General features: G+C 42.6%; 5 protein-coding genes, 1 long non-coding RNA gene and 1 other non-coding gene across 9 annotated transcripts in view; 4 read left to right on the forward strand and 3 right to left on the reverse strand.

The window, feature by feature from the left end:
- Positions 1-5,916: 5,916 nt before the first annotated feature.
- On the reverse strand, positions 5,917-18,885 carry BROX (BRO1 domain and CAAX motif containing). 2 transcript variants are annotated; one of them, XM_050893728.1, is made up of 13 exons: positions 18,763-18,884; positions 17,559-17,689; positions 16,658-16,764; positions 15,044-15,140; positions 13,621-13,716; positions 12,884-12,956; positions 12,417-12,522; positions 11,774-11,863; positions 10,868-10,953; positions 9,471-9,552; positions 8,289-8,439; positions 6,679-6,838; positions 5,917-6,173 (listed from the first exon to the last, which is right to left on the reverse strand). In XM_050893728.1, the coding sequence occupies exons 2-13, from the start codon at positions 17,657-17,659 to the stop codon at positions 6,087-6,089; spliced, it is 1,236 nt and encodes a 411-aa protein (XP_050749685.1). In that variant the 5' UTR covers positions 17,660-17,689; positions 18,763-18,884; the 3' UTR covers positions 5,917-6,086. The 2 variants fall into 2 exon arrangements, 1 of the variants encoding a protein (XP_050749685.1); XR_007766176.1 differs by lacking the exon at positions 5,917-6,173 and adding an exon at positions 7,342-7,430 and having other exon boundaries at positions 6,781-6,838; positions 18,763-18,885.
- Positions 18,886-19,872: 987 nt separating this feature from the next.
- On the forward strand, positions 19,873-50,684 carry AIDA (axin interactor, dorsalization associated). Of its 2 annotated transcripts, XM_050894574.1 has the most exons (11): positions 19,873-20,002; positions 23,738-23,807; positions 30,623-30,676; positions 32,879-32,933; positions 38,241-38,304; positions 38,750-38,856; positions 40,604-40,615; positions 43,394-43,516; positions 46,266-46,388; positions 46,874-46,991; positions 47,932-50,684. In XM_050894574.1, the coding sequence occupies exons 1-11, from the start codon at positions 19,893-19,895 to the stop codon at positions 48,026-48,028; spliced, it is 933 nt and encodes a 310-aa protein (XP_050750531.1). In that variant the 5' UTR covers positions 19,873-19,892; the 3' UTR covers positions 48,029-50,684. The 2 variants fall into 2 exon arrangements, with proteins under 2 accessions (XP_050750531.1, XP_050750532.1); XM_050894575.1 differs by lacking the exon at positions 40,604-40,615.
- Positions 50,685-51,578: 894 nt separating this feature from the next.
- Positions 51,579-79,596, reverse strand: MIA3 (MIA SH3 domain ER export factor 3). Its single transcript, XM_050893315.1, has 29 exons — positions 79,443-79,596; positions 78,591-78,724; positions 73,122-73,208; positions 69,160-72,103; positions 67,951-68,223; positions 66,238-66,317; positions 64,801-64,932; positions 63,537-63,558; positions 61,337-61,425; positions 61,105-61,182; positions 60,903-61,013; positions 59,994-60,065; positions 59,680-59,784; positions 58,769-58,891; positions 58,532-58,655; positions 57,584-57,639; positions 57,412-57,502; positions 57,140-57,278; positions 55,381-55,482; positions 55,221-55,281; positions 55,059-55,094; positions 54,900-54,967; positions 54,516-54,613; positions 54,268-54,399; positions 53,975-54,043; positions 53,772-53,848; positions 53,557-53,628; positions 52,739-52,913; positions 51,579-52,361 (listed from the first exon to the last, which is right to left on the reverse strand). The coding sequence occupies exons 1-29, from the start codon at positions 79,594-79,596 to the stop codon at positions 52,033-52,035; spliced, it is 6,033 nt and encodes a 2,010-aa protein (XP_050749272.1). The 3' UTR covers positions 51,579-52,032.
- Positions 79,597-83,957: 4,361 nt separating this feature from the next.
- Positions 83,958-97,390, forward strand: TAF1A (TATA-box binding protein associated factor, RNA polymerase I subunit A). The gene is made up of 10 exons (XM_050893636.1): positions 83,958-84,323; positions 85,736-85,905; positions 87,202-87,315; positions 88,565-88,763; positions 89,527-89,657; positions 90,537-90,695; positions 91,849-91,915; positions 93,200-93,320; positions 94,691-94,851; positions 96,031-97,390. Exons 1-10 carry the CDS (start codon positions 84,179-84,181, stop codon positions 96,171-96,173), a joined length of 1,410 nt encoding a protein of 469 aa, XP_050749593.1. The 5' UTR covers positions 83,958-84,178; the 3' UTR covers positions 96,174-97,390.
- Positions 97,391-101,469: 4,079 nt separating this feature from the next.
- On the forward strand, positions 101,470-118,411 carry HHIPL2 (HHIP like 2). Its single transcript, XM_050894339.1, has 9 exons — positions 101,470-101,885; positions 107,543-108,195; positions 109,183-109,326; positions 109,684-110,015; positions 111,484-111,610; positions 111,981-112,126; positions 113,675-113,756; positions 116,882-116,964; positions 117,757-118,411. Exons 1-9 carry the CDS (start codon positions 101,502-101,504, stop codon positions 118,131-118,133), a joined length of 2,328 nt encoding a protein of 775 aa, XP_050750296.1. The 5' UTR covers positions 101,470-101,501; the 3' UTR covers positions 118,134-118,411.
- A 947-nt stretch (positions 118,412-119,358) lies between these two features.
- TRNAT-UGU (transfer RNA threonine (anticodon UGU)) lies at positions 119,359-119,431 on the reverse strand. The gene has a single exon. It is a non-coding gene; the product is annotated as a tRNA-Thr (tRNA).
- An 11,174-nt stretch (positions 119,432-130,605) lies between these two features.
- LOC127015237 (uncharacterized) overlaps positions 130,606-141,577 on the forward strand; it is a 34,846-nt gene continuing 23,874 nt past the window's right edge. Inside the window, exon 1 of the long non-coding RNA XR_007766306.1 lies at positions 130,606-130,753. This is a non-coding gene — a long non-coding RNA (uncharacterized LOC127015237). The remainder of the gene's footprint in view (positions 130,754-141,577) is intronic.

Consider the following 141,577-nt stretch of genomic DNA (forward strand, 5'->3'; position numbering starts at 1 on the left):
AAAATCCTGTGGACTTTTCCTACAACATCCAGCCCAGGATAACAACATTGAGCCTTGCATTTTCCAAAACTATTGAAAACAGATGAGTATAGGACTTGCTACTCAGCTGTCCACCAGAATCTGTTTTCACTTTCATAAAGCCAAATCTCTATTTGTTAGGGCTTCAACAGAAAATTTCCAAATATAAACAGAAGCCAGCAATGTGTAGCCATCTATATATAATCTGAAAAGGCAGTTTTATGGTTTGAACTGTTCACTCATCCACTTTATCCCAATTATATAGCTATAAGCATCATTGGTGGTTATTTCACTTCTTACTCAAGTGTGCAAGAAAATAAGGAAAGCAATAAAGCATGGAAAGCTAGTTTTTTTCCCCATGACTTGGAAGTGAAGGCATGAAAAGCAGCCTGCAAGGCACTAGAAGCAGCACACAGTAAGACACGTAGGTCTTTCACATTCAAGGAGCTGCTCAGCTTTCTGAAGTCTGAAGAAAAGTGTTCCAAGTAACTCATCAGCTGTTTTCAAACCAACATGAGGGAAATTGTGGGTCTTCAGGAGTTCCCAACACAAACCAGCAACTTTCTGCGACTTGGAAATATGTTTCAGAGTTAATCCGTTTCAGCACAGACTGCTGCTGAAAAGATTACTTTCTTTATGGAGGAAGGGAAAACAAAAATCCAGTCCAGCAACTGTATGCTAAAATTATAAACACTCTCCAAATGTGACGACCTCTTTGGTTGGCTCCCTGGTCGAATGGATGAATCTGATGTCAGACAAAAAAACCTCTGTAAAGTAGGAAAATTTTAGTTTCTAAATTGGGGAGGAAGGTTTGTCTTAAAGTTGATATCCAGGACACTGTCAAATTCCCAATGCTACACTCAAAATGGTCCAGTCTTCACATTCCTGTAACATTATTTGACATGATCAAAATTAAGAAGAAGATAGTTTTAGACAGCCAAGCAATTCTTATTCTCTAAGGACTACATAGAAATTGAAATCTTTTAAATCACTAGGAAGGAGGAAAAATATTACAGAATCAGTTATAGATACTTTTACTGAAGTCACAACATGCATGAATGAAAACACCTTTTCTGTAGGTTTTTTCAATGTACCTTGTTGAGGAAAAAAGATTTATTTCAGAAGGAAATAGACATCAGAGTCTGATAGAAACTATTTTTTTCTTCTAGAAACTGTGCTAAAGCCTGAGAGGCTAAAAGGCATTAGTGTGTATTTACACTAAAAACTGAAAGAGCCAACCATGTCTCTGAAAATGAAAAAACATGTTTCCTACAAATCTGCTTGCCACCTGCTGGCAACGTAGGGAAGTGGCCGGCACTCTGCACTTCCCAAACAACCCCATTCACATAGTATATAGAATATCCTACAATGTCACAGACCTTTGCAAGCACTAGGATTTTGTATAGGCATATGAAATCATACCAAATTACTTTTTTTTTTTTTTTCAAACAGAAGTTTGGAAATTCCATCTCCTCTCTTCCTGCCCCATGACTTGAAGTGCTTCATTGTAGCTACTACTGCCATATGCACCCAATTCACGTATCTTGCTCATTTAAGTCCTCCTTTGGGCACACTGCAAGGATAAAGTATTCTCTATAATTATTACATTTGCATTAAATTGGAGAAAGTAACATTCAAGATAGACCCTTTTTCTTGCTACTATACTTAAAATTTTAAATGATGAAACAAAAACTGATACATTAAGACTGTTTATTTTAAATGGTATTCTGAAACTCATGGTTATATACAAATTTTCAAACTATGAAGCTTAAGATTGCATGGTGACTGTCTTCACAAAATAAGGCTGCTTGGTCAATCTTATCAGAGCTGATTCCATTGAAATTTGATTATTCAGAGTACAGGACGGCTTCAAGAAGGTTGTAATCCATGAAGGCACGAACACCAAAGGAGGCAGGCCTTCCTACATAAAAAGCTAATCAAGGGCCCCCTCAGTTACCATGTGACATTTGTTGAATTTGAGAGCATCACCAGCGGGGAAAGATCTGAGTGAAACCAACGGTCATTGCGGAAAGGCCTTTATACTGCACTCAAAATCTGGAGACAGGTACCCACTGCAGGGGCTTTTCCACGCCAGTCATATTCGCTGTGCTTTATTCCTCACTAAACTGGGCCAGTTGGGGGGGGGGGGGGGGGGGGGGGGGGGGGAAGAAGAAAAAAAAAAAAGCAGCTTATACTATGATAATTTGGCAACAATCTTTAGAGAAAGATTATTTTTTTTTTAGGCATAATTAATAGGCATGAACAGGATTTATGTTAATGCTGAAACTTCAGTTTACATACTAGATGCAGGGATGGGATGAAATGTATCATCCCTCAGCCAACAGACAGAAACTCTTCATTTCTCTGAATTGACATGGAAGGCAGACGAACTACTGCCTCCTCTCATGTTCCCCCAATACTAAAGGCAGAGATATGCTTCATGAGTTTGTTTTATACACAGACAATTAAAAATACATTTTAGTAATGTTTCCCATAAAAATCTTACCAATAGCACAGTACTGAAATCAGTGCAACAAAATTAAAATGACAGGAAGCAATATTTACAACCATATTGTATTGTACTGAAATTGCAAGATCAGAGGTTTCTAAACTGCAAAGCTGGCTATACTCTACACAGATACAGGGATCTGTTTTCTTGCTTATAGTATGAACCACTACCATCACTACAGACGCACCACATATCCATGCTGAACATTTAAGTGACCAAACGTCATCCTTAGGCTGACAGGCAAAACTCCTCTACCAAATCCAGTGGGAGGCAAACATCAGCATCCAGGCGCCAAATTTAGTCCCTCAGTTGTAGGAGTGTCACATGCTGGATGGAGATTAACTACTGTAAACCCAGGAACACGAAACATGAAGGAAGTGTATTTAAATACATGGAGGAAGGTATTTAAATAGAAATCTTACAAAGAGCTTAATGGTTTGTTTTATAGTAAAGACAATCACTGCATTTTTAAAAGCACAAAATAGAGGGCCCAGCACTCCATATTTTATTTAGCTGCAGTTTTGTCCTAGTTCAGACTGGGCACAAATTTTTAAAGACTATTTACACCAACAAGATTTGCAGGTTTAGCCATGAGAGCCTCTAAAACCAGAGAGAGGCCAGAAAAACAGGCTCTTGCAGCATTAGAGTATTAAAAAGTCATCATTCAAAATACCTCTTTCTTAAAAATTACTAAAGGAAATCATAATAGAAGGAACATGGCTGCTAGGTTTCCAGATTAACTGAAACTCCCAGTCAATTCACCCATATTCTTAAGCATATTGGACAGTTAATCTACATATTATTTACAATACTTCTTGCTACTACCCAACAAAACCAAAAGAGAAAACTGCTCGTTGACTCACAGCTCTCTATACTTTGCAGACTAAACAGTCTCCAGTTTCTTATTTTTGGGCAAAACTATCCAATGTTTGCCATAGGATTTTAACTACAACTAAACAAAGTTTGTCTTGAAAAGCAACACGTTAAGTGAATTAGTTTGTTCCATTAGTCTATTTTTAAACTATTACATCATATTTACCGAAACAGCTATGGCATAAGAGGTTACACAGCTAGGCTTAAGTAATGCCATAATCTGACACAATCCACTTGGTTATGCCCCAAACTATTTACAGCGAACTTGATTCAAACAAACCACTTGGTTCAAGAAAGCATCCAAAGAACTGCAAGTCCATAAAATAATCTCTCCTAAGAAGTTTTTTGGGAATGACTTAGTCATGATCTGTTTATTTTATTTTAAGATATTCGTATCTTGAAATACACCCATGGGCAAAAGCCTCATTGGAAATGAGTCCCAGGACCTACACATACACTAGCAAACATAGGTAAGTCCGTGCCACAGTGTGTAGCAGATGGGAGGGAAAATGAGGGGAGGAGGGAAAATGGAATCTAGTCTGCACAGAAAGAAAAATCAATTAGGTTGAGACATGTACGTATTAACACACACAGGCATCTGAAAAACAATGAGTAACTAAAAAATCATCATTATGAAACTGAGTTAACTGCATCTTGATCCTTAAAGGGGGCAGGCTAAACAAATGTAGATGACTACAGCTGTAGTAAGTTTTTAGAATTAAAATCTGTATAAGCAAAGTCGCTCCATGCTCCATTCTGGCAAAACCTAAGCTGGTCTTTTAACAATGCAAAAAGTCTAAAAAGTCAGCTGATCAAGTTATGAACAGATCTGAGTAACTCTTCATAAAACATACCCCAGCAGCAGAAGAAATGGACAAATTTTATATATAAATTCTTCTTGATACTCATTATCCTTTACCCACCTAAGCTCTTGCAGAACAGAAACTTCTTCCAAAGCAATTCAGCTGATTTTACACTTATCTTTGTGTGCAGAACTGGCTGAAAAAAAAAATCCATCACTGGAAGCAATGAGTTCTGCATTTGATTCACCCATGACAGCCAGCATTAAGAGCCTCTTTGCCTTTTGCAGCAACAAATTCTGTAGTTTGGTCCACTATCTCAGGAAGAGTCTTGAGTTTCCTACCAACCTCCTCAACAGCTTTTGTTCCACATGCCTTCAAGGAGCTACACACCTGCCCTCTAAGCTAAGTTACTGTAAGTCCCATGAAAGATTTCAAACAGAAGCACTAAATTACACCACAGTGGAAGATGAACCGATCCTAACATTACAAAGTGAGGAATGTGTTTACAGTATACCTCATGATAAGTGCATGTTTCATTACAAACCATCACGTTTTGTTGAAACGGGAACATTTTCAGGCTGTTCAGTTTCTTTCTCAGGTAAAGTGAAGTGCAGCAACTGGTACCCAGAGATCGCAAGGCCCTCACTTCAACATATGCATCATATTCTTTTGCACTTGCAGCAAATCAGAAAGCTACATTTTTGTTGACACGGGTGTTTTGCAGTGCTCAGCACTAAAGAATGTTACCACAGTTTCCACGGTAGGCAGAAATGGAAGAAGCAAGTTCTACAAAATACTTTCTTTCTCAGTCGTGACTGGGCTTGGCTTTTGGCAAGTTGTCTTCTTAAGGAGCTGATTTCAGTGCAATACTGCAAAAGCTGAGAAATAGCACTGTTTACATATGGCATAAAGGAAATCTAGAGCTTGGTTTCCCAGTTTCGCCATCAGCTCTTCAGCTCATCTTTCCTCCCTGTTCTCCTAACAGCTTCTTATAGACACTACACAGATGGAAACACAGCATCTTAGTTACAATTCCATTACCTTATGCATGACAACTTCACGAATTCTGGTGCCAGGAGATTTTAACTGTCTGCAGCTTTCAAACTTACCAAATCTTTCAAGATTCAAAAACTTTGAATGAATGACACCATGATGCATTACTTTTAAGCAGTTTCATATTACTTGCTGCATCACTTTCACATACACTTTGATATTAAAGGATTTTAATTTAAGGACAGACAAGCTGAAGTACCTTACTACAAATTCTGATGAAAGAACCCTGATCTATAGAGGAAAGAACAGAGGCTAATCGTTTCAGAAGAATATAAATTGTGCTCCAGTTATGTAGAACTTAAGGTTTTTCAAGTTCTGTGAAAGTCCTGTGAAATACCATAGGGGTGTTACAAACCAAACCCAGATTTTTTTTTGCTCACTACAATTAAATGAATCGGAACACAACAGGGTGTTAAGCCTGAATGACAAAACCTGAATAAATATAACATTCATGCAAACTTTTGTTTGCAGAATTTGACGTGATATAGCATATAATTTAATGGAAAAATCCTCAAGTGTTACAATCATGATACTTCCTTTGCTATTTGTGGGTAGAAACTAAACCCACAAAAAGAAACTCTCTAGAGGCACAATAGGAACATTTAAGCCCACTCATTCTATGATACCCCACTAAAACCAAAAATAAGTCAGATATAAATAAACTCTTAGAAATCCACCACATTCTCAAGCAAGATAGACGCATAATAACAAAAGTAAATTAAATTAGTCTTCTAAATTAAAAAAGAAGAATCAGAAAAAGGGAGATCAGAACTAAAGCCCCAGAGTCCAATTAATACAGTTTCAAAGTGAATTCAAAGCACTTATGGCACTTAAGAAATCTGGCATCCACTGTCTTTTTGAGGCTTTATATCTGGTTCCTTCAGAGGTTTTACTTCTTCATCTGGTTTTGGTTTAGCCTGCAAACAAGAAGAAAAAAACCCTAAATACCACAAGTACAAACCACTGTGTCTGCACAGTACTTATGCATGGCTAACTTTACATATTCTAATCTAATAGTCCCCTCTTTTTTCAAGGCTTAAGGCTTTAAGCAAGCCTCAAGCAAGGGGGAAAAGCCAAATATTCTCTATTTCAGCACCCTTAAATGAATCCTTTTCTAAAAAAGAATCTTTCTACAGCACTCACTTCTGTAACATTTCAGCATCTTATACACATTAAAGAATTTCCTCCTATTCAGGACTTAGGGAAAAAAAAAAAAAAGACTCCTCATTTCCAGATGCTGACAGTGTGGCAGAGAGGTTAACTGACTTGCCTCCTGGCACAGAGGAAATGTGAGTTCGGGTGGTAGCCTTGTGTCTACATCCTGCACTGAGCTGGGGAACATTACAGAAGAGCAAAATAGTAACTCTGTATTATACAGAGAAGAAAGCTAATGGGAAACAACAGTACATAAGATTATCTTACAGTGTCATCCTTTGGCCTCTTGGTGAGATCAAATGCCGCAAGTGTTTCAGGAGTCCAGTGTGCATTCAAGGCAGGAAATTCAAAAGGAACAGGCTCTACTAAGCCATAGTTTGCTTTCAGTTCCAGCTGGGGAGCCTCTGCTGGCACCTTCTGAAAATAGCTGTAATAGAATACAGCAATATATTTAAAACACAATGCACTATCTCTGCAAGTCTCGTTTGCAATTCTAAAGAAAAACAATCTGGGTTTTTACAGTGGCAATCACTGCTGCTGTCTTCTATTCCATTAAGGCACCGTCCAACGTGCATTCTGTCAGCAAGACTCACAAGAACAAAAGCAATTCCTTCTTGGTATTATTTATCCCCTAATAGCTAGGTGGGTTTTTTCCTACTTGATAACCACTATTACCAGCGCTTCAAGGAGAAGAGCACCTTTTGTCCAAAAAGACCTTCAAAATCCAAACAAGGATTTAAAATACTTCGCAAGAAAGATGAAGAGGACTGTTCTTTTCCTAAATCAGTCTTCATGTGCCACAGTGCATAATAGCAACAACACTGCAACACCCACAAAGACTTGCTACAACACAAAGCCTGAATGAGGGTATAAATCTACCCTCAGCAAACCAACAAGAGCTGAAAACTGACAAATACTCACACATGCTACCTTACTTCCTGTGCTGCAGCAGAGCTCTGTGGCAGGCACATCTCCCAAAACAGTCACTGGTTATCTGGTTTCTCTTTCAAAGTTTGTTTCTAGAGGGACATGGATTTGTTGAAATCTCCTGTATGATGCTGTTGTAAGCTATGACAACGGTTATTGGAACCAAAGTAGAGTAAAGAATTTCTTTTCCTATTTGCAGTTCAGCTTGATGTACTTGACAATCCTTTTTGTTTAGTCAATTCCCCTATTATGCAGGTCTTTAAATACCACAAAAAGGGAAATAACAAACCTATTATGGAATACTAAATTATAAGAGGAGAGGAGGGGAGAAAGAAATGAGCAAAAGAATTCTAAAGCCAAACTAATCTTGCTATTTTAAAATTGCTTCCAAACTCTTTTTGGAAGGGGCGTTAACTAACAGAAAGCCCTATTCACAATATTAATTATACTTAGACTAGTAAAGCTCCTAGCACCCTAAGCATATTCTTCACTGAAGGCATGACTGTGTTTTGACTTTCCTGCTAGCAAAGCAGAATCAGCTACCAGTTTTCTCCATTTCCCCTCTGTCCTCTTTTTGTCTACTAGATCCCAGCAGCTGGGAAGAGGGCATGAGAGCAACACAGCAGCTTCTGCAGGACTTTCTCTTGTGCAGAAGGAAAAAAACCAAAGTGGCTGAGGAAATGAAGAAAGAAAACTGCTTAACCTCTCCAGCATGTCAGTCCAACCTACCGTGCTGAACTGACACAGAACACAGAGAGGGTGATAGCACAGAACCATAGCAAATCTGCTAAGAGAAAATTACAGAATTGCACATTTATCTTTAAGTTACATGCCATGCCCTAAAGGAATATAAGAACTGGAGAGTAAAATTTACCATCCCATCTTGAAATAAAGGTAAATGAGGTAATAACTGTTCATATAGAGTACTGTACCAACCATGAATTACTTACATGAATCCATTCTCTCTCTGGCATTTTTCTAGTGTGTTCTTAATCAAACTTCCTAATTTCCTAAAGAAGAGATGTCCAGAAGGTTTGGCAGTAGTCCCGGGCCCTTTGGTTTCTCCATATTCTTTGCACAATGCTTCAGCCTTGGCAAAAACTTTGCAAGAAAGAAATGTAATAAAAATCATTTACATGACTCTATTAAATCACGGTTCTGATCTACAGTGCTTCAGTTTTAGGAGATACCAGAATCCATTCAGGCTTCTTGCTTCTTAGAAACAAAAATAAACTAGCTCAAAGGCAGCACTTCCAGCCAAGATTTACTGCATCCAAAAAGTGACTAGGAACAGAAGAAAAAAAAAAGCTTTTTGGGTAGGAAGATGCAGGAAAGCATTCTTATGTGTGGGGCAAAATGCAACAATAAGCCCAAGAACTGTGCCACACGGTAGGGAAAAAGAGAGGGTATGAAGGTGTCCACGCACAGTTAATGTCCAAAAATAAACAACACAAAATAAACAATAATATGGAGTGGGAAAAGAAGTACTCTTCTCTGAACAGCAGGCACAGTAAAAAACACAGTATTTGTTTTACTGCAAGTAATCCAACTTAGTTTGTTCTTAATAAATTCTTTTTATTTATTTTTAAAATTAATATTAAAAGTTTCCAATTTGATGATTTGAGCATTTTTTATACATTGTGGTAAAATTATGCAGTGCAGGCCATTGGGGTAGCAATAGCTTTGAAGAGAGAAGGATGGGCAGAAGACCCTGAACTACTGCAAACTTCCCTTAATCTACCTGTCAAATGAATAGAAAGGAAATAAGTTACTGCAACTTGTTTAAAAACAAACAAACAAACAAACATGGTCTAGATTTACTACTTAATGTAAGACAGAGCAACCTCCAAAGCAGAAAAGGCTGCAGTAACTTAACATACAGATCAGAAAACATGATGACCAGACAATTGATTTTTACACTGTATTGCAGGCAGTTCAAAGCCAGTCTTTAACAGGCTGAGAAGTGAAGATGAAATTTTCTGCAGCACTGTTATGAAAGACAGTCTTTGGTAAGACAAAAAAAGAATATACTGTCTCTAATCAAAAGTGTGCTGGAGTTTCATCAGGTGACAGATAAAATCTTAAGTTTACGGGAGATCAAATAAACACGATACAGTCTCAATCACACTTACATTTTTCTGATTCCTGCAGAGATCTGATTGCTTCCCCACATTTATCACTCGCCAGTAAAGTCTGACCATGGTAACAGTATGCCTAATGGGAGAGGACAGAATCGTTACCAACATCGTTGGGCACTTTCTGCACCAATTCACTTTTGCTCTTCCTTATATCAGAGTTGCATCTCTTTGAAGCTGCCATTCCCTGCAGACAGCTGACAACTGGGGAATGCAAGTCAAAGCAGCATTCACTGAACAATGCAGTTCAACATAAACACCGTGAGGTAGGTATGAAGCAAGCTGTCTCAAGTCTAGCCAAGAGTAACTTTGAGCTTCATGAAGGCTGTTTCACCAAAAGCACTAGTATATAGTCTAGTTCAAACCTCTCTCTCTCACTGTATCAATGCGCAGCATTAAGCCCCATCACAGAAAGAGGATGAACCCCAGTCAAGTTTACAAAGCAAAGACTCTAAAAACTAAAACTACCTGACCATTCAAAAAACGAATCTGCAACAAACACCACTGAATCCAGAAGAGATGAGGTGTTCTGCTGCTTGAGATGTTTTGCCATAGTGCAAATAACTTCTCCACCCCAAAAAGTCCCATTCCTTCACACTTATGCTTGAAGATATTACTGTATTCCAGTGAGAACTGAATCGCCTCTTTTCTATTATCAGGAGTTGTTGAGTTTAAATACTAAATACCACAGGTAAAGGAACAATCCCATGAACTACTGTCTACCTTGCATACCTTCCTTTAATGTCTGTTCTCACAGTATAGCAAGTGTTACCTAAATCTACCATTGCTCATATTACACAAATAAAAAAAAAAAAAGTACCACAGCTCTGACCATCCCTCAGTTCTCAAACTTGCTAATAAGGCAAGCAGCTTTTAGCTGCAGGTTTAACGTAAAACACAGTTGTGTTAACTGCTTAGTTTGGGCCTTTTTTACAGTATGAAAGAGCCAGATTACAGGCTGTGGCAAGCTACAAGAAATAAACAGCAAATTGAGCAGCTGATGATCCCAAGAGCGCCACTGCACTTGCTAAGAGATCAGTCACACAAAAAGGGACAGCACTTGGAATGGTACCTAACATTACTTGATGCAGTTTCATTCAGGGCCTTCAAAAAGATAATCAGCTCCGAATTATGCCTGGAATCAGGCTGTGATGTAGATAATGGAAGACAAGTATTATGCTCAACCTGAACTGCTTCACTTAATACATGATTGCAATAAATTCCACACTGCAGTAATTTCACTTGGCTCAACAAAAACACTTCAAATGCCACTGACACTGCACAGTCTCTCTTCACAGCATGGAAAGAAAGTCAAGGCAATACTTAGCCCCCATTCCCTATCCAGCCCTTAGACAACATTAAAAACTGTGACTGCTGTCAACCAAAGTACTTACATAGGCCATATAGAAACAGGTCTTCAAGTTTAAGTACTTCCTCCATTTACCTGCATAGGTTGGATCCAAACTGGATAATGTTTGATCTATAAATAGATATGTAAAGTTATTCTTTAAGACATTTCCAAAAAGAAAAATCACACACACACTCAAAGACCAGAATTCTTAAACTTAGGAACAGATCTTAACTGTAAAGTAGCCAGAAACAAGTGACATAAATTACTCCTGCAAAGGCACAGAGAAACTATGAGAAAAAACAAAAGTATGCAGTTTATTGAGCTATCATGCAATTGTCCCTAGAATCCCTGAAACTGCTGTCCACTAAGTTTGGAAGGCTAATTCTCCTAAGTATTTCTGGCAGCATTTCAAAGCTTGTTCCTAGTTTAATTTCAAGTAGTGACCTATAAATGCCTACGTTTGTTACAATATTCCATCTCCTATATTGACTCCCATATTTTTGCACTTTTCCCACTTGCCTCAGTAAGCCCACAGATCAGCTTACTCATCTGGAAAGATGTACATAATTAACCTTTACGGTCTGTACACACTTTACGGTCTGCATCATAATCTGCTGCCTAAAGGCAGTTGAAACACACTCCCTTTACATCAAGCCATTTGTTTGCTGCTATTACATATTCTCAAGACATTACCCTGTCTTCTGTCTCCCCTCACTAACATTTCCTACCATTAGCTACAGAAAAAGATTCCCACAAAAATAAAAGGCCTTATCAAAATATATCTGTTACACTGATAACTGAAGCCTTAAATGCACTAAATAGAAGCTAAATATACAAAGCATATCCACTGAGAAACAGTGTTAATATCGCAATTGACAGGCGGGTGAAGTACGTCTGCTGGCAAGAATGCATAAACCAGGTCACTAAGGATACAAAACAAGACACTTACCAGCTTTTTGGTAGAAGTTAGCTGTTTCATAAGCAAGAGCAGCTATTAGTCCTGGATTGTGTTTCAGCTCAATAGCCCGAGCAATTGTCACTGAAAAAAAATTCCACACCACAGTATTAAAGTTTAATTGAAAATGTCACATCAAATCAGCAGAGGCATTTAGCATTTTAAAACCTCTGCATGAGCAGAAAACAAGTATTGTGCAGTCAAGCAAACTGCAGAATAAAGACAGATTGTTTCTTGGATAGAATGACTCCAAATTAATAGAAAAGCTGAAGGAAGGTTAGTCTGGAGACTAGCTAGTAAACAGAAGCTGCAAATATTTTGAACTAAAGGAACTGGGAATTTATGTTAGGCAAGCATGGTGGTGAAGAGACTGCACGAAAGGAAAAAAGAAGAGGGGAGGTATGTCACACACAAGTTCTTCCAAAGTGGTTACATTCATAGTATCAGACCGATTTTTGGCATTTTCCTCCTATAATTGTAACTTAAGTTTCTTTAAAAGCAACCCGCCCCACTAAGCCACAGTACTTCAGGAGAAGAAAAAAAAATGGCATTGCTGCCAAGCAGACTTCATGAGACATCAAAGTAACCCACAAAGACTGTCATTTCCCATCCCCAACAAACGTATATTTGAAGATACCTTCTTGAGCTTCAGCTTGGCACTGTACGATGTAAGAGTCTACAAGTCGAGCTTCTAAATCTCTTCCCTTTTCTACAGGTGTAATCAATTTTGGAATGTGACTTTCCTAAGTACAAAGCAAGTCTCAAAGTTAGTTTAGGCTTAACACCACTGCTGCCAATGCAAAGCAAGTCCCTTATTCCTAAATGGATAGGACACTGAGTGAAGGTCCCAAGACAGCTGGATGCACTGTTGCATGTGCTACTGGGCAGACAGACAGATTACTCTTCCACTGCCATTGGGAAAGAGTAGCAGGGATTGAGTGGTAGCATAGCACATTAATACTCTTCTTCTTCCTGAATCATTCAGATAGTCTGAGGTATTTGTTTATTCTGTAACCTCATCAGAAAAGCAAAGGCTTTTCTAAGACAAAAAGTCAAGTACTTGGAGATAACTTAAAGACCAGACAGCAAAGACAGTTCTTCTACCTTCAAGTGTTTAAAAATCCCAGCTGCTATCTTCAGGCTTCTGTGAACATCTTTTGCTTCATCTTCTGTTATACTAAGAATATAGAATGAATCAATGAAATTTTAGTTAGAAAGGACCTCTAGGTATCATTTAGTCCCACCTCCTGCTTTGGAGCAGGACTATCAACAACAGTAGATCAGGTCAGTTATGGCTTTGTCTAGATGAATCTTGAATCCTTCAAGAATGGAGAGTCCACTAACCCTCTAAGTAACCTGTCCCACTGCTGTGCTACCCTCATGGTAGAGAAGTTTCTTACAGTGTCCAGTCATTAAATAATCAAATAGAACTCACTTGAAAAAAGAAATGTAAGACCTTGTAATGACTTTCAAGTAAAAGGTAACCTCAGTGTTAAAAGCCAAAGCTTTAGAAATCTGTAGGGCTAAAAGCCAGCAGAGCTGTGATTTTGAGAATCTCCATTTTGTACCTGGACATTCAGAGCAGGACTGATGAAGGGTTTATTCACAACTGACGCTTCCTCTATACCACAGTCACATGGTACTAGTACACTTTGTTCACAGATGCAAGAAGGGATTGAAGTGCACTTGGACATTACAGCACATGAATGAAGGCCAACTGCCTCCTTGAACCCCTACTGTCTCAGCTGGACATGCACTACAGCAGTCAAAACTCAGAAGCTGCTAAATTTTTTGGTGGAATATTGCTGCAATGGAATTACTAAGAAAAGAAAAACACTTACTCTTCTTTTCCAGCGAGTCTTGATGCATATTTTGTGTACCACAGAGCTACATTAAATCCCATGGAAACCAGTTCAAACACTGCATCCTGCTGGGCACTAAAGAAAGACAGACAAAACCCCCCAAACAAACCCCCAAACAATTTAATGCTTTCCATTTTGTTCTGACAAGCTCTCTCTGCTGATAGTTCACATAACGTAAGTTGATATTTCTCTCCATAAAATATTTTTCATTTAAGAAGTCAACAATTTCCAATTCAGAACCTCCTACTTGCTGAACTGCCTAAAAGAGACTTCAATTTTTACTTATTCCCTTTAAGAGCTCATAATTATAATTTCCCACATTCAGATGCCTACCCTTCCCATTTGGGAACTTTTATTTTAAAACAGTAACTTGAGATTTGTTTAGCTTTGGGTGTGGCTGACATTTTTCCATCTTTTTTTTTTTTAAATTGCACATTTTGTGGAAAGCCTTCCTCTGGAATGTCTACTTTAAAGTTGTAGCTGCTAAGTTAATAAGTCAGAGTCTATTACATCTCCCTCAAATGAATGTTATTGCAAGTATTTATGTAACTGCAGTCAAACGGCATGTGCAAATAGCAGGAAATTTCAGAAGCTAAAAACACAGCCTTTGAAAAGAGTGAACTTGCAATCATAAGTTCAGTATAGCTGAGGAATTAGTAAACTTTAAAAAGAAAGGTGTGAGTGAGAAGAATAATGTTGGCACAAGTACAAGTGTGTATGACCATGAGCAAATTAGAAGAGAGTCCTAATCAACAGATTGTCTTCCAAGGGGAATAAAAGCTTTGAGGAAGTCGAGCACTTCTTCTAGATAAAGCTTGACAAATTTGTAAGCGTGATTATACAACACAACTACCTACAATAGCAAGAGACAACTGAATAATCCAGAAGGTTACACATCTGTATTCCTACTTAAACCAGAAGCTTTGTTTGTTTGTACCAGGAGTACAAGTACAGAGGACAAAAACAAAATCAGATCTTCAGCAAAATTTGTACTTCAAAAAACTCGGAAGATACTGGTCAGGCAATAGTGCCAAATGAAAAAGTTTTAAACTGTAGTAATCTATGTTATCATATTCAATTCACCAATACTCTCAAGGTTCTTCTTTGTACTGCTCTAGCCAACTGCAGATATAGTTTGTAGATCAACTAAGACACAATAGATCCTTCTACCATTATCATGCGTTACCACACCTTTACATAAAGGCAACACATGCTTCAGAACACCTAATACAGCGCGGCAATTATCACAAACTCCAAGCAACAAGTTTTCGGAAACTACTTTGTGTTCAACATTTTGCTACACTTCTAAGTTTTCCTTCACACCTCTGCTGGCACACATGCATATATATAACAGACCAGAAGAAAACAGCTGCATACCCTGTAATCATAACAGCATATATACCTTGGAACTTGTCCTTGTAATGTGTCTGTCCACTTGAAATTCTGAATATATCTCAACTTGCATTCTTGGGAAGAGTCATCCAGTGAAAGGATAAAACCTATAGAATAAAAAAGTGTACCGACAGGCAATCTCAAAGTAAGAAACGGGAACAAGTAATGAAGGAATGGGGATCAATGAGAACATGGACTTAGATAAAGGAATGTTTCTTGCTGTACCATTCAAAATCCTGTGTTACTTCCTGAAGTTTTTATTCCTCAATATCTTGAGGACAAGATGTGCAAAGACCCAAACTGGCTACTGCAAGAAACTCCTGGTCCAGCAGGTTACCAACTCAACCCTGTGAGTCTTGATTGCTCAAGGAAAACCTTGCAGATGTCTGCATGTCCCGTATGGTGACTAGTTGGGAGTTGGACTGACCCAGGTACAGGATGGCTGAGGCTGCTCGAGGTGAGTGAGTGACTGTCCCTGCCACCGTAGTGGTGATCGGGAAATTCCAGGAGAAGCTGCCTTGTTAACAGGGAGAGGGAAAAGGGCTTGTAAGCATGGACTCACCTAGTCACCATCTCTTTTGTCTCCAGGGCTACAGGAAATTGGTTATGTCCAGCAGCCCAGAAAACAGCAGTCAGTGGGATGAAGCTCATGCTATGGGATATTCAAATCCTAGCATATGCAGGCTTAGGGAATTTTTCACGGAGAAGTAAGATGGGCCTTGGTCTGATCAGGTCTTACAGACTTTCAAGAACTCAAGACTTGCAACAGCAGCTATTGGGGCTATAGCTCTAGGTGCTGTCACGTGTTTATAAAGACAAAAAATACTTGTTCCTTTCACATGCAGAAGATTTTAGTGACCAAGCATGATGCTTTTTGTCTGCAGCAACATGGACTGTTATCTTACCTTTATCTAGAATGTCGCATTAGCTTACACCCTCCCAGGGACTGAGGGAACTAAACCAACTTGAGCTGCTTCACTTCCCACAGACTGAAAGATCACAGTTTCCATGAATCAGCTGACTCCTGAAAACTCAGTCCTAAGAAACTTGTCTGAGCACCTGACTGCTAAGAGAGAGTTATCAAAATATTGACAGGAGGAAGGTTTCAAGGGAATGCGTTATCATAGGTGACCATCTACTGAAAATGTAGACACTATGCTAATGAGCACCTATATATACACCTAAGACAAGCAGCAGCAGAAGTGTAAACTTGCAACAAGTCTCTTATCTAGCATTAGACAAACCAGAAGTTTACACCAAAGAGCGACTCCTATCAACTAATTAATAGACTCAATGTATACTTAAGGAGCAATTCACCACACTCTAAGAGACAAATAAACATGTCCTCCTCCAGCAGGAAGCGAATGAGGTTAAAAGCAAGAGGACAGGACTGCCAACACTTAGTACTGGCAGGGTCACAAAGGACACTGAAACTTGTAGAAAGGGCCTGGTGAGTACCCATGACTGGTATCAAGCATAGAACCCATGAAGCTACTCTCCTTCCTGAGAAGTGCAAAGCCTCTTTACAGAAGATTAGCACAATATACATTCTGAGAAGTGTCATTAAAACTCAAATTTATATACCTCTTGATGTATTAGCAGTATTGCTAACAAATGTTCCTACCTTGCAAGAGTGAGAAGTACAAGTCAGTTGCATTCTTCATCATTTCTGGATTACAACTCGAGTCTGTAAACAGCTCCAATAGTCGCGTTCGAGATAACCTCAAATCACTGTATGGAGGGGGGGGGAAATAAAAAATGAACCTAAGAAATTCTACCCAAAAATGTACTATTAAGAAAGTACCTACCCATGTATACCACCACCCTTTTGGCTAAGAAAGTGAAGCTAAGCATTCAATTTAGCTACCTGAAGGCAAGGAAAGGTACTTTATGAGGAAGTTGTCGATAAATACAGAAAAATCTTCCTTTCTCCTCTGGATACATATGATTGACTCTTCAGTCTAAAGTACAATCCATTTTGGACAGATAGCAATGGATAATCAGTACTCGTTATCAATCTGTTGTTCTAACACAAACTAAAATAACTATGCCTTTATCTACCAAGAGGTTGGGTGCAGGGGGAGGGAAGGGAAGTAACAAGCAGGAACATTGTTCAACATTAGAATGGGATGAGCATATGAAGAAATAAGAATAGATCTGCAAAATAAGCTGAGATCTCTTTTCATTATATTCCTATCTACAACAGAACATTCATGCCTTATTCACTTATGGAAATTACTTTAAGTAATCTTTTGCAGAAGAATGCACAGTCATCAGAAAGACAATGAAATGTTTAGTCTTTTGCCTCTGCATTATCATAATTGGCCTTGCTATACACTCAGAGACTTGAAAACTGGATAATTCATTCTTTGTAACTAAACGTTCAGTGTTATCAGTATCTTATTGTCTCCCAGCCTACACGTTTCTAGTCATCTTAAGAACAAAAATTGAAAAGTAATCATTACTTTTAAGGATGTCCTCCAAACTGTGAGAGACAGAGTAAGGTTAATCACAAGTACACTTACTTGCAAACCTTTGTTGCAGCTGGAGTGGTAGCTACCCCATAAAAATTAAATGAAACAGGAGCTGTAGCCTTCAAAGGGTTGCGATGAAACCAGTGGGTCATTTTCTTTCTGTAGTGTTGTTTACGCCAAATCTAAAGTATGGAAAGAAATGAATAGCTGCAGGAACAGATACAACCGAGATGCTATATATGTCATGCTCCTCAGCTCAGAAAAATATATTCCAAATGTCAACAATCAGGAAAGAAATTAATTTGCCAAGTTGTATATAATTACACAGAAGAAATTAGATTTCTTTTTTTCCATTTGAAACACTAAGCTTCCATACACCTTGTCTTCATCATCGATGTACTTAGTTTGAGAATTTTACTCTCTTGAAATAAATATGCATTCTAAGGCAACTATTTTAAGTTGGGCAAAAAGCTATAAGCTACTTCACTCTATATTACTGCACACTTTCTTACTCAAAAAACCCCACATTTGTTACCTCCTGCGTAAGGCTGAATATTCCCCATGTAATTTACACGTATATCTCAATTCACTGAGGTCATTATATTCTGTCTGGTCAATCTATTAGTAGCTTTTATTGCGACACCATTGATATAGATGAAACTGCAATTATATAGTAACCCTTGCTGAAAACATGGATATATTTACATACATGTAACAGACCTGGAAGTTTGGTACAGTACAGCTAAAACAGACCATCTTTTTTATTCTACGTCAATTTCAGCAAATATATATAACATAAGCATTCCAATGAGCTGTCAACAGCAGTGCACGGTGGGAGGATGAAACATAATGGGCACATGTTGAAACAAGGGAGGTCTGTACTGGATAAAAGGAGAAACCTCTTCACTATGAGGACAGTGGAACTGAGGAACAAGTTGCCCAAAGAGCTTGTGTGGCCTCCATCCTCAAAGGCTTTCAAGACCTCACCGGATAAAGCCCTGAGCCACCTAGTCTGACCTCAGAGCTGACCCTGCTCTGAGCAGGACGTTGGACTAGAGACACACACCCCCACCCCCCCCCCCCAAGACCTCCATCACCTTATGATCCTTTCTGAATCTCTAAGTTCATCGGTATAGAACACTTTGCAGCTTTGCTGGGAAAAAAAAAAAAAAAAAAAAGGACATCTGCCAGGTCTTCCTGACCGAGCAGGTGACTTGTTTATCGTGTCAGCACCTGTCACGACACCTTCACCCACCTGCGCAGCAGTCTGCACAATGGAGAGGTGCTGTCACACGGCTCAGTCGCATCCAAGCCAGGGGACAGTTTGACAGGCACTTAAACAAGAGATCTGCCGTGTCCAAACAGCCTTTACCCCCCGCGGTTTGCCCGGCGGGAGCCTGCCCGGTGCCGACCGCCTCGGGCCCGCGCCGCCGCCTCGCCAAAGGCCGCCGCGGAGCCAGCGGCACACACCGACCGACGTCCGCCCCGGCGTGCGACCCCTTTCACAGCAGTAGCTACGGTGCCGCCCGGCTCCCCGAGCCCCGCCGACACCAGCGAGTCGGGCACAGGCGGCCCTCACAGGCGCCGGGACCCTCTCGGTAAAAGCCAGCCGCCCGCCGCCACTTCCGCCCGGCCCTGCCCCGGCTCCCGGCGGTGCGTCACACACCCGTCGCCGCAGGCAGCGCTAGCGGAGAGCCGATGACATCGTCCCGCGCCCGACCGCGTCGATCCCGCCAGTTATCCCCCTCCCCCCCCCTCGCCAGGTGCCCCCAGGCCGCCGGCGCCAGCCCCGCGGCTGGGGTCTCGCCCCGGGACAGCCGACGGAGGCACTGCCAGGCCCTGCGCCCTCCCCCGGTAGGGACCCCTCAACGCTACAAACAGAGGCGGGAGCGGGAGGGGACAGCGACCCGCGGCCCAGCGGCGGCACCGGCCCTCCCGGACGGGTGACCCGCCTGCGGTACTGCACAGGGGCGCCGCTGCTTACCTGCGAGGGGGGGCCTCTCACGGCGGCACGGCCGGGACCGGAGGGGAGGAGCGGAGCGTTCCCCGCCCGGGCGCCGCCGCCGAGATCCAGCTGGGAGGGCAGGACTCCCTCCGGAGCCACGTGACCGCCGCCATGACACATACCGAGGCGGAAGTCGCCTTCCCCCCCCGCCCCGCCCCCAAAGCCGCGGGCGGGCGCCGCCGCCTCGGTAGCTATGGCGCGGGCGGGCGCGGCCGGCGCAGCCTACCTCGCTGGGCGGCGCTGGCGGGAGGCGCTCGCCGCGTTTGGTTGTCGCGGCGGCTGGGTTGGGCTGGGCCGGCAGCGGGCGCGGGGCTGGCGGGAGCGGCTGCCCGGCGCGGTGCCCCGGCCCGGGGTGAGCATGGTGCCCTAGTGCTGGGGCTATGTCGGAGGCGGCCCGGAGCCTCCTGCAGCGCTGGGGCGCCAGCTTCAGGAAGGGCACCGACTTCGACTCCTGGGGGCAGCTGGTGGAGGCGATCGACGAGTACCAGATGTGAGTGCGGGGGCGGGCGGCTCCCGCCGCTGCCCCGCCGGTCCCCGGCACGGCCCCAGAGCCCCGTGCGAAGGGCCGGGGGGAGGGAGCGGCCCCCGGGCGGGGCGGGGCAGGGGGGGGGCGCGCCCCGCCGGGCCTAGGCCGCGGCCCCCCTCACCCCTCAGGCCGCGGCGGCGGGTCCCCTGCCGTTATGTAAGGCGCGGGGCCGTGGGTCGGGGCGTCCTCTCAGGCGGGGGCGGGGGGGGCGAGTCGCCCGAACCTGCCGGGAGCCGCCCCGCCGAGACCGGTGGTCGGTGGCGGGTGCTCGGCCGGGCGCTGCCCCCCTCGCCGGCCCGTCCTTTTGCGAGGGTGGCAGCCGGCTGGCGTGGAGCTGCAGGGCCCCCCAGGCGTGGAGCCGTCGAGGCGGTTGGTACAGGCACCGGTGGCCCGGGGTACCCCTATCCCATCACCCTGTCCCCCGGGCACCATGTTTGTGGGGAAGAGGGGACCTGGCTGAGGCAAATGGGCTGCCGAAGCATCAGCCTTACCCAAAAAACCCCCGGACAACATATCAGGGTGAAAACTGGTCCATCGCGTGCTGGTGTGTTTCACCCCTGATGAAACCGAGGTGGGAGAGTGGGGAACCTGGCAGCCCCAGTTAGGTTGCCTTGCACTGGGTGGGACCGCACCACCCATGAATCCTTTGGTATCAGAGGAGTATCGGCAGTGTAGGGCACTGTTGATGGTATCCTTAGAAACACACCTGGTAGCTTTAGTCAGATGCTCTCCTCTACTACTCTGTTGACCATGAAGATTAAAGTTATTTCCTTGTGGTTTGAGTATTGCAGGCCAAGTTACTTACGGTGAATTTTCTGGAAGAAGTCCAGAGAGTTTGCACTTGTTCCCCAAGAGAAAGTCGGCTGAAGAGATGCTCTCCGAGAGATCTTCTAGTGCTATTCAGGACTATTGAAGTTATGGGCTGTAACCACACTGGCTACCAGTTCAGTTGCCATTCATAGTAACTAGACTGCTGGCCACGTACAGCACTGTCATGAGATGCTATAATCTCATCGTTTCATTCACTCACCAGACAGGATGATGCAAGTTCAGTTATTTGCAGTTTGCTGATGGTCTTTAGAGCAGGGCAAGCTGTTACTACAAACCTTGGCACAGGGGTGAAAAGAAGTTCTCTTCCAGATCTGTATTTCAGAAGGAAAAAAAAAATCATTGGAAAGTAAAAGAAGATATTTTTAATAACTGCCCTTATGTGGACATCTGCGAGGAGTCCAGCAGGATCCTAATGCTTTAAACTGTCTTGGCAGTCTCAGCAGTGAGTTTCATGTAATGATGGTTCTTCAGAATGAAAAGTCTTCAGGCTTCTCATTCTGAGCTTGCTTCATTGAGAAGTAAGGTCACTAAACATTCACAGACAGTCCAGTTTGAGAGTTGAAGCATAACTTTTGTTCCCTTCCTCCCAGCATCACTTGTGTCTGATGAGAACTGAGGTGATCTCAGCTCCCTTGCTTTATTCTGGCTTTGGAGCAGTGTGATATCTTTGTAAGGAAGCTCCTCTTGGGTAGTAGTATTGTAAGCTGCTCTTACAAGCCTTATCAGTGAGTTTCTACTGAATAGTCGTCAGTAGATGAACTCTGGTTCCAGGAGGGAGAAGAACGGGGAGAGAAGATCAAAGGATTACAGGGAGATATTTCCTGGGGAGGAGCGGAACCTTTTCAGTGTGCGTATCTGCTTCTTGTAGATACAGCAGGTAAATTAATAACTGTTTCAGTCTATAGGGTAGAAGTTGCAAATAAGAAGCACAGGGCAAGATACCTACCTGTAGCTCTGGAGAGACATAACAGCACGGTTTTATGCTGTTGCCTTCTCAAATGGCAACCTGAGATGGGATGGGATGAACAAGTGTGTTGCTGCAGTTGGCCAGGTGCTGCTAATGTTGGCAAGGTCTGTACTGATCAACACAGGGAGGCTGGGGAGAAGCTGGTTACGGTGAGCTTGCTGACAATGAGAAAGATTTTCCCAAATCTAAGCTAGTTCAGTCCATGGATTTAATGGCTGCTGATGTAAAACACAATTATTTGCCTCCCATGTCCAGGGGGACCTACGTCTGCTCAGGTCTTTATGTTACTCTGGGAAGTGCAGGAAGCTTGGTGCAAAGATTGGCCCTTGTTCGTTCAGGTGCTTACTCATGCAGGAGCCCTCCGAGCTGTCAGCAGTGCCTTCCCTGTTGAATGTCCCCATCTGTGGAACTTGGTCTGATCCAACTTTGAACAAGCTTCAAGTAGGATGCCAGATGTGTTTATGTCGATTAGGGTGGGTTTTTTGTATTAGTGACAAACGGAAAGAGGGTTGTGTTACTGATGCTTGCAGAAATGTTAATACTGTGATGCTGCCTGTTGTGGGTGGCATATTGCTGCTATGATTATATGTTTTCTTAAATCATTACTTTTAAATGCCCTTTCTATATGTCCTGTGTATCGTATCGGCAGGGCAGCAGGGAAGGAGTGTACCTTTGGGTTCAAGCATGTTTGTGCTTTTTGTCTTTCTTTTCTCAGTGACCATCTTTCCCCCTTTATGAAGGGGGACGACACCACTGAGTTGTGCAGTTACCTTGTCCTGTTTGGTTGTGTTTTCACTGGTGCTAGTTAAAAACTACAGTGGCCTCAATCCTTGTGTCTTTTTAAGAGAGCTTATTTTTAGGAAAAGAGAAGAAATAAATGAGTTCTGATTTTTGTTTCTGATGCAGGCTTTGACGGTAAAGTGTTTTGGTGTATGCATCTTGGTGTATGAATTTTAAAGCCCACCAAAAACCAGGCTAATCCCCACTGCAATGGTGGCAAGAAGCTGAGTCCCTTTAACAATGCAAACTTGTGAGGTTGCAGACGGAAGTGTATTGCGATGCCCCGAGTACTGCTGCTGTCCCTGGGTTTCCACTCAACCTCCTGTCCCCCCTCCCCCTCTGCTTTCTTAAAAAAAAAAAAAAAAAATTATTTACAGGGAATGGCAACAATTGCCCAGAGGTTTTGCTTGTTTAATGTTCTCCTTCCTCCCCGGACGGAAACTGTAACTCTTCCCATAGCTTCCCTCTCTAGCTTCCTTTCGCTTTCTCGAGCTGTTTGCTTACTGTTACTTTCCAAACCCCTTGGTGCTCCTGTCTCCGTGGTGACAAGGGGTGGGGTCTCTGCTCCGCATGTGATGCTGACAGGCGCAAATGTGAGCTGATACACCCCGGTCAGCCCGGGCCAAGCCGCCCTGCGCCTGGCTTCCAGCCCTGGGAGAGCGTGCAGCCATCGCCTAGGGTGCCCGCGCCCGCGACTCCTGGCAATCTGACTTGCCTCAAACTCTCCCTGTGAAATGCATGTCAGCTTGTACCGCAGTGGGCCTTCACAGGGGGTATGGTTTGTTGTTATAAAATAAGGGGATGGGGAGAGGAAAAAGGTCAGTGCTTACAAAGGGGGCTGTTGGCTAGAAGGGCCTTCTTACCTGTTCTCCCTTCGTCATATATTATATACATAGTCTTTCCTGCCTAATGTAGTTGCATACTTTGTCCACCTTCTAGACTTTTTTGAGTATGGCCTACCATGGTTATAGAAATCTTTGTTAAAAAAACCAAACAAAACCAAAAACTATTTGGAGCAACAGTCTGTGGACCTTTTGGCTGACACGTTTTCTGGAGGCTGGGGTGTGTGTGTGTTTCTGTGTTGTGTTCCCACTCTACAATTTTCTTTCCCCCTCATCCAGATTAGCAAGGCATCTACAAAAAGAGGCGCAGTCTCAGCACAACAACTCGGAATTCACAGAAGATCAAAAGGTGAGTATTGCTGTTTGCTCAGTCAAGGAGCTTGACTCGCAGATGTTGATGTGTATTATGGTTTTTTTATCTCGCAGACCAGAGCCTTATGAGACCTTTTTTCCTCCTTCAATATATGCAAACAGAAACAGAGCCCAGCATGGCTAAAACAGTTGCTGTCATTAGATGTGACAGATGCTCTGCTGTGTAATATTGAATGTCATGCATGCTGGCCAGAGTCCTTCATAACCTGGGTGTTTCTTTTTTTGGGTGACCTTTTGTTAACTTGCTTATACAACGTTAGCACAAGTTTATGTTGTGAAGTCTGAATAGAAAATGTCTTGAACTGCAGACATCGAGGGTGTGTGAGGAAGATGTTAGCTTAACATGTAACACCTGACTGGGAAGGGTCCTGGCAGCACACTCCCTAGTAGTCTCTTAGAATGTTATTTGTTTATAGTCTTTCAAAATATTGAAATTACTTTACTCCTTCCTCCCTCCCCTCAGTTGAAAAGACTGTTTCTTGTCTCAGTATCATATTAATGCAATTCTGTGACAGGATTTAAGAGGAAAATGCTAGCTGAGCTCCCATACGCTCAAGCATTTTCAGCAAAATAAAATCTTTTGAGATATGAGGCCCTGCTAAATTTTCATGTCTTGTATAAAGGCATGTTTTTTCTTAGGAATACCAAATTAGAGACCCCTGTATTTCCGCATTTCCAAGTCATAAGATCACTTGTTTGAGCAATGGTGTTGCCTGAAAATTGACATTTGTTAGCCCAGAATCTAACCTATGGCAATAGGGTGCTAGAGTAATGGGATCTGTGTTTGGAAATGCTGGTCCTGAAAACAGGTCCTGGCTACAGAAACTGGAGATGAACTTGATGTGTTTCAAGAAACTCATTACAAAGAAATACACCTTTACATAGAGTCTGACAGGTTTGTAACTGTTTCCTTGACATGTACCAATAAGAAAAGCGAAGAGCTTGTCTTCCATGTTCTGTTTACCTTCTGCAAAGAAGATAAGGCTTATGATCGTCTTAAACAGAGTCATAATCTTGGAGAAGGATTTGGTCCACCTTTCCTGAACTGAAGGCTTGGAAGCCTTGTTAATGTTGGACGGCTGTTTACTCTTTGATTGCTTCTGCTCTCTATCCCTTGCTGGTAGCTTTCTCCATCGTTCTCAGCTATAGTCATCTTTACTGCATGTTTCCCCTCTGTGGATACTTTTGAAAATATGGTTACTTCATGAAGGTGAAGCTGTTAATCTCACTTCTGGAGGCATCATCTCCTGTGATTATGGGAACCAGAACCACACAGGGCTTTGCTTCCAGATGTTCCCTGAATCTTGTGGAAAGAACCTTGGACCAGATTGTGGAAGTGAGTGAGGTCAGCCATGAGGGAAGGCCTGGGGGGCTCAGGAAGCAGAGATAACTGACCTCAGATGTTAGATGCGCAACTGCGATCATGTCTTAAGGCGACAGTCTTCTGAAAAGAAAAAATAAGGAGTGGCTGTTTTGAATCCTTGCAGAGCGATACCTGTTTCTAAAGCTGATATAACTTACAAAAGAGATTCACATTTATATCACTTGCTTTTTTTTGCAGATCAGTAAGGGGCTGATGCACTGAAACTTTGACCCTGGTTATCAAATGGTGGTGCCTATTTCATTAGCCACATACGCAGCTGAATTCCCCAACATTTTGTTGAGAGAACATTCTCTTTCCCTCCTCTACCATGAGGAATGCAGGTCACAACAAAAATAAGAGTCTTGCTATTGCTTTGGAAGAAGCCCTTAAAACTCTGTACAGCAAAATCTTTTAGTCTGATGTTAAGCTCCTTGCTGTTCTGGTCTTCCCTATTTCTGCAGGAGCTCAGCCATTATAATCTAGTGATCATGACCAATTACTATCATCGCTAGTATCATTCACTTGGCATGTAGGAGTAGAGTTTAGCACACTTTGGGGTTTTCAAGCAGTTTGGTTAAATAGAAGCGTATATTCTCTCTCACCACCCTTTAAAAAATCTACATACCAAACCAGCTACTTTTGGTCAACTAAGTTCCTGCCAATGCATCGACCAGCATGCTATTTCCTCCTGGTTCTGGAAAGTCTCTTTCCCTAATATCTTGTCTTTCTGAGGTTCTACATGTCATATAAGAGCCACCTCTTTATTTTTCTGAATGTAGAAGAGTGTAAACTTCAAGGTTTGCTTATCTGATATTACTGGCCAAGGCTGTACACAGAATTTCATAGACTGGAAAAGGCAAGGCTGTGGAGCTAATTATGATTTCCAGTTGCTTGATCTACCCTCATTCCAGTCTTTGCGTAGATTTACAGTTAGCTGTTTTCCAAAGGACCATACATACTGCTGAGGATTACTGTGAGGCTGTCATTGTTTCTTCGTTGACATACTCTGTGGGAAAGATGGATTTCAGCAGTGATTCCACTGTAGCAAGGAAAAACTACTAGGTTTACAGCTACAGGGAAAGGACAAGGCTAGGTTCAAATCCTCAGCCCCATCTGTCTGTATAAACTTTTACCATGTTTGGGTTTATTTCATGCATCACAGGTGGTGTTACAGTGCAGATATGGCCACACCATAATTGATGGTGTTTTACTTGCTAATGTAATCATACAATCTGTTAATCTAACAACACTTGACAGATACTACCCATTTCTTTCCTAGGCATACTGTGAGCCAGTTATCATTTATCTTATAATAAATGTATTGTTTATGGTAAGAATGCAGACTTTTAGATATTCATATCTTGCCTTTTTGCTCTTGATCTGAAGAGTCTGTTTTGAAACACTGTATGCTACTTCCCTTGATAGAGTAGACTAGTCTACAGAATTTGCTGTTCATTCCTGGATTTTCAGCTTCTGGGGGGTTGTCGTCTTATATCTACTGCTGGACATAATTGTGGAGTTTTAGTCCTTAGGGAAGGCTCTGTCTTGACTTGGATAATTGACAGTGCTGGAATCTTCATTAGTGATTGTGAATTTTATTGAAGTATTTCTCTGCAGATAAATACTGTAAACAACAAATCATTGTGTTTAAATCTAGTCACCCTGCAACAGCTTTAAAGAGGCTGTGCAACAATTTCATCACCTAGAGGCTGCATGTACGAAATATTAACAGATACAGTTACTGGTGGATTTACCTCAGTCTTAACATCGGCATCCTGCTGTTCCTTATTTTACCTTCATTCTCTAAAAAAAACCCATCTTCATTCATGATCAACCACTGTGTTTTGCTACATGAATTGTTCCAGTTAGGTTTGGCCATGGTTGTCAGCTTGCCTCCAGCTATAGTTACTCTCACTCAGTTCTGTATGCAATAAATTTGACCTTTAAAGCCCTCTTCTAACCGCAGTTGTTGCTTCTCTTGTAACTGTTTTGTGCTAGGCTGAGTTTTCTTCAGTATTAGAAAATCATGCTTTTTTATGCAATAGTAATTTGCTGAAATAAGAGCACTGTTGAACAGTCTTAGCATGATTCATTAAACTACTGGTCTCCTAACAGCCTAGACCTCTCTTTAAAGCCAAACTCTGCTCTGGCTCTGTATTTATGCAAACATCTTTGACTGCATTACAGTTAGCACAGTCATTACTCACACAACTGCACTGAAGAAACCTTGACTATGAGATCAACTGACTTTTTCCCTTTCTAATCACAAGTTTACATAAAACTGAATCTTAACTATTTTAAACTAGCAAAGTTAATTATGGCTTCAGTCTTTCTAATGAGATGCAGAATGTTTTCCCTGCTGCAAAAAGGAGCCTTTGCATGGGATAGTTGCAGCTGAAAATGATAGCAGTGTTTAGCTGCATTTTTAACTTTTGGGTTGGGTGTGGTCCCTTAAAAAAATAGTTATGAATAATGCCTGCTGGGAGCTTGCCATATTTCAATAGATTCCATATAAAACCTATTCTTTACTATTTTAAGACTCCCAAACTCTCTTAATTAATCTGTTTCTAGAGCCATTATTGCCCTTCAGCCCCCAGGAGCCAGAGGACACACATTTTGTATTGCTGTTTGTCCTGTTAGGAGGCACCTAGTTCAGGCAGTTTTAAGAATACACGGTTACGAATCTGCAGAATAGGGAACAGGGGTGTTGCTGAGCTTATTGGTGAATTGACAAACGAGACAGGGGTTGAGCAGTGCTTCTTGAGGCCTCACTTACGGTGTGGGCTTAATGCTCTGCACGCGAGACCGGGAGGGGAAGAGCCATGTGAAAATCTGTTTACATATTCTGATTCCGTGGTGGGGCACGGAGGCTGTGTGCTGGCACCCTGCAAACTTGTAGCCCTCTTTCTGTGGTGCAGTCGGAGGGGTTTTGATCCAACACAGAATGGGCACGCTCTTTGCTCAGCAGTCAACACCCAAACCATTGGAACAGCTGGGTTTTTGCAAATGTTAGAGCTGTAGTCCAACCTCAGAGATTTCCCCTCCCTTCCCTAGGGAACCTCTGGATTCCTTTCTTTTACCCATTACTTCACACCTTCCTCTTTAAGATTCTACCTTTGCAAATGTATCTTTCCAGATGTTCTCAAATATAAAAAGGAATTCCTTTTGTTACACTGCAGCTGATTAGATGGATGTAGTGCATTCTCACCCTAGGGACTGACGATCTGCTTCTGTAGTACTGCCTGGTGTCCTCCCATCCAGCCTGAAGGTACATGTAAATCCACAACACCCACGTGTGGAGTGCGGGTCTGGAAGTGTCAAGATGAATCCAGGACTGGATGTACTCCTTTCTTTTTCAAAAATCTGTGTTTTTCCAAGCTATGCTGGAGATCCAGCTATGGATCTCTGTTACATAGCAGAATTTATTTTGGGGAGGTAGAAGTTTGTTGACTGAACCTAGACTACAAAATGAACCTCCACAGAAACGGAGCTCTCCTATTTTTACTCTGCCATATTGCATGCAAGCATATGGTCATGTTGCTCTATATTAAAATTCCCAAACAGCACACGGCTGCACATGCTGCATCCTAGGCAGAGGAGAAAACAATGTGTCCTGTGCTAATACGCATCACTCGCTACTTTCCTGGAAGGTGCTCGAACTAAATTTTTTGTAAGACCTCCATACAGTGGACAGTAATATAAACTACAAGGATGTAAAGTCTGGGCTAATGCCATGTTGTAACAGAGTGTTTAAGACGAGAGGAGATATCAGTTGGGGAGAAGCGGCTTTGAAAGCTTTGAGCCTGTGGTGGCAGATGAAAATTGGGTATCTGAGGCTTTTACACACTCCAGCTGCCCTTGTTGGCTCTGCCCTTGAGGTATTGAAGTGTGATTTGCTTATGATTCAGCTCCTGAACTCTTTCAACTTTTAGTGTGGCATAAGGTGAACTGAAACTGGAGCCACTTAGCTTTTAGCCCAGCCTGTTTAAACTAGTGGTGGCCCAGGAGCTGATTGAGAAGGCGTTGTGACATCCCTTTGCAGGAGAGTCAGGGCAGATGACTGGGGAAGGTAGCTGTGAAACCATGTCTAGTTTTTATCTGCTGCTGCAAACCTCTTGGAGCCCTAAAATGTAACCCTCCTTTAAAGGGAAGTTTTGGCTTTTGACTGATACTGCATAACTTGCCAGATGCTGATACTCTTGAAGTTCTTTGATGCTAGAGTTGTGCTCTAGGAAATCTTTTCCTCCCCTTGCATCCAGCTTGGGGGGGAGCTGTTTTTATACTGCCTGATTTAAAAGGAGAGAATGAGTTACAGGTGCGTATTCCAACTTTTATCTTCCTTCTAGGGGGGAAAACTTACTTTGAAAATAAACTGCCTTTCTTTGTAGCTTCATTGTTGCTGTTTTTCTTGCCCTATAAATGTTCCACAGAGCATTTTGAATTATATTTGGCCCTTATCTCTGCACATTGTCTTCATTTTTCTTCACTAAAACCTTTTAGTTAATGAATAAACTTGTGATGGTCAGGCAAGGTCAAATATACTGTGCAGTTGTGTCCGCTTGATGTCGGTTATGAAAGTCTTAACTCCTCCTTTCAGCTGGTAGTAATAGAAACAAATGTGACTGTTGCTGGAGCTTCTTATTTTGTGAGACATAAAAGCTTAAGTAGCACTGTCTTCAAAGTAAGACTGCTAGCAATGAGCTGTTTTGAAGCCCTTCCCTCTCTTCTACATTTTTAAATGAAAATGAGAAATTACTTCACAGTTTTGCTGAGGGATATTTTAGATAGCTGACAAGTTTGAATCAAAGAATATATTGCATGCTTTACTCAGAGTTTAAATGTCTTAAAATTACAAAACCAGAAAGTTAGAAAAATAATCCGCCTTTATACTTCCTCTCCCACCAAAACCCACAAAAGCAGACTGTGTTTTTTCAGTGCTGAGATACTGGGCTTCTGTAACTTCTGAGGAGGGTTGACTTGGTCTGCTGAGATTGTAAGCCTGATAGAGGAACTGTAGGCATGACTCCTAAAAGGGCAAATTAGAACAAACCAGTCAAGTTCTCAGAAGGTAATACACTGGTCGGTTTGGATTTTTTTTTCTCTCCCCTATCACTTCAGAGCAGTTGAGTTCATAAACAATTTATGATGTGGTAGGCATTATTACAGTTTCTGCTGAGTGAATGACCCCCATCTGTGTTGATGAGCTGTGGGAGGGGAGTTAAGCGGCAGATGTCTGTTTCATGTATTGCGCTTTCAGAAAATCTTACTTGTGTATAAAAAAACCTTTTGATGCTGAATGATCTGGTACTGAATAATAGATCTGAAATCTTTGCAAGAAAAAGCAATTGTTCGTATTTATATTTTTAAAAAATGTGAATATGGAAGGATACAGTTTCAGTAATAAATTAAGCAATTTTTTTTTCTTTCAGAAAACCATAGCTAAAATTGCAACATGCTTGGAACTGAGAAGTGCAGCTTTACAGGTATAGCTCTTTTTCCTGTGTGACTTCATACTTTAGTGATAGGTAGCTGTAGAGCTTTTTAAAGCTAGTTTAGTGTCTTTAGACATAGCCAAAACTTCTGAAAACAGAGTGACCAAACCCTTGAACACTTGGACTTTCCAAGTTGTCAACATGATGCCCCAGGTGGTTGCCTTAAAAACCTTTAAGTGCTTATATGAGGATGTATTAGGGTTTGTACAGGAATTTAACCGCAGGTTTTGTCTTTGGTTCTTTGCCTCATTTTCCTCCTTCCGAACTGATTAGTTTGTCTTCCTAACCTGTGTGCAAGGGTAAAAAGATCCCTGGAGTGACCCTTGCACTAATTCAGCCGCTTCACAAATCATAATAGAGCACGAGGAAGTATGTGTGTGTAGAATAAAAATGACTTTGTAGCAGTCATGAAAACTGGCAGTGCTGTAGGCAAATGTGTGAAAATAATGATTTAGAAGCTACTCTTTGGGCTTTTTTCTGGACTGAAAGTAATGTCATGGAAGTGATTTTTTTTTTTTTTTTTTTTTTTCTCTCAGCACAATCTTATCTCCAAAACAAAAGGGAAGTGAGAGAAATTTCCAAAAGAGTGTGGATGGGGGAGGATGAATCAACTGAAACAAAGTTTGGGTTACTGGATTACCTCTTTACCAACAGAGTGGTGACAGGCAAATTTTGCATCAAGTTACTCACAGCAGCGCTCCTGAGTACTTCATGTTGCTGTACAAGGCGCAGCAGCTCCATTGTGCTGCCTTCAGTTGTCTGAGAGGCTGGGATACAGTGACAATTTAGGCAGCATGCTGGAGCTGGACTAATGAGGTGGGGGGGCTTACCAGTCTCGAGGCTGTGCAGCTTTTGAAGAATTATTTGGTTATCTCTACCTGTCTATTTTGATCTAATCTGGGGCGTTTGAACAGCGTTGCACTTGTTCTGAGTCACTGTGACTTTGTGACAAGGGCGGATGTGTTCCATTGTGGGACAGCTTCATGAGTCAGGTCACGTCTGAGAGCAACAGCAGAAGATGCAGCAATGTCATAACCTGCCAAACTGAAGAGATGATGTCTTGCAAGAACAGTCTTCCTTGCTGTTGGTTCCTCAGCAGTAACTCAAGGATTTTATAACCTCGTGTGAGGGTACTAGAACTTCTCATCCACTTCACTTTGGGGGGTGTTTCACTTGCTGCAGTTTTGTTATGGTTTCTTAGCAGAGATTAAAGTAGTTAGTGAGTGTGGTCATCTTTTCCCATTCTGCTAACAGTATGGGTATAGCTGCTGTACTGTCTTTCTGTAGTCTTGCAGGAGGTCCCTGTTGACACTTGGGCAAAATCAAGGAGAAAAAAAAAAAACAAACTGTCGGGCCTTAAAGAAATGTTGAAAACAATGGGTAATCTTAAGAGATGCCAAGGGTGCAATGACACAATTAGGTAAGACCTGATCCTCTGCCTAAAAGAGAATGTCCAGTGTCAATCCTCTTATTTGCACCACTTTTCTTATGCCAGCTCTGCCACTTGTCTCAGAATAGGCTCGTTCAGCTTACCAAACTGTCGGTGAACTACCTTAGAATAAAAAACTAAAAACTTTTCTGTTGAGTTAGTAAGTCAAATAGGCTTACTGAGAGGCAGACATGTGCTACAGACAGGTGAGGAAACTGCATTATCGGAGTTGGAGAAAGGAGAGATGGGAATCTCTCTTCCATTTGCAGTGAGCTCTTAGCTGAGCATTTTGTCAAGCTCATCCTATATACTGTGATTTCTGCCAGTGTTAGTGTTGGACGTGTGTCTTGAACTGTGAATGCTCACGTTGGAGCATCACTTTGCAGTGCAGTCTTACAGCTGATCTTGCTTCAGACCGACTTGATTGGGGAAGAATTAAAATGAGTCCCTCTGTCTTAATGTTCCTGTGTGTAGTAAGTATGAAAGAGCAACTAGTTACTTTAAAAATATTTATCTTGCATTAGAGCTTGGAACATGGGATAAGTTTGTTCTCAATAAATGAGAAGTAATGTACTTTCCACCTCACCTGTGAACCTAGCCTCTGTTGGGGAGATTTTGTTTGGGTGGTTTTAGGATGTAGCTTTGAAGTAACCTGGTACACTTGAACAAAGGAAGCAGCTTGCATGCTTATTCTAAGATATGGTAGCTCTGTCTGAGGGGAAGGTGCATGCTAAGATCCTAACTCTTTCTTTGTGATGTTCTAGTCCACCCAATCACAGGATGAATTTAAGCTTGAGGATCTGAAGAAGTTGGAACCAAGTAAGTAGTATCTTTGTATTTTAAGTGAGTGACACTTATCATTACAGTGGAAAATACGACAGCAGCATGAATACTGACTGACCACAATGTGGTTTGACAGTAATGCTGGTTTTAGGTGGTTCTTCCAAATATCTGTTACCATGTAGACAAAACCTGATGTGTCTTAAGGAATGTCATGTGGGTAACTTCAAAGTATAGTAGTCCTAATGTTTTAGGTAATGTATTCATCTTTAGCAGCACCCAAAGAATTACTTATTTGAGAATAATTTGTGCACAAAATAGTAATTTAAGCTAACAGTAGTACAGTATATAATCAGCTGGTAAATTTACCTGCACGTTTCTTATTTGAACTGAATTTCAACACTTTGTGGTCTTCCTCCTTGCAGCATGAAATTTATTTTTTCTTCTGAAAATATTTAACTTGTGCTCATGGTAGCCAATCACCTGTCACCTACCACTGTAATGCTACCAGACTAACGAAGTTGAGAGTCAAAGTGAGGATGTGAGTCAGTCTTTGAAGGGTTTTGTGTGATGTTGTTTTTTCCCAACTGATCCTGGGTCAGTTCTTGGTATGTCAATCCAGAAATAACTTTTTCATGTAGGAAGTATCTATTTATCTGCTACATTTTCCTTCCCGTAACACTGGCTGCTTTGTTCTCAAAGCATCCTTAAGATCACAGCTTCCACATCTAAGCAATATTATCCTGAATGCTAACGCTTCTGCAATTCTTGGGGAACAGGAGATGTGGAAGAGCTTCTTCCATGCTAGCAAAAGCTGTTTTTATTTTGCTCCTGTCACAATTGTATCATTAAGGGGGATGTTGGGGATAAACATGATGGGCAGGCAAGTGATTCCACTTCATGAATAAGCTGAGCTTCTCTGCACTCCTATTCTCTAAGTAACCAGCACAGGATCCTACAGGGAAGCTTGTCAAGAAGCTTCCTAATGTCTCTACCAAAACATAGAATCCAAATGCTTTTAAACTGTTCCCTGAAAATGGAAAGTGAAGGTACGTTACAAGACTGCCAGCTCTGTGAAGACCATAATTCAGGAAAGGGTTTAACTATGTGTTGGAAGTATTAGGTCTTTCTCAATCTATGTATTGCATGTCTGGCCTCTGCATCCTCTGATTTGGGATTATTTTGTATAGATACTCCTGCTCTCTGTTTACAAACTATTTAAAATGTTGTAATCATTTAATGACACTGGATTTTTAGACTCCATTGTGCAAATGCTCTGTGAGTCACTGAATGATGGAAGAGGGAGAGGAATTATGTTTTAATTGACCAAACTGTTCTACGAATCAAAAGAGGTGATTATTGAAGGGTTTAGTCAGAATTTACATTCTGCCAACAGATGTAAAGCTTCCTTTGAAATGCCTCCTTTTCTTAAAAGTCAAAATTTCAATTATGGTGCAACAGTACTGTTGCTTATCTTGCCCTCCATCAGAGAACTGATTTTTAGCTGACAAAAAAACTGTTCAACAGTGTGAAGTGCATTCAGCCCATGCCTCGTACAACAAGCAACTATATTAAAACTGAGGAAGAGTGTGTGGCCATCAGTTTTCAAAGACACTGGATTATTTTCCTTGGAGGAGAATGGGTGCTTCTACGACAACAATTGAACATTGATGTTCTTAATGCTGCTGTCTGACTTGGATTGTTCTGGCCTCTTTCTCTCCAAATTGTGCCTTTGTTTTGTGGTTTCTAAGTATATCTTGAATAGAGTAAATCTTAATCAGGCCAACACCAGCCATTTCATAAAATACACTGTGAAGTATTTTAATTTGTGTTGTCAATTTTCTCTTGCGTTCCACCAGAAAAACCTAAAAAAATCTGGGCTGGCAATGCAAATAAGCGATTCCTTTGTTAGGTCAAACCATTCTGTTAGGGTGGAACGAAAACAGCTATTCACACAATTTGGCTTGTTTTAATTACTTTTGTGCCTGAAGCTGTCAAAATGGCTGAGAAATTTGGTTTGGGTGTTGTTATAACAACCAGGGCCCTTTTTTTTTTTTTAATCTTGTGTTGTCAAGTTCTAACTTTTGCTACTTAAGCCTGCATTTCACGCTGCTTGGAAAGTGAAGTAGTTAGCTACGTTTTTTTGTTTATACAATTTGTCACTGAATCTTTTGTGCTAGAATAATGCTACAGGAGGGTCCATACGTACAAATAGTTCTTTTGAGACTACACTGTGTGAAATCATTGCTAACACACTGAATCTCACAAATCCTTTTCTTGTGAAAGCTTATACCAGTGTTATAATACACATTACAAATGGATAGGCTGAGACATCCCGTGTGCCTGTGTTTGTGTTTCTAGCCACTAAGTGACTAGTTTCAAACTCAGTGTATATGTATTGTAAGAGAAGTAGATACTGGGTTGTACTGGGGAGCCGGGTATATGAATTATTTTGTGTTGTCTATTTAAAAAAAAATAAATCAGTACAGGTATCATAGGCTGTCACTAAAAATCTAAATGGATAGCAGTCTTTACCAAGTTAGCATGTACTGGTCTTACGGTTCATGTTGATAATTTCTTTTGAAATCTTTCAAGAGAGAGCCAACTGCTGATAAAATCAGTGTGATGCTGTCCAACGTTACAAAAGAAAAAGCAGCTTCTGCACGAGAGCCTGCACAACAGTATTTTAAAAAGATTTCTGTTGGAAAAGCAACATAAATAGAGGCCACGATGCGGGGATCTGCCCATTAGTTACACACGTGGAGAACTTCCTGTGAATCGTGTTCTCAGCAGCAGCATTACAGAGGGGAAGTGCTCTTTCTCCCAGAGGTGACGTGTTTTTTAAAAACAAAACAAAAACCAAAAAAGCCCAAACCAACCTCTTACTGCATAAGACACCCAAGCTTTATTGCAAGGGAGATTTCGTTGTAACCTGATGGTTTTTTCTGTGATCTGGTTATTTTTATTTAAATCAACTGAAACTCACGCTTGTGATAGATGTGAAGAGGATTTTCCGTTTCCTCAAAGGGTGATTGCTGCATTGCTGTTTTATTGCTTTGCTTTTTCTTAGTGACTTTGAATAAGTATTTCACCAGGCTGAGTGCTGCAGATCCACTTCTTATCCTGATGATGTTTAAAGGAGCAGTTTAGTAAATCGCCGTATTACAACTTAGCAAAATTTTTTGCTATTGGTGATGAGACAGAGTTGAAGGCCTTTTAAAAACTTGAGCCACAGCTTTCTGCGGCAAAAGGCAAGAGATTCTGATGGTGTTTCCAGAAGTGTTTCTGAGCTGAACATTCAGCATCACCTTTGTTACCAACACCGCCAGGAAGTCTGAAAGCAGCGTACTCCCGTGGGCAGGTCTGGTACCAACGCCCGTGTGCGTGGCTGCGGCTCTGTGGTGTATGCTCAGCTCTGCCTCCAGGCAGCATCAAGATTTTAGGCGCTGTAAAACTGTTTGCCTTTTTCCTGTGCTCCTATCAGTGGAGTATTTTGTGCCCTCTAGTGATGACTGAAATGTATTACTAGAAGTTTTTTTTTCAGGGGATGTTCATTTACTTAGTGAGAAAAACTGATTACTGGGAAGAGAGGAATCTAGTGCTTACTAACCTTTGGAAGATGGGAGGAGAACTACTGTAGTTTCTATTTCTTCTGTATAATGTGCCTATGATCTGTAAGAGATCTCGTTTTACTGAGATTTTTCTGCCTGGGGCAGTTTCACTTTCTGTCTCCAGTATGATGCAGCTCTCCAAGAGCTGGGGAATTCTGAAAGTGATAAAAATCCCCTTCTCCTGAACTTCAGCTGCGCTGGAAGGTGACTGTCTGCTATTAATCAGCTGCTTTTCTGTTGGGAAGTGGCTGTGATTCTTTGCCACCATGTTGAGATCTGCGTTACTGATCCCTTGGAGCAGAAGTCTTTGGAGAGAGAGAGACTTGGCATTAGTTTTGTCTGTGGCATCTCTGACTGAAGGCAACTTAAAGCTTTCTATGTATTTATGTATTGTGTCCAGCTGGAATCAGGCAGTACCTAACCTCTCAGGTGGTGGTACAGAAATCAGAAAAAAAAAATCAGAATGAGCAAAGACTGGAAGGACTTTTCGGGTTCTTTACAGTTTCCCTGAGGGATTCTTTATTCATTGTAGCATTCAGATGGTGTCTGGTAAGTTAATGATGGAGCCCACGCTGAGTGAAGTGAATGTGAAGACAGACAGGGAAGCTCTCCTACACTGGCTGAATTGTAGTGTGCAGAGGCAGAGGGGCCTGGCAGTGGTTCCTTAAACATAACTGATATTTAAGTACCTCTGGGTATTTGTGTAATCTTAACATTGTTTTAAAACAGTTTTGTTCTTGTTTAGTAGTCCTAAGGGGAGATTTCCTGTGCTCTGAGAGGACTTATTGCAAAGTGAGGCTCAGTGAGAGGACTCAGTTTTTCTACCTCCTCTCCCCCTACCCAGTCTGGGATGCTCATTGTCTGGTAGGAGAGTGCCTCTCCCTGCAGGCGTGCTCTTGTAAATTTTTAGGCCCTTTAGCCATCATGAAATGCTTGTCTTTTCCACATGCTTTTGGAATTTTTGCTTTTACTTGTAAATGCTTTTGGAAATAACAGCTAAAGTTGTGATTACTAAAATTTGAGTAAGTTTCCAATACAAATGGCAAAGCCATTCTCCATTGAATGCTGGAGAGTATAGTTGGTGTGTCTGGGGCTTGATGCTCAGATGTTGCACTGTATCTCTTCTGAATTTTGCTAATCTGCCCAGACATCTGAGAGCAGAAAAAAACAAAACAAAACAAAAAACACCACCACCACCAAAAAACCCCAAAACACATGCATGAAGGAGTAGGAAATCTCAGCTAAGCTAGTGTTACCAGCATGCTTGGACTCCCACAGTGGCTGTCTGAATGTGCAGCCTACATGTGTGCTTAAGTGTGTCAGTTCTGGAGACTTCAATCTGTTTGGAGCTGGTGCCAGTAACAGCACCACCCTCCTTTCAATAGCCACCAAAGATTGCTACCATTACCCTGGGGCCTGTAGCTTTTTCTAATGATGCTTTTGGTTATTGCCATGTTTATATTCCCTGTCTGTGTAAATGTGGTGATGATTATGTACTGGAGTTGCAGTTAGCCTATCTGAATGTTATAGTGATATAGCTCTGATCAGGACTGTACTGGTGTTTAAAATATGAGAGAAGGGTTGGGGGTTTTTTGGTATGATCTGATTATTTTTTAAATATTATTATTATTACTTGTGTGTGTGAAGATGCTGTGAGAATGGACATAGCTGTGCAAAGCAGTAGAATTAATGCTTGTTTATGGATACGGATTCTTATTTTTCCCCCTCTCTGCAGTCTTAAAGAATATCCTCACTTACAATAAGGAGTTCCCCTTTGATGTTCAGCCTGTCCCACTCAGGTAAGAGAGAACTGGGTCACTTCATGTACAGATATGTATCTGAAAGGGAGCGTAGCCTGGGACCTGGTGTACATCTGAAACACTAGAATTTCTAGAGCCACCTACTTGCTGTACTGCTTTGGGTAAACTGGTTAATAAAAACTTTTGAATTCTGTTTGTCTAGGTACCACTAGAAATCAAGCCCATGCTTTTGGTAAAATCAGGACTTGGTACATCCCTACATCTCTCTGAAATTGCCAGTATTATCTCTTGTTTTTAGACTCTGTGCTTTCTTTTGGGCTGAGCTCCTGCAATCTCTGTCAATAGGTACAGGTAATAGTTAATAAGAAGTATGAAATGACATTAAAGCATGTTGCCCCTGCTCTATACTCAGATGCTGACTTGTGAGTTGAAAGCCAGATGATGAATGATCTTTGGTCTCATTCTTCTTTCTCGTGTTTTACAGGAAGATTTTAGCACCTGGAGAAGAGGAACACTTGGAGTTTGAAGAGGATGATGAGGAAGGAGGAGCTGGAGCAGGGTCTCCAGACTCTTTTCCTGCTAGAGTTCCAGGTAGGGGCGCTAGCCTTGCCATGCCAGCCTATGTAGCATGTGTAAGTTCTGTCTCTGAGAAGCCCCTTTCTCCACCTGTCATTTGAAAAGTTTGGGTGAGGAGCAACAGGCTAATGTAAACTCTAATGCTGTATTGGAGAACCACAAAGGTGGCCACTGGATTTTTTTTTTTTTCCTCAGCAAACAATATCTTATTGCAAAACAGTTGTATGGATAACCTGTGGGGGTGGCACCATCTACCTCAAATAATTAGCCTTTATTCCTTGTTCAAACTCAGTATTTTCATTCCATGCACTTTCTTAACTGTACTATGTGAAGTGTTTCAAACGCGTTCAAATGTAAATTGTGACAATGTTTCTCCTGCAAGGAGCATCACATCCTGCTAGAGATGTGATAAGTTGTTGCTGGTTATTTTTGTGTTGCATTGTCTGGTGAGAAGATGGCTTAGACTAAAGCCAAGCTCTGAGAGGATAAAGAGGGGGTAGCTTTGGTTTTGATAGTTTAAGTCCTTGCCCATGTGAAAGCACTTGTAGAACTGGATATACCTACAGATTCTAGAGAAGGTCTTCCTGTAACTTCAGCTTTTGACAATTTACCGAGTAAAGGAGTAGGATGTTCCAACAGAGGTTCTTTTGATTCCTGGTGTAGTTTCTTTACAGAAGAAACAAGTTTCTAGTTTCAGAGCAGGTTGGCAAACTTCGTATTTCAGGAAGGAGATAACAAGTAGGGAAACTAGTACTGGAATTATGGTTGAAAGAGCTGGGGTGTTGTATTACTTATGCCTGGAGAAAACACGTCTCTGTCCTTAGATTTGAGCCAATGCACGCTACTGAATATGATCCCTGCAGGCTATACTGATGTAGATATGCACAGTCTACAGTTGTTTATGCTAAGCTCACAAAAAGGCTATAATATATTGTGATATTTTATTGCTGACATTTGCTATCTTGATCCTTGTTATTCACCATGATAAATCCATTTATGAAGATGCATTTTGTCTGTCCAAAGTACAGCAGAGAGACCTTGAGTAGCTCTTGGTATGGTGGTGAACCGATAAGGCCGTGACCATTACCATAGTGCCAACAGTTACCTCTGTGCAACACGTTAGAGCTGTATGCATATAGTGGACATAGAAGCTGTGTATGTGCTTAACTGAGAATCTAAGTTGATGACAGACAGATTGAGTTTACAGTTAAATCGTTTTCAAAGAAGTAGGGTAGCCAAATCAGAAAGAGGAGAGCCTTGGGGCATATGCTTTCTTACAGAATTATTCCTCAGTAAGACCATGCTTTTAAGAGGAGGTGAGAGCAACTCTTGAACTTACTGATATTTTGACTTTTCATCTACTTAAACTGCATATCTGACTTTTCTGAATTTTTTTTGCATGAAGATAGACTTCCCGATAGCTACAATAATCTAAACCCCTAAGGTGGTTTTGTACTACTTAAATACAGATCTTGTTTCCCAATGAATGTAAATTAGTGTGGTGTTTCTTACCTGGTTGGAGGTTGGTCTGTTGCTCTTTCTCTGCGTGATGAGGCTTAAACAAAAGCAGTTTGCAGCCTTCTGGGGTGAGCTGTATAAGTAAAGCGGACTTTCCATATTGAATTGATAGAACTGTGTTGCACTCTTTGCTTCTGTATGCCTTTAATCCATAGTGCATAACTGTATTGTCTAACTGATCATGGTCTTGTCTTCTACATGCATGGCTTCATCGTTATCACCTTGCACCATTCATCTAACCCAGGAGCCAATGAAGGTATGATAACCTTTTAGTATATACAGTTATTTCTTTGATCATATTCATGTAGCTGTGATGTTCTTCATTCAGCTCTTAGTTTCAACCCTCAAAATACAACCTTTGGTAACAATCATGGTACTAGGCATCTATGTGTTGACCTTCATTTGCTTTCAGTACCAGAAAAAGGGAAGGTCATATTTGGTGACGCACCTTACATAGCTCTCTAGAAGTCCTACTGTGCTAATAAAGACATTCTGACTTGCAGTGTAGCCAAAGGTAGGTGTAGGTAGATTTTTTTTTTAGTAGAATACACATTTTGTGGGAAATCTTACACAAAGAGTACTTATGTAGTTAGACTTCTGTGCTGTATGGAGCTGAACTGACCAATGGCTTGCTGCCTCTAACAGCAAAGGTTTCCTGCCCTTCTCCTGGTTATATACTTCTTTATTCCAGTGCTGTGCTGGCAATGGATTCTTCTGTGAACCATTTCCATTTGTGAACCCAGCAGGAGACTGTCACTTTTTCCCCTTTCTCTGAATCAGGGTTTGGGAATGGAGAGACTGAACGCCTGTGTCTTAGTGGCAGTGAGCTGTTGGGTTGGCTCGCCTTTGTGTATCTGAAATGCACATGTAGGAGGACACTTATTTCATTTGTAGATGCTCCCTTCCCCCTCTGGCAATGATGCCCTGTGGTTGTGTCTGAAACGGCTGGCAGTTTTCTCATGAAAAGCCTCAGTGTGAGCCTGCTGAAGGCTAATGGGCCCAAGCCATGGTGGCAGACCGGCAGTGTGATGCCCAGCCCTAGTAAAGTAATACCATAGAGAGCTTACTGTCAGCTAATGGCTCCTATGTGAAATGACTACAGAGGCTTCAGCAAAAGACCTGCTTGGGTGGTTGTGGCTCGCATGAGACAGGTTACAGTCAGCTGCTTTAGTCCATTGCTGGCTTGGCTGTTCCTCCTGCTGAGGCAGAAAGGAAACCGTGTTCCTTGGAGACCACCTGTCCTACTGTTCTCTTACCTGCTGGAAGCGAGCTTGACTTTTCTGTTCATTGCAGCTCTGCAATTTTGCATGTTCTGGAGAGCACTTTTCAAGAACAGAATAATTTTTCTTAAGCCACTATTTTTATAATAAATGCCAGTCTGATGCATCTTTCAGGTGATTTTTCTGTCAAGTATCCCATCACTTAGTCCCTTTGAGCGATGGATAGGAAAACTGAAGGTTACAGTTGTTCTTGGCTCTTGGGGAGCATGCTGCTTTTAGGAGACAACTGAAAGACGGCAGAGCAAAGTTTTGTGCCAAAGAGAAGATGGGCTTGCCTTCTGCCTTCATTTAGATTGAAATAAGAACTCTGTCTTTGAACATCTGTTCAAGAGGGACAGCAAGATTGACTAGAGTGTGTATACTGCTTTGCAGAAATGGGTGTTCTCTAATAAGTTTGCTTTTTAACATTTCTCATACCATAGTCAGAAGTCTGTCCCATTACTTCAGAATGGTGGGTTGAATTCTGCTGTGATATGTTGTGAAGTGTCGGCAGACACGGTACCTTGGAGGTCATGAGTCTGCTAGCAGCCAAGACAGGAAATACAGAAACGTACTGCATCATAGATGTGAATTCAAGTCTTGCTGATGATCCTGAAAGAGGGACTGGGTGTGGGAATGCTCATGAAATCTTGCTGAAGCTGTGGTTCTAGTTCTAAGAGCAGAATACATGGTCCTCTCTTGCAAAGCCAGTCTTTCTAATAGGACAAAAACTCCTTGGTTCTCCAGCTCCTCAAGCAGATCAAGAGGAAAAAAAGTATCAAGGAAAACCCATATTGGACTTGCCAAAGGAAACTATTACTTTGTTTAGATCTCAAGCCTTGGGATAACATTTTTTTTTTTTAATTAGAAAACCAAAACTTTAAATCAAACTTGCTCATGAGTCTAAGTATTTTCTCTCTTGGTGCTTATTCATCTAATACTGGAGAGAGGCTTGAAGCCTGCCAGTTTCCGTTAAAATCAGCGTGAAGAAACCTGCTCCATTGTTGATGGCAGAATCTCATGGCTTTTAGTGAGGTTGAACAGTCTGGATTTCTTGCCAGCTGCACTGTCTTCCTCAGCACTGCGAGGATTCATTTACGCTGACCACGAAGTTTTGATGCTAAATGTTCTTAATGCAGAGCTGGGAACTCCTTCCTTAAGGCAGAAGGGAACTTGGGGGATGCAAACACTATTTTTTGTTTTTTCTTTTTTTCCTTTAAGTAGAGGCCAGTAGAACATAGATAACTAAGAATCTCTCTTCTGGTTCCCTTATGTCCGGTGGGATTTGCAACAATGCCATTTTCCTCCTTATTCTTGCAGTCTAAATGTTCAACATGAAGCCAAGTCATGTTCAGTGGGGTGGGACTCCTGATTAAGTGTCTGAACTTCCTGCAACTGCAGATTGAATCCAGCCTCCCAAATTTAATCCTTAAAAATAATATAAAGTGAGTTCCATGAATGAGTTTTTCTGCATGGCAGCAAGAAAGAACACTTTAAACAAAGCTCCTCTCTGTTCTTATGGCATTAGTTTTTTATGAATTCATTTGACTTGAGGCAGTCCTGGGGGTTTTTGGTGTGGGCTTTGAAATCTGTCAAATGATGTTGTGTGTCTGTGCACACAGGCTTTCCCATAGTTCTGTGTACTATTGGGATATGAATCCTTGGGCTTTGAACCCCCTAAGGAGAACAGCATCTTCCATGAGAGATGATGGGAAAAGCAAGGCCTGTGCTGTAAGATGACACAAAGGGTTGATAATATGCTTTACTCTTTCCAGGTACTTTATTACCCAGATTGCCATCTGAACCCGGGATGACATTACTCACCATCAACATAGAGAAAATTGGTCTGAAAGATGCTGGGCAGTGCATTGATCCTTACATCACAGTCAGTGTAAAGGGTAATGATTTCTGTTCCTAGATCCTCATTTCTAGTTTGGAGAGAGTGTGTTTTCTGAAAGCTGTATTGATTTTTCAACCTGCTGGGAAAAATATTTGTTGGTACTTGCATTTTCTATTGTGGACTTAAGGCTTCTGCTTTAATCAAGGGTGGAAAAATTCTGTACTTGAGAGATACTGGGAGGTGAATCACTGCAGGAGACACGCTTACCTGTGCGCTCTGGGGTGCCTTCCCCATGCTGGAAGCTGAGTGTCAGTGCCTTGGCAGACTGTACTTCTCTATTCCAGCTTCTTCAGCCGACTCTTAAGTACAGATCTGTTTGGACTGCTTATACTCCCCAACAGATACTGGTGTCTGGGCTTTCTGGAGATGGTGAACCACAGCCTGCTGACTCCACTTGCCCTGTCATTAAACTAATTTTTTAGTAAAACAAAGATCATCTTACCAAGGCTTAAGGTTTAGAGGAATGAATATGAAGCTGGGAAGCAAAGCTTCCAAGTGAAATAAAATATGTTTTAGCCTTGGCAGTGAAATGTTTTGGCCAAAGCCTGGTGGGCTAACAGCCTCCCTCTCTGAGAGCCTCCATGAATCTGGAGGAACCTCTCTCTCTGTCAGTCCAGGATAGGCAACATAAGGATTTCTCACTGTTTCAGATGACAACATGGTTGATGTCTTTTGCTTGAGGCTGAGATTTTTGGTATTCAGTCTCTTTCTAGTGGGAGCATCTGCCTCTTCCCCATTTTGCATTTCTTAGCAGGAAGTTCCTGTAGTCAGAATTGCTTACCCTTAGCCTGCCCTGCCTGACTTCTGCTTATCTTTACAATCTTTTGAGGTATATGATTTTTTTGTTTATTGTATAAAAATCTGTAGCTAAGCCAACAGCCTCTAGTTATTTTCAGACACATACAACGACCTTGTATGTGTCCTCTTTAGATGTGCTATTGAATACCAAACGTAGGGATAAAATACTTGTTAGATGTGTGATCAGGTGCTTCCTCCACCGGGTAAGTTCTTTGGCAGAAGTAAGGGTCACAGTATTGAATGTCACTTGAATCCCAGTGATGTTCTCAAGTGTTACCTGCCAAAATATATAAATAGAAAGCTTTATCTAATCCCGCTTCCTGTGATGATTTTTTCAATGGTGAAACCTTCCACTTCTCTCTGGACCTTTGAGGAGTTCACCTGGTTGGGGTGGAAGCTGGAGCATGACTCTTGCCTTCCCCAGCTGATACAACTGCCTTTTTGTGCACGGAAACGTGCAGTATTTCTTTGTTTATGGTGTTGCCTTAGGCTTGCAGCGTTATTTTCAGATTGTGTAACTATTCTTCACGCTCCATTTCTCTAGTCACTTGTGGATCTTTCTTTGCTTCTAGTATGCCAGAAAGCTGAGGGATGGGTGACTTCAGTGGTGGGGCTAGCTGGATGGATGTGGGTTTAATCAAATTTAATTCTTTCATGTTGAATTTCTCTTGGCCAACAGGAAAATACCAGCCCTAACAGAGTTCTAACTTTGGATCCTGGAACTTATTAGAACTTGTAAAGCAAACTTTCGTTGTTCCTTGCCACTGATGTGTTTGTCTTTTTTAACTTATTACGTGTTGTTAAAACTGTTGCTTGCCTTCAGAGCTAGCTCTCAATTCCTTTCTGGAGCTAAGGGAGACTGTATATTGCTAGGCTTACTTTCCCAACAACTCTTTCTGCTTACATGCGAGCAGAGCTCCTACAAATGGTGGCTGCCAAGTAACGATGTAGGAAATAGGATCAAAAAATGTGTGTGGGGGCAGGCTATTGCCTAGTCTGCTAATAGTGACTTCTTATACATCATTTCTCAAGATTTTTGGTGAGAAAGAGTAACTCTGAAAAGTCATTTTGTCCCTGTTAGGAGTCTGAAGGTGCTTAGTAGCTGTTGTCCTTGGTTCTATACCACACTGCTCTTCTGCAGGTTTGGAGAGAGGTTTGTTCCTGATGCAAGATTGGTGGTCCCAGCCCGCTCCCTGGATGAAGTGTGTCAGTGGTGGTGCTCCAGGGCCCCAGCCTCAGCCTGTGCCCCAGGCACAATGCCTGTGCTCTGTACTTGTAATCTTGGCCATATCGTTGGCAATTTTGCTCCACCTGAGGGAAAGGGATGACTAATGAGATGAGAAAGAGTAAGAGGACAAAGGTACTCGTGTAAACAGTGGAGGCTTAGTGAGAAACAATATCCTCTGCGGTGGCTGTGCCTGAGCAGCACAACTGGTGGCCGGCGCTGAGAGCTGGAGTCCAATCCATGGCCGCACCGTGCCCCTGCCTGTGGAAAAACCAAGAGGAATAATGCACCTTGAGTCTAGGCAGCAAAGCAGGGCATATACAGCTTGTGTAAGCTGTGCCCCACAGACCTTGTGTGGAGGGCAGCCTTTGGTACGTATCCCATTCTGCTGGTTCAGCTGAAGGGCTGAAGCCCTGCTGGAGTCCTGCTTGCAGAGGGTATGGAATCCTTTGCTCGCAGCAGAAAGAAATGTGCTCTTAAAAAGAGGGATAATTCCAAATTTTCATCTTAAGTATTGTCAGAACTTCACCTGCTTTCATGTTGCAATCAAAAAGAAAATTCACTGACTGTGAAGGGGCATGATTGCCCCTTTTTTTAAGTTTAGGGGAAAAATCCAGGTATGCATTTACTTTTTGTGGCAGTATGAGTGATTCATAAATCTCTTAAAGCAGGACCTTAAAGTCTAAGAAGCTTCTGCCATTCTCATGCTGTTTCTTTCCTGCAGATTTGAATGGGATAGATCTGACTCCTGTGCAAGATACTCCTGTGGCTTTGAGGAAGGAGGACACGTATGTCCATTTTAATGTGGACATCGAGATTCAGAAACACATTGAAAAACTAACAAAAGGTATGTAGTATCAGAGACCTGAAACAGGGCCCAGGAGCTTTGAAAGTGTAGACACTAGGCTGCTCCTGATCTAATAAACAGGCCGCACCTGAGCTGCTGCTGCAGGGCTCAAGATCCAGGCGAGGATAAAAATAGACCTTTGCATCCTGTCTCTTTCAAATCGGTCATTGTGATGACTTGCAGACAAGGGAGGAGTGAAAAGAGATAAAAATGCAGCAGTCTGCTCTACTACACAGGTATTGAGCTGCTTTATCACCTTAGTCATTGGACAAACTGTTACCTGGCTACGAATAATTGAGTGAAGAGTACAAGCTCTTGTGAGTGTGATGAGCATTGTAAGAACATGGTATAGCTTTTGAGCAAATAACAGAAGTGTTGGAGATAATTCCCTCCAATGTATGTAGAGCATCTTAACGGCAGATAAGTTTTTGGGTAACTATTGGCCATAATTGCTAACTTTTCTATTAAACCATTTTCCACTCTAGGTGCAGCTATTTTCTTTGAATTCAAACACTACAAGCCTAAGAAAAGGTTTACTAGCACCAAGTGCTTTGCTTTCATGGAGATGGATGAAATTAAACCTGGGGCAATTGTTATAGAACTGTAAGTGACTTGCAATTATAGATGCTAATGACAGAGGAAATGAACTAGACCTCAGTTACATGTGGCTTGTTGCATCAAGGAAGGTTTCTTGGACACATTAGATTGACTGCCATAAGGAATATTCCATTTTTAATAAAGAAGGGAAAATGCTTTTAGGCAAATAAAATGGCTAGAGCCCCTTCTCAAAAAGTAGACTCTTTCCAGATAAAATGCTGGTGTTTGTAACTAAATTTTGCATCAAGTTAACAAATTCTGTATGGGAGATCTTAATTTTGACCTTAGCTTGAGTGTCATATCAGCTATATTTAAAAAAGAAAAAAAAAATCAACTCTCACAATCTTTTGGTACAGAACTTCTGTAAAGGAAATCTGATTTGAGACATGGGATACTGATTTGCAATTGAATTATATGAACATTTCAAAGCATTGTTGGGTGGTTGGGTTGCTTCCTGCTCTAAGTGTACAAAGAAATAGATTAGCCAGTGCATTGTGCTGCGGTGGTTATGGTGTGTGTCCTACCCTTACTGTGTGACTGAAGGTCTGAGTGAGGTTTTTGAGGTTTTTTTTCAGGAAGAGGGTGAACCTCGCAATTCTGGGCATCTGTAGGAAGAGTGCTTAGTCTGGAGTACTTCTGAAGTACTGAGTAACTGATGCTGCATCTCCTACATTCCAGAGTATTATATTGGGAATTCTCCTTACAAAAACCTTACATTCATTTAAAAATTGAAATCTTTGTTTTGTTAAAATAATAATCCAGAGAAAATGCTGGTTTGATTTCTCTTCCTGTAAATCTACTCATTATTGTTGCTTCCAGTAAGTCTTGTCAGATGTATTTAAAAGATTACGGTCATCAGATCTGTACAGGACAAGCTTTCTAGTATGCTTTCATCTTCCTACGCAGCCCTTAGCATGTGGATTAACTTACTTTCTTGTGGTTACAGGTACAAAAAACCCACTGACTTTAAAAGGAAGAAATTGCAACTGTTGACCAAGAAACCACTTTACCTTCACCTCCATCAAACATTGCACAAGGAATGACCCTAGTTGTGAGACTTCTGTGAACTGAACCACAAGTCATGGTAGCTGTGTGTAGTAGCCTTAGCCTTCGAGGGGCAGGAAAACGACTGTATTCATGCCAGTAGGTCAGACGGGACCATCACACACTGCACAGCACTACTTCAGGGTCAGAGGCAAGCCTACCATTCAAGTGCAAGATTTTTTCAGTACCTTCCAGATACAGGTTTTTCCGAGAGCCCTGAAATACGTTGACTGCTTTTCCTAATTTTGCTGTTCATCACTTTTTATCTTAACCGTTATTATCCTTTTGCCTCAAACTCCACCCAAGGATGGAGACTGCCCCTTTGCCAAACCTGTAGCAATAAAGATGTGGCAGGCCTACTAACTGTTTACACTTGCTGTGCTATTGTAGTTCCTCTCATCTGCATTTCGGAGTCCTCTGTAGCGGGCTGGGTGGCAGAAGACCGGGAGAAGGACGAGGTGGGTCGGGAAGGAGCTTGAGGTACTGCAAGTGATGTAAAGTGAGAGAGAGGAGGATGCTGGGTCGAGTTGGGTGGCCACAGAAGAGCTCCTCAGTCAGCTGTTCTGCTTTGGTCGGGCCAGGAGGAGGACAACTGCAGATGAGAACACTGAACTATGATTTTTTAACAACAGCCTTGCCTGATCCACTCGTACTGAGTTGTGGATACAATACATGTTACAATCCTTTAAATCACCATTACTCCCTAACAGAGCTGATTTTTCTGTAGATTGCTACAGAGTGATTTGCAAAGGTGGGTGGGGGGTGGAGAGAGGCTTTCTCCAGGGCTTCACCCTCGTGGCGGTGGGTGTTTCAGCATTTCAATGACAGCAGGACAGGCCCCTCAGCCTTCAAGCGTCAATTTTCCAGAGCTTTTGGTAAAGCAGATCTGGCTAGCAGGTTGACCCACCTTTTACATGAAACTGCTGTTCTTATGGAAACTGATTGTATGCAGTTTTCTGCATATTTTGTGCAAGTCTGGAAACTTACTCTAAAAATTACCTTTTTATGTAAGTAGATAGGATTATCATTTATTTTCTATATTTTTGATTTGGTGTGTAATAAGCTGCAGGACATTGGCTTATTATAACACACTTGCATTCACCTTGTGACCTAATAAAGGGACAGAAGTAGAACCCAGTCAGATCTTTCATATATTTGTGTGGATATTTAATACAATACTTTAAGGTTTGATATACTTCTTGCATATCTAACTAGTGCCTAAATACTCTGCTATGCTAACAAAAGACCCAGCTCCCAAAATAGTGTCAAATACTAGGTTTATTTTAAACAGTCTGTATCACCTGTCACGTAACCCCAGGATGTTACATTATGCTTCAGTGGAAGGGATGTTACTCTTCCTCATGATATTCGTCTGTCTACAGGCAGATGTTCAGCATTTTTGGCTTTACCATATTGAGTAGGATAAAAGGCTATTTTTGAATGTCCTCATCTTCTTGCCTTCCCTCTGTTCTGGTATAACTAGGGATGACATTATTTAGGTGTTATGACAAAAGTCAGCAACACTTCCTCAAATTCCACTGCTGGTTGGAGGGGCAAAAAAAAAAAGTGCAATTGAATTTTCCTGTTTATGGGTCTTTACAATACCCCCAATGGTATTACATCTGATATACATTGAATCTCAAGCCTTGAAAAGATATCCCTATGAGTTATGGAAATGCAGTGTTCTGGATACCAGACAAAAGGAGGATACATACATTCTTAAAAAAATACATAAAACTCATCCTTTGAATTCTGCAAAAGGATGGAGCAAAGCATTAGTCTATGGCTGCAAATAAATCTGAGCTTGGTCAATAGCTGTGTTACCTGCCTGTGGTCCCCGGCTGGCTCCGGTCTCTTTCTGACCTTGTAAGAGTCTGTAGCAGCGAGCATCCCTGCGACACGTACAGCCTGCCTCGCTCAGCAAGGGACGATTCTGGGGCTCTGTCCCGGCTCTGCCATCCTCCCGTGTCTGCTGGCGTCACCCAGGGCCCGGTGAAAGCGCTGCGCTCGGTTGTGTCTCCCCTGCGCCCTCCTCCTGGTGCTCCCAGAGGGCGATCCTATCCAGCCTTACGTTGTTAACGCTAGCTGGGGCGGGCAAGGGAGGAGGCACAAAACGTCGCACAGCTTGGTGTTGGGGAAGGAAAGATCCTGAACTTGGAGAACCCGGCTTCCAAACACGAATGTTCCTCAATGGGCGTCTCATTAGCCACTACGCAAACTGAACGCTTTCACTTGAATTACAAACCCATTGTTTCAGCTGCTTACCTTGAGTCTTCCCCAGCTTGTAGATGTCTGTATTAACTCCAGTTATATGAAATGTCAACAACTTTGAAGTATTTTTGTTAAATACACAGTAGAGCTTTGTATTTAACTAATTGTGAATTAATGTCTGTAGAGTGTGAAATACCATTTTTAAAGTTGCTTCTATCCTTTGTGTTTTTTCTGTCAAGTGTCTTTCACTGAAAGGAGTACTAGTCCCCACAACACAAGCTCTTGTATTGTTTTATGCTTTAGTGATGTTCGATTTTGTCTTTCATCTTAAATCTAAAGCTTAATACTTGTACTGTAAGAATGTAACACCTAGATGGCAAGTTTAATGGCTGCTTGTACTCTGGCAGTAAAGCTGTAATGGCCTTTCAGTAGGGTTTTTTATTATTCCTAGTTGTTTTCCCTTTTTTTTCCTCCCTAAGGCTTACTTTTGTACAGAGCACTTTTGAAAAACCTTAGTGTCTAGATAAGTAAGTAAGTGGCCTGCTATGCCAAATACTACATATACTCATCCTCGTACTAACACATTCAGGGACTTCCTTGAACATCTACAAGTGTAGGGTGTGTTTTTAAAGCTATCCAGTGCTCGGTGTATGCACACTGATTTAAAGCAATACAAGTTAATATTGTTTACATACACCCACTCCACTTTATGGAAGACCACTTTTTTTTTTTTTAACATAAGTAAGTAAAAAAGGCTGTAAAAAATACAGGCTTACTGCTAAGGAAGCTGAATCAGTCTTAAATACTAAGCAAGACGAAAACTCAGCTCTCAAACCTTGCTTAACGCCACCAGCCAGTCTTGAAAGCAGAAAGCAATTATGAAATTTCTTAGTTTCTAGAATCCTGGAGCATTCACCTGTATTTCCAAACTAACTACACAACTTCATAAAGGTTTCCAGCTCTGTACTGCCCTTCAGCTGAGGCGGGCTGTATCCCCCACTGTCCTCATTACGTGAAGCAAGGCCGTAACCTGCCAGACTAGTTCAGCATAAGGGTGTAACAGTCATTAACCTTGCAGCAGCAGGAGTTATTCAGCCTTGATTCAATTCTTCAACTTGGTCATGGCTGTAGCATTCTCTGGTTAAGTTACTGAACCGATGTCCTTTCTGAACAAAAAATGGCACTGAAACAAAGCCTGCAGGGTTTAGCAAAAGGAATTTTGCTTTTTATTATAACTTTCCTTTGAATACAGTGTCATTTGTGCTTCTGATCTCTGACCAGACATCTTTTAAAAAAAAAAAAAAAAAAAAAAAGGAAAAAAAACCAAAAAAACCCCCACACCTCACAGTCCTCATGTAAACCCCTGGCCTACAATAACTGCAGCTTAATGATGTGATGGAGAAGGCAGGTAGGATAGCATTTTACTTAAAAATTATTTCCACAGGAAATGATTTGATTTACATTTTTCACGAAATTAGTTCATTCACCAACTGGTTACAGAGGCTACATTTAATTAAAACTAGCCACACAGGTACTTCCTTTCTATTGCACGTTTAGAGTAGGTTCAAGTCCATCACAAAAAGGTTCTTGCAGCCCAAGAGGATGGATGAGTTTAAGGTGATCATAAATGCACATATGATGTCTGTAGCAATTGGATAAAAATTAATCCCGCAAAAGCTGAAATATACTGAAATGAGACAAATGGCTTCAAATAGAGAGCCATTTCCTAAAATCCTGACCGCAGGACGTGCGCTAGAGTCCATTCCGTTGAGCTGCTGACCAGACGCTGCAGTTAGGGTTTCGGCGCTGGGGGCTGTGTGTAGTCCTTTGAGCCTGCCGGTGGTGGTGGAGGGCCTGCGGGGTAGTCTCTAGGTCCCGATGGAGGCAAGTCCCTGTTAGGAGAAGGCGTATAGTCTCTTGAACCAGGTGGGGGTAGCCGTGGGCCCGGAGGATAATCTCTTGGGCCAGGAGGACCTAGGGGTCGAAAAGGAGGGTGCCCACGTCCATAGCCTCTTGGATCTGGCGGAGGCGGTAGTGGGCCAGGAGGCAGATCTCTCATTCCTAAGGGTGGGCCAGGTAAGAAATCTCTCGCAGCTGGAGGTGGCAAGGGAGCACCACGAACTAGAGAGAGAAGAAAACATGGAGTTAAATGAAATCTTGCTTTAACCTAAACAGTGAAGCTCCCAACTTGTTCCTCATTTCTTTACTTTTTGGAGCAGCTCTGGGGTAGGTCACTGTCACATGCAGACCTCACAGGCCATGAACTGTATTCTAGTGACTTTTGGCTGCTGGTTTCCATTTTAGACTAAACAAGGAAAAATACCTCCTTAATACCTTGGCATTAAGTTAAGGCTTGGAAAAAACCCACCTGTCCAAGTTTACTGAGCAAGACAGCTAGTCCCCATGAAGCGTGGGGAAGCTGTGTGCTAACAGATGGCAGATCGCAGTTCTGCAGCAGGCTTCTGAGAAGCACAGTGGGAAAAGTTAAGTTTCAGCACACGGCAATGCAACCGTACCTAGGGGCACAGGAAGGGGTCGAGGCCCAAAGTGCCCACGGAGAGGAGCTGGTGGCGGTCCATAGCGAACAGGCGGTGGAGGCGGAGGTCCCATCACTGGAGAGGTCATGATGGGTGTCCCAGGGAAAGAAGGTGGGCCTTTGGGACTAGCATTAGCCTGTGCAAGATTAGGTTATATTTCAGTGTGTTACTCACTGCATCAGAAAAGTATTGACACTGCTGAACACCACAACCACCCGCCCAAAGGCCAAGAGGTGGAAGATGGGGCGGGGGGAGAAAAGAAAAACACCACACCCCAAAACACATTAACCAAGTAGAAAATAGGGAAAGTAACTGCACCATCATTGTCCCTTCACCGAGAACACTGCTTGCACTACCTAGGAGTGAGTGCCTAGTGTACCTTCTGAGATGACAAGTTTTCTTTAGCTAAAGCTGTACTAAAGAAAAGGTCAATCCCTTCTGAAGTGTCCTCGGTGGACACCCCTTTGGTAAAGGGCCTGGCACCCTGAATTACATATAGAACTGTGCTTAAATACCACAGGTAAGTCAGCTTCTTAGGATTATTGTTGTAGTCACTCCAAAGTGTGTGCCTGCAGTCCTTAACAAGAAAGATCTCATTTCCTCAATTCCATAAAAACCACACAGCAACTGTTCATCATTAGAGAAACCTTTTGAGACAGAGGTATAAGCCCTTGGTTAGTTTCGCAGAGCATTTTGTTACTTAGCAGTTCAGAACACCAAGCCTGTTATTCCTCTCCATCAAAGCAGAGCAACACCATATTCAGCCTCTGAATACTCACTGTCACTGGTTCAATAGATGAAGGTGAATCAGTAGTTACACAGGGGGCTTCAGACTCTTTGGGAGAGGGTTGCTTTTTTTTTTTTTTGGACAGCAAATAAGGATAGTGACAGGATATAGACAAGACAGAACACGATACAGTTAAAGAAGCAGCAGGAAGTACAGTGAATCATTTATTAGAAACGCTTCCTGAAGGTTGGGGTTTTTTCAGCTTACCACTCCATCCACTGCTGTGGAAGGGGAGGAGGTTCTCGGCCCACTACTGATCAGGGATGCTACAGCAGGCCCGAGATCTGTAAAGAGAGCCAGGAATGCATGTCTTACCATGCTTGGGGTAAGGAACATGGTTTTTAAATTACATTTCTGAAGTGAAAGAATAACTGAATAAGTTGCAGTTAGTTACAGGCCACATAACTTACCAGGAACAGACATCCTTCCAGGTAACTCTGGTGGCCTTCGTGGAGCAGGCGGGCCATCTACCACTGTACCTTAAGGGAAACAAGAACCCCAGAGATCCTAATCAACACGTGCCTGAGCTACTTCTATTTTAAAAACAAACAAAAAAACCCAACAAAACACAACCACTCATCTGTGTATTAATAAAGCAGGTATCAATACTTAACACTATCCCTAGAACCAAGATCAGGCTACAAACCCAAGAATGCTAAAGTCTAAGAGATAGTTATCACAGAAGGGAAGCTTCACTGCTTACCAAATTCACCTCTTGAGCCTTCCCTTCGAGGAGCAGAAAGGGGCCGAGCAGGAACTTCTATCATCTGTGTGGGTGATGGATTCCCTCCACTCACAGGTGATGGGCCAAAAGAGCCATCTCTGCTTAAGGGCCCTAAGCCAAAGGAGAAAAAACCACTTGATTTACTTTTCTACAATTTATCATAGCCTTACTTTTTTAGGATATACTGACTCAAAGACCAAAGTTTTGGGAGAAACAGCAGCATTTACCTCGTCGCGGTGGGACTTGGCGATCGGGTCTGCCTGGAGTGGGCTTTACAATTAATGGTCTTTGAAGCATGACGATTTTTTGGTTTACTTCTATTAATCTAATTTTTAAAAATAAAGGGTTTTTTATTATTCAAATAATACACGTGAGTTATATTGGTTATAGTGTAACAAGGCAAACTGCATTGTAAAATGTTACAGCTTTCACCAAGAAATTTTTTTTTAACCACCAAAACAGTTTAATAGTAGTTTAAAATTAGTAACTCAAATATGCACTGCGCATCCTGAGCAAGCAGGCTGAGCACCTTGCATTGTTTGAGCTCCTTCTCTCCCAAGCAACATGCAGTGTGTTCAAAGAGCAATAAAAATGGTCTGTACTGTACTTACTTTTGTCTCAGGTTGGCTGCTTCTCTTTTTTCTTCGGCCAGAGCTCTCTCGGCAGAGCGGGCAATAAGCTATTAGGAAAAATTTTGCCAAATGCATTAACTGCACCAACCTGAAGTCAAATACAAACTGTTTGCGTCAGGAAAGGAAGGACATTTTTACCCAATTGTCGTGTGCCTTTTTCTCATGAGCAGCAATCTGAGAAGAAGAAGAGAAGGTTTTTAGTTTATTTTGTCCAACTACTAGTATTTCCAATAACTCACTACAGAGCATTGGAATGATGCAGTAAAAGGTGACACAATAACCAGCAAGCAAGAAGTTTACCTGGTTTTTGTAAGATCTCTCTGTTTTTTGCAATTCTTCTTCCATATCTTGGATCCTTTGCCTGTACGAAAGGAAAAAGAGGGGAAGGAGAGAGGTTTAAATGAATTTTCTTCAATAGCTGAAATAAAGGAAAAAAACAGTCTTCAGAAATTGAAGTTACTTGTAAACTTTCACTTCCTCGATGGCCAGCACGGCTTTTTCATCTGCAGCAGACAATTTCTGCTCCTTCTCCTGACGCTCATACTCTTCCTGGGTTAGTTTTCTGCATAGGGAGAAAAAAAAAAAAAAAAGCACCATATATTCCACCATTCTACATCTACTACAACTCAAAATCAAGGTATTCCCCTGCTAACAGAATCTATAATAATGTGTGAGAATACAGAGAGAGAATAGAAATGGTTTTGTTTCTTTTTAAAAAGAGACAGAAATACTGTCTTTTGAAACCAACGGACAAACCCTTTGTGTATAAAACCTGAAAATTAAGGATGCAGAGTTGACTGGAAAGTTCTGTCAGCATCTAAAGATTTGTCAGAATCTAACAATTGCGGACAGTCCATCTCTCCAGATCCTGTAGTTTACGTACCAATTCTACAGATGCTAATCCAGATTTACAAAGGTACAAACAAGGAAATACGCAGAACTGACATCTAACCAAGGGAAGTGAAGAAATGAATGTGCAGTGAAAAAGGCAGAATTTAGGGCCCAGGTGACAAACACATTCAATAGTCATCAACCGTGTGGAAAGAAGCTTCTTTCTAAGTATTCTCCATACCAATTTATTACATGACCAATTTCCAGTCTTTTTATAACCTCATAGTTCACTTATTTTTTTCATTTTTGACATTTTTCTGGAAGTATTTAAGAGGTCCATAACGTGTTCCTAACTTACAAGAGCTATCCCACAAAACTGGAACCCTTAAACTGGTAGTAAGTTAACTATTGCTAATAGCCAGTTCAACATAATCCACTTCCTTGGCTACACGTGCAAACAGTTTTCCAGAAAAAAATAGCAGGAAGTCCTTCATTCTAATCAAGAAGTAGTAACAGGCAGTGTAACTTCCTGAAAGTTTTGGAAGGAATAGAAATCCTTCAGAGAGGTCAAGAGGAAGTTTTGCTTGAAAGGCGGGCTATCCTTCACCTCTCCGTTATGCATTTACTTCACCTGGATCCTGAAGTTATGAGGTCAGGCAGTTTCATTACCGAGGTGCTGTATAACCTCAATTCCTTAGCTTGTTCCAACCCTGTGCTTCCCCCAACCTACACACTTGAACCTTAGAACTTTCAATTGCTTCTCCACCACAATTTCAACTTTCCTACAGAATTTCACTGAAAATGTCCCTGAATCCTATCTCAAATTCTCCCCACAAAATTGAGATAGTATTACAGACATTTCAGTTAAGTAAATAAATGAATAAATAAATGAGGAATGAACACAGATACGCAACTAGTTCTTCACTGCTAGCAATTCATCCACCTCAGCTGCCACCATGAACTCAGCCTTAATTTAGCCCTTTGAGAATGCAAAAAGCTCACAAGGCTAAAATACTAAGTTTCTACATTATGAGAATTAGACTCACTGAACTGAAACAAATCTTAATGGCCTCCTTGACATTTCTGGACAAAGTGACAGAGCAACCACAGATTTTGCAGACCACGCCACGCATCTCCCCTCTCCAAAAGTTCTTTGTTTTTTAATAGTAGAAGGCAATATTGTGTGTGCAAAGTGACAGTCTTTTTAGAACCCCTGGAATGGTGGAAAAAGTGAAAAAGTGGTACTAGCGTCAACCATACTGAAACAGTAGTCATCACCTTTCATTCCAAATACAACTTCAAGTTATTTGATCCTTCTGAGCAAAGAGCATTTGGATAGTGCCTACAATATAGTATGCTATGTTGCGGGAGAGTAGTGAAAGGCTTACTTCTGGAGTGCCATCTCCTTCTGCTGGTAAAGTTCACCAAGAATCTCCACTTTCTGCTGTAGTGTTTTGCATTCATTTTCCAGTCGAGCTTTGGCTGTCTGGAGCAAACAGGAGTCATGTTCTAATTTTTTTATTTGTTCTGTTGGAGAAGCAAAGGTAGGTGAGGAAGTTGAGAGAAGTTGCAATGAGAACCGTTATGCCACTTAAACACTCTGTTTCTTTTTAAACCACAAACAGCATTTCATCCTAAGCAATTCTTTTGCTAAGCTTACCTTCCAGCTCATGTCTGGCTGCTACTTCATCACTCAGTTTGGACTGCAGAAGATTTCTGTCTTCTTCAACTATGGATAACATAGTTTTTACCTGAAAAGAGAAGCAGAAAGTTTATGATCTTAGGCATAGCAGCAACGTGGCCACATTTATTAGATATCTTGTGCAGCATACCCTGGAGACATCCATCATCTGCTTAATCTGAGTCTTCATCTTCTCACTCTCATTATCTAGAAGAGAAAAATATATTTGTTTTCCCTGTTTCTTAACCCCAATTCCCTGGACTCTACAGCTGTTAAAAATAACACTCCGTACACTTTAATCTGGGATGGGTCTCCTTATGTGGTGTCCGTCCCCCCCCCCCAAAAAAGGGGGGGGGGGGGGGGGCGGGGGGGGGGAGGTGGGGAACAAAGCACAATAGCAATTCCATGACCAGCATAACAGAACTGTTAGATTTATTCCAAAAGGCATTCAGAAGATTCCATCTTGTTACTTCTTCTAGCCACCACACTAATATTAATGTGAATGCAGTATCTGTTACTGGACATAGTATCTGAAAATCAAAAAGTGGGAATTTCTAGCCCACATATACCTTATGGTTAGAAAAAAGGAGGGGGGAAAACAAAAAAAAAAAAAAAAAAAAGAGGACTTCAAAACCAGAGATGTAGCAGATATATGTGCAACATCAGGAATTACAAACTGCCTGAGTAGTTTTGAAAATGTCTACTTCAGTCTTTCAGATTTAAAAGATGTGATTACCTAAATTAGTTATCTATCCAGAAGTAAGCACAATACTCATTAAAAATTTAGAAATGTAGCATAACAACAAAGCTGAGATTCTCAGCTTTTGGAATGTTCTTAATTATTAACCTTTATATGCAATCTTTAAAACTGCGTCATTACACTTACGATATACCTAAAAGGTAACTTAAAGGCAATTATTGGCCTTTTTAACCATTTCTCCCTTCAGTTAGGAGATATTTTGTGCTTGAGAATTAAAGCTGGCAGTCTCTTAACCCACAGGCAGCTACATGCGTGGATTCCCCTTGTTCCCCACACGAACATACCACCGCATATGCTTTAGCCACTGGGCATATCAGCCAGCAAGTAGGAATACTGTACCTAGCAACTCTCCATTGGCCAGATCGTCTCCTGTGCTCCATTCACGCCCTTCGCCATCCTTCTTGGCCTCAGATGCCGAATCCATGTCGAGCTGCTTCAGCTGCATAATGCAGTTAGTTAAAACCTAGTAATGAAATCAAAGGTTCACTGAAGAAGAATTGCTCTGCATTTTGTAAAGTATTTCAAAGTATTTTACAATGTGTAATATTTAAAGCATGCTTGTTATAAAGAACCTACTTCAATTTCATTCTCCTTGTAGGCAAGTGCTTCTTCTATGTCCTTCTGAGATTTCTGATACAGTTTGATCTGCTCACTGAGCTCAGTATGCCGCTCACTCCAACCTTCAGCTTCTTTTAGCAGCTATATGAAGCACCAAGGCAAGATGATTACTTGTTTTATTTTTAGTACAGGGTATATGTAATTAAAGTCCATTTTACTGCCAGCTCTGATGATAACTGATCACCACAAGTCACATATAAAGGGTAAACTTCACAGTTCTCACACTCATCACTAATCCATTGGTAGAACTGGATGCTGGGAATCTTTCTGCAGTTTATATTATTAGGTGATTTTACAAATTTGACGTTTTCTCAGCTAACAACCCAACATCAGAACCAAATTGCTCACACACTTCAAAATATGAGGAATTAATTGCACTCCAGAGGTAATCAAACCACATTACTTAAAAGTCCATATACGGAGAAAGAAAACAGGCAGATATTTACACCTATTTGTAAAAGAACTGTCATGACATTTCAGGGCTAAAGGTCCTCCCCGTTTAGCTCAGCTTCAGAATTGCTTTTTGGCAATTCTTTACCATGACCTCCTTCAGTCCTGATGCCAAGTAGCAATCTCCCGATCATGTAGTGACTACCACATCAGCACAGACTTTCTGGGAAGTTGCTGACAAAAACTACATCACTGGAACTGGCAAAGCCTTCATACTGAAGACATGTGGCTCACCTGCACAAAAAGCCTGTGCAGGCAGGCGCAAGGGGTTTAGATTTTATCTTGATAGTATGAAATGTGGAATTCTGACACATTAAGAAAATGGAGACACACTGAAGTCATACTCAAGAAAAGTAGAATAAAGCCCTGATATTTCATTCAAAAGGGAAACAAAGTTGCCTGGCCTGGGCATAACTTACTTGCTCCTTGCTCTTTTTCAGCCTAGCATTCTCTTCCTGCACATGATGAAGCTCAGATTTCACCTTTTCTTCACTTAGTTTAGCTTCATTGAGGGCTATCTGCACCTACGTATGAAACAAAAAGGAACAAAAAGACAAAGTCAAACTGTAACGGAGCAAGAGCTACGGATTACCTGGTAAAACGGAAAAGAAAAAGGTATATATGCACAAACAACCCGGAATCTGCCAAGCTAGCATTTTCTATTACATCCTAGATATGAATTTTCCTGGTAGAAGAACTTGTGACTGTTGAGAGGGTGTAGATAATGCTTTACCTCTGAAAGCTCTACAGAATGCACACTGATAGCCTCTTGAAGTTTCTCCAAGGACTTCTGGGTTTCAGAGATCTATATAAGAAAAAGATGAGCAGTGACTTTGTATTAGCCTGGTACATGCCTTAGCCTGAGTAATTATTTTATCTGTGTAATTTGGAAGCATAAAAGGAAAGTCGAAACTACCAACAAATTTCCATGTAAAGCAGCCATTAAGACTAGCAGCAACATAGCACTGCCTTATCAGCAAGGTAAGGAATAGAAACATACAGCACATTAGAATCAACTTCCCCCTGTGACTCTGCCGGTTAGTGGCTGGGAAAGTTCCCTGTACACCTGCACAGTCTAGAACGAAAGTAAGACGTGCTGCTGTCATTAGCAACAACCTTTGATCAAAACAAGACCAAAGAACTTGTTGGAGCTTACCATTACTACAGAAAATCAGGCTTTACAAAGAAGAAAAGAGAGAAAACAAAAATACCTCTGGACAACAAGAATGAGGGGCAGCTTAGAGATCCTCACACTTACTATAGAACTAGATGCTTCCTCTAAGTACAAGAAAACGCCTCTTACCAACCTGAAACCTTCAGCTCATATTGTTAAGGAACTTCCTGGCTCCGGCTAGGAAGCATTAGACTAGCCCATGACTTGAATACATCCGTTTGTGTGTGAAAGCACATAACCACACAAGTGCATCGAGATCTTACAAAAAAAAAAATTAATAATACAATCAGCAGATTCTCCCCCTTGAGCTTCGGATAAACCTGAAATTTCATTCCAGTTCTCTTTTTGAGGTGGTTCATCCTGTTTGCTCTACCTCGTATCTGTTTAGCCATCAGGTTGTGGTTGTGACCAGCTTTTAGGGCACATTAAGTTAAGGACAATGTAAGACATGAGTGTGATTGCTCTTACTTTGTTCTGTTTCTTCTCATTCTTTTTTCTCTCTGTTTCAAGCATTGTGTGCAGACTTTTTACTTTGTCATCTAGCTGACGATTTGCTTCTTCCAGTCCCTTGACAGTGTCCTAAAAAAAAAAAAAAAAAAAAGACCAACTAAAGCAAGTTATTTTATTGATGTTTTTGCTTTCAGTACAGAGACAGTTAACTGCTTCTTACCTTAAGCCCTGCAGTTTCATCGGAGAGAATGTCTTTTTGTTCTTGGGCCACTTTCACAGATTCCTTTGCTTCCTTTATCTAAGCACAGAAACAACCAAACAGAACTGAGGAAATTGTCAACATAATATTCAGTAAGAACAGAAAATAAAAATATATTAGCTGTTACATTGACTCTGTCATTAAACCAATAACAGAAAATTAGGAAGCAAAGGACGAGAACCTAGAACAATACCTTTTGATCATATTCTGACATCTTTTCTAAGATTTCTGTTTTTTCTTGCAGAAGGTTTTTAATCTTTTCAGCAAGTTGCTTTTCAGTCACTAGGAAGAGAAAGAAAGCTTACAGTAACTGTACTTTATATCCTGGGGAAACAAAAAAAATCAGAGCGATCATTGCTACCACTTTAGGGAACATTTTCAAGTAAGGACTAAAGCATAAATCAGGATAGTGTCAATTCCCTGGCAGTCAGCCCTTTCTGCAGGAGTCTAAGCATCTCCAGCTTTCATTTAAAGTTAGGAATGAAAACAAGATAGTAAACCACTGAACACTGACACAAAGCATATAGCTCTTGCATCCACTTCACAGAAGCTGGTCACAGAATGCACTGCAGAGTAAGGTGCTGGCTACACTCAGATGAGGTATGTTCAAGGGAAGAACTGGCAGCGAGGATGTCAGAGCAGTCGCAGACTGCTGCTGTGACACTCACGGAGGTGCAACGCCTTCCCTAACAACCACCTCTTTCTGCTATATTGAAACTGAATGGTCAGCAAAGATAATAGGATGAAAGCTCTGAAAGACGTACTGGGAACAGAAAAGAGACTGTCAGCTAGCAGACAGCATCAGTAAGCCTCAAGGACCTGCACCGCTTTCTAACAGACCTCAGAAGGGCTGTGACCGAGCAACAGTTCTTTAGGCATGCATTTGTTTCTCAACCTAAACAAGTCGCCAACCAACCCTTAGGATTCAATGAAAATCATTAACATACTTAAATTATTTTATTTCAAATTAATTTAAACGACATCCAATTGTCATTCTTTTTCAAGTCCTATTTGCACACCCCAAGCCCTATTTGCCTCACAGCAAATCCTGCAGCACAAACAGGAAGCACTGGTTGTTCCAACTGCATCCCACAGGGTGCAAAGGCAGCTGCTACTCCTCCTTCCCCTCCCACACGAGGGCTTCTGGGCCAGAGGGTCCGCAGCCCTTCCTGCTCTGGGGAGAGGAGAGCCAACAAGCAACTGCTGAGGTACAAGATAGTTCTCAGCAGTTTAAGGGGGGCAGGAATGCCTGCATTAGCTTGGTCTCCCAATTTTACTACTGTCATGAAGAGTGGATAATAGATTCTATCTTTGCGACTCCAAACGTAATCTATCTTTTAAAGCATTTTTGTCACTGTTAATATTCCTCTATTTTGGATACAGATTTTAATAACAATATGACCTTTATCATGCTTGAAGAGTATCTATTTGTTCTTAGCTTTAGTAGTTTCTAAACACTATCATACAGAAGACTATTGGGGGGGGGGGAAGAGGGTTAGACCTATGTTCCTCATTTTTTTAGGACGGGCTGCTAAGTAATTTCTACACCACCAATACCAATGTTTTTCCCCCTCCAATAACAATAATTGTTTTGCAGTATAGAAATCACCTTACAGATCTAAGATGGATTTTTTTTTCACCTCATCAATTCTGCAGTAATTGTATAGAAGGAAACCGCAGTATAACTACAATGAAACTAGAGAGGAATGACTGATAATAAGTAGTACGGTTTGTGAGGAAGAAAGAGGCAGAGAGTTCACGTGAAGACAATTCTTACATATTTTCGTTTTGTATTCAATTATGAATTTCAGCAATCACTCTACTTTGAATTCTATTTCTTTTCCATTCCGTACACTTTAATTTTATATACTTGAAGCTGGAGAAATGCTCTTGTAAAAAGTGATGTGCTAGCCACAGGAGTATCTGCATATTTAGTTCTACATTTAAAAGGTCTCTTCGCAACTGCACAGCAATCAGTTTCAGGCTCACCTCAATCCAAAAAGGCAAGAGGAACTAGCTACTGCTTTTTGTGAGAAGCAACAAGCAGAAGCAGATCCACTGCTAGTCAGAAAACCAAAACAAACACTGCCCCACTACCATCATACCAGTAAACCAATGGATCACATTTATGTTGAACAAGGTGGAGCTTTTCCTTGCCCTTTGATTTGCAGGTGCGTGCTGCATTGTTTCTCCTAATCAAAGCATTATCAAAAGCAAAATTGAAATCCTCAGATTCAAGTAAGTATCATCTACTGCCCTAGCTTACACTGTAACCTTAGACTTAGCATTATCCTTCAAAGGGAGTGAAGATGAATACTTGGTCCTCTGAAACAATGTTCAAAACTTTTAGGTGCCTAAGTATCAAGCACACTGAAAAGCACAGAGAAACTTACCTTGATATATTCTACTCTTTACCTACAGAACAGAAGAAGAAGGAAAAAAAAAAAAGTTAGCCATAAAAAGTGATAAGTGAAAAATGTTATTAATTTTCCCCCTATAGAAAAACGTCACCACATACACAGATTAAAGAAGCACACGGAAAACACATCTATCACTGCCAACAAGAGTATTGAATAACACTACAAACAAGCTTAAGCTGTTTTCTAATAAAAGCTTCTAGGTTAATGCCCTGTCCTAGAGCCTTAGTAAATATCTGTTTACTCAGTCACTAAAAGGACAGCAGTAACTGCCCACATCCAATTTGCATCGAAGAAAATTAAGCCATTTTGCATCAAACAACAGTCATGAGCTTGCAAACACAAACCACACTTGCATCCCAGTTCTGATCCTTTTAAAGCAACGTATGTTTACATGACAGTTGCTTATTTCAAAATTAACAGAAGAATTTCAGAAGCTTTCTTTTTATGCTGTTATATTAATGCTATTTTGCATTTGAAACTGACCTAGTGTACTCAATATCAAAACTAAGCATGGAAAAAACTATGAATATCATTACAGATAATATTTAGTTTTAATTTATTTTTGTCAAGCAAAGATAAAGTATTCCACAGGCTTCCAGAGCATATCATCACTGAACTGGACAGCTGTAAAATAAACTGTCCTACTTGATTTTCATCTATCAATTCCCAAGGAGATGCACTGGTATACTTGAGAGCTGGCGATGGTATTTTTCTTGCACAGAAAATTATCCATGTAGGAAAGAGGAGGACAAATGCAGAGTGAGGAGAAGAGTGGTGAAGGGGCTGTCCAGTGAGAATTAAGATCAGGTGTTTAGGATTCTAAATGCGGCACCTACAAGCAGCTGGACAATATGAAGGGGGGAGGATTAACTGCTTGTTTTGGAGATAGTCAGCAGCAGGCTTAAGCACATGGAAGGCTTCTCATTTCAAAGATACGCTGATCCTTCCCTCAGCCTTCTTGATTTACATCATACTCCCCTATTTTGCTTTCAAAACTGCCCCTTACTAAAAAATCTTCAATTAATAGCTGAAAGGAAACGCTTCGTAGCTTGAATTACAACTTACTTTAGCTATTAAGCCCAGCATTTAGTTCACATTAATGCTCTAAACGGAAAAAGTGAGAACACGGAAGACTACATATTGCTTTGACCCCGGTAATGCTGAAACAGTTTAACCATACAAAAGACCGCTCAGTAAGTGAAATATCAGCAGGCTTGCAAGCATGAAGTATACTCACTGAAAGGCAGGTTCTCCAGAAAATTATAGCAAGCGTGGCAATTCCCACTAAGGCAGTGATAATAACAGGCTCCCATGGAAGTCCATGGAAATCAGGCCCAGGACGAATTTCCTCAGGCAGGGTAGCAACCAACTGAAAACCAACAGCATTGACAACTATGAATACGTTTTCATTAAATACTCAGGCAAAATAAGCAGTCTGCCAAATGCTTTTATTCCTCTCATAAAACCAGAGAACCATCTAGAGCTTTCTTGCAGTTTTTCTGTAAACTGAAAACCGAAAATGAAGAAAACCACAAAGCAGCTTGATGCTCGCGTTTCAACTCAAAAGTCTGACTATCTGGCAGACACCTGACAGTAACAATCTGCTGGCAAAGAACAGCTACACCAAATTAAGCTGTTACACACATTTTGCATTACACAGCACTAGTAGTTATTCATCTGTTTCCAAATAAAGCTGTAAGGATGGAAAGATATAGGAAAAAAACCCCAGCTTTACATTTGGATGTTCATAATAATCCAGTAAAAGCAGCTCAGATCTTTTCCCCACTGTCACCCTGGTCACAGGGTCATATGTCATGTGTCTTGTCATACGTCTCTCTGAAGGCCAGAGAGCACCAACTGCTTGACAAAGGTGTGAATACCTGGTACAGTTTACAGGGCTGATACAGACACGGCACTTGGAAAATAAACTGTACAAGCCACACAGAAATCGCTGCCTTCTCCCTGGCCGCAACCGACAGAAGTGTCAGATTAAAATGAGGGCGCACACTTCCCCCTGCAAAGCCCAATCTAGAGGCGAGCTGGCATCTTCGAAGGCACCCTCTCCCCCCAAGCGCCGGGGTGCGGCAAGAGGCCAGGCACCGATCCCTGCCCGTGTTCACGCCCGCAGACGCCTCCGCTCCCGCGGGACTGCCCCACATCGCGGGGCGGGGGCGAGGAGAAACAGCCCCTTCGCGAAGGGAGCGGGGGGCAGCTGTACGGCAGGGGTGACCCCCTCAGGGACGCGGAGCAACATCCGCCTCGGCCCGTCTCCCCGGGGGGCGAGGGGGGGGGGGAGGCGCCACTTGGGGCGCCGAGTCCTCCGGTTTGTACCGGCGGAACCCCTCCGCCGCTTGTCACGGCCGCCCGCCCGCCGGCCGTTAACGGCTCCCAACGGCCGGTGACGCGGGCGGCGGCCCCGCCCGGCGCGCGCGACAACCCCCTCCCTCCCCCCCCCCCCGCCGCGGACCTGCAGCAGCCGCCGCGCCGGGGGCTCCACGAGGCGCGCGCCACCGCCCGCGGGGTCCATGGCTGCGCGAGCCAACTTCCAGGCACACGTCAGCCCGGAGTGATCCCCCCCTCCCGCCCCGCCCCGCCCCGCCCCGCCCCGCGCGCGCGTCATCGGCGCGCGCCGCCGCCGCCGCCCGCATGCGCCGCCGCCATCTCCGCCACTCACCCGCCGCAGGAGCTCCCGGGCCGCGGGCGCCGCTTCGCCGAGGGCTCCCCATGAGGCGGCGCCTGCCTCCGCCCCGCGTCCTGCGGGCCGCCCGGCGCCCTCGCCGGGGTCTGGAGGGAGAGGGAGAGAGGTGTTACCTGACGGAGCGGCCGCGCCCGCGTCAGCCGTCGCCAGCAGGGCCTGCTGACAGGGGAGGGCTGCAACGGGGAACACGCTTCTGCACCCCGCCCCACCCCACCCCCCGCGGTTTCTGCGACATCTTAGGCGAGATTTCAAATTATGGTCCCCGGTTCTCCAGGGCATTGAAGAAAGAGGCAAAAGTCCTTAGAAAGGATAGTGATGCTCCACAGGCTGCTTTAGAAAAGGTACCGCAGAGAGGGACACGGATATACAAAGTCACTTTGCCAAGCCTGCCTCAGACAGAGCACATACAACTCCTTCAGCAGCAAGTCAACGACAAAAAAGCACACGCTCTTCAATTCCCAATCAATAAGCGTACGTCTTCTAATAAGTTTACAGCACTGTTAGGACAGCATAAGCTTTAAACCATCTTTACTTCTGCCCTGATCTGAAGCCTGCCTCCTCCTCTCACTGCTACTGTTGCCTTGAATTCAGGTTAGCAGATTCAAATAACCACCTGCCCAGCCTGTTGTTACATTGTGGAACAGCTTCCAGGACCAGCTGTTCTACAAGCATCTGCCCTGTTTCTTCTCAGCACTTCTAGCGGTCCTCATAGAATTCCTGGCAAACAGCATTTAACTACTCTTAAGGAAGGAATGGAAGATGGTCTAAAGTACAACTGAACATCCGACTGCTTAACCACAGAAGTAATCCACCGGCCATTTAAAATTCATTAGGTATCTTTGCATTCAACCTAGAGTTTCCCTCAGAACTTAGAAGCTCCTCAAAAGTGCTTGGCTATGGGGATGGTACAGTACCTCAGTAGCGTACAAAAGCTAAGCAAGATGTGCCTGATTTTCTTCTAAATGCTCAGTGAAGACAGATTTATTAAGCGTAATCAGAGGTGAATGCAGAACAGCAAAGCTGAGCTTAGCACCGAGAATGGAGTCAAAGGTAGTTTCATGCCAAAACAGAGCTGGGGAAGATGATGGTAACAGGGTCTCTCCTTGGCATAATGACGAGTCAGCACACTTGCTCCAGAGGGAGGAGGCCTCTGCAGAACAGACTCAAACATTCCTCCTACTCCAACAATCGCCTTAGCCAGAAATTTGAACTGCTTTCTGGAAGCTACACTCCATCTTTCCTGGAAAGTAATATAGCCTAGACTCACAGGTTAAAAAGAGCAAGAAGAGAGCACGCATGATTCTACAGCCTAATGGTTAGACCGTCAGTCCCCCTGCAAGGAGGAGGAAACCTGCGCTGATGGTATGCTTCCAGTGATTTCTGCTCTTTATCCACTACCATCCTGAGACACAGCCCACCAGCCCGAGCACAGAGCTCTGACTATGACACTTACAGGAGAACTTTTCTTATTTCTATAGTGCAAAAAGGTAGTAGAAAAACCTCTCTGCTGAGTGGTAGCGAGACAATACTGCCACTAGAGGGACTGTCACAGATTAGTGAAAGCCATTAGGATTACAGCAACATACAATGAAAATATTAGTGAAAACCCTTGGTATTTGCCTAGAAACCATTCAACCATGCTCCTCTTTAAGAGCAAAAGAACAAAATAACCCAATTCCAAACGGTTACCTGCAGCAGTATCTTCCCTGGCGCCCTGTCCTGAATCAATTGACCCAAAGGAAGTATCTTCCAGCAGCGATCCTCTTTCATACCCTTCTTCGGCTTCTCTATTATCTGAGAAGTTGGCCTCTTCATGCTCAGGTGGAACATTAACAGCGCTCTCCTCCTCAATAGGCTGTTCTGGCCTCTTATCTTCAAGCGGCTGAAATGCCTGATTGCTCTCATCAATGGCATTTGGGTTTCTGACGGAAAGTCTGTCATACTCAGCCTCTTTTGCACCATCTGTGACAGACAGGGAGACATGAATTAAGCACTGAGCTAATGTGTATTTCTTACCCCAGCTGTCTCCAGTGAAATACTGCATTTGACAAAGCTTTCTTGACACTTTTTAAATACTTCAGCTTGTATATTGCTTCCAATATATTCTCAATCAACTTTCAGTAACATCTAATTAAATGTTTATATGGAATTTATGCAAGGTATCAACCACTGACCTTGCAACGAAATATTGCAAGGGGAAATATTTTCATCGTTCGTGACTATCAGAAATCACATACCTAACATGTACTACTGTAAAAGGAGTCTTGCTAGGCGTGTATCTTACCACCTTGCACATTAATTAGAAAAAACAGCAAGTTTGCAACAGACTCTACTGCTGGTTCCTCCCCTGTCAAAAGATCTGTTTGTTCAGTATTTCCTTACACACTCTTTTATGAATGTAGGCAAAAATATGATGATAGGGATGCCTGAGATTTTAGGTGCATGGATTTAGTGCCTGAACTTTGCATTAATCACTGGATCTCTCATAATTAGGTGCTAGCTAGTTCAGAAAAAAAAAGACTGCTCTAAACCCTCCAGAAAATTCAGCACATTAGTATATGTGAATCCCTATTTCTTGAGGGGAGGAGGTATAGACATGACCTGAATGGCTCCTTCTAGCCATATCCATGCATGGATCCCACTTCTGTTACACAGAACCTGGCCCATAAGAACAATCATACTGAGCTCAACATTTTCTCTCAGGATTTGTCCCTGGGCCACCCATCACAATGCCAAAAATATGCATTAAAAATAAGCAAAATCCCAGCAGATTCCCCAGGGCCTCTTTCAGTTCTGCTCCCTCACCCTCTTCTTAAAGCTTCTCTGGGTTACATAGTGTTGTCTGGGATAGGGTTTCACTTCCATTTCATCTATTTATTAACTGGTTTAACATCGTACCTTGAACGTGCAGCTGATCATCTTCCTGCTCTGGAATAGATGCAAGTGGGACACTCTCACTAGCAGACAAATATTTACTCCTTAAAGAATATATTAATTCTTGAATATCATCCATCAGTGCGCTCTCCTCATCATACAACTCCATCTCTTTCACCACCTCCTCTTTATTTTCTGCCACTCGGGCATCCAGAACTTTTCCTACAACATCCATAATGCTCGATTCTGAAAACTCAATTATCTGGTCCACAGCTTTTTCTATATCTTCGTTATTATGGCTTGCCTTCTGAGCAAGCTCCATCTCTACCTTCATGTCGTGAAACATGGCTTCTATCCTAACCATGTGTTGAAACCCAAGGTACTTTTGTAGACGTATTACACGCTTTTCATCAAGAAAATCTCTCATTATTGTGAGCCGCTTCACAGACTCACTGAAGTCTGTTATAGTGTCATTTGTGGCTTCTGAGCTGTCAGCAGGGCTGGGGTAATGTGCAGATTGCTGGTAGTCATTTCTTGTATGCTCTAAATTTTGTACCTCTTTTGAGTCTTTCTGTGAAATGCCCTCTGGGAGATGATCTTTCCTTTGGTTAAAGTCATTGTTGTCTTCTGTGTCAGGAGACTGGAAATTACGTTCTTCCACAGCTGATGGTTCCTCAGCTTCAGAAGACTCCTCATCATCTTCTGCGACACGTTCCATCTCATCCAATTTAGCATGTTCACTCACTGGTACGTCAACCTCTTTGTTCCCAGTCTCGCTTGCATCTTGCACGCTGATCGGTTTTTTAGCCTCCTTAGAAAATGAGTTTGTTTCCCCTCCTGTTTCATAAGTAGGATTTGCAGTTCCCGAAACAGCTTCGCTTAGTACTTCTAATCCAAGGTTTGCACTTTTAACATTTCCTGTATCACCCTGTACATTTGCAGCCCTTGCTTGCGACCGCTTTGCACTTGCAGCATTCTCATCTTCCAGTAGCTCTTCCTCTACTTGTTTCATCAGGTCAGGGTCATCTTCAGCATCTGGCTGTTCAGATTGCAATTCTGGTCTTAGTGTTCTTTCTTTAGCTAAATTTGTGCCAAGATTTCTGTCTGAATCTGTGTCCTCGGTACGAGCAGTTCCTTGCTGAGTAAGATTCTCTGTATTAGTATTCTGTGTAGTGCTTTTTGATTTTTCTTCAGGGGAACTTTTCTCAATGCTTTCTTCAAATACTGTCATCTTGCCAAGATTTCTTGAAAGCTCTTCTTTCACATCTGCCTCTGAATACTCAGTCTCATTTTCCCATGGCTTAGGTTGCTCAACAGCTCCTCTATGGCTTGGGTCTCCCTCCCCTGCAGGGGTTTCTTTCATGTTTCTCCTTTTTATTTCAGGTTCTTTGTTAAGAAAGGTGGTTTTTTGATATTCATGACCGGTCTCCCCTGTTTGTTTCAAATCTTCATCATGTCTTAGAAGTTCTTTCTCCACAGCAGGCATTCCATGCTCCACTTTCTCTTTCAAGAGGTCAGTATCTCCTAAGTCACTTTGAGATACATTTTTTACCTCTTCCACTGGTTTGGCTGGAACATCAACGGAAGGGTTGTTCTCAGCTCTTCCTTTCTCCTTTGTTTTCTCCCATAACTTTTCATGCTTTAAATCACCTTCCAAGACCTCTTCCAAGGGGTCATCCTCAAACTCTTTCTCTATTTGAGCAAGCAGCACTCTTTCTGGACTTTTGTTGATATCACCAACAGATGGTTTTAAAGCATCTTGCTTGCTTTTAACAAATGATTTGTACTCCAGATCATCTCCTGGACTAGGCAAAACATGAGGATCAGGCACAGCTGTACTCTTCAGCTCTTCAGTACGTGACTCAGTTCCATCAACGATAAGCTGCTCTTCAAACTGTTCACTTTTGTTTGTTTTTTCTTTTGAACCCAGATCACCTGTACCTACAGGTTCCTTTCTAAGGAGTTCTTTGGAGAGATCCTCAGGTTGAATTGTTGCTGGTGCCTCTCTTTTACTAATTAGCATCACCTCATCCCATTTCTCTTTTGTTTGTTTAGATTCGGACCTGTCCACACTTATACTGTCACCCAACTTCTTGCTCTTACTGAAGGCATCCTTAAGAATTAATGCATCTGAATCGAGTTCTTCCTCATTGTCTCTTTGGTTATTTAGCTCTGTAGCACCCTTTGTATCTTCATCAGGTTCATGATTTTGTGACTCAATGTCATCGTTTTCATCATCTTCTAAGTCCGCTGGGGATGTAATTTCTTCCTCTGCCGTAAAAGACAGCAAAGGGATTTCTTCAGACTGATCTGCAAAGTCTGGCTCCTCCTCTGCATCATAAGCATTAATGCTCAAATCTTCATTAAAAGCATCTTCCAGCGTTGTAACAAGGCGAGTCGCTGCATCATCTGATACAACAGCATCAGCAGTTGAGCCAAGTTTTGTTTTCAAGTTCACAGAGAGCTCTCTGTTTAAAAGTGTATAGGCATCGACTTCTTCATTCTCTTTGTCAAGTTGACTGGTTTCACCCTGAGGAACACTAGTGGTTTTGGTATTTTCACTTTCTAGCCCTTTTAGTTTCCCATGTAGCATTCCTTTCAAGTGCTCATGTGCAATTTGATCTCCCTGAGTGTTTTCTTCGTGACTACTGACACTAGAGTCTCCCCCAGTATTTTCAGTTCCTTCTGTAAGAGAACTGTCTACTTCCTCTGTCATGGCAAGGGCTTCCTTGTCTTCTTCTGTGCTTAGCTCAAGATCGTCTGTCTCCAAAGCATCAAGGGACTTCTCTGTATCAACCTGTTCAATCTCCTCATCCCTTTCAATTTCTTCAGCTGGTTCTGTCCCTGGATCCCTTGATTCAGTTTCCGCTTCATTTGCTATTGTCTCTTGCAATGACTTCAAAAGCTCATCCACATTATAATTATCAAAATCATCCCTTCCGCCATCAAAGCAAACAAAGTCTGTTTCCTGAAATGAAAAACAATATGTAGTCACAAATACTATTTTCTTTATTACAATGATGAGACCAAATCCATTTGGTTGGTTAGAGAGAGATGCAGCAGCAAAGTAAATTATATTAGTCATGCAGAATTATCCCCTTGAGTCCTTAACCAAAACTCTCTTTGAAATCAGTGGAAGTTTTGCCCAAGGACTCTTAAAAAACTAAATAAAAAGCTTATGGCTTAGCCCCGTCAAAGACCTCCTAGTGAGGAACAAACTGGAAGTCAGCAATGGAGTTGACAGTATTATACTTTACTCATGACATATATCCTGAATTAAGAACAAGTCTATTGCTGAATGCCAGTGAGGAGAACAAAAAAAAACACCACTAAGCTTGTTTGTCACAATCTCTTTTAGCTGGTCTCTCCTCAAATGACCAAGACCTCCAAGCAGGAGCTGCTTGTCACACAATTTCTGAAAAATAAATTAAATAGCAGTGCAAGCCACTGAACATGGTTTCATAAGGGTCTGAAGCTGCATCCACAAACAGGCCTTACTCACGTATCTCTGGAGTTACTAGCTATTAGTGCATGAAAGCCATTTATGTGTGTAAGGGTTGAAGGACCAATTCTAGAATCAAAGGGCTAAGTGTATCAGGTTTTTTTTCCTGATAGTACTTTAAACTTTTAAAGTTTGGGAAAAGAAACAATTCTGAATACATACCAAACAGCCTATGTCCGAGGCAGTTAGCAGCATTTCAAGAGCTCAATCCAAACAGATTTTGTTAGAAGAAAATCAGAATATTCAAGAAAAGAAAGATCAACGCCCACATTTTGGGCTGATGCTTACACACCCATCCACATACATAGCTGCATAAGCATTCCACCCCCGACACATAAGTGCATCTCTGCACATACGTAGCTGCTTACAAACAAAAGGTAACTAAGGATCACTGATATTCCCATCCTCCTCCTCACAGATTTTATTTAATGCCAAGGTAAGAAACAGTAAGAAGCCCAACTGAAAAATATCACATAAGACTTACATCTGTTGGTAATTCTAGCTCCTCATTGGAATAATTATGATTTATTTCAAGTAAATCCTTTGGAAAATATCCAAAATCGCTTCCAACCTGCCAGAAAACAAACACAAGCAAACAAAAAGCAGTAAAGAAGCTTTCAAAATCATGTGACTATGTTAAAATCCTAATTACAGACACTAGTAACAAATACGTCAAACTCACTCTCAAGTATTTCTAGATTAAGTTTAACACAGTGAATAAAAGAAAAAAATTAGTGATGCCTTATTTATGCAAGAGTTTTCACTGAGGTTTTATACTTAAATTTCACAACACCCTTGTGAAGTTGGTAAGTTCATGTTTTGAAGCCTGACTTATAACAAATTATTAGGAGAGTTGAGTAAAGCACAGGCGTTCTGGCTCACCTGCTTTAACTGCTATTGTGCACTCTCACTGGCACCACATATGCCTCAAGTATTTGCTCAACTAGTAAGCAGAAGAGGATCTTTGACTAATAAGATTTACATCCATGCACAATATTATAGCCTGAAATATGTTCACTTCGCAGCTTAAGGAAAAAAATAATTCTTAAAGCAGATTTTAGGAAAATACAGAATTGTACCTGAGGTAATAATCTATTTTAAAACCTGTGTGGAAAATATACCCCCTCTGCAAATGCATTGTTGCTCTTCAGTGACTAATACAGGCAAGAATCAGTTGCAGATGGCTATTTTCAAGCAAGTCAACGTGCTAAGCCAAGGTAAACAGTGGAAGACAAGAACTTCCCTTATCACTCACCGGCTAAGATCTACATAGTAATGCTCTCACTTGAGAGTTCTGACAACAGCTGTCAAGAAGCCAATATTAATAACATGCTATCACTACACAGATTAGATAATCCAGGCAATTAGATCCTGGTGGACACACCTAGAAAGGAACAGAGTTCCTAGACGACCAAAATATGGGGGGGGGGGGGGGGGGGGGGGGGGGAAGCGTTGGTCATTTCCTCAATGTTTTGTTATAGGCGAAAGATGATAAATTGCCAATTTCCTTGAAGAGTTTGTTTTGGAAGAGCACTCAGTTAAAGATCAAATTAAAAAGGAAACCAGTTATGTCAAAACAATTAGGGATATATAGGTATAAGTATCATTACACTGATATCACTGAAATAGGTTAACGTGGGCTGAAGTCTTCTGGATTTACAATGGCATTAAAAAAAAAATAGGAAAATTGTGTCCAGTAAATAATATGTACTAATACTTTTTGGGTTTTTTTGTTACGCAAGCAAAGTAAGCACTGATACCTTATAGGGCTTCCTTTTTAAACTATTTCTCATTCAAATCTTACCTTCCATAGTTGATATCTCTGAAATTAGTTACGCATATATTAAAAAAAAAAAAAAAAATCTATTACCTCCCCACCTTTTGTAAACACATAGAGACGCTCTTATGGAAAAGATATAATTTATGCAGGTTTATTATTGGGAATTACTGGGAATAGGAAATTAAACTAGACAAGTCAAATCAAAAGCTTGTCCTTGTGCAGTATACTACAGTTTTATTCTAAATTTTCCTGTTTCCCTCTACAAACTTCTATTCCAGTTCTAAATGATCTTTCTGAAAAGAAAAGCCAAAGCTTCAAAGTAGCCTCCTTACAGACTAATCTCCGTGACTACCATTATAATTAGGCATCACACTTTGAAACTCATTTAGTGTAATCCAAGCTGCTGACCATACAAGCCCTCTGCAGTGACCCAGTTTGCCACTTATGTGGTTTATGAGCCATATGGGATCTGCATGCCCAAAATTTCATCTGCTCCTCTCCCTACAAGTCCTCTCTTGTAAGGGAAAAAAATGCCTTATTGTACAAATAAAGGAAACATTCTTCATTCTCTACAGACACGATAGAGGAAAGGCACTATGAATGCCAAGTAAACAAGGGAGAAAAAAAGAGCATCCTTCATTTGCACTCCCTTCCCAGCTAAAATGCCGTGGGTGGATGGAACACATAGCTGTGCGTACAGCATCTGTCCCCACCAGTGCCCACGTGTGACAGCCAGCTGCAGCAGATTCACCAACCACCACTGACCAAGAAGCCAGACCCTCACATCACCTACCTCAGTGACAGAAAACAGACAGCTGGGAAAGATGATGTTCAAATGTTTTTGATCTTAAAGCCCACATCCCTAAACCACAGGCATCACAGGTACCTAAAACTGCAGAATATTGGTCAAAGAAGAGTTGGTTTGGTCTGCCCTTGCTGAATGCTGGCATTGTTAAGAAAACACTAAGAAACAATAGGAAAAAATTCCCTGATCCTCTGGGTCCTCCAGACAGAGTATGTCTTCCTGTCTTACCTTAAATTTACCCCTCCTGTCTTCCTTTTTATTACCCTATGTCTAAGATTTGAAAACAAACAAACAAAAAAGCCAACCAACCACCCAAAAAAGCCACGATCTGCAGCCAAGTCCGTTTCTTGTAATGTGAGGCCAGAAATAGTTTTCTCAACTTTGAATCAAAGGAATAAAGTTCAGCCCTTTGCCATAAGATAAAACAACAATCTTCTGCAGCAAGAATTTAAAGTGTCTTTGCTGAAATGTTTTGTTAAAAAGCAGCAGTTTTTCCTTGGAATTATCTGAAGTAGTTTTGGAGTTCTTGACCCTGCTAAAGATGAGGGCAGAGTGCAGGAGAAATGCATAGGAGGAAAGCCTACATAACACAACTTGACGGCGTAAGCGATGTGAGGTGGATGCTGAAGAAGAGACTAGTTTTAGAGCAGGACACAGCGCACTGGACAATGAGAGTACCAGGTGTGCTCCACCTTTCAGCTTTGTGAAAAAAAAAAAAACAAGTACTGTCCTGGAACTGACGTATTCATTAAATTCATAACATAAAATCACTATTAAGTAATGGTCAGAGAATATTGTCCAAGCATTTGGCTTTGCTTGATTAATGAGGTTTAGACAGCTCTGCTAAAAACTGCATGCTATATAATGTATAGAATACATATTATAGCTGTGTTCCAGAGTTTCTTCACATGCAAAATACTCACTGAGCTCAATGGGAGTTCTGCAAGCAATAAAGTATACAAGACTGGGATCATAAAATAAAGATCTATTTTGTTAAAATACAGCATGTTTGCTGGCACAGGGGGAAAAAAAAAAAAAAAAATCAACAATGGCTTGAAAAGGGCGGAGTGAATTAGAAAAGCAAAAGCAAATAAAGCCCAGACCCAACTGCTATAGATTTTTCAGCCTTGGTGAAAGGCTCCTTTCTTATCAGATCATCTCCCTTCAGGTCAGAAATACTATTCTATTTCTCATGGCTCCTCAAAATCGATTTCAGGATTAGAGCCTGTATTTACAACTTGTTTGAAATAAGCCCCAGGTTGCAGTAGTTGAAGCTTCTCATACACACATTCCCCTAACCTCTGCCCCCATCTGAAGATCAGAATACCAGTTATCCCTTGATTTCATAGTTTCCATTATGACCTAATAAATACTTTCCCCCAAACTTTGGGGAATGGAAAAAGGCAGTAGGGTAGATGAATGGGATCAAACGATACACACAAGCACACATAAAGTCACACGATGAGATGCCAAAAGTGCTGCGGCAGAAGGTAACATGCCTTCCATTGGAATTTGTTTGATCGCAGACCTCACTAGGCAGCCTGTTTTTAATTAGCAAGCAACAGCCTCCCCCTAGCTCCAAGACTGCACGCAGCAGGCATGGCTGGTCTGCATAAATCAAGTTGCCCAGCCGAATCTGGCATGGGAAGTCACGTTGCACGAGAGAGACCCCAGCGCTATCTGTACGTCAGGGACAGGGTCAGACGTGCCAGTGCCCTGCTCAACATGCAAGGGTAGGCACCTCTGACCCCGCTGCAGCGTTTGCACGCCGGTTGTTGCAGTATTACGATTAACGCAGCAGCAGTCAAACTGGGAAAAAAAGAAATAAGGATTATAGCCACCAACTGAAAGGAATTAGTCTGTCATCACTGCCCTAAAAGGAACATAGAAAATAGTGTAACACAATTAAAAAATGACAACAAATAAAATGGAGCTTCGCAATTCTTTTAGATCTGCCAACTTCAGCTTTTACTTGTTAAACTCAAAGCAAACATCCTTTTAACTTGGAGACACACCTAACTGTTGCATGAGCTTCCTATCAGTGAATAGTTAAACTGAATATTAACTCAGCAATTACCTTAAACCTGCTGTCTGATCTTGCAGCCTGCATTACACCTTGTTAGAAGATGCAAAATTGGCCCCACGCTGCTATTCCGCGTCTCAAGACCTGGCAGCCCTGGAAACCTGTACCGGCTAATTAACAAGATTATTTATGGTACAGTACGCGTCAGAAGGGAATTACCAGCATGATACAATTATAAACTCTTCTTTAACCACATACTGCAGTTTTCTGCTCTCTTCTGTATCATTCTAATTGGATTCAGCTCCTGCTGAGAGCTTGGCCGTCCACACCCAGCCTGAACAGGCTAGAGAAAGTGATACATCCTGCTTTTCACTAAACCACTAGTCCCACAGTCAACACCCAGGTGCGGCTTTGAGCAGCCTAGACCACTGTCGCAGGCAACTGTCTATCACTTGTAGAAGACCAGACTAAGAAAGGCGGTTTAAGTAAATGATTTGGACACAAAAAGGTATGTAGGAGGAGCATGGGGAGCGGGCAACAGGGACGAGGTCTAAGCAACCTCCAGACTGCCAGCATTTTCAAGGGAAGTCCACAAAAATTGCTCTTCCTCCAGAGTATCTCAGTTCTGCTTCTGTCAGGCAAATAAGGTGTTTATCATAAAAGCCGAGAGGAGTTTTCTATGAAGTAACTGCAAGTATGGGGACCCTCGTTTCCTATTAACCCTCTCTTGACTGCCCAAAGAGGACGACGACACTAGTGTGCAAGCTGCTACAATGTGTTACTAAAGCTGAGACACAGACCTTTTAAAAATCAAATTTAGCTTAATTCTTTTTAGTTTTACTACTTTTTTTCCTCCAATTCTGCATGCAGCTTAGATAAAAAGCGGAAGACGGCAGCTGAATATTAGGAAGAGAAATGTGATTAAAACATGTACCTGGAACGATTTTTAGCAGGATTACACAGAGCGCAGGATGAGACCATGTCCGGGTAAACACAAGCGCACGCTTAAGCCTCCCTAGGTGGGAAGGGAGGCTCAGCTTCCAGGCGGGCTCATGGGCCACCACTTACAGTGCTGCAATGGGAGGTTTTCAACACAAAGGCAGTTTTCTAACAGTTTTTAGCACACATTAGCGTTGCCCATTTCTCACAGCACTTAATGCCTTAGGTTTGATCAGACCACATCCCATTTCACACCGGTCTCAAGACAAAATGGCATTCATTATGTTATTTAGCTATGTTCAAAACCCTAAGCGCTCTCCTTAGGCAGAGGCAAAAGGAAGGAAAAAAGATTACCAACAGAAAGCACCAAGAAGAGCAAACAGAACAAATGCTTTACAGTACTTACACTTCCAGCCCAGAGTTCGGTTGATTTTCCTATTAGTTTGTAATATACATACACCGCTTCTCCCTTCTTAAAATTTACAAAGCGACAATCTGGACCTTTAAAATCCTGCCTTGCCTTCCCTCGGCACATTAACACTGTCCAAAGAAACAAAAAGAAGAGTATTACTTTAAAAATAATAATAATAATAGTTTCATGAAAGGAGTCTTTGCTAATTGGCAGAAAACAATACCTCCCCATATGCACCAGTTTCCTATTTTCCAGATTGGGTCAAGAGGCAAGAACTTAACTGAAAGTATAACTTAAATAAGAGATTATTTCTAAAAAAAAAAAAAAAAAGCAAGCTCACCGATCAAGACAAGCATTTGACAAAACACTCGAGAACTACATTTCAGAAGTGCACGATGAAGCTAATTATTAATATCAAATTAGACGGGCTGAAAGATGACATCTGTGTCCTAGCAAATCAGCCCTGAAATTATTCAACACACAAACAACACCCAGAGAGCGGGTTTATTACAAGAGGGTTTTGCAGGGAAAAAAAAAAAAAAGCAAGGAGCTGCGGAGATCTGAAAACTTGCTCGAGAGGAACGACGCGCGTCGGCGCCGCGTTTCCATTTTCCCGATTCTCCCCAATTTCCGTGCCAGAGCCAGGCGGAGGTTTGGGAAATGCCGCCCTGAGGCATGCGACGTTCCCATCTTTTCCCGTAACAACTTCCCGGGGGCGCGGGGCGGCCTCCCGGCCGTGCCGACCGCCGGGAACCGGGCAGGGACCTCTCGCACCCCACCGGGCCGGGGTCCCCCGCCACCCCACTCCCCCCCCAGCCGGGGCGCGTCCCCGCCGCCCCCACTCACTGCTGCACTCGGGGTCGGCGCAGCGCTTGCGCTCGGCGAAGCGGCGGCCCAGGTCGGGCCCGGCGGCGGCGGCGCAGAGGAGGGAGGGCGGCGGGGGCAGGAGCAGCAGCAGGGCGAGGAGCAGCCGGGGGTCCGGCGGCGGGGCTGCGGCCATGTTGGCGGGCGCCGGCGGCGGGGAGGGAGCAGACACGTCAGCAGCGCCGGCGGGAGGGCGATGTGGCGGGGGAGGGACCGGCCCGGCCCGGCCCGGCCCCGCCGCCGCGGCGGGAGGAGGGCAGCGCCCGACCCTCCCTCCCGGCGGCATCCCGATCCCGCCCCCGCGGAGACGGGACCCCCGGCCGCCTGGGCCGGGCGAGAGTCCGGCTCTTTTTCAGGCCCTCGCCTAGCAGGAGGCTCTTCCCGCCCTGGAGGGGTGAGAGGGAAGGTCCTGCTCCTTATTTGTGCTTACTAATGGCGGTTTTCTCTAGCAGACGATCGCTGAAGTAACAAGAATAGCCCAGCGGTCTAGACCGCGGTGCAAAAAAGATGTAATTGACCCCGTGCACCCACCCCCACCCCCCCCAAAGGTAAGGATGCAACAGATATGAACATCCACCTCGCTGCTCTCCCTCCTGCCCCACTAAGAAGTTCACATCTCCGCTTGAGAGAAGCAATCGTCACCACACAGCATGTCATCTCGCCCCGGTGACCTCCCGAGAGTTTGAGGTTAAACCTGTGGTAACACGGGCATATGAACTCACTCACCCATAGTCCCACTGAGGAAAGCGCAGGCAAATGAAGCGTTGCACACCTAACTGCTGAAAATGCAGGCTCCCCGACAGGCCTATTCTTGCCCTTCTGTAGCTTCAGCTTCCACTTGCTGCTACATTCTAACTATGAATGTCTGCAAACCGAAAGATGTGCTACCTACAAGTGTGCCTGCGCTTACGATTACCTCTTCTTCGCATCCATCACATTTATATCGCTTTAGAGATCTAAAATGGCAGAATAACAGCAGAAGTCACGATGGTCACGTACAGGAGAAAAACGAACAAAACTTCTTCTCCTTCCTCTTTTTCAGACCCATGTTATTTGTCCAGCACAGCCCCTGACTGGACGAAGAGAATAAAAGATGCAGCCAAGAAGGGATAGCAAGAGACAGTAAGAGAGTCTTCTTGCTGGCTTATCAAATGTCCAAATATTTTTTTTTTCCTTTCCAAAGGGCAAATTCTGAAGCTGCTCCCAAAATGAATAGGCACTTCACAGAACTGATAGTCAAGGTGAAGGATTCTGCTTTTTTGTGCATGTCAAAGGACAACTTTGGACAGCTGAGGTTTTTTTTTAAGAGCCCTTTTAAATGATGTATCACAAGAGTTAGCAATACCACTGCTAATTGCATTAGAGGCACTGCTTATGTTCTTATCATATCCTCATGATTACTGATTTTTGCTCTACATACTCTCATTTCCACAGCCCCATTGCACAGGGCCTGAGATCCAAGCTTAGCTACTGCTACGTAATCTCTGAAAAATATGTAAGCATTTCCTTTTCAGCCCCCCTCTAGAACAGTTTAATATTTTAATTGCATTATGAAAAAGCATCAAGGCAGAAACAGGTATCTTCCTTAGTGCTGCAATGAACGGCTTTGATACCTCTTTGCCAAATGTACCTCGGACATCCTGCCACTTCTTACAGCCTGGTCCATCCCGAGGTTAAGCAAACGTCCACACACTACAGGAATGCAACGATTCATTCACCCAGTGCCCACACATACTCTCCAGGCCCAGCGCAGTATCGCGGCTGTAGCACGCAGCATTGCTGACAGCCCCCCTGGAATTTTGTTGACATTTTTGTATTTCACATCCTGTAAAATGAGGCAATACCTATCTGCCATTGCTGATACTGGCTGATAAAAAGCTCTAAGAAAGCCTAACTCACAAAATTTAGAGGTGAATTTTATCACAATTTACAATATGGAAGAAAATATATTCAAGTCACGTTTTATGATGACTGTACAAATGAAAGACAAGTCATTTTTCCCTTGACATTAACATTTCTTGTGGCTTAATGCCCAGCCTGATCTTTAGGTCCAATTGCTTGTGAAGACAGAGCTGTTTGGTAATTTCCCATCAGTACGAGGTTATCAGGCTTATCTTTACTAAAAGACCAAGATAAAAGGTAACGGTGCCTGTGGTCATAAAGACAAGGGCAAGAAAGGGGATGTGAACAGAAACAAGATCACATACTTCTTGCCTAACTCATTGCCTTGATTGTGTAATAACAAGTAGCTCGCAGTCAATACATATACATGAGTTTACCACTGCAACCGTCCAATATTCCCTAGAATTTCAAGTATTTCGTAGTAACAATGCACCCACTTATTAACATACCCAGCCTTCCCCAATGTGTGACATAAAGAGAAACATTTCACTCAGTTCAATTTAGATATTTCAGACAAAATTTCCTTCAGCCTTCAACCCCAATCTTGGAAAGAGTTGTATTCAACTATGAGAGTAGTTCCGCTATACATGAGGAATCTAACATTTTGTATGTGTCTACAGTTACAAAGCAGTTCTCCCATCTCTCCTGCACTAAAGTATCTACTAAAGTAACTAATACCCATTAACAAGATCAGTTGGCTAAGTTTACATAAGAATCAGCAAAGACTCACTCATGTATGACACAGGAAGACAAAAATAACAAGCCAAATGTAAACATGCTTCTGAGCAAACGTGAGAACTTTTAAGAAATAAAGTGGGGTAAGCTGGATAGTGAAATTAGGGTACTGACATAACAAAAGATCAGAAATGTTGTAGGAAGTGACGCCACGCTTGGGGAACACCAAGGATCAATGAGACACTCGTATGAGGTACAAATTATAAAGGACAGACAAAGAAGATGACACTGTTAAAGAAGTGGTGCTATATTACAGTTTATCGTCAAGTCAGTCAAGTAAGTTAACTATTAATTAATAATATAGAATACTTATGAACTGAAATGCTGGTCATATATTGAAAGAATGCAGGATTAAAAAAAAAAGTAAAAGGAGACCTCTGTTATCCCCACATAGATTTATTAAATGTCATATTAAGGTATGATACTGACGTTAAATGTTTAGACGCTACAAACAACTGTTCTGCCTTGTACTATTCCCTTGACACTTGTTATTGATCACAGTTGAACCAGGATACTGGATTACATGAACCTTTAATCTGAGCCAGTTTCTTATTTACTCACCTTCACATGGCAGAGCTGTTCTGAAAAAAAAAGCCCCTGTAAATTCTCACTCAGAAAACTGGACTTTACACATACCAAAACACTCCATGGCAAAGTCCATTGCCAAAAGTGATTTAAAGAAACAAGTTCCGGCACAAATTTGTACAAACTATATTCTGTGGTTGAGGCAGACAGATTTCTAGAATCCAGGTACTCTGCGGGAGCATAGGCAATATTATTGCTCTACAATGCACAAGATTTTGCTTCAGAATCCTTTTCTTCCGTAGAACATGATGTTCTGAATTACAAACTAACAGAAAAGGACCAATACAGCTAATGGAAAAAGTGACAACAGGATCTAGTTAACTGTCACTTTTAGAGTAACCATTGCATTAGTCATGGTTCTAGTAACGCTCAGATTGTGCTACGTGTAGAATTAAACATCTGCCACACTACTGAACACACCCAGCTAGCCTCCCATGCTCCTCCTGGTCCCTCCTGCTTCACCCTTTGCTAGCATTTCCCCGCTTCCACATGCCAGCACGCCTTGCCTACAACAGCAGCGCAGGCTTAGGTGCTGGCTCCCAGGCAGCCTGCTGCACTTCCCTGGCAGGGGCTCAGAAAGCTTCCAGCCCCTCTGCTACCCGCTGCACCGGCAGCGCCGTGACCATTGTACCTCCAGGGTTCACATCACCCTTACATCCTGCTGCCCTCAGCCCTGCTCCAGCCAATAGCTGCAGATAAATCTGAAATGAATGGAGAATGGGGATCTATTTCGGATGGAATTGAGCCCAGCTTTGCCAGCTGCTCGGTTCACCGCCTAACCCGACCCGCCAGGCGGCCTGGGAGAACGCCTGCTGGCGCCAAGGCCTCCCCCGAGGGCTGCACCGCTTTCTGCCCTGCCCAGCCCCCGGAGCCCACAGCCAAGGGGTGCTGAGCACCGAGGGCGAACGACACCTTTTTTTTTAAGGCCCAAGCCAAGCGCGAAGAGACGAGGGCACCGCCCGGCCCACCCCGACCCACGGCAGCCACCCCGCCCGCCCTTCGCGGGCTCTCCCGCTCACGTGACCCCGCCCCTTCACCGCGCAGGCGCGCGGGGAAAAGCGCCTCTTCCATCACGGCGACGGCATTGCCCGGCTTCCTCAACGCGTATGCGCAAGAGCGATTTCCCCCCCCCCATCATGGCGGCAGAGTCGCGCCATGTTTCTCAGGACGCGTGCGCTTCCCGGGCGCGCCGCGCCGATGGCGCATGCGCGCTGTGAGCATGGCCGTGCCAGCGTGAGGGGCGGGTCGCTGTTAAGCGGAGCTCCGGCTAAGCCCGCCTGGCCGCCTCTTTCACGGAGCGGCCGGATGGTGGAGTTCGGCTCGGCGGGGCTGGCTTGGAGTGGCCGGAGGCTCGTGAGGTCTCCCTGCAGCGAGGTCACCCCCCCCAGGGTCAAAGATGGCCGCTGCCCGCTGCAGCCGGGCGGGGAGGTGGTAAGGCGCGGGCGGCTCGCGCTGCGGTGCCGTTAGTGCGGGCGTGACGGCCTGCCCGTGGCGCCATGGACAGCTTCCTGGAGGAGGAGGAGGCGGTGGCGGTGGTGAAGGTGAAGAAGAAGAAGAAGAAGAGCCCTGCCGCGCAGGCGGGGAGCGCCCTGCTGCCAGCTCTGCACCTGCCCTTCCTGCCGCCGCACCTCTACCAACCGGGTAAGGGCGGAGCTGCCCGGCGGCGGGCGCGGCCCCGACGCCTCCCGCTCGTCCCCGCCCTGCCGCCGCGGCTCCCCGCGCTCCGCCGTCCCCCCTTTCCCCCCCTCCGGTCCTGAGGGAGGAACGCCGCCCTCTGCCCCCGGCGCCGGCGTGGCCGGCCTGCCCCCTCCTTTCGCGGTTCGCCGTCGGTCTCCCGCCGAGGAGGCGGTTGGCGTTCCCGGTGCCCTCAGTGCTGCTCCCGGTCCCCCTTCGCTGCGGCGTGTGGGCGGCCCGCCGGCCTGCCAGCGTGCGAGGTGCTTGAAGGCGGCGTGTACGCTACTCGTAAAATAAGGGCCGATGAGGTGACTGGTAACAAAAGCATTGTGGATGCAGGTGGCCGCAAAGCCTCTGGAGACGTTGTTTCAAAATGGCTTTGTAGTGAAACACGTTACATCAATTCTGTCCGTGCCAGATGACTTCTCAGGAACTTGCTTAGTAGGACTTACCTACAGTAGCCACGGTCCTTGTTGTATTTAATCTTGCGGTGTTCAGTGTGGGTTTTATTTTCTTGGTGCTTGGAACCTTTGAGGTTAAAAATAGGTGTGAAGACTAGACCTATAGGTAGGTTGGTTAGAGGTAATTTTGTAGAATACGCTGTAATAAAACTGTTTCAAGCTAGTGTTTCGGTTATTCCTTTGCCTGCAGCATCCAGGTGGGAGGTGGTTTGGCGAGCTCTGTATGTCCTTTGCAGAAGGCTCTTATCGTTTGAGCATTGTTGTAGGGGCACGTTAGACCATGGCATACAGCCGTGAGCTTTAAACAGATGTGGAAATGAGGTTTCAGTTTTGTGCTATAACAGGAGTTGAACCAGTATCCATGTAAAAAGGGTAAGTGGCCTCTTTCCAGTCTTGTATTCAAAAGAGAATAATTCTCTACATTTATCTTTGTTTATAGTGGGAATTGCTTAGCCTTTGGTACTGGAGTGGCTTGTTTGTATGTGTGTATGCAAATCTTCAGCACAGCGGGGTCACAAATTTAGATGATCATTAGTAAGGGAAGAGCGTGGTCCCCAAAATATAACAAAATGTACTGTGAAGTTATCAAAGCACCATGGTCTTTTAATTCCGGTAGGGCAGTAGCATGTAATAATTGGCTCTTCACTGTTTCAAGTGTCTGCAGCTGTGTGCTGCTTGTGGAAAATGCCATTTCATATTATATTTCCAGCTTTTGCCATAGTCTTGCTTCCCTGCAGACTAGTAGGTGTGTTTAACTTCAAAACCACGTAGCTTAAGATCACTTTCTGTAGTGTGAGAGAAAGATCATATAAGAGAGATACTGAAATGGTTGGCACATTGTTATCTGAATAAGGGCTGTGACAATTGTGGTCTCGGTTGATTTGATTTTTTTTATTGTTATTTGTTTTGTTTGTTTAGCACCTTCCCATGAACACAAATTAAACTTCAAGAGGAGCAAGGAAGTGTGTTTAAGTTACATTCAGGATGCCTTGCTACAAAAGCAGTGGAAAAGGGCTGCAGAGTTTCTGACCTTCTATACTGAGTCACTAGAGAAAGACTTTTCTACAGAATACATGGGTCCGTCAGAGGTAAGCCAATGTCCCTTATCAGAGTTCTTTTGCAGTTGAAAAAATACTTGCAAGAAGCATCTATAACACTTCAGGACCGACATTTGTCTTATTTAACTAATCATAGGCTCACTTTTTTTTACATTTTAAGAAAATTATCAGAGGTAAGACCTGAAAAGTTACACAACTTTCATAAACTAAACTAGTTTCATTAAAAAAAAAAAAAAGACATTGAAGCTTCCAAAACCAAATAAGCAACTATTCAGGTGCTGATGTAGAAACTCTTGGATGGCAGGCTGCAGAAAGTACATGAGACCTCATCATTGGTAGTGCTCAAGGCAGCATCCTGTCCAATCACTCACCAAAAGTCTGCCTCTGCACAGGCATGCCTATGCTGTGGGTTTAACCAATCTTGCTGGTACTTGAATTCTGCTGAGATCTGGCTTTCAGGGGTGATGAGAATCTGCAGTGCTGTCTGATGTTTTTCCTGACAGAGTGCTCAGTGCTCCTGAAAAGTTCTCTGGGCTTGCAGGCTGTTTTTGTGGGGTTTTGTTGGGTTTTTTGTTTTGTTTTTTTTACATAGGCCCTTGACATAACAGATGAAAACTTGGCTTGGTATAAGTAAATTCCCTCAGGAGCGTATCTATGAAAAGTCACCTTAAAGTAGTCTTCTAAAATGGAAAAGGAGTAAATGTGTTTGCCACTGGCATGCCATCAGTCAGAATCTGTTTGAAAGTTAGTGGCTTATTTAGGTCTTTAGCAGCTCCTCCAGTACCTGCACAGCTCCTAGCAGGTACTGAGATAGAAGCAGGAGGAAAGGGATCAGAACTGTTAAATAAATGGAGTACTTGAATATGGCTAGCCTGATGGAGTATTTGGTTACATTGTGTAGGCAGACCTTGAAAACAAGTGCATGTAGAGGGAAAGCTACATCTAATTGGAAACAATCTTTGTTACTAAGTTCAAAGAAATATGTATACCTTGTGTCTCAGTGGGATCATATCAAAGGAAAACATAATTTTTCAGGAACAGGAGGGGGAACCTTCTGACGGATGCAGTTTTCAAAGCTTTGCTGGAGTGCTGCATTTATAATAAGCAATTATGAAGCACCCACTGAATGATTGTAAAAGTCCTACTAGATGAATATGTAGGTTACTATAGCAGTAGATAATACTTAGTATTAATTTTTTATTTGCAATTCGAATGTACATTTTTTCATATGTTACAGTAACTGTAAGTTTGATAAGACTGTATATATGGTGACTTGCCATTTTTTGTACTAAGGTTATTTTTTAATCTCTTTCTCCCTGTTAATAGATTATTTGGAGAATAGGAACTGAAATTTTGTGCCATCATTCCCATAGCAGCATGAAAGAGTTCAACTCTTTCATAGAACAGATGAAAACTTTAGGAGTAAAAAGGTATTTGAAGGTGAGTGTACTTAATGCAGTCTTGATGATTTTCCGTGTTTATCTCAACACTTACTTGAGTATTAGTTTCTGAATCTCTCTCTTTGGAAATGTATTATTGACAATAGCGTCAAAAAAAAGATAATACATCTGAGTTACCAATTGCATGATATTTTAAGGGTTATTCTATACCTCACCATATCTCATTTGGTCTACATATTTGATCACAGATGCATATTGTCAGTCCTTAGAAGTGCCTAGATGCTTTAATTAATCTTTTAATTTTAATTTGAAACAGTTAAATTTTTTCATGCATGCCCCAGTAATGTCTAATTACATGTTAACACCTGCCAAGTTTTGTTTCCAGTTCTTAATTTGGCCACTGTGCTCCTGACTAAACAGTTGTACTTAAATTTTGCCATTGTTATCTGCCCACTTTTTGAGTAGCTAATCTGTATATAAAACAGAAGGCCTTGTACTGTGGACCCCTGTGTCACCCAGCTGTAGGTGTTTTTTTTTTTTCCTGTGGTGGCTCATTCAAACCTTTATTGTTTTGGTTTCCTTGACTGTTTCTCACTTGTGACAATGCTTCAACAGAAGCTCTATATAAGAGTTTACTAGAGCTAACTGAAGGTTTAGGCTTTTATCCAGTGCCTAATCAATATGATAGGGTGGTAGGACATCCCTCTTTCGGGTGTTTTGCTGATTTTTCATTTGGCTACCCAACTGCAGATGTAACCCAACTGGATTTCCTCAGGTCATTTCTGGATCTTCTTAAATAGGTACTGCACTTGTTAATGACAAGCAGGTTTGAGACAACTGCTTTCTGCTGCCTTGATAAGTACTGCTGAGTGTCTACCACCTGATGGGTGACTTTCTGCCCCACAGATTTCAAGAGCTTCAGCCCTTTCCCTTCCTGGGGATACATCTTCGTATATCAGATGCTTTTAGTTACTAGTATTTCTCCAGCATCTTCAGACAGAAAAAATTACTTAGGTTCTTGGCTCATTTCCCTGCCCCTAGTGACACTTGTATTCTCCTGTTCCTGTATTTTTCTCCAAAATTCCTTGTAAAGATACTGTTTGGATAAAAGAATGTGTAAAATGCTCTTCTAATTAAAATACTTTACTAACCATGTTTGCAGTATTTTATATGCATGGCAGTAGTGAGCCTCTTCTTTCCCTGCACATCTGTATAGAACTTTGCTGTATTGCTGAGAATCTCTCCATTTGTGATGTGAAACGCTGTGGTATGGACTATTTGAATTGCAGGTTTGCTTAGAGAATGTCTTTCGTCTCCTTTGTAACGGACTAATAGATGAAGCTTACCAAAACCTGTCCCTGGCAGAAAGCTGGAGGTTTGGAGAACAAACAATCATTCAGGATAAAGAAATGAAACTGATTCAGGCTTACAGGGGACTGTTGGACTACTATAGCTGGTCTAAGCAGAAGAACATCCTGTTAGAGCACGGTAAGTATTTTTGTATTGACCTGTAAACTTCAACTTGCTTGCTCATGCAGACACCATGGTTTGCAATGACACCTTTTCCTTTACTAGACTTCAAAAGTTGGTGGTATGGATGGTACATAATTCTATATCGGTAATGACGGTGGTGCCAAAGTGGCACACTGACCTGCACTTTTCTGAAGTGTCCTGAAATGCTATTCTGAAACTCTTTCTCACCCCGAATCACATTTCTTGTATCCAGCCAGCGCACCTAAAATAATGATCAAAGGAATGTATTCACTTATAGCGGTGGCTTAATAGGTGTATAAGTGCTTGACTGCTGCTAGAATTTTGAGTGCTAGCAAAAGCCCCCAAAACTTGTGTTTGAATTTCAGTTTCTTTAAAGATACATGAGTTGCTACTTGTGTGTGGCATCTAATTCTGCATATACCTGCTGGCTGTGTGTTATCAGTTACATTGGATCTCTACTTGTTTCTGTGAAAACTAAGTATTGAATTTGGTTTATGAACCTTGTGCTGGTAGCATCTTGTCTTGGAATACTACCTGTCGTGCCCCGTAAGTTGAAATTGGGTGATAATAAATTTGAATGAAGAGCAGTGACAATCTCTTGTTTCAGTACTGAGGAAACTGAGGCCTCTCTTCTTAAAAGCTCTCTGACTGGAGTCCTTGCTTAGCAAAATGTGATTGCCTCTTAGGTGTACCACTTCTTCAAGATCCCTTCTGATTAGCAGAGCTAACTTTGTGGCATTCTTTCATGTTTTGGTAGGTCAGGATGGATTTGAAGACTTGTCTGTTGAACAGGAAATGCACAGTTGCTTTCGGAAAGCAGCAGTGAACTTAAAGGAGATTATTAAAATACCTGGAGTCTGGGATCTCTTTGTGAAATGCTATGTGGATGTAAGGGCATGTTTTACAGATATCTTCCTTTTGTGTTTCCCTGTCTAATTTTCATTAAGATGTCTGTCTGCAGCTTTTTTCTATGTGTGTGGGTGACAACAAAGTATTTTAAAAGCAACACATCTGTACGTGTATCTCGCTGACTTTGATTTAGAGCACAGTTTACACCTGGTAGAACTGCAGAGCCTGCACAGAGTACAAAAAGGACTTTCTCTGTGCATTGACAAGAAAAAGAAACAAACAAACAGCTTGCATATTTTGTTTTCATGGTGCTAGTACAGAAATTGGAGCACAGCTGCTTTGTTTAAATTCCTGAAAACAAGTTCTCTCTTGGCAGGGCAGTGTTTTTCTGGATACACTAAATGTTAAAGACACCAAACATGCAGTCCCTCTGTGTTTTGGTTTGGTTTTTTTAAATATCTGCTTAGAATTTGTAATTAAGAAATAAAGTTAATCTTAAAATCTCTTTGAAATTATTTACTTTTTGTAAATGCTGATAAGCTCTGACTTCTCTAAGCACATCTTACGGAATTTTGCTTGGTGCTGACAGCTGCCAAGTTCTCTCATTGAGTTCTCTCTTTAAAGACATGGCAGGCTGCTTCAGTGTCTCTTTCCAGTGAGCAAGTGCTGGTAATTCTTTGACAATTAAGTAAGTGTTAAAGGAATTTTCTCCTGTAGCAGCTTCTGTGTGTGAATTTTTGTCGATCTGTGGTGAGAGTAGCCAGTAAAATGAAAATATGCTAGTCTTAGTCTTATCTAATATGCTGCACTCTAAGATACAGACTGTGCTATTGGATAGTTCTGTGGCAGCCCAAAACTAGTTGTAAGAGTTTGATTGCTAATATGTGGCAAACTAATGACAGACTTAACTTTTCTTAGTTGTTGGAGTTCTATGGAGACCATAATGAAGCCCGCCAAGTATTAAATGAATATGCCTACAACTCAAAGTTTCCTGCTAATCCCAATGCTCATGTTTACCTCTATCAGTTCCTGAAGAGACATGGTGAATCAAAGAAATCACTCATATCTGCACTGAAGGTATATATTATATAGTAGATACAGTCTGTGGTCATTCATGTTGCATGGTGGTCTGACAGTTTGGTTCAGTTCCTGTAACATTATTTATTAATAGTATTGTATTCTTTGTGGGAAGCAGAGGGTTAGAGGAAAGGTAGCAGGAGGGATGCTAATGGCGGAGCAAACGGTATCCTTTACTGTCTTTGAATTAAAGTCTTTGTTTTGCCTTTAACTGGTACATCATATGACTTCTTAATGTCACTAAACAAGTTCAGAGAATGTGTTTACATGGTTCTAGAAGTCTGTATCAGCAGTCTTGTACATAACATGCACTGATTTCTGTTAGTTTGATCTTTACAATATTGAAGAAATTATTAGATGCTTGCTCTTTCACATATTGATCCTGTCTAGCAATTAGTTTCTCTGCTTGTTTTCAATGAGCTGTGCATTTAAGCTAAAATAGAGGTTAATGTCTGCTGGCTGTTGGCAGACAAGGCCTTGCTGTATTAAGCTTTTGTATAGTTGCTTTTAAATTCCTGCTTTCCTTGCCCTTGCTCATTGATCTTGGTAGCTTCTTGCAAACACTGTTTTGCAATCTGTTTTGCCACTTGATGGCACTAATGTGCTTTCATTAGGGCAGATGTTTTAAAACAGCTTCATAAAGTTTAGACTTTTAAACTGTAGCACATACGTATAAAATTCCATCTTCTCAGTGCTTTTTAGCAGTGGCTTTAGACACTAGTCTCTTACAAGATAGTGACAAATCAAAGAACTGGTATGATAGGTCCAGAAACTGTGATCCAATGCAGAGAGCAGTAGACAGGGGAGCTATAACTGGCCTAGGAAGGAAATGATGTTGCCTTCTAAAAAGGGGACACTGGATATGGATTTGAGCTGTTCCTTGCGAATGTTGTATTTGTCACATGCAGTGTTTTTCAGCAGCCATCAAGGTATTTCATCCATTGTGTCACAGGGTAGTGTCACAGATGTGCAAAATGGACCTAGATATTCATTCTTTATATCAAGGCACTAAGGTACCAGATTGCTTAATTTTCCTAACTAAAACACCCCAAACTCTGATGCCTGTGCTTCTCTTCACTCAGGTAGAAGTCTTCAAAAGTTTTCACATTAAAATTATGTATCTGGGTTTTGTGGTTTTATTTTTATTTTTCAGATCTTGCATGATATTGTTCCTTCTCATGAACTAATGATAGATTTTAATACCATGCTTCAAAAATCAAGTAAGTCTTTTGCTCTTTTCCTTTATGTTAATCTAGAATAATATTCTGAAATTATTCTGCAGCCTTCTTTCTGCTTTTCAAAGTAGTTTTGTTTGTTAAGGGAAAAAAAAAACAACCCAAAACCTAACTTACCGATCACAGGAACCTTTAAGTGGGATGTGTGAGCAGGCATTTACAACTTCTGTAAACAAATGCCTTTCTCATTTTAAAGGCTGATCAAAGCAAACTGTTGTAAGGCACAGCCAGGATTTCAAAAATAACTTAAATTTTTTTTTTAAGGTACCCTACTCTGAATGCCAGGGTCTCTATTCCCTTTTTGGGATCTCAGATTTATTTATTCTTTCTCTTCTGGAGGAATTGAGATGGATCGATGCTTTAGTTCATCGTTATTGATCAAATAACAAAATCTTCCTCCTCTTCAAGGGAGTTTTATCTTCAAGCTGGTAGAAAAGTCTTCCAATTTGGAGACTGTTTTTTCCATGCTGATCAATTGTAATCCAAGCTGTCTGTCATCTTGTGACCTGGTATGTTCCAGCAGATTGGTGAAATATCCTTGAATAAAGATTGTTCTCTCTTCTTCTGATTTTCCTCTTTGGGAGGGGAAAAAACCAACCTCCTAGCTGACACCTTTTTTCTGTTCATGCATGACACACTTGCTAACTTTTTGTAGCTAATGAGGACAGTCTGATTTTTGAAGGAATTTATACTGATAAACATAACTTTTCCCCCATTTACCTGCTGTGTTGTTACCTGTCAAGTGTTAGAACTCTGCTGATACAGAACTGCTCATGTGAAATGTCTGTTTTATTCATATCAGTCCCAGATTTTACTCTGGGTTTTTTTGGTGGCATCTCAGGATTTGAAGTGTTCCAGAGGCGCTGTGTTCCCTTCCCATGGGAAGAACATGTTGAACAGTGGTGCCAGTTGGAAGCACTGATTAGTGAGCTTTGGAAACAGCAGCTATTGTAAGCAAGGCAGTGTGGGATAAGTGAGTGGTCCTATGCGTGCCTCTTGACCCAGCAGTTTTTGAGCAGGATGGGAGTAGGGACAGTGTCTCTGGTATGAGTTGTGCTGTAAAGCCAGGAAGTATTCCTTAACTTTATCTCTTGGAAGAGGCAGAAGGCAATGCGGGGAACCCTCAGTAATAGGGAAAGTAGCAGCATTTGGGGAGGCAGGATGGAGAACTATATTTCACTTGTTGCTTACTAATGAGTTCAGCCCGATTAATTCATTAATCATTCTAATTCATTCAGTAATTCATTAATCAGCTTAATCTTTTTCCAGAGAAAAGAAAAAAACGTCGACTGGGCCTAGAAGTAATTTTTGCAGCCTTGGATTATGCTGGCTGGAAGGAAAATGTAAAAGCATGGAGCTGTTTGGCAAGACAGGTGAAACAAATTGTAATGTAAGTGTCTCTGATACAATGTACTAAAAACAAATGTGTCAAGTCTCCACCTTTTGGCCAATTGACAAAGTGACCCTTTGTAGCCTTTGTCTTCCCTGCTGGTAAGTGAAGAGTCGACTAGCCTACCTTGTGTTCTGTGGCAGTGCTTGACTGCAGTGTGCTTTCATTGGGAGGAAAGAAGAAATTATTATTGAGGAGAACTCCAAATTTCAGTATTGTCATTTTCTGGAAAAAGTTATTGTTTTATCAGGTTACATGCTTATGCAGGAAGAGTTATTTAGATGTTCGGGTAGCATTTGCTGCCCATCACTAATCTCCCTTTTTTGGGGGGAACAAGTTGTTGGGTCTTCTGCTCTGTTACTACGCGTGCATTATTTGAAGCTGGTTTGAGAATTGCTGGGCTGCGGTGGGGGCGTGGCTGGTACTGTACAGACTGGTGTGTTGTGTGATGGTGGTAACTGTTACAGAATGCAGCCGGTGTATTCTTAAAAGCTGAGCCAACATAGCTGGGGATTGATGTGTCCTCGCCAACACTGACAGACATGGCCTCTGATGTCAGAAGAAGCCTCTCAGGCAGTCTGTGCCCAGAAGGCCTCCAATGTCTAGACTTTATTTTACCCAACAAACAGGGTGTTGTGGTTTTTAAGCCCTATGTATTTACAGTAAATTAATTCAGTACTTAATTTGACCTGTTTTGCTGTTTTATTGCCACCTCCACCTACGCAGCATCTGCTGTTAAGGTCCAGAAGCTAGTGGATTAAAGCCAGGAGTGTTGTTGCATGGAGTTAGTAAAAATGGTATGATACTCTAACTTTGCCTGCATTTTTGTATTTGAAGACACAACTTCAGAGTATCTTCAAATATACTGGGCATCTTGCTTGTTTTATGGGAATATCACTTCCCTGTTGTAGGTACTTTTCTGAAATGCTTGGTATAAGGTCTTTATTGCATAACAGTTATTGGGATAAGCATTTGGGATAAGTTAGTCTTTGAGTATGCATAGAGTAACACAAACCTTTTCTAAAAAACAAACCAACCCCTTCATACTAATTTGTTGACAAACTTGAAGAAACTGTCTTATTATTGACAGACTGGCACACAAGTCAAAGGCTTGCTTCATTTCACACCATAATCTGTGTTATTGCCAAGTCTAAATAAGACTGCTAGAGTTCACCTCCTGCTTCACTAGTGTTGCCAGGGATTAAAAAAAAAGTTTATTTCTGTTTAGTATTTCAGTCTGCAGTGTAAGGTCAGTGTGTCTATGCTAGCAATTTGAGACTTGTAGCAAGTTGATGATAAAATTCAGTCCTTCCTAATCATCTTTTCATCCCACTTTAAGCTTTTCTGTAACTTGTTTTACCTTTTTCCAGCTCTGAGAAGCATCTTGACTGGATCAAGCAAGAGTGGAACTCCAGAAAGGACTGGTGGCCAGCCTTCCATTTTAGCCGTTACTTGGCAAAAAGGAATTGGCAGGAAAATGAAAGCCTTTCATATGAAAAAGCTCTGGTGGCTGGAATATTGCTGGGAAAGGGTAATACTAGATGTTCTTTCCTTTTCACTACATAGAACAGAAATAATGTCTAGTTCTAGCCCTAATGAGATAGGATGCAGCTGATCTACTCCTTGGAAGAAATGCAGTTTCTTTCTTCTAGGGAAGATTGTTGTCTTTGAAGCTGAACGTGAGAAAAATGTTTAAATTGGTTTGATACTTGACAACGAGGTGTATTTTGCATAACTTGTCTTATCCTGGTTTAGATTTCTGTTTTATCTGGCCTTGTTGAGCAGTCACAATACTATTTATCTTGTTGTTTAATGTTCAAACTACAATTTCAAAAATGCACAACATGCTCCTGAGTGAATCTTGTGAGGACTGTGGAGAGTTTGCTTGCTGCATGCCAGCCTAGGCAGTGTCTCAGCAAATACTGGGGAGCAGCTGGTCATTAAGGACCATGGGGGTGTTGTAATGCAGGAAAGAGGAGGGGGGTGGGTGGGTCTTGAGTGAAAACCATCAGCAGTTTGGTAAGAAGGTGAAGATCATGATCTCTTCAGTAGCATTCTTTGAAATGCTGCCAAAACCAAGTGGAGTATCGGGCCAAGAAGCAGCTGCTAAATTGAGAATGAGAATACGGTGTGGAGACCGTGGCTCATACACCGGTTTGGACTTTTGGTTGATAGGCAACTTGTTCATTGTCAGCTTCTCTATAACTTCTGGACTTCATAAAACAATCTCTCATACTGGAAGTCTTTTTTTGTGTTCAGTAATATGTTATCCAATGTCTCCCAGCTTTTATTTCCAGATGGTTAATAAAATTGTTCCAGCTCTAATTTTCTTTAATGAAGTTTCTGTGATTATTGGTGTCAATATGAGCCTCTATTTTCCTTATCCAACACAATAAGTTAATGTATGAAATCAATGCTGCTTTACAGTCTTGAAATTTTACTTTCTGATCTATTTGAAGAGTAAAAACAGAAGAGTAAAAAATATTTTGTAAGGCACAGCATACAGTTATATACATGTAGAATGTGTTTTGGGTTAAATGAGTATAGATTATTTAATGCTGCAGTTATGTCTGTAATGTGCATGTCTTGGATTATTTTATTACCTTTAATTACTGAAAACTTAGATGTTTGCATGTTATTTAAACAATGAAAGCATTTTGTATTTGCTTGTATCATGGTATAATTTACAATGCCTTTTTTTTTTTCTTAGATTGCAAGTACTTTAAATATGTATCACACCAAGGCTGCAAAGCTCAGGTGAAGAGGTTTCGGATACTGAAGAAATTTGTGAACAAGCACAATTCTGTCTACCTGAGAATATCTGGTCTTTCAGATTCCTCTGTACAACCTTGATTAGAAGGCATCCTTAAGGTTCTTGCTGTACTTTTTCCTCTCTGTGAGACTGACTTCTGTATTGGTGCTATTCTAAAACTTCTAGGCAGACCCTATCGACTCAGTACTACACTTTTTAATGTATTTCTGTAAAAATGCTTTGGTTTGTATTTATTTTGTAATAAAATGAATATAAATCAACTGATAAGGTTGAGGAATTTCTGTAATATTAGTCCCATATTTCTGTGTGCAATCAATGCTGTTTGCATTTCCAATACATCTTGAAAAATATTTAGTAGTATGATGTGGAATTTCTGTATCAGTAGTATTGTAGTGTTGATCCTCGTTATGTTTAGATGTGTAGGTGGTGATTTAAATGACTGCTAGAATGTAGTTCAAAATCCATTCAGTACTAGCAGTGGCATTGATAATAGTTGTAGTGTCTTAACCTAGGACCAGTACCTGATGCACTGTGAAAACGCATTCTCAACCTGTTATATAGCTTGCTGCTTATGACTGATCATTTCCTGAAATATATGGGAAACGGAGAGGCATGTGTCACATTTCTTGCATTGCATATTGAGAAGAATTATAGATTGTGAAGATCTACTGCAGCTTGTTCAAACAGATGATGCACTTCAACATATCCAAAGGCCGTTTTTCCACGTCATACTTACAGGTTGTGTGTCCAGTTCAGGGATTGTTTTCACAGCACTGGTAGCAGAGAGTGAAAGGTTGCTGTAGCTGCATGGCTACAGAGGGAAGCTAGTGTTGTAGTGCTTTGAAAGAGCAAAGGCACAGAAGTAGTGAAAACTTCTCTACCTGGTGAAGAGACTTTCTAGAATCTTCTTGCAGTCTTGCCTATGAGTTGAAATATGCAGTGTTGCTGTGTTTGGAAAGCAAATGTTAATGTGTTGTCACAAACTAGCATTCCAGTTTGCTTGAAAACAACAACAAAATGGCTTCCAAATACTACTTCTGTTTTAATGACAAGTCTGTAGAACTGGTGGATGAACTGCTTGAACTACCTCTGGGAATGAAATAATGATGTTTTTAATAGCATAGTAGTATACGGATAAGTACAGCTGTGCTTTTAAAAGCTGAGCGTTTGTCTGAGTTAATACGGGTCTTGTGAAATGTGCCTTAAGACACATTATCTTAAACATTGAGCTACTTGCCATAACTGTATGTTTAATAAAAAAAGCAGCAATTACTTGTCATTCCTGACCTGTGCACTGGTTTAGTTCTGACTCCTTAAGAATGCTTCTGCCTCGTTCTGTAATAGTGAATTTTTTTGTTGGAGAACTTCAACTGAGTTTTGACTATTTTAATTTAGATTGTGAAGTTTCAAAATGCTGGTCCCCAGCATCCCGTAAGGTGTCCCACACCCCTGCGAAGCAACCCTCTGTAGTCTGAAAGGTGATCCAGATTGTTGTTCCCAATGACTCATCTTGATGGGTTTCACACCTGGACAGTGGGGCTAAAGCTGTCCTGGGACAGCCCTGGGAGGCAACCAGGCAGGGTGTCCCTTCCCTGGAGTCCTTAAATTGGCTTCCTGCCTGCCATTGTGCCCCTCTGCTCCTCTGGACGTGCCAAGATGGGCCTTTGATGGGCTGGTGACTCTCCTGTGATAAGCCTGGGAGCATCCCAGCAGGGTATTATTCGGGCTTCCCCCTTCCATTGTCTCTCTGTGCTCCTTTGTGGGCGTGCAGAGGAGCTTGTCTCATATAACCTAACACAAATAGTATAAAAATTGAATGCTAGAGCCCCTGCTGCTTGTTGAGAGCTCGCATATAATTTCCCTTCTGTCCCCTTAGCTGCCAGTGGGAGATGTGTATGCCTTGCAGCAGCTGAGAAACCATCTCTTTATTGAGGAGGAAATGTGAAACAAAGCAGCAGAGGTTGGGATTGGAGGTAAGAAGAACGTGGTAAGGAGAATGAGAGGACAAAGAGGAGCTTGATGTCTTTGAAAAATCTGTTAATCTGTTGTGCTCGCAGCTTTCTCCTATGACCTCTGGAAGCAGGATTGCTGCCAGGGATCATGTTCTCTCCTGGTGCTAGAACTACCATGCTACAATCAGCAAGTAGAAGAGCAGCACAGTCCCAGCTTTCACGTAACTATCTCAAGCATTGCTCTTTCATGTCCTGCAAGAAACTTGCTGTTTCCTGACACCATAGTACTTACACCTGAGACGAACCTGCAGCTCACAAGTCCTGAGTGAAATTGCCTGTGCGAATCATTCAGTGCATACTGTGTTTTCAAGCCTGTGTGTTGTACTTTGAATATGGTAACTCTTAGTGGATTGGAATATTCTGCTTTGGCTCTGAATTCTGCGCTCTAGGTTTGGTTTTCCTGCGAATTGTCATCCTCATCCTGTGTGCAAAACTTCTGTGAGGATTTTTTTCCCCGTCCATGAAACATATAGCACATCTTTTCTTTACTCTTCTCCTTTATGCTGAGGCAAGGAACTTGTTCGGGGAATCCACGTTTTCTGCGCAGACCCAGTGTCTGTTGTCCCTCTGTTGTTCTACCTCTTATTCTGGTATTTTTAATATTAAAACCTAACATAATGAAAACACAAAATTACAAATCACTTCAGCTCTACCCTCTGCTTTCCCTGTTGTTCCATTCACGTTTTTGATGCTCCTGCTTGTGCTTTCCTGTTTTAAGAATGTCTTTACTAAAGTTCAAGAAAAGCAAGCTAATGAAATGTCATCTGCTCTTTAAAGCATGTCGACCCTGTGCGTTCTTACCCTGTTTCTTTTCCCCACTAGGTTCTCTATATTCTGAGTAGCTGTCTCATTCTGGAAACTTTGGCAGGACTTGCCTTAGCTTTCAGAGCAGGTGTAAGCATATTGTTAGCACTAAACAAGTGCATACCTTACCCTTGGAGTAGTCCCTGCAGAATCAGAGGACTGATGTGGTGTGTACTGGTTTGAATTTACAGTTCTTCAGGGCTTTCTGTAATTGGTGTTCTTATCTGCAATGGTAAATGGGAAGTTCCGCTCAGTCTTGTGTTGTTGCATTTAAAGAACGGTTGGAGGCAGTATGTTGGCCAAAAAACCCCAGACTGCTCACTGCAAGGAGTCCTTGGGTAATGCGAGCAGTAAGCTCTGTGGGGGTTATGCGTTCTCTCCTTGCCCAAAAGCGAGTAAAGCTATTCCAGCTTTTCTGCCCTCATCAGGGGGCAGCGAGGAGTGTTCTTGCCTCCTGGTCTGAAATATCCGGTAACTAGGAAGTGCTGTTCTGCACACGAGTAAATATTCTGAGTTTTTTTGTCTGCCAGTGCCATGTCCCTAGGAAAGGGAGAGAGGTGCTTAGGTTCTCTTAATGGTGGATAATGTTAGTTACCCCAAAGAGCTCAGTAATGCTAAAGGAATTAAAAGCGCAGGGAACTCATAGGCTGTAGTTACAAATGAAGAATATGCAAATATCCTCACTTGCTGTTTGTTGTGGTTTCAAAATAAGACAATTGCCAGGGGATGCTAAAGTAATGCCTTAATTTCAGTGATTGTCTACAACGTATGAGAGCAATAACTGAGGTAAGTTTGATACTTCAGCAGATTTAAATACTTGGATTTAAAATGCTTTATCTCATGACAGTGCTGAATCTTGTGATTGGCGTGTTTCCAGTTCATTGAAGTCTAAGCAGAGACAGAATTATTGGCAGGCTGCTGGACAGTCAAGGTGCCACAAGTTAGAGCCACAGCAAAACAGGTGAAGGTTAAAAACCCAGAGGTTTTTTTAAACAATCATTTCCCAATAAAGACTCTGAGGAGATCCATAATCACAGAGTATTCTCGGCTGTCATGTTACACTGGTGGTTGTATTGAGAAGGTAGGACTGGGAGCTTTGACTTCTCCATGAGCTGCTTACAGATAGATCCTGGGAGTAAATGGTGATGTGTGGGGAGAGGGGGAAGAGTTTTGGATGAGTGGAGGTGTCCCTACACATGAGATTCTCCCTGCAGCTTCCCTTTCCCCACTCTCTGCCTGTGTCCCATGGAGGTAAAGCAGTAAGTAGGAACAGCACAAAGGATATCTGTGCATTGGCTGTAATAGTTTCTCCTAGGATTTGTGGGGAAGAGAGATATCTAATTGCTTTTTTTTAATTGCTTTGTTCCTCACTGATGTTTCGGAAGCAATAGAACAGATCACAAAGCCTTGCTCTCTAATAAGCTCTGTTGTATGGAAATGTCTAGTGAGTGGGTGCATGCTAAAGCCTCTTCCTAACAGCATCAGACTGGCTGATCGCTCCTGCAGCTGCAAGGTAAAGCATGACTTACTCCTCTTCATTGGATCACTTAGGCTTTTGGTGTGCTGCTGATCTTGAACTCATGCCTTGTGATGCACGCAGCACAGTGGTGATGAGTGCTCTGGGTGCGTGTGGGTTTGTTTTGTTGTTATGAGTAGCGATGCGTACATGAAAGGAAAACGTTTGGCTTTGGTGAAGTGATAAAAGGAGCTTGGTTGTGATCAAAGTGCTCTCGGTCCGCTTGTGGAAGAGCGGAGTTAGGGAAGTGTCATTCTCAGAAACACAGGCTGAGTACAATGTGTACAAACACGGTACACCTGCATACACAGCTGATGCTGTACTTCACTAACTGGTGGGCTTGCTCATGCGTTCTTCACCAGAGGGGAAAGTGGGTAAAAATCTCATGCATCTTTAAATCAGTTTAAAGTCAGCTGGAATCAAACCCACTAAAATCAATTAGCTTAAGTACAGGGTTACCACAGAATATCACAGCTGACTTCAGGTTGTGCTGGTGCCTTAAATGTGTGTTTTCTCCTTCACTCTTTCTGAATTTCTTCTCATTTTAACCCTGAATGTATACCTGGACTTGTGGGTAACAGCAATATCTCTGTAAAACTTTTTGTCCTGAAATTACTTGTACGTATGGTTAACTGTTGCCTTAATTTGGTTGTATTTTATGACCCGTGTTCAGTCTTTATGAAACCAGACCCAAGTTTGGTGCATTTTAAAAGCTGAGTAAAATGGTAGTTAGCAATTGAAAATTATTCACTTGTGTTTTGTAGATGGGGAGAGATTATCAGGTTCTATATATAGGTATCATATTTCATGTTTTTGTTATTCATATTTCTTGGTAGAAGGATTTCTCAGCCAGTTTAAACTAAGATGTAGGGATTAGATTTGTGAATGTTTCTAGGGGCATGAGAAATGTCCAGAAGGGAGGGTTCAGCTATGTGACGTGTGAAATACCACAGAGGCAGCCCGGAGGGTTTCTCTCCTGCCAAGTAGCAAACTTCAGAGAGAAAAAGGGAGAGAAAATGTAAGCAAACCTGAGTGAACGCTGAGCTCTGTGGCTGGCAATTAATAAAACAGAGAGGATGAATGAACCATACTATGAAGTAGTCCAGGATTTCAATACATCTGACCTCAAGAAGCCTACACTGAAGGAAGTGAATGTTTGGCCATGCACTGGAAGGAGCAGCAGCAGCTCTGGAGCTTCCTTTTCTTGCCCACATGTCTTTCTTTGCCTCTCCTTGTTCTGCCTGATCGGCAGTCTGCTGGGGCATCCTCAGTGTCTGGATTACGGGCCACCTTTCCAGCCCCCTTTTCACTTGGAGTTCTGCTCTGCCTATGAAAATTTTGGCTGCTGTGACCAGGAGAGAGACAACAACATTGCAGCAAAATACTGGGACATCATGGATTATGTTGATCCCCGGGGGCATAAGCTGTGTGGAACGTATATCAAAGATATCCTGTGTCAGGTAGGGCAGAAAAATAGTATGTGTCCTGCGCTTTGGGCTGACTTGGGGATCAATTGTGGTTCTGATAGCCTCTTATAGCTAGCTGTGTTGCTGTGAGAAGAGGTGTGGGAGCAGGAGAAAAGTGGGCTGACAGGGTAATGATACCTAATCCTCAGCATGCATTTTGCAAAGTGCTTTGTGTAAGGTGCATCACTTTGTGGTATCTGGCAATGTATGGTAACATTTGCTAGCAATAATGATTTATGAAAGCATTGCCCAACGCAGATGATGATGGGAATCCTACTGCTCTGCTAATTTTCTCATAACGAAGGCAAGAGTTACAGATCAATATGTATTTTCTGCTTGCAGCTACTAGGTGCTGGATTACAAATTCTACAGGATCAAATGATATGGGAATTATCAGGCAAAGTGTTGGGATCCCTGGACTGCATGAAGGATGTGTTTTGATTGTGTTCCTGCTGAGGATGCTCCAAATGGTGTGGCGGTTGAAGTAGAACAAAATTTAATAGGCAGTGGTTTCACACAGCTGCTGCAAGGTCCCGAGGTTTCAGGCACTGCATTTTCATCAGTGCTGTCTCCCCACTGTCCACCTGGCTCACGGAAAGAGGCATTGTGCAGTGAGAAAAGACCAAAGGCACTGTTCTTCCTGAGCTCCCCTGCCTCCCTGTAATTAGAGGACTGAACTGACCTGCCTTTTTAACAACTGTTAGTCACGCAAAGCTGGACTTACTGCATGCCAAAACACAAAGCAGCCAAAAGATACACTTAATCTTACTAAGAACATATAAAACTCTTCTAGTTAATATTCCCTTAGCCCTAAAATATTATCTGTGTACCAAAATGTTTCCACTCTTTTTGGATGTTGGCAAGATTCTGGCATCTCCTTCGGGTGGGGGGAACACCCTTTCAGCACCAGGGCTGAAAAAAGTAGCATCAGGGATGTTTGTCACTTTACAGTTGGTAAACCAGAAAAAGATGTGTTACAGGTCCTAGCAGAACCACCAGTGTTGGTGTTATGAAGATTTTTCTACATGTTGCAGGTAGAAAAGAACACTATAAAAATTACTATTGCTTCTTTGATTGCTCATTCTGCAGGGCATAATTTAATTTTGCATTTGTTGTAAGTGTATTTTGTAGCAAAAAAAACCCAACCATGCTTATATTTTCTTACAGATTTTCAAAGTAATAAGCTATGACTTATGATATCTTTTAGAGTAAGACTGCTGTTAAATTTTTGGGGAGGAGCTTGTGATTGTGTTGTGTTGCTCTTCCTGTTCAAGTTGGTGACAACCATGGAAATGAGGTTGGGTTCTCTGGCAAATATTATTTGGCTGTTGAATTAGTGGAGGAGCAAAGATCTACCAAATGGTTTTGCTTTAGCAATGTTGCTTTGCTGGATCAAATTGTTACTGATGATCTCATGTGGAAGGGATGGAAAATGATGACATCTCCATTCTACCACCTCCACAGTATCCTGATAGTTTGTAGTCACTACCTGTGAAATGTTGACATGTACTTAGTGCCACTTCAAATACAAAAAGACAGATGCATATATGTGATCAGGATGTAATTGTGCCAAGTGCTTATTTCTGCTGTGTATGGCAGGACTTCAGATAAACTGCTGCTGGTAACAAGTGCTTTTATTGATATTATTTGTATTGAACTTGGGACACAAAGATTAGTCTCAGAAGCAATGGTAGACAAAATAATATTATTAGCTTTTGTCTTTTGAACAAAAATTTCAAGAAAGGGGTGTAGGTGCTTATTGATAAACCTGAATTATTAGTAGCCACTCTAATTTAGCAGAAACAACATTATTTCACATCTTTGGGGGAGATCAGAGTAGTAGCGATGCGTTGTAACAAAGCAGCTCATTCAGTCAGGTGTTCCTTCAGTGCCAAAACCAGCAGACAGCTCTCCCCCCCTTCCTGGTGTGGTAATGAGTGGTGTGCTGAGCGTTACACAAAGCTGTTTTTAGGGACTGCAGCAGTCTCGCTGGTCCTGTAGAGCCCAAGAAGGATGCCATGGAGTGCACCTTACCTTGGCAGTGGAGCTGTGTGTTTCTTAACAGATAGAAGACGATTAGATGCCCATGTGTTCCGGATCATGGATTTCCTGCTGTCACTCTAAACCAGATACGTTTCTCTTGAAAACTAACAGGCTAAAAGAGGCATCTAAAGCAATCTGGCTCTGCTGGCAGAGCTGCTTCAGTTTGCATCTGGCGAGATCTGGGTCTATTTTTGCTAGCTACACCTGTTCGCAGCATTTGTATGTTTAGAGTCTGACCCTCAGCTGAGCAGTTCTAGGATTTAGCTTAAAAGCTGAATATGAAACTCTGAAAACTGCCTGTAATGTTCTTAAGGAGGTGTTGTGCAAGCTGCATGGCTATAAAAATTCCCTGGATGCAAACCTTGCTACATGCACTAGAACAGCTGTTTGGCTGATGGCTGAGAGGATGTTTCTCTATTCAGAAAACTGCTACAGGAGAGGCTTAAAAAACCAAAAAGGCCAATTAAGCCTTTTTCAAGCTGATTGAAAGCCATGATATAAGCATGGGATAGGAGCTAGTGCAGGGAGAGCAACATACTTTTTAAGCCAGTTTTAATCTGAAGCCTGACTTGATTGCTGAATGCACACTCTTTTTGCAGAGAAACTATTACAAAACAGCAGAGAAGTATCAACTTGATCTTAGCAGCTTCTGCTTCTTCCGCTCTATAAAGTAGTGGGATTAATTGTATTGTTTCATGCGTGCTTGAGTGAAATGAAAGCAGACAACCAACAGTGACTGCAAGGCCACCTAATCCTGGGAGTTTACGTAGATCCTGAGGAATGGCCTCCATCTCGTGCGTCTTGCTGGGTCTGTGTGCTGCAGGCGTTGTTTGCCAGGCAAACACTGTGTGGGGAAGCCCAACGGCTGGAAAAGCATGGCAGCTGCTCAGGGGCTACGCTTATTTAGCAGGTTGAACCGTAGGAGACCCTTATACTGCAGACTGTTGGCAGAACAGAGTTGATGGAGCTCAGAGGCGGTGAGAATATGCCTTGTTTCAGAGGAAGCTGTTTTTCTCTTCTTTCTCTTCTCAGATGGCTGGTCTGGGAGCTGGACTGTGCTCCCACTTGTTGAGAGAAACTAAAAATGTTTTCAAAGATGTTAATAAAGTAATCACTTCAGAACAGAATTGAGAGGAGCTTTAGACTGCAAGTGACTTGTGCACAACAGAGTGGTGAGCCAGCTGCAGCCGCATGTTAGTGGGAATGAGGGAGCTTCCCAGGACTCGAAACGTAACACAGGTTAGGCTCTGTCTACTCTCCCCCACCTTTCCTTGGTGACACCTTATGAGGCTGTCACCTCTCCTTGTCTCCTAGTCACTTGAGATCAGCACCATATTTTGTGAAAACTATGATATAACTAGAAACTCAACATATTCAGGGGTGTGCGAGTGTATACTGGTGAAAGCAGAGAGGGTAAGCAATGGTTAATGGACTCAGTAAGCATCAGGGGAGGAACATGCCAGCCAAGTGTTGTTGAACGCCTGCACCAAAGCTGCTCTCCTTAAAGAAGGTGAGAACAGAAAGACACTTACCTGAAGCTTTGGCTTTTGGGGATGGCACTCAGGGCCTAATGGTGCCCTTCCTCCTTCTGGGAAGACCTTAAACATGGGAAAAATGGTATGGTTCTGCCATCTAGGGCTGGGGTCAGGCTGCAAGGGCAGGGCTGGGGGACTTGGCTCCCCTTTGCAGGCTGGGGACTTCTGATTCGGGAAGAGGAGAGGTTCCTTACAGATGTGATGCAGAAGCAACAGAAACCATCTCATTCTGTGCAGCTTGATAACCAAATGGCAGCAATGGAAAGTGAGAAACTTACTACACCATCCAAGCATTGAAAGGGCTTTACTTCTTACAAGTCATATCTGTTCTTAGCATGGCTAAAAGCCCTCAGGTTCTTCTGTGAGCAAAGGAAACAGTTTGCTATGCTAAGTTTGGAATGGAGGTCTGTAGCCTTCACATTAAATGCCCTGGAAGGGCTGCTACTTGCACAAAAAAAAAGTCTGCTTGTATAACTGCCCCAGATTTGTTTAATGAAGCAAACTTTTTTAATGAGGCAGAAAAAATACTAATGTAGTAGTTCTTCATTCTTCAACTGTCTATGTACTTACCTTCCTACATATGTGCCCAATAAAAACTCTGGATAGAGTGTTTCAGGCTGCTGGCATGAAAACCAGTAAAATAATCTTTCTGCAGAATTTAGCTCCTTCTGTTTTAACTTCTGCAACTTTGTACTGATTAAAATAGAGGTGGGATTTTAATGGAAATATTTTATAGAAGTTCTGGCCCAGAATTTTTGCAAGATGAGTTTAAATTTAGGTACAAATTCAAACACAATGCCTGATTTTCAGTATTTAACCTATATTTTGCAGAGCTAAAAACTTAATGATATTTGAAGGGACATAATTTTAGATACAAAACACTTGAAAATGTTGCCTGCAGTATTTTTTCCTGAAGATCACAAATAGAGTCAATGATAGCTACATGAAGGTAGCATAAGGTGATATTTACTTATTTGAATCAGTTTTAAATCTTAACTACTGTCTGCTTCAGTGATACTATGCATGCAAGAACACGATCAAAACCGTGCAGCATCAGACCAAAGATTAATTTAGCCTGTATATTTAACCAATGTACATCTTTAGCACCTACAGTTTCTTCTGGCAGAGTTTCACCTCCTTTTTCAACCTGGCTCCTACTAGCTTTATCTGATGCTCCCTCATTTTTCTCCTGGGGGAAAGTGAGCCCCATTCCATCTTCTCAATGTCACTTGTGATATTTACAGACCTCTGCCAGGCTGTAACCGTACTCTGATCACCACTCTGCCAGACTGCTCAGTCCCACCTTACCTAGCTGTTCTGTATCTTTGTCCTTGTGGCTCTTCACTGTCCTTTGGCTGTCCTTGTGGATTTGTTCCCCTATGTTGCTTTTGGGAAGGGGGACCAGAGCTGCACACAGTGTTGAAGGTGTGGGTGAACCTGTACCTGTTGTGTTTTTTTTCTTTCCTAACACTTGATTAGACCTAGGTATGGGCTTAAGTGGCTAAACAAACTAAAATCTTAAATATATCTGGAAAAGGCAGTGATGCCAGCTGATGTGAAAGATGTGTCCAGATTTGGGACTGCTGGTCTGGAGAAGTCTGAAGTACAAAGGCTAATGTTCTCCATAGTGCAAAGGGTTGCTGCAGTGAGGGAGTTAACAAATTCTTCTCTCAATCTGTGAAGAACAGGTTACAAAGTACCTAGTTTAAAATCTAGCAGGGGAAACTAAGGGGAATTTCTAAAAGCAAAGGTAAGGCTAGATTGCAAGAAGAAATTGCCTGTCACTTCCTTAAAACCCTCTAGTAGTGGAGAATCCACAGCCTCCATAGATGTACTTCTGTTGGGAATAATTTAGGTGCAGCTGATCGTGCTTTGGTAAAGGAAAGTACTACTGACCTCTAAATGCCCTTTGGCCATATTCTGAGTGACTTCCTACCACTCCACTTCAAAGATGACTCATTATGTTCTCTGCCTTACTAATTTTTCATTTTATTAACCAACTTGCTTCCATGAAGGTGTCTTGGCTTCTCCTCGATGTGTACAGCCACATACTTAGTTTCTTTTACCTTCTAGGAATGTTCTCCATATGCTGCACATCTCTATGACGCAGAAAACCCACGGACGCCTCTAAGAAACCTCCCAGGACTTTGTTTTGACTACTGCTCTGAGTTTCATCTCAACTGTCACTCTGCCATCAGCCTGCTGACGAGTGATAAGCACATCCAAGAATGCTGCGAGACAAAAAAGACGCGCTTTTGCAACCTCCTTCACCTACACGACGAGGACTACTGCTTCCCCAATGTGCTGAAGAACACAGCCCTCAACCGCAACCTGGGCTCGGTGGTGGAGGACCGCAGAGGCTGCCTCCAGCTCTGTCTGACCGAGGTTGCCAACGGCCTGAGGAACCCGGTGCTCATGGTGCATGCGAATGACCATACCCACCGCATGTTCGTAGCTGAGCAGCTGGGCGTGATCTGGGTCTACCTACCTGATGGCAGCCGGCTGGAGGAGCCCTTTCTGGATATTAAAAGTATAGTGCTGGCTACGCCGTGGATAGGGGATGAGAGAGGCTTTCTGGGGATGGCTTTCCACCCCAAGTACAAGTACAACGGGAAGTTTTATATCTATTACTCATACATGGATAAGAACCGAGTGGAAAAGATTAGGATCAGTGAATTGAAGGTTTTGGCATCTGATGCCAACAAAGCTGATCCACGCTCAGAAAGGTAAAGTTCATGTTGAATGCTACTATATGCCACAATGAGAACTGATTTTTCTCTGTCCCTGTCCTTCCCCCTTGCAGAACCTGCACATTTCCAGTCCCCCTGGTTCAGGCATGTGACTGGCCTGCTATGAAGCTGCCAGAGACAGGTTGGCTCAAGGTCACACAGCAAACTAGAAATGAAACTGAAAAGAGGACCCAGGATCTAGGCTTCCAGGTCATCTTCTCTCTCTGTCTTGCACGCTTGTCTTCTAAAGAGCAGTAATAGCCTTAAGCCTATTGTGGGATTAACATCTGCCCTAAAAGTGTTTTGTACTGTAGAACATGGATGCTTCACTACGGTACTCTACATTCATTTGATCTGACATGTGTGCACCTGCCCCATCTCCCTGCTAAGAAGAAAAGCTAATTCTCCGTTATGGAGAAGAATTTGTTAACAGTGGACTTGCTTTCTCTAGAGTTTCGCAATGACCACAAGATGCTTCTGCAGCCCTCAAATTCACCAACTGCTTCTCATATGAGAAAGCAGAACCCACCTGCCACAATCAAAGTTTAAAGGGCAACAAGTGTTCCCTGCAGACGAACACTCTATGTATTTGCAGTTGTGTTTTGAGGTGAGCTGTGATACTCCTGCGCTCGTGGTGGTGGGCGAGCTCTGTAGCACAAGAGGTGTTAATGCGGTGCAGGCCAAAGCTGTAGTGCATGGGGCAGCCGTAGTGCTGCATGGCTCATGGGAAACACGTTTCCTCAAGGGATGCCATACTGAAAGGAGCTCTGCTGTAAGGTAGGCAGACAGCCTTATGCTGCAGGCTCACAGGAAACGGGATGCAACTCAGCACTGTATTTGACAAAGCTGACAGGTCCGTACAGCTGAGAAATCTTGCTTTCTTCTGTACAAGTAGTGATGCAATATTTCTGCAGCCTACCTGAATGTTCAGTCCTTCCCTGTAGCTACATCTGGACTTATTTCTCTCTCTTTCTTTTTTATAAGGAATCTTCTGGAGCTTGAGGAACCAGCTGCAAATCATAACGGTGGGCAGCTGCTCTTTGGTGTGGATGGCTATATGTATCTATTCACAGGGGACGGAGGGAAAGCTGGAGACCCTTTTGGAAAATTTGGGAATGCTCAGAACAAGTAAGTAGGATGGCAGGTGAAAGCTTCGAGCTTGTTCACCAAGATACAAGGTCTGCAAATGAGACAATGTGGAAGAATAAAGTAAGAGTGCTTCCTGAAAGTGCTTGTGCATCTGCAAGTCTGTCCGATGCAGTATTTCAAAAATTAAAATTTCACATTTTGAAAGCTGAGGAAACCCAAGTTGTTTAGAGAGGGGAGAGTCTTCTGTGACTTCAGCAGGTTGCAAGACATACCAGCCACTGGTTTATTTCTTTTGGACAGATAACTTTTCCTTTGGAAAGGTGGAAGAGGAAGAGAATTGTTTGTATTTTCAGTTGGCTCTCATGCTGGGGTTTCTTTTTCTGTTGTTCTCTTTAGGAGTACTTTGTTGGGGAAAGTCTTGAGGATTGATGTGGATGGAAAAAGCCCTGATGGAAAGCCTTATCGCATCCCTCCTGATAATCCATTTGTGTCTGATCCCAAGGCCTGCCCTGAGGTTTATGCTTATGGGGTCAGGAATATGTGGCGCTGTGCGGTTGACAGAGGGGACCCTGTCACGAAAAAGGGAAGAGGGAGGATGTTCTGTGGGGATGTCGGGCAGAACAGGTTTGAAGAAATCGACATCGTTGTTAAAGGAGGGAACTATGGCTGGAGAGCAAAGGAGGGATTTGAATGCTACGACACAAAGCTTTGCCACAATTCCTCTTTGGGTAAGGAAGAAATTTCTTGCAGAAGATTACTTTATTATATGTCTGTATTTAGTGGACTATAGCACCATTTTTCCAGTGAAGCTAAATAATCTGGTGTTGTGTGTTAAATGGAGATTGTTTACTTCTTAAGAGCAGAAATCCCTTCTCCCCAGTCCTGCAGTGTTGGTATGAAATGATGCCCTTCTTATTCAGGAAATTCCTTGCCGTACACTGCACTGGACAAGGTGTTTGGAGTCAAAGCCTGTGCCTTCTGCAGACAGACAGAGTTTTCGCAGTGAAGTCAGGGAGGCAATGGATTGCGTTTAAGTAGAAAAGCAATTTTGCGTTTTCCTCAGAAGCTCTGAGCCGTGGCTACAGCTAAGAAGAGTGGACCAGGCTGATGCTGAGACCCTGAAACAAATCCTGTGGAAGAGGCAGTGTGTCCCAGCAAGTAGGGTGCTGCAACAGAACACCCAAAATCTGTGCTCTGGGTCTGACTGTGGGTGTGATGGACAAACTCACTTGCTGCCTTTAAAAAAGAGTAGATATTGGTGGTCTTCGTAAAGCTCTTTGGAAAGCATGGTAGAAGAACTGGGTATTATTATAATGTTCCTTAAGCTGTTGGAAGAAAACACCTGGTCTCAAGCTCATGTAGATGTTTCTGAAACATTTGTATGAGCAGGCAAGTGTAGAGAATGTGTTACCAACATTTCTCCTCTGCTGTGCTGGTACCCACATGGCTCAAGTTTTTTTGTTTGGTGGTTTTTTTTTAATGGCCCAATCCTTAATTGACAACAAAACTGAATTAGATTTTACTGTTAATTTACGGTTTTTAATGAATTGCATTTGTGATCTTTATCCTCATCATTAAAGACAAGCTACTTGATCCAGGGGAAAAAAGTGAGGACAGGACTAAAATTTTGTGGGATCTGATATTCAACCCAAGAAAGGGCTGAATTAAATTTTAACGTTGCCAGAGGCAAAGCCTTTATTTTATAAGTCTCATGACATAAAATGGAGGTAGCACACTTATGCATATTCTGTGCTGAGAATGTCAGCAAACCTCTGCAGATGTTGAGTTAACTTGCAAACGGTTGATCCTATTCCCTTCTCTAAAAATACTGGAATTTGTAAAGACAATCCCTGCTAAAGTGATTGGTGCAATCTCAAACCTGTAAGATAATACTTCCTGCAGGCTGATACCTTTCTGCATTGCTCACTCGATGCAGAGAATCTTGGTCCTATGTGTTATGGAAGCTCATCACGACTAAGCCTTGATAAACAACTACACAGAGAGCTCCTTAAAGCCCCTGGGTCTGTTCTGTCCTGCAGTAAATTACTGAATTCCCACTGAAATTTAACTATGCTGTTTGTTCAACTGTACTGGTCCTTCTAGTCATTTTTGTGCCCGTCGGTGTCATTGAGCAATCACTTTTTGATGCTCTCTGGATGTAAATGTTCTCACTTCTTATTCTTCTGTGTTTAACAGATGACATTCTTCCAATATTTGCATATGGACGCAATGTGGGGAAGTCAGTCACTGGAGGTTATGTATACAGAGGATGTGAATCGCCCAACTTGAACGGCCTTTATATTTTTGGTGATTTCATGAATGGGTGAGACTAATTGTTTTCTCTGCAGCTCCCATTCTGTACCCACATTTGCCTTATCTGGGCAAATAAGCATATCAGAGCATCCTGAAACCTTTTGAGCTGGAGTAAATAAGAATCTCACATGTCTGTGTATTAGATTAAGTGCTCTGTTTAACTACTATAACAACATTTTGGTTGGAATGTAAACTTCCTCCAATTTAGAGTCCTTAGGATAGGTTTGCTTGTGTTCAGGTCTATTTTTCCAAAAGACAACCATTAAAGCCAGTCAACAGTCAAGGTCTTCACTGACTTTTTTTTTCAGTAATGCATGATTTTGACAGGAACTAATCCTGATAATGGAAACATAAAACACAGGGTTTTATTTTTCATCTAGTCGACTCATGGCTTTACAGGAAGATGAGAAGACAAATAAGTGGAAAAAGCAAGATATCTGCATTGCCAGCACAAGAGCTTGTGCTTTCCCTGGAATGATCAGTTCTTACAGCAAATTCATCATCTCATTTGCTGAGGATGAAGCAGGTAGGTATCATGCTAACCATACCTTTACTGGAAACTGTACTGTCAGTTCTGTATTGTAGGGCAAATGTGTAAAATTATGTTGCTCCTCACATGTTACTAGAGAGCAGGCACTGCAAAACAGGTTTGTGGCTATCTCAGCACAGCAGGTAGGGTTGGTATGTGGTTCAGAGAGGTCTCCTGCCCTGTGAGACTATTGCAAATCGGCTTGATGGAGAGCTCAGGAGACAGATCCTCATGTGAACTTGCAGTCTGAATGCTCCAAGTTCTCGAATGAGTTTGAACTCCTGTTTGTTTCAGCCTTTCCCTGTCCTTTTGTTGTTGTTTGTTTATGCTGTTTTGTTAATGAAAAGACCACATCAATGCAGTTTGTTCCTTCATTGTAACAGCTCATCCTCGCTTGAGTTCTTACAGCTTATCTGAATTTCCCTCTCTTCATTAGTATAAATTCCTCAGTCTTATTCACAACAACAGCACTTCACACTGTGGATTATAGACCAAGGCTTTATTGGGGGATGAGGAAAGCCAGTCATTTTAAAATTTAGTGGAAATGTCTCAGTGCATAGGATTAGTGCTATGAGTCACGATGAACAGATCTCTCATCAAGGTGAAAGTACCAATGCATACTTTGTTCACTTTTGTACAGTCTCCTGATAGAGCGCTATGTAATACAAAGAGTGGCTGCAAGTTTTTTGAGAACACAGATGTGCTTTAGTGAGCTCTGATGCTTCACGATTCAGCAGAAAAGAGATTTGCTTGTAATGAAAAGATCCTAGATCGTCTAGCTAGCATATTCTGTCAGAGATGCAGGGAGATGCAGGCTTTGTTGTGAAATATGTACAACTTTTAACTGTTCTAACATCATGTGGAGTGAGTGGATGTTAAATGTCTCCTCTACTGGTTGTTCTTTTACAAAACCAATATGGTGTCATCATGTAATTTGAAAGACAACAACAGTTTTGCCTCTTGTAAGCTACTATAATTTGCCTGGATATCGTTCTAGTGGGTGCTGAAGGGAAGGCACGAGGAGTAGTTGCTCTCCTCAGCAACCATACAGGAATAAGAAGCTTCTGCCTTCCATGGATTAGCCAAATTAGCTCTTGTTGGATTTTTTTGGTACGACTGTGAGATGGCTAAATATTTGTTGTGTGGTCTTCCCCTCTATTTGTAGCTTCTGGCTGCTTCTTTGGTACAAACAAGTTTAAAAAATACATATTTATACAGAGGACAGTAACCTTTTGGAGGGCCACTGACATGAGGTAATGAAGGCCCTGCTCAGGCACTGTGCTTGATCGAGAGCTGCTGGTTCTGCGTGGAACTCTGCTGCAACCAAGAGATCATTTGGTGTCCCTGGGAGTCCACCTGCACAGGCCAGAGTGAGACCAAAGCCACTTCTTGGAAGTAAGACACAACTGAGGGAGTGACTGAAGGGGTTTTCTTTTCTGAACATGTGAATTAGTGAAGAGCCAGCAAAGAGAGGGAAATGGAGAACTGGGATTCAGCTTGGGCACTTGAATCTGAGACTGGTTTTCTTTTTTCACTTCCATTTAGGTGAGCTGTATTTTATGTCTACTTCTTATCCCAGTGCCTATGCACCACATGGATCACTCTACAAGTTTATTGATCCTGCAAGGTTAGTAATTAAAGATGTTTTTCCATGCCAAATTCTTCTATAATCACCATACATTCTCCAGCTACCACAGTAGAAAGAATGCCAAGTTCTACTGATACATAATCTTACTGACCTCCACATCCAGTCCTTGGTTTTTGTTCACCCACCGTACATCTGGTGCAACTTTAATCAGTTTTAGTGGATTTATTCCTCAGTCATTGTATCTGTGCACCCAGAAATAGACAGAGTTCAGATACCTTAAAGGTCTGGGACAGTAAGGATCAAAAGAATATCTCCCTGGTTGCATATCTGAAGTATAGCACAGTGGTGTCTTAAAAATGACAGTCCATATCCTTCAGGGTCATGACATTAAATATCTGTGATGCACTTTCATACAAATAAATTGCAGTCCACAGTTTAGTTTTTTTTTCCACAAAGAAGAGTGAAACCTGGTGGTTATTCAGTGTTCAAATAGTAATTGGAGCCTGAACCTGAATTTTTCCAAGCAAAATGTTTTTTCCCCATTAAGCAGTTATCCCTGCTAAAGTCTGTTTTTACAATAATAAGCATGCTTATGTCATTTTTTCCCCTCCCAAGCTTTTGGATGTTGCTAAAAAGTATTAAATGAGTTTCAAATCACCCTGTAAAGTAGATACAGTACTAATGTGTCTGTGCTGTTGCCAATATCTCAGACACTAACAAAATGATGAAAACAATTATGTTTTCTTGGGAAGTTAAATCCAAAGCTACATAGTTAACTCAAGCTCTGTACCAAGGGGATGGGAATAGGAACTTTTCTTGCTGTGACTACTTGAGGAGACTCCTGCCTTTAACAGCTTATTGTCTGCCAGGAAGCTTTTGAACTGCATTAACTGTGGCTGACCAAAATGTAACATTTTCAGCTGAAAAAATAAAAAATATTTGTGAGCTAGCATAAACGAGAGCTTGAGCATGCTCTATTTCACAAAAAAAAGGCCTGCAGTCCCTATGCCACTCCTTAATGTGCCATGAAGACTATCAGGATGATAAATCCTCTCCTCTTTCCCACTGTAAAGGGAGAAATGTGGCTTTCTGTTTCACAAGCAGCCTGTGGGAGCTTTTCCAGAAGGCTGCCTGCCTGAGGACTGGTGTGCAGTAATGCACCATGTTATGATGACTCCAAGGGGGGCAGCAAGTCCCTGCCAGGAGTGCAATGGTTTCACCACTCAGAAGGGCTTTCTGGAAAGAAGCCAGCTCTTCCCTGTGCTTTTGGAGCTTCATATCCATCCCTCCTAGAGCAGGACCAGGCACTTATTCCCTTGGCTCTTTGGAATTTATTCTTTTATTTTCTGGTTCCCCTTGTTTACCTTAGCCTGGATGCTGCTCTGCTCAGCTTTGCCCTTGTCTGCTTGCTTAAGCACTTTGCAAGCTTGTCCAGGGCGTGCAAAGCACTGACTGCTCCTCTGGAGGCTGAGCTTGCTTGGCCCTGGAGCAGAGTCTCCTAACGCCTCCAGATCCTGGGTTGTACTCTGGCCTCCTCCTGATTGTATCACGAGTGGAGATTTTTCCTTTCTCCTTTGCATTTTAATGCTGTTTATAGGATTTTTCTGTTTTGGTCTCACTGTGAGCGGTGGCTGGGATAACTGGCTCCTCTGATGCCTCTGAGTGCAGTCACAGTCTGTCCAGTCCAGACACTCCCTGCTTCCTGCCTGCGCTTCAGCAAACACACTGGCAAAGGCAGCACGCCGCACAAAAGCCTGCTTCGAAACGTTGGCAGGGCCACTGCCATCTACCTGATGGCAACTCAAACTTCCCTAGGAACCTCCCAGGAAAACTGATGGCAGCAGTGCCCCGTGTCCCCACTGCAGCTTGCCTCTCCAGCAGTGCTCTCGGAGACAGCAGAGAGGCTGGCGTGCCTCTGCCTGGGTTGGCACCAAATCCCCTCAGTCAGGAGCAGAGCAAAGAGGTATTAGAAGGTGTTTTAAAAGTTAGAAGAGAGAGAGGGGAAAAAAACCCACACCAACCCCCCCCCCCCCAAAAAAAAAAACAAAACTACAAGCAATGCCAACAACCCTGCTTTAGTAACTTTTTTTTTAATTGAAATGGTATGGAGGAAGCACTTGGCTGTTGCCCCTGTCTGAAGGAGAATGCTAATCAGAAGAAAATGTGATGCCTTAGGTCATGCTTTGCTTTGCTCTGTGCTGTCAAGCATGCCAAACTGGAAGAGCTTGTTCTTATTTGTCCTACAGCAGTTCCCTTGGTGGGTAACAGAAAACACAGGTCTGTTGCTCTTCTTTGTACCCCCCTTCCTGTCATTTAACATGTAACAGCTCTACCTCAGGGAAAACATGCGGTTTTTTGGGTGCTTTTGTACTGTGGGAAGTTGTCAGGGAACGGCAGGAGAGGAACGTGGATACATTTTCTTTTCAGTTGTTGCTTCCTCCCTCCTTGCCTGTTCCTTTCCATTCTCACCCCTCTTGCTGCAGCACTATGTTGTGTCCAAAGTGGCACCCTTTGAAGGTCACCCTAACTTTTGTGGGGCTGTGTGCGAATATTCTGCTGCATGTACAGAGATCCTTACGCTGCACCATGAGTGAGTTGAAAGCACTGTCACTGACAAGCCTTACACACATGAATGAGACTCCTCCGCTTCAAGGTGGGATGCACGAGCCAGTATTGGTGAGGACACCCCGAAGTGACTGATAGTCTGAAGTTCAACCAATGCATCCACCAGGCTTCTAGAAACAGCACTATGCTGTGCCTCCAGCAGCAGGACATGTAGCTGAACACACCTAATCAGCACCCTTGAATTCAGTGGTGGGCTGCAAGTTCATGCAGGCAGGCCAGCATCCCACACAAACAAATCGGCTATCGATGTTGGATAACGACAGTCCAGAGTGCCTGATGGCAGAAAGTTGACCAGAAGGGTGGTAGAAGAGAAGCTGCAGCCTTCCAGCTGCTATTGCTATTCAGACAGGGATTTTATGGCTTGCAGCCCTGAGTTAGGCTCTTAAATTCCACCTATGTTTCACTCCAGGTGCCTAAAGCACTTTCATGCCTCTTCCAGCAGAGGCAAATGATAACGGGGGATTGATGTGTGCCTCTGGAATAAATAAACTTCCTTAACAATCTCTCAGATATCTGCGTATGGCTTTCTGTTTTTCAAGGAGAGCTCCACCAGGGAAGTGTAAATACAAGCCTGTTCCAGTGAAAACAAAGAGTAAACAGATACCATTTGTTCCACGTGCAAGTAAGTTGTTAGGCTTTAATTTTACTGAGAAGCAAAACATATAACCATCTTACAGGCATGTGATTGAAATCTTCAGCAGTCTTAAAAACTAAAGCACTGAGCAGGAGCAATCTTGAAGTTAGGTTATCACATTTAATGTGTGCTTCTGTCGTCTACTAGATGCCATGCCTTTTCTTAATCCCAATCTCTGATTTTTTTTTTTTCCCCTAAGCGTTGCCAAGTAATAGTGGAAATGGGCATCACAAGGGAACTGATGGTTTTGATTCAGGCATTGGATTTGGTCTGGGAAGCTCTGAGTGCCTCTCCCTCGCTTTGTGACAAGCTCCTTGAGTCAAATAATTCCCTCTCTGTAAATCTAGGGGAGCCATTCTTCCTTTCTCCTGGCCTTTTTCTGTCCTACATCCCATGCAACTAGGGCAGGGGTTACATCTTTGAGTAGAAACAGTGTGTTGCAAGTTGAGGTTATCTTGTCTGGGATTTCCAGATATTAGTGTAACTTGAAAAATAATATTAAGTCTGCCAAAGAAGTGTGCAAGTTTTCATCATATTCTGTCTGGACCTATTTTCCTTAAATATATATTCATTATTTCTAAAACTAAACAAATTTTATTTCCAAGAAACCTAAGGCTCTTTTGATGGAAGAAAAGAGGTTTATACAGTGTGTATTTCTTCTTTCAGTGTCATCTATTTTTCTTAACTGTAGCTCTAATAAGGGTTTATATCAGTCATATTTCTGAATTAGCCTTTTGCCTTAAAGCAGGGATGCTGAACCATGTTAATTACTTTCCTCAGAGACTGTCCTTGAGCTGCTTAATGAACCTTCAACAACCAAGCCTCTGAAAAAATCTTCTACCCCCACTGCAGCCATCTCAACAGTTTCTTCTAAGAAAGCTAAAAAGACCCCATCCACCAAAATAAAAGCATCAACAGTGAAACCAGCTCCATCTGGTAAAAAGAGACAGAAAATCAAAGCTGAGGCTAAACCTCACAAGCCAAAGCAGGAAGAGAAGGTTGCACACATTTCCAGAACTACACCAGCACCACCTTTGCCAAAAAAGAAGAGCTCCCACCTAACCAGAACCAAGACGCTTCTGCCAAAGAAAGCAGCGCTAGGTAAGGAAAAACTGGAGAAGAGGAGGAAGGAGAGTAGATTAAGAAGCAGCTTTTGAAGCTCAGTGATGTCCCAGAAAAACCAAGTCACTTATAAGATGGAGAAACAAATGTTGTGAATAGTGACCAAATAAAAGAGAATCAGCTGACTTGTTATGCCAGTGCTCCCAGGTGTGCCTCCATTAATGTCAGTGTCAGCAGTCTCTATATATGTTCTATTAAACCTTAACAGCACTAGCCTCCTAATATTAACTTTCTTCGCAAATCCTGCTGTGATCTCCTTTTCTGACATAAGTAGTTATGAGAGTCTCTGATAGACATTCACTGGTAAGATTTCGCTGTGTATGACTGTCTAATAAATCCAAGTGCTTCCAACTTTTAGGACTTGCATCTTTTATCCAAGAATATGAAACAGGTGAGGTCATTGACATGTCTTTCTCTTTCCTTCTTGTCCTTTAACTGAAATGCAGTGAAAAGTATATTTTAAGAGTAGTTGTCTTTCAGACAATGAAATTAGATTTTTTTTTTTTTTTAAGCAGTATTTTTTCAAGGTACGGATCACCTGCAGGTTCCAAAGGATTCAGGAAGGGCTGGAAATCTTCAGCAAATCTCAAAAACAAACAAAGTCAAAGCAACAGAAACCAACCAACCCTCAAAAATCCTAGTCACAGCTGAGCAATTGGATCGAACCATCATCTGGCTTCTAACTGAACATAGGTTGGATTCTGTCCTTCTGGAGAGCACCTCTTGGCTAGCAGGTAAGGGCCGGGTGCAGGGTTACTGGCTGCAGCTCTCCCTAGCTGAGCCTTTTCTCTTCCCTGGGAGCAGCACAGGCTTAGAGCTGCACTGGAGCAGCCATACACAGAGCACGCTGTGAACTTAATTTGCAAAGGGGTGCCGCAAGCAGAATTGGGAGAGCGAGGACTGTGGGGGTTGCATTATCCACGGTGGAAGTGGGGCAGTAACAAACCTCAAATGTTCTCTTCCAGAGAAGCGTATTTATTTGCGTAGCGGAGCCACGGCCTGGCTTGGACCCTTACCCTTGGCCTAAGAGGGAGCCAAAGCAAACCACATCTTTTGCAGTATCAGCGTTAAGTTTGTGTCCTACCGCCACCCTCCGGACGCACCGTTTGGGGATGTAAGCAGTAGTACCCTGCTGCCGCAGCGGTGGCTTTCAGCCGGCGGGAACGATCCGCGGCTGAGGAGCAAAACTCCCCGCTCGGTCAGGGCAGGGAAAAGAAAAAAAAAAAAACGAGAGGGAAGGAAAAAAAAAAACACCTCGGGAGGCCCCAGCGAGGATCGAACTCGCGACCCCTGGTTTACAAGACCAGTGCTCTAACCACTGAGCTATGGAGCCACCTATCAGTAGTAGCCCTGCGACGGCTCCTGTCCCTCTCCCCGGGCCGCCTCCCCGCGCGTACAGGTGCGGGGTTGGGGGCTGGGGAGCGCGGCGGCCGCCGCCGCCTCTAGCCGGAGGGTTCAGCGCCCCTGTCGCTGTACGAACGTGGCGCGGCGGGCAGGGCGGCGCCCCGGTGGCGGGATGGCTCCCGGACGGGCGGTGCGCGGCAGCCGCGGGTTTGCCTGCCGCCCGCTAGGCCTCGGCGGTGAAAATAAGCATTTTCTCATCTCACGGCACCACCCAGGCGGTCACCGGCCGCCCGCCCCGCGTCCTGCCCTCCGCCTGGGCGTTTGCCCGCGTTACTGCAAGCAGAGGCGAAGCTGTGGAAGCCGCAGCCGGGTTTCCTCACCACCGTGCAGCGGAGGGCGGTGTAGGCCAGGGGCGGCAGGCCTCCTGCCCCTTGGGGTTGTCTGGGGCCGCTTGCACCTGTGACGCCCCCGGCTCAGAGCCAGGCCCCTGAAATCCGCCCCCCCCCCGTTTCCTCCACCAACAGAAGGTACCCATGGCGGAAGGTGTGTGTGAATCCAAATCCCAGCCCGCCCCCCCCCCAGCACAACATGCTCACCTGTACGGCATTGCCCGAGGGTAACCGAGGGGGGCCTTCCCCCCTTCATCAACGGGCGGGTGCACCTGCGGCAAATCTAGAGTAAAACTGCCATTGCAGCGAGAAGTATTTCAGTTGGCAAATTGAGGCTTACAAGAGGATTGCTTCAAGGATTGCTACGGTGTTCTCCAGCCCTCAGGCCATCTAGCAGTGTCCTCCATGCTGTGAAGGAGGGAGCAGTTGCTTGCCATGGTGGGAGCTGATTGAAGATTTTGGGATGTAAGGCTGCGTAACATATAGGTTTGTGCAAAGGCGGGGGGGAGGGGGAAGTCAGTTTAAACGGAGAGATTATAATCAACTTGGTATTGTAAATCTTCTCAGGTTTTGTGAAATAACTGTTACAGAAAAATGGGTTATCTTGCAAATAAACTGCAAGTCTAGGTTGACTAGGATATGAACCCAATGGCAAGACAGGCATTGAGTAGCCTTAGTTTCTCTCAGTTTTTACAGAACAAGGAAGTTTGAAACCATTGAAGATTTTCTCCATTTCTTTGCGTAAAAGAGCCAGTCTGTCACATGCAGCCCTCCTCCATGAAAGGTTAGGCGAAAGTGAAAGGGTAAGCTGTGGAGAGGAAATTGAGAGACACTGGTATGGAGTAATAAATCTGAGCAGTTCTGCTGCACACTGGAGTCACATTCTAGAAAAGCAGACATGATTTGCTGGGTGCAAGCCTCAAACTGCGTGTGACCGAAAGTAAAGCTCCTTGAAATGAGAATAGACAGAAAAAGCTGCATTAAGGAGTTAAAGACCTTTCATCCATCCCACACTCCACAAATCATGAACTAGGTCAACTTCCTCTTTTTTTTTTTTTTTTTAATTTCACTTTCTCTTTAAATGGATACGATCTCTGTGGACAAACTAGACCAGTTCTGGTGAACTCTGTCTAGTTGTTTATGTAAGACACTAAAATTACTTTAAAATACCTGCTTTTGACCTCTAATGTGGCAGCCGATAAATTCGTGAAGTTTCGCATTTCTTTGATGGTTGCTTTTTTCCCTTCCCTTTGAAGATAGTGAGTCTTTAGAGTTGGTAAAGCTCTGCTAATGCCTCAGGGAACTGAAATATAAGCATAGCTTGTTTTATAACCTTAAAGTAGGTAGATGCAGAACTGTCTTACACTTTTCCTGCTATAAGACAAACCTACCTTCATCAGTCTAACAGAGCTGAGCAGCAGGCTGAGATGTATTCTGAGAACAGAACGGTGTTGAAATCGAGTTTTCTGTGGTAGTATGGCTACCTGTCACTATTGTTTTTTAACTTAGGTGCAAAGTCTGTAACTGCTGTGGTTGCCCTGCTTCGAGATTCCTTTTGCTGCCTGCTTAGAGCTCACTGCTAAGGTGGGCTACGCTTCAAATGCTGTGTAACAGACAGAGTTTTAGTCAGACACTCAGGGTGGGATTCAAGATGTGTGATGCAGGTACCACACTATCAGTAAGCCCTCTAGCTTTTCTTTGTAATGGAAATGAGGATATGAGATGCTTCTGGGATGCACTTCATCTCACCTGACTGTAAACCTCTAAAATAAGTCATCTGAATCGTGGTCTAGAAGTGCTTGTTTCTCAGTTGACTGCGAAGGGAGTCGATGCTGAAAATGTCAGCAGTTAAGTGAGACACATCTCACTGGGCGTGACAGGTTTGTACCAACTAAGTTCTGCTAGTGAGCAGATACCCTGCTGAGACCTGGCTGGGGAGGGACGCAGCAGCTGCTTTATTTAACAGGCACAGCAGCACTACATAGCTGCTGTCTGGAAGCTGCTAATGCTCTTAGCCAGCCCATCCTCTCAGTCTCATTTGCACAGGAATAAGCTTTAGTTTAATTTAATACCTTTTTGCTTTAGATGTTTAAACTAGAATAACTGTAGCTGGAAAAGTCCCGTCAGAGGACTAAGAATTTTTAGGGAGATGGCAAGATAAATTATACGTCTAAAGAACACTCTATGACTATTTCTGCAACTAGACACACAGATTTTGAAAATTAAGCATTTAGGCAATAAAATGCCTGTCTAGTCTTCTGTTCATTGCTGTTGAAGGCCACTAGGTGGAACCTAAGTACTGCGTGAAAGGATGAGGAAAATGTTTTAACAGACTTAAATGCTAAAAAGAGTGAGTTTTTACCACACAGGTTTTTAAAAAAAATCTGTAGGACCATTTACCTTTAAAGATGTGCCAAACATGTAAAGATCCATGTTTATATATGCTCTGTAAAATTTCTGCTGATTTGCAGTGAGATTAAATTTTTGTTGTGTGTGTCCCCCTTGCTAAATCAGGGCTTTCCCAAGCATGCATTCTTTTCATCTGGTTCAGTGAATTAATGCTGATAAAAGTGGAGGGCTAATAGCAGCTGCCTAGTAAACGTCCTATGAAAGCAAGCAGCCAGGCCCTTTGCAAACTGTCTTGCTGGTGTAACACGTTTGGCTTTTTCTTTCATATAGAAGAGTTTTGTAAGACAGACACTCCCAAGGTAGGGAGGAATACTGAAGGTTACTGGGAGCGGCATGCAGAAAAGTTTCCCCTTCCTGAGGAAAGCTATTAAGAAGGAGGAGGATTTGAAAGATACATCCTAGACCTTCTCTACACCAAGGACAGGCATCAAGCTAGAAAATAGAGTGGCTAGTGTAAGAATAGATGTAGTTTTGACCTCAGTCTGGACCGAGGCTGTTATTAAAAAATGACTTAGTTATTCCTGATTAGTTCCCTGATTGTCCTTAACAGCCCCACTGAACAAATATGTGTTTAACTGTGTGTAAAGCTGGTGTCAGTCCGCAGATGTCAACCGTGTCGCTGTGAATTTACATCCGTCTTGTTGTTAAGAGCAGTGAGCTAATCTCATGCATATTCCATATGATCTTATTGCTATGTCTTGCATTCAAATGCTAACAGAAGTGAACCAAAGGAATGACTCTTCAGACAGCTGGTTCATGAATTATCCCTAGAAATTGTCTTATACTATAGTATTCTCTCTTTCTAAACTACTTTGCTTGGCTTGCTATCCAGTTCCCTGCTGAATTCAGTTTTACTGGTGTTTTGCAGGATTCAGTTCTTTGTTGTACAAACCAGCTACCAGCTTTGGGCTGCAGCGGTATGAAATAAACAGCAGTGACAGTTTTCTCTGCAGACGTGGTGCTTCCCCTAATACCACGTTGTAGTGGCTTGCCTACCTTTGTCCTCTTCACATCTGATTTTCTGTGTCCTGGGGGCAGCCTAGTGCACCTGGGATTATCTCAGCAGAGGTACAGATCAGCAAAACTGGCATGCTTGCCTTTCCTTGTCAACCTCTGTGAGAAAGGACTTGCAGCACAGCTCCAGTCTTTTTATGAAATGGGATGTTCTGGGGGTTTTAATTGTTTGACAGGTACTGTTGGTTTTGTTTCTTAAACTCTGTAGTAACCTAAAGGTGTCTGACTTTAATGTATTCATTTTAATTGACAAGTGCTGATGGATTACTTTGTCTTGTACAAATGCAGGTTGGGTTTTTTTTGAGTAAAATGCTATTAAAATCAGGGGAACACTTCCTGCTGAGTTTGGGAGGCTTTTGGAGCTGGTCCTTGTGGTATTTTAGGCATTGAAGGATCTCAACATGTGGTTGAGGCCTGCCTTCTCTTCTGCATGTGAAGCTTTAGGTCCTGTTTTGATTGAGATATGCCTGAGGAAATGTCCTCTTGTTCTGCAGTTTTGACCCAATCAATCCTTTTAAAAAGCATTGTTCTTCAAATTACACAGGAATGATCCACATTTGTCCTTGAAACATTAGATACAAAATACGAGCTAAAAGTAGATAAAAATCAGCAAAATTAACCTCGTATGATTTTTCCACTAACAGTTACCTTGTGTAACAGAGGCTGGATAAGATGCTGTGAAGGCTGTTTCCAGGTTTCGGCTTGTGCACTGCTTGCATCCCTGCTCCATCCTAGCCTGAGATACTGGTGTGCACCCTTCCCCTTCTCTGATACTCTGCTTTCCATAGGAAAGAAGTTCAAACATGCAACAGATACAGTGGCCTTTCAAAATTACTTTGGTAGTCTCAATACTCTTCTTTTGGACAAACATCCATTATCACATGCAAAAAAAAATTCTTGCCTTTTTAACAGCATTTTGTGCAGCTCTGAAGAGGAGTTAGGGACTGATGTGTCTATGAAAATTCAGTTATCTTTTTTTCTTCAGAAAGATGACATAGCACACAAGGGAAATGTAAAGACAATCATATTCCATGCATCTCTATTTGCTTGTAGGCCAGCTCATGTAATGGGTGTTGTGGTGCTCATCACTTATATTTGAGCATCAGTACTTTTCCGTGGAGAAGCCATCGCTATTCTCAAGTCATACTCCCGAGTAATGGTTCTGTCTCTGCCTCATTGTGCTCTCCTGTTGTGGAACACAATACAGTTACTTTTATTTTTTTTCTTGAAGCTAACGTGCATCTGATGCAGTTTTCTTAATGTGGGGGATCCAAGCAGAAGAGATGTTTTCTTCAAATGCTTTATGATTTTCTTCCTGAAACAAGAAAGGAATAATCTAATTTTGTTTGCTTCAGAGTTATTTCTCCGATCCAGATCAGATTTGAAGCTATTTGTTATAATAAAGTGTTTCTGATTGTGATAATAAGGTAGCTAGGGACCCTTAACATCTGTGAAAAATCAAGATGTTACCTGCTCCAAGCTAACCTGGCTGCAAGTGAAAGATGTTTTCATGACAGTTATGTAGTCTGAGAAAGAGCTCAGAATATTTCTTTTTTCCTGCCCTGGATTAAAAAGAAGTTGTGTCTGTTTATGTTACTATCAAAAAGATCTCCTCCTTGTCGAAAACATTTAGGAGGCCTGCGTCTTAGCCGAAGGACATAGTGTTCTTCAAAGTGCAGAAAAGGACTTGACCATGCCTGGCCTTTGCCTTGAAGACAGAGACACTCCTGGAGCCCAGCCGGGGAGGGACAGAGAGAGATCACCCAGCACTTCACCTCTCTGGGAGAGCATGATGGCTTCCCCTCCTGGAGCCACCAGAGGGATCGGCATCTTCCAGAAGGTGGGTGAAGAAAGTGCTGTAATACACGTCTCACCATGCTCTCACCAGTGAAGCTGCCTGCACTGTCCTCTGGCTGGGTGTGCTTTTCACCCCCCGAACCCTGTCGAGCCTACCCAGAGCTCCCTGCAGACGAGGCATGGTGCCCCTCAGCCCTGGTCCACGTGTTGGCTATGCCAGCTGCCCAAAAGAGACAGCACGTTGAAAGCTGTGTGCTGCCATTGCCCAGCTTCTTGTCCTCGCATGTCCCCTGTACAAGTCCACAAGGGAGGAAATAGCTGGCCCATAGCTGTCCATCTGCTGGTTGGCCTGGCACTAAACATGTATGTTTGTGTCTATGTATGTATAAACACACACGTGTATGTTTGTGCTGCCAAGCAGAGTGTAGAGCAGCTGTGTTCTCCCTCTCTGGATACACTAACCTGAAGGCCTCTGCTCAATTGTTGGTTTCCAGAAAGTGCAGAAAGTGCAGGAAGGTAGGACCATCTTTGAGGCCATTAATCCTCTCAAATTTGGATGAAACCAGTTAGCAGATTTGAAAGTTACTTGGGCAACCAGTGTGGTTACATGAACCCTTTTCCAAGGAAAACCAAGTAAAATGTACTCATCACATTTTCCAAGCAAGCTTTTAAAATTCTTTGGAAAACAGACAATTCAGGAATAAGTGTGAGGCAGGGGAACCAGGAGATCCAGAGTCCCCATCCTTACTCCGATACGGACTGTGCTACTTAACCCTGTGCCCTGTTTCCACAGCTGTCCAGCACTTCCCTCCCAGCCTCCTAAAGGGATGGTGGATGCGTTTGTTTGTAGCATGCTCTATGAATGCAAAGTCTTATTATTATCAGCGTAAAAATAGACTCAGAAGATTGCAAGTAGGCTGTAATGGAATAAAAATACAGCAACAGGATGGCTCAAAACTCCCTGCCTCTGAAAAAAAAAATGAACAAGTTCATTTTTCTCTTGCTGTTTTTAGACGCGGGGAACAAAGCTGCTTAATTGGCATCAGAATCCTTGTTTTAAATAAACTTTTTGTGATGGTTTCTTCCAAGGAGCTGTAAAGCTGTAGGTACTAAGTTCCTTTTGCAACTCAGTGGGAGGTAAGGAAATGGGAATGTGTCCCAGTGTGGTCAGCAGTGCTGTAGATGGGAGGCTGTTGTCTCAGCCATGGCCTGTTTGCAAGGGTTTGAATATTTGGCTCTACTGAGGATGCAGCTACCCAAGCGAGACGCAAATGTGTGGGTCCGCTCTGGGTTTCAATTACTGGGAAAGGCAAAATAAAAGACCTGTCACAACTATCAGGCACCTTCCTCAAGTGCTCACATTCCCTTTCCTGTGAAACACATCTGAGTCCCAAAGGCAGACAGTCTCTATGCTAATCAAGGAATAAATTGTTCTTTGTTCTGGAGCTCTCTTAAGGTAGATGGAGGAAAGATGCATGTATAATAAATAATACATAAACTGTGAAAAGCCAACTGTTGCTTAAGTGCTGGACATGATAACTGGAGCTAGGTGATTTTTTTTTTTTTTTTTTTCCTCTGGGGCAAAGTAAATGAACTGAAAATACGGTTTTGTTCCCAGCTCTGTTTCTGATTTTGCCATATGTTTGCTGCTAGAGACAACCGTTTGTGGGTTAGAGTCACAAAAGTGGCTGTGTGCTATTCTTCTATGCAGTTAGTTCAGAATATCCTGCCCCCATTTCCTTGTGTGTCCGGGGAGAGTTATGCTCCGAGTTCCAGGCGTTCGGAGGCCTGTTCTCACCGCCCTGGGATGGGCAGCCTGGGACATTTCTGCTGAAGCAGAAACGTGCTCTGGAGGAGTGACTGGGACCAGGTGTTTCAGCCCCCAGGTAGGGTTGGTGGCCCCTGGGCACCAAATGAGAATGGGAATTTACCGATTCCCTTCTCTGTTTCTAGGGTTAGGCTGGATGGACATACTTGCACAGTCCTGCTTACACACAGGCTTATGAGTTGTTCTGTGGATGACATGTGTGGCTCAGCAGCTCTGCTCTTCTCTCCCAGGAGAATACGTTCATCTTCCTAGTTACTGGACTGGGCCAACATATGTCACAGAACAAACTGAAATGAAAAAACGTTGGATAGGAGGTTTCTGTATACTTCCCCACTTGTGAATTTTTGTCATATTGAAGCCCTTCTCTGCAATCCAGTCCCTTGGTTCTCGTTGCTGGTTGAGATTTTGAACATGAATTGTGCAGGCGGCTGCAGTTCTGTGTACTCTGCTTTTGTTGTCTTCAGCTGCCAAACTGCTGAGGGTCCTATGTACACTCTGACCAAGTTATGAATACGTACAGTTTATGAGGTGAGCAAAAATAGCAACTAGTACATAGGTATGCTGCAGTCTCACTGCATAAAATCTAATAACGGCTTTGTTTTAGGATAGTAAAGTAGCTGAGTATCCTTTCCTCAGATCTAGTTTCCATTAGAAATGAGCCAGAAAAGAACCTGAGAAGTGGCCGGTCCTGAATCCTGGGAAGCTGCGATTCTGCTCCCAGCCTTATGCTAGTAATTGGTAGAAACCCCTCTGCCCAAAGCTGCTGCTGTAAAGCCTTCCTGAACCACATTTTGGAAAGGTTTGAAGGCCAGGTTTTGAGTGATCAGCTCCTCTTCTGACGCTGTTTCCATAAGCCTGCCCACTGACCGTGGAAAATCTCACCTCCTTCAGTTTTTAGACAGGTGCTACTGCTTCAGAGTACGCTTCAGCTGACAAAGTATTGTCTGGTTTTCAAAGTGGTAAGTAATTGGCTGTTTCCAAGTCCCTCCTTTGCTTCTGAAGGACCAAACTGTCTGCAGACCCTTGAACATCCCTTCTTTTGAGTAAGCTTTGACCCACAGCTCAGCTTTGTGATTGGGTTTGTCTCCTTTGCCGTTTTTCCTGCTTTCGATTGGGGTGGAAATACTGAGAGTACAGCCTTCCTCAGGGTAGTATCTGTTTTCTTTGGCTTTCCCAAGTGTAACGCATCATGCAGAGCTGAAAATGAATGGGAAGAGAATGAATGAAAATGTTTTGAATCATGAGGATTTGGATTAAGCTTTGTGTAAAGCTTTTGGTTTGAGGCTTGTCTCTTTTAAATTAGCTCATTCTATAATAGTGCAGAGATATCTACCACTGAGGTCCCAGCTAGCTAATGAAGGCTAACGCAGGTGATACCACATCCTTCAGACACTGGCATCCAGTCTGCACTCTAATGGCTTTGACAAGTCCCCTCAAGCAGAATTGTCAAGCTGACTCCATGATCAAACGTGCCCAAAAGCTTTCAAAGCACAACTGAGAATGTCAGATGGGACTGATGAGGTTAGATTGCATCTGCATGAGGGGATAAATTGTTTTGAGTGTAATTCACAAATCAGAACATTAGACTATTGTAATCAAACTCCAAGTGAGCCTCTCTGTAGGGCATAAATATCAGCAGCTGCTCTTCATACATGACAGATCTCTTTCAAAGCTTATACATGCCTATTAATTCTTCTCCTGACCAAAACTGATTTGAAGGATGCCTCAACCTGCCATAGGGTAGAGAAGATATCTTAAGCATCTTAATTCACTTAGGTAACTCATGTATTAATGCTTTTAGTGTGTTGGGAAATGCTTGTCCTAATTTACTTTGCTATTATGTGAGTAAATTTAGAAGTGAATGCCTTTGTAACCTCCAGCCAGGACTGGTTGGAGAGCAGCGGATTTATCAAGCCCATGATTTCTGCAATGTGAAGTGGAGCTGATTCAACTCCCATGGAAAGACTGGGTCAATATTTCTGTGTAGTCAGAAGTAGGAAGTGATCAGGGTCAGGATGCAGAGGCGCTTCTGCCAAATAAATGATAATCAAATCAGTCTACAAGTTATATCGGCAAATATAGGACTTGCATGTCCAGTGGGATTGAAAGGTGATGAGGAGTTTGTATATATGAATCTCAGCCTGTTTAGATCTCAGATCAGCAAAATATTTAAGTAGTGTCACTTTCAATGGTATTCAGAAGTGTGCTGAAATGTCTGGCTTTTACCAGTCCATAGTCCTTTTCTGTGCCTTCTAGTATGTCTTCATCTGAGAGGTGTAATGTCTTGCTGCTCTTCAGGAAGCCTCGCTTGTTGTTGTACTGGTTGTTTTTTAAATCTCCACAGTCATTCCCGTTGAGAATGAGGAGAGGAAGAGGGAGTCATTCCATTCGCTGAATCAGGCTGTGAAACAGAGTTGGGTCATCCGCTGTGACCCAGAGCATGAAATCCAGCGTTTTAAGACCACATTCCTTATCAGCAGGACAATTCAAATATAGCTTACATGGAGTATCTTTTGCCTGGTATTTGTTAGGTCTTACAGTGGCTTTATACTTTCTGGGCTATCAAATGTGTCTTACCTCACAAAGTAGGGAATAATTCAGCAGTTTATCTGTGAAATGTTCTTAGTCTTCCAGTTAGGACATTACTGGATTGTGGGATTGTGTTGTGGGTGTGTTTATGAGGCATTTTTGTTTTCCTGCTAGCATTTCCTCTGCACGGTGAAAAAGCTTTGTATCAGTGTTCCAGAAGAATCGCAAAAAGAAAGGATGAGATGTGTTTTACCTACAGAGGACCCAGCTCTGGTGACCTTTCCACCAGTGCAACCCTAAAACCCTGAAAATTACACTTACCTTTTGCTTAATTGGCTGTTCTTCTGGTGGAAGCAATTCTGGCAGTGGGATAAATCTGGCCAGTGGTGGACTGTTGGTTTTCCTGTAAAAAATATTAATTAACTTTTCATTTAGTTCTACAGTTGAAGCAGAATTGCTTCAAAGTTGAAGGCACTAGTGCCCATTAATATGGTACAAGAGGTTACGGTTGGGAAATTTCTCTCAAACAGTTCTGGAAAAAAATGGTCACATTTTCAAGTAAATAAAAATTGATGCATTCCTATTTATGGTAAATAAGTAAGTACTATATGAAGGAAACAACACTAAAAAGAGAAGTGCTTTTAAAGACTGACTCAGCTATTGTGTTTTTATAGGACAAGTGAATGAAACTTGTTTGGATTCTTCCCAGAATAAATATATACACTTTTAAAGTCCTCTAGAGAATAGAGAAAGAATCAACAGTAATGCAGAAACACTAGCTTAATCTCCAGTCCACCAGCTACTTTTGCGTTAGTGTGGATTTCACATGGTCAGTCCTAAACCATTCTTATGCTTCACATACATGTTTAACATTTGGAGTCCTTGAACATGTCTATGAAGCAAGAAGAGACACCCGAGTTTTTTCTTAGTGTACTAAGCTGAGAAAGAAAGGCAAAGAAGCGTGGGTTTGCTTGTACCCATCCCCTTAGATATACCCTTGGGCTGAGAGTTCTCTATAAGGAGAATTCTTGGTGTATATATTGTGGGATGTCTGGAAAATAGATAGTAATAAATACATCATTTTATATGGAAGATGGATAATTCAGTGCCCAAGAATGTGAACTGGAGAATAAATCAATGCAAAGAGACTTTCTCTTCTTTGGTGTTCATTTCTCCTTTTTCTTTCCCCAGTGAATGTTCCTCAGCAGTCCCAGCAAAGGGATGTTTTTACAGATATCTTGCTGAAAATCTCAGATCTGCTGTCTTTCCTCATGAGAATTGAGAATTGCAGACCGGAAGGTGGATCGTCGCAGCTCATGTTTAAAGCAGCAAGTAGCAAGTCAAGGTAATTTCAAGACTAAGTTGTTGTTTCTAGCTGAACCGATGGTCACTTGTTCTAAATCACTCCGACGTGCTTAGTGAGAAGTAATAGCACATTGCTGTCTCCTCTGAACTCCTGAATTTACAGTGATAATTGTACGACATGAATCTAGGTTTAAGCTAATCTCCAGTTACCTCTTCCATTTTCATTTTACGCTTGCTTGCTCTGCAATGACCCCCTTTAGACTGCTAGTTCTATAAATCTTTGTCACAGAGGGTCACCGGGTTTGAGGGAAAGGAGAAAAAACTGTGAACAAAAAGAAATCTAATATGCTTTCTCCACTAGGTACTGTGCCAGAGGTAGGTGTGCTTGCTCGTCTGATTTAGCTAGAGCAGATGCCACTGCTAAATGCATAAACTAAATCCAGTCTGGTAGGGGTTTGTTAATTAGTTTGTTTACAGAAGCACTTACAGAAACAATTTGGTTCAGCAAGAGCTGATCAATCAAACTTCAGCTGAAGAAACCCCAGAGTGACCCTTTCCACCTGACCTGCTGGGGGACAGGTTAGAAAATACTGATAACACCAGCTATTGGCTACGGCAGTGTGCATTTAGCATCCTCTGTGTGTGTTTGGGGGAAGCAGGGAGGGACTGCTTTTTCCACCTCAGTTGGAATACTTCTCCTTTTACAAATACACCTTCGCCAAGAAGAAAAAAACCTGAAAACTCACCAGTCTAATAAATTTGAAGATTATGTAGATGAAAATCCCAAAGCCCTTTGGCCCTGAGCACAGCATTGTTTAGATAAATTGGCAGAGCCTGAAAACCTTTATCTCATCCCTCTGACCTAGGGTTATTCCCTTAAATGCCTTCTTCAGGCTCATTCTCCCAGTTCCCATTTTAGCATCTCTCTTGTGGTGCAACAGAAGGAAGCTTGAAGCTCATGTTCTCTTTAAGCATTGCTTGGAAAAGGAGCATCAGTGAGACTGATATTCTTTCTGTGGATCAGTGTGTAGTGGCCCAGGCTGGACTGATGTGTAGATGTTGTTCTGGTACACAGTACCCAAATGCAGCCTCAGAGGCTGGAACAGTGTTTGCAAGAGTGTATGTATGTCCTCCCACCTGTTTTGAATGCCTTATCAGTTTTACTTGTGCTGGTGGGCACTGCCTGGTGCAAGGAGTCCCAGATTCGTGGTATCAGTCCTCACCAGTGGAAGGCCACAACGCTTTGTCCTTGAGGAATCTTCTTCCTTAAGTGCTCCTTACACTTGGATGTAGCTGTCAGACTTTAGATGATCACCTTATCTGACAGTGGCTGCCTTGCAGGTCCCTGTGGGTGTACCCTAGATTCTGGGTGCTCCTGTGACAGGCACAGGTGAAGGCACTTTGTACTCTTGGCAGCATGAATTATGCTGCATTGGAAATGTGGAATCTCTTACTCAATTAACATGACAGATTGAGCTTTGCAAAGCTCTCTGGCTGATCATGAGTTCAACTAGTCTCTGTATTAGAGACAGAGCTATGGTACATCCAATTGATGTACTTTGTGGGGGATGAGCAGTTTACATAAGTTGCATAGCAGGTCAGAGTAGAAGTGAAAGACAGAGTTTCTTTCTTCTAGGAGCAAGTTGTGTACCGTGTTTACACTGTGAAGCCCAGATCCTGCCTTATACTATGCTGTTCTGATCTATGCTAGATGACAATCTGAACCTATGACAATCTAAGACGATGATTTTATATGACAATTTGAGCTGTGTAATTCAGGATCTGGACATTCTTTTGAGGTGCTTACATTACAAACCAGACTGCTTATGTTTAACATCCTTTCTGTCTTTCATAGCTGCTGCTGGATGGAAAAATCATTTGGCTTGTGGGATGCTATTTAATAAAAATAATTCTTTATGTCTGAATTTATAAGCTGTGATCAGTACCAATAGAGAAAACTGTAGGTGATCCCATCAGCAAAATCTTTATCAAGTGCTCCCCTCTGGTTTTCATTTTCGCCTCAGAAGCAGGGGGAAGAAAGTGAGACCTTTTCAAAGCTCTAATCTGCACTTGTCCAATGAAATTATGAGATTTGAATTACACACTGAGGTTGAAAATGTCCTTGTTGTGCAGGAAAGGACATCATCTGAAACCGTCAGAGTTGGAATATATAAAACTGCACATACAATAATTTGTCCAAAAATGCTATCAAAAAGAAAATAAGGGAGATGTCTTTGTCAGCCAAAATGTCACACCTTGCAGATTTAGAGCAGGATGAAGTGATTTGCTGACCTCCATACTACTCACAGGGGCCAAATAAGTCTTTTCCCTGTATAATCCCACCTGCCTTTCTCTAACGCTCCAGCCAGGGCTAGGCAGCTGATAATGTATAGTGTCACTAATCCGCTGGGTCACATACAGTATGAAGCTCAGCATTTTGCAGGTTGCTATCTGTCTTTGAAAGAAAGACCATGGCACAATGCATGAAGACTTTATTTGCCTTTTACTATTTATCTTCATCATCCCACTGACTTTCATCAGTAGTTCTGCTGAATAATAGCAGTAAGGAAACATTATGGAAGTGTACCAGGGGACCCTATCTCAGAATTACCAGTTATGCTACCTAATAGACACATCCTTCTTGTAATACAGGCTGTTTATCAAAGCATCTGTAGACAAGAATTTCTTTGAAGCAGCTGCCTAGGGAAGGTGTTTTTCATGAGCTTGGGGAGAGAGGGAGTATAGCAGGTTGAGAGTGGACCTGGAGCTGTGTGTAGGTTTTTTTGGCAGATGTTACATGCAGGATGAGGTCTTGGGAGGTGAGAATGTGGAGCACAGGGAGCTTGTGAGCAATGTGTGAGACAGGTCATGTGAGAAGATTACAAGTATGTATTGGAAAAATTGGAGAATTTATCTCAAGCTCTGCCAAGCTTTGTGCAACTCCCTATGTAACACTAAAGAAAGTTCCGGTATCTATTGAACTCCTTTTCAAATAATCTGCATGAAAACTCTATAAATTTAACACTGCTTGACAGCTCTAAAGAATGGTGTCACTTGCTCAGGTATGAGGTCATAGCAGGTCACTTCTCACCCCCTTAAATCTGCCAGCCTAGTACAACAACGATTCAAGGAGAAGCATGGGAACATCTTCTCCTGGGAACAGTGGCACTTCCATTGGTATGGCTCCTGCAGTTCTTGTGTCTGTTGCTGCATCTGCCAGCTTGAGCAAAGTGTTATGGTGAATTTGTCATGTAGGAAGTGGAAGGGAGCTCATACTATATCCAGTCTTTGAATGAGACAGCCTGTAACTCGTTTTGAGCAGGTGAGGTTTCCAGCTAGCAACCGATTCATGTGGGCTCACGTGCAGTGTAATGCAAAGGCATGCAGTCTCCCCGTAAGTGCTCCTGTTATATCCCTGTGCACTTGCCTTGCGTTCAGCAGCAAGCCTAGCACCCCAAACACTGAAAGTTGTGTCGTATCCTCCCAGCATTCTGAGAGAGATATAAAACATGATATTTAAGGCAGTAATGCATGTGATCTTTTTAGTTTTGATCTGCCACAAACCCCTGGTTTTAAAGGCTGTAAGGTACCCTTGACTAGCATTTTCAGGCTTGGCGATCCTATTGTGATAAAGATACACTTACTGAACTGAGTTCTGACCTTCTGGGGCATTAGGTAGATGGGGTCTTCCACCCTAAAAATACCTTCTACAGCCTGTTTGCTCTTCAGTTGTACTCTAGCATCAGATTCCCCCCTCTATTCTTACAGGCACAATTTCCGTTTATTATACATAATAAAATACATAGTAGGAGGTTTTCACTTGCTTTTAGGTATGCTGTCAAGGGTAGTGCACAGCCATTTCACCAGGAATAGCTATATCAGGAATCTTGCACAATGGAAGAGGATATTCTGTGTATGCATAGTTATGTCACAAAAGAAAACCTGAAGCAGAAAAGAAAGGTATGAAAACAAACACCCAGGAGTTTGGTGGTGCAGGAGCTGAAGCTAATCTGTAAGGCCTTCATCTGTCCATCTGAGCATGTGCAACAAATACAGTTCTCAATACAATTCTCAACTGTGCAGTCACATGTTTTTTTTCCCTCTGGTTGTTGGTAAGTATGGTACTTGTGTGGCCACACAACAGCTCTTTCATGAGCTGCAGGGTCAAAACGAAATGTTATGTGCTGTGAAGCTCAGCCTAGAGAGCAGGCCATGGAGCTTGGCAGAAGCAGCGTGGCATGCACCATTTTGGCAGGAAGAATCAGACCTGTGGGCCGCAAGGTCAATGTAAGGGGTAGGAAAAGAAGTCGTGTATCTTTTAAAGGCAGATGAATTTAATTTGGGATAACGATGCCACCATCACTTCCAGCCTTTCACTCCCACCTGGGCTTCTCCGATCCTGCTACCAGTGCTGGCACAAGCATTCATAAACCAATACAGCTTGATGCAGTTCCCAGTTGCTGGTGTGAATGGGAAGGAGTGACAGGAGCGTTAGTGGGAGAGTTGTTTTTTCGCAGTAGCTGGTGGTTTTGTTGGCTTAAAGTAGTCATGGAACCACAGCTCATGACTCTAGGCACTCACAGGTTTTAGTTGTAGCCATGCAATTATTATCTGTTTTTTCCACATCTAACACAGTTAGATTTCTTTAAATTGAATGTCCTGGATTTTCACTGCTTGTTTTGGAAACACATGTAATATGCTTTATGTACAGTGTACCTCAAGTTATTGGTAAGCACTCTGAAGCTCTTCACGTATTTCTATTTGGGGATTAAACAGGACAAATCCCTGCCTGGAGTGGATTTGACTTACCCCACTCTGGTGTTGTGGTCATCGCCCTGCTGCCATTTAACAGACCACAAAGCACACCTGGAAGCAGGAGATGTTGAACTCACCCGTGGGTACTAGTTTTTAGCTTTGTGCTACAGCAGCTCAGCCTCTCAGTTTGACTCTCCTCCATCCATTTCCTTTCCTCCTCCTGTCTGTGTGGGCATATGTTTTAGGCAGTATGTCTCTCCCTTCACTCCACAGTAGACAAAATATGTATGTGAGAAGTGTCGCATGTGGGATGGTTGCTACCAGGTACTCCTGTTCCTGGTACCGAGATACTCTTGTGATGATTGACAAAGCGTAGTTAGAACCGTGTATTGGTGTGGTTCTGTTCACAGTCACTCTCCACTCAGCTCTGCTGTTTCGAAGTGAGAAATGTGAGCTTGTCCCCTCCAGTGGGAGTCCTCTGTCTTTCCTGGTGTCAAAGGCAAGCTGTCTTCCTGAGCTTAGGAAATTGTTAGGGGTTTGGGAGCTGTTTCCCTAGGCTGATGGTGGTGCAGATGGAAAGCAAAGAAAGGGAGAAGAGGGTGAGTAAAGAGGAAAAGGCAGGCAGGCCCAGTATGTGCTGTTCTCCCACCATCTCCTGGATGGAGACAAGCTATGTAGCAATGTGCCTCAGTTTTCCTGTCTGCACAGTAGGTATAATTGCAAGTCTTTGAGGCGCGTAGAGAGAATTAATGTTTCCATTGCTTGGTTGAAAAGCACTATGCACACAAAGTGTTTGCTATTGAGAAACTGATCCTATTTCATGGTGTTTGTCAACAGTTGATGTTCTGTTCCTTTGCTATCTTGCCCATTACAGGGACGAGAAGGCATTAGCAAGGGATTCTGTTTGCTTCCCTTAATAGCTGATTCCCTTGCTGTTGGCTAAGAAATCATTAAGCTTGTTCAGAAGGAGACTGTGCAGATTTGTTTTTGAAAGCTTTACAGAAATCTGCGGACAAATTGTCTGAGCCCAGGGCATTTCCAGATTGCGTATCCTTAATTGTATTAAACACTTCAGAGCCATCTGATGGATTGTCTCACAGTTCGACCATCTGGTCTGGAAATTTAGGCAAGCTTTACTTTACAGAGAAACTCTGAGTCACTCACACTGGAGTGTCATTAGATGGCCCCTGGGCTGCTCTTTGATGGAGAAAGGCTAGTATAGTGTCACTGCTGATAGTATGCTGATTGAGAGAAACATAAGGTTTTAGGGGCTCATTAGTTTTGATTAATCAGGCTAAAAATACCGCTTTCTTGCCTTTCTTGTCTTTGTAAAAAGACTAGTAACCCCCCCAGTCCAAACCATAAAAATTGGCATTGTTGTTTTAGTTGCTTTGTATTTGTTATTATAAATCTACAAAGCCCACTGCTTTCAAAACAAATTGTTATTGTCTTTTAAGGTAGTTAAGACTTGTTTACTTGATTACCACAGCACTTAGAAGCTTTGATGCACTTCCTCTTGCAACACCCATGTGAGGTAGGGAATATGGTTACCCTCGTAGTAGCAATGGGAGGATGTACAGAGAAATAAGGTCATGCAGGAGAAGGTGACTTTCACTGAGGACTACACTAGCTGCATGAAAGCCACTTTAGTGCTGGTTTCACGCCTGCTGGTTCCTGTGTGCTCACTCTCTTGCCCTGAGGCAGAGAAACTCTGTAAATAACTTGCTAAGAGATTCCCCGGGGGGGGAGAAGGGGTGCCATGAGGCCCCTCTTGTTCCCAGGCCAAGTCTGCACACGTGTTGTGTGGTGGGCTCAGGAAAGCTCCTCTTTCAATGGGGAGCTTATTAATGCCCTGTCATCATGTGGTTGGTGTGCCCTGTGCTGGCCAGCTCAGGGGGTTTGAGGATGCTGGCTTTCCATATAAGAAAGCTCAGCACTAGGTTTTCATTCTCTTTTGTAATGATCTGTATTCAGTGCTGGCAAGGGGAAGCAGGGTGACCGATAGAGAAAGGGAAGAGAGGCAGTTAGAGAAATACTTTCAATCGCTTACTGCAGCCACTGCAGACTCAGTTTTTGAGATTATTTTGGCCAATAAACCAAGCATTTCTATTTAAAATTATTTGGAGACTAGAGATCTATTTGTGTGCTCAAATCTGTCAATAATTAGGCCCAAGAATACATGGTATTTCCCAGAAATGCCATGGATCACAGAAGGCTCTATAGGCCTGAATCTCCAGAGAATCACTTTTAAATTTACAGTTGAAACCTAATTTTGATTTGGTTTGAAATAAAATCCTGAACTGTCCATGTCCTCGAATCTGAATTGTATCTGGAGGCCATCCCATTCCTCCCAATTCTAAGATATTAAGTGAGTCCAAATGAGAAATTAACTCGCTAAGCTAAACTTGTGCCCCACTGTTAGACGTACAGCAGTCAGCAGTGGCAGAAGGGAACGCTTTTCTCCCCTCCGGGTTTGCCAAACTCTTTCACCGGCAGGGCTGTGAGCGTCCAGGAGACTGTCTCAGCTTGTGTGGGACACGGGAGACTTTCCAGCTTCTGTATGTTCACCGTGACGTGGGACAAATGTTGAATTGCTTTTTTCCTTCCCCTTTGCTCCTCTCTCTCTCCCTCTCTTACCCCTTTCCCAACTCTTCCCATTGAGAGCATATATTATTAGGGAAGAACCGTTTCATTTATACAACCAATGTAATCTATTAGACATGGGCAGTCCTGCTATCAGTGCACTGTACTTGAGTAAGATTCATTACTTGTAAGACACAGTGGAGTTCTTTGCTTATTACCTGTTTAACCCTCTTCCTCTGATTAGGAAAAGTTCCAAAGTGATTGCTCTGACTGTCTGGGATGATCCCAAGATCAAAACTCAAATTTTGATCAGGTCTGCATGCTAAGAGAGGCTGACTGCTTTTGAACCACCCCTAGGAAACCAGGAGCAATGCTGTGGAAATGAAAAGACATTCTTCAGTACTAGAGCTGGGATAAACATGATCAGAAGCTGAGCCATTTCCCTCTTCCTTGTCCTTATTTAGGTGATGCAGCAAGCAACGCTAGCTTGCAGCAGGGCTGCAATTTTGGGATGTTTTTGGTGTCTCGGTAAAAGAGACTTTGTTGAGCGAAGAGACTTTGTTCTGCCCAGCTTCATTCCTGGCTCTCTTACAATCTGCTGTTATTTTCTGCTGTGTTTCAGAAGGTGCAGTTTCAGGAAGAGAGTACGACAGTGGCTTGAGGCCATCTCTGCTTCTATTCCTCAGCTTCTCAGCTGCTCAGGGGCCAGTTTAAATTAGAGCAGCCCCTGTGGGTGCTCTTGCAAACGCTTTACCCAGCTGCTTCTGTTTCTGGAGCACAGCTGACATCATTGCCCCTGTGCCAAGGACAGAGATGGTGGCACTGTACAAATATATGCAGGCCCTGTGTAGCTGCTGCTGTATTGCTGGAGCAGTGTGTGAAGGCCAAAATGGGTTGGAGTCTATGAACTTTGGTGTTACAGAACCCAAATTTTAATATATTGGGGGCAAGTTTTGCTGTCTGTCCGGTGGTGGCAAAAAGCAAGGTGGAGACATTCCAGCTACACTTGAATTTCCTGTGAGTTTGTCCAGCTCAGCATATAACTAAGGCCTCGCTGTGTGTCCCAGTGCAGCAATACCAGTGGTGCAAAGCTGGAGAGAGGAGCAATGGATACATTGCTGAGCTGTTCACCCATTCCTCAAGTGGATGAGCTGGAGAGCAAACAGGTTTTTCAAAGGTTTTCAGGAAAGTCAGCCAAAGATTGTGTTTATATGGACCAATTCCTTCAAAAAAAATTATCATTTTGGTTGGTTAAGAAAAGAACTTGGCTGTCAATAATTTTCTGGGGGTATTTTGACAGAAAATATGGCATTGCTTTTTAAAAAAAGAAAAAAAATCTCCGAGTTGCAAAGCAAAGAAAAAAGAGGCCATTTTTCATGAAAGAACTGCACATGAAGCATTCTACCCAGGTCTTAAGATTGCTTCATTATTTGGGTGAATTATTTATAACTGGGCTTTCCTTCACTCAAGCCCATATAGTTTTGTGCAATAAAAGGAATTTTCCATTACAGAGGCATGTAACAGGGTTTTGCACTTAATATTCGTGCAGTGTGGTGTGGGTCTCGGAGTAAAACATCCTGTCTGAACATGAAGTATCAGCACTAACCTGGTTAAGCGGTACATTGAACACCTCTCATTATATAGGTCTCGTTGTCTGCTGTGTCACAGACATAAGGGAGTGAAAACTAATCTGTTGCAATCCCACAGTTGAGGGGTATTGTGTAAAGGCACCTCAAGGTTGCTCTAGGTTTCCTGGTGGATTACAAGAGCAGCCTGCAAGATGAGCTGATGCTCCAGACAACTTTTTGTTTTAATAGCCTCATTGCTTCAGTGAGGCATGTATTGGCCGTACCTAAACAGGGATTTCCCCCTCCCAATGATGATTAAGATAGCTGTGCCTGCCTTTACCCCACATAATTAGCACAGACCTTCCCCAGAAGGCTAAGGACTGAGGTCTCTCCTGTGGCCCGCAAGCATATCGTTCATGCCCTTCTCCGCAGCGAAGCTACTTTTGCAAGGTGTAAACACTATAGCAAAGGTTATGCACTGCTTGAAACAGTTTTCCAGCAGCTACTGTGCTGCTCTGATAGCCTCTCCATTTTCTTTTTATAATTTTGTTTGTATAAATACAATAAGCAGATAGATATATTGCTGGACTGGAAGGATAAAAACTTCTCATTTTCCACTTAGGCCCACAAACAACTTTATTTCTAGTCTTTTCCTGTATTTTTGTTCCAAGTACTGAATTTTGTAGTTTTTTCCTTAACCTCACGAGGAGATTGTTGTAATACTTATAATGCATTGTCTTAACTGAAAGAGGGAGGAAATGGCTTGCTGACCTAAATAGCAAGGGTCTAATCGCTTTCTCCCACAGAAATGAGCATGCAAGGGACTGAGAAGGGACTAATTTAGAAATGTTTTTTCCCCATTCTTTGTCCAGGATAGTGGGAGTATGTCCCTTCTAGCCGAAATGGGGAATTTCCTTCCAAAACTCTCATGCAGATCCCACAGGACTCTCAGTTCGCCTGTGCCCATCCGAAGGATGATGTGAGTTTTGGACCTGTTGCTGAATTCTTTGCTGTTCTGTTCAGGTCCTGCCGAAGCCAGTGATGGTGCCTTACAAAGGCATGCATTTAGGTCAGATAATGATTAGGGATGAACCAGCCCAGTCTTTTCTATTGCTGTCTGCAGATGTATGTTTTCTGTGAACTCATGGAAGTTCAGGGAAGGCCATTCTAGTTTCTGAAGCATAACTCCCTGAAAGTCAGTTGCACGATTTACTTTGTGGAAGAACGAGTGGTGAGTCTTTCAAGACAAAGTGTGCTACGGACTTTAAGAATCCCATGCATATTTTATAAAGCCAAGATCTGGCCTGTCCTGTCTCCCTCTGCCTTTTGCTCCTCTCTGATGCAATGCAGAAATTGAAGAGTATGCTGTCTACGTGGCTGAATTTGTGCTGTTGTATACTCAGAATCAATTCCTGTGTTGGTCAGTGTTAGAGAAGGGAGAAAGAATAGTTGCAGACCCATCTTTTAGTCCTGACAGCCTATTCTGTGGGGTAGGCATCCCTGAGAGATTTACTTCAGGAGCAGTATTGGTATCGATTGCTGTAAGTATAGTCAGTTAGAGGAAACCAGCTCCCTCTTTCTCCATTGCAGCAGAACCAACGAGCAGAAACCCCTGTCTCAGGGGCAGCCTGGGTTGTCACCGTGCTGTCAGAGCATTTCAGAGCTCTAGGGCCACATCTCTACATGTTCCAACTGTAAACTGGGTTTAAACAGGCATCTTGTCAGCTATGTCTGTCTGAAAAAATACTGAGAAGCCTGATACAGACCAATGCTGATAGCGCTTTAACCATGGGGTTGTTTGTACCTGCTTAGAGCACCAAATGTCTTATTTTGCTTAGCAAGCCCGGAGAATTTATCAGAAAAGAAGTAAAGGTTAAAAGACAGACATAATTCAGCTCATTATGGAGGGGCCCAAATAATTTATAAACCAAAAATTGAAAATGTTGATCAAGAACAGA

This window comes from Gymnogyps californianus, chromosome 3 (genome assembly GCF_018139145.2).
Source record: "Gymnogyps californianus isolate 813 chromosome 3, ASM1813914v2, whole genome shotgun sequence".
NCBI lineage: Eukaryota > Metazoa > Chordata > Aves > Accipitriformes > Cathartidae > Gymnogyps > Gymnogyps californianus.

Coding starts and splice junctions, on each gene's coding strand:
- AIDA (XM_050894574.1), top strand. CDS start 19,893: ATGTCGGAGGCGGCCCGGAGCCTCCTGCAGCGCTGGGGCGCCAGCTTC. Junction 23,808..30,622: donor AATTCACAGAAGATCAAAAG/GTGAGTATTGCT, acceptor TTTTTCTTTCAG/AAAACCATAGCTAAAATTGC. Junction 32,934..38,240: donor TCTGAAGAAGTTGGAACCAA/GTAAGTAGTATC, acceptor CCCTCTCTGCAG/TCTTAAAGAATATCCTCACT.
- TAF1A (XM_050893636.1), top strand. CDS start 84,179: ATGGACAGCTTCCTGGAGGAGGAGGAGGCGGTGGCGGTGGTGAAGGTG. Junction 85,906..87,201: donor AATACATGGGTCCGTCAGAG/GTAAGCCAATGT, acceptor CCCTGTTAATAG/ATTATTTGGAGAATAGGAAC. Junction 87,316..88,564: donor GAGTAAAAAGGTATTTGAAG/GTGAGTGTACTT, acceptor TTTGAATTGCAG/GTTTGCTTAGAGAATGTCTT.
- BROX (XM_050893728.1), bottom strand. CDS start 17,659: ATGACCCACTGGTTTCATCGCAACCCTTTGAAGGCTACAGCTCCTGTT. Junction 12,523..12,883: donor GGATTTTTAAACACTTGAAG/GTAGAAGAACTG, acceptor CTTTGTACTTAG/GAAAGTCACATTCCAAAATT. Junction 6,839..8,288: donor CAGAGAGAGAATGGATTCAT/GTAAGTAATTCA, acceptor ATTCTATTACAG/CTATTTTCAGAAGGTGCCAG.
- HHIPL2 (XM_050894339.1), top strand. CDS start 101,502: ATGAATGAACCATACTATGAAGTAGTCCAGGATTTCAATACATCTGAC. Junction 110,016..111,483: donor TTGCCACAATTCCTCTTTGG/GTAAGGAAGAAA, acceptor TGTGTTTAACAG/ATGACATTCTTCCAATATTT. Junction 113,757..116,881: donor AAGTTTATTGATCCTGCAAG/GTTAGTAATTAA, acceptor CTGTTTTTCAAG/GAGAGCTCCACCAGGGAAGT.
- MIA3 (XM_050893315.1), bottom strand. CDS start 79,596: ATGGCCGCAGCCCCGCCGCCGGACCCCCGGCTGCTCCTCGCCCTGCTG. Junction 78,725..79,442: donor CGCCGACCCCGAGTGCAGCA/GTGAGTGGGGGC, acceptor TTCTTTGGACAG/TGTTAATGTGCCGAGGGAAG. Junction 54,044..54,267: donor AGGCTCAAGAGGTGAATTTG/GTAAGCAGTGAA, acceptor GTTTCCCTTAAG/GTACAGTGGTAGATGGCCCG.